Raw genomic sequence first — 143,754 nt, forward strand, 5'->3', positions numbered from 1 at the left:
CATGATTTTCTTAAGACATAGGTGACTGATTGTGCGAGTCGTGACTGATAAAGCAAAGGGGGTGTTAAAACAGTGCTTTAATGGTTTTGTAATTTTTCAAAAAGTCAATGATACAGTAATCAGTTATTCTAATTTTCTCAAAACAAAGAATATGATCACCTTCAGTTGCAGAAATATATATGAGCCGTGCCATGAGAAAACCAACATAGTGGGTTTGCGACCAGCATGGATCCAGACCAGCCTGCGCATCCGCGCAGTCTGGTCAGGATCCATGCTGTTCGCTTTTAAAGCCTACTGCAATTAGAGAAACCGTTAGCGAACAGCATGGATCCTGACCAGACTGTGCGGATGCGCAGGCTGGTCTGGATCCATGCTGGTCGCAAACCCACTATATTGGTTTTCTCATGGCACAGCTCATATATAATTTAAAGAAATTAATACAGCAAATGATATGTATTACTGTTCAATTAGATCAAATGTATATTTTTATAGGGCTTAAAGCAAGAGCAGCACAAATCAAGAAAAAGATTGCAACTTTCTGTCTTTTTGCCTCTAGGTATGATCAAAGAGCTTATAAACATAACAAGAGGGTCATGATGACCCTGGATCGCTCACCTGACTAAATGGGCCTACAGCCTATAGTGTTAACAGGCTTTCCCTTTGATTTGATCTGACCAAGTTTCATGATGATAGGATCATAAATGTGGCCTCTACAGTGTTAACAAGCTTTTCGTTTGATTTGAGAGGGTGACACAATTTTTGACCCCACATGACCCAGTTTTGAACTTGGCCTTGGAATCATCTAGATAAACATTCTGACCAAGTTTCATGATGATAGGATCATAAATGTGGCCTCTACAGTGTTAATAAGCTTTTCGTTTGATTTGAGCGGGTGACATAATTTTTGACCCCACATGACCTAGTTTTGAACTTGGCCTAGAGATCATCAACATAAAAGATAGGGTCATAAATGTGGCCTCTGTAGTGTAAACAAGCTTTTCCTTAAATTTGAGCAGGTGACCTAATTTTTATACCCCCATGACCTAGTTTTGAATATTGCATAGGAACATAAGAAATATGATTCTATCTTGAAATTATTTTAGAATTCTTTCTCTTTATGTACTTAATGTATTACTTTTAAGCATCCTAAGCAACGACTTTGTATCCTTTTAAGATAGTTCTGCATGTTTGGATCAAAATTCTATCTATCATCATTTATATGTGCATTTTTTTCTTCTTTATTCTTCTTTTGAGGTTGTGTTGATATTTCAAAATTCAGACCCATATATCATTAACTTGACTGTATCTTCAATATATCATGTCACCATCTTATCTTACACAGATCTGCATGTCAAACTTATGCCTGTTTTGTTAACCTCAATTTTAAAACAAAATAATCCTCACACAATTCTCTCCCTTTTTTAATACAGCCTTTGGGAAATAAAGTGACAGAAATTTTTCTGTTGTGCTAGGAAATCAAACAGTAAATTTTCATTTTCTTTTAAAATTCTTTTATTAATCAAATTAGAAATAAACAAAGCTTTATGTATGGCACAAATATAAATTTAACAAAGCATTCATGTAAGGCTAGTACATTAAAAAAAAAATCCTAAAGGAAGTCAGTCATATATAAAAGATTTTATACCAGGATCAAATATGTAAATATCAATGCAATGTATGGATCTTGTTTATAGTATAGAACAGTGCTCCAGCTAGCTATTTACAACAGGGCGCATGGCCTGGTTCCGAAATTCGTTCCACGCTGTTGCCCCGCCAGGCACCCTGCCCGTTTTACAACCATTCCTTTCCGCCCCGATTGCCTTTTGAGTCAACCTGCCTTTTTTGTCTCCATGGTTATAATAAACGGCCCTAAACCCCTTTTTTATCAAGAGATACATGCCTGGGGGCATAACTTATCACATATTGACATAATCGGCAAACAATTACCTGCTGTAATCGTGCCCTAGGCAGATGTTAACAATAAACATGTAAACTTGTGATATTTTAAACTACTCCAATAGCATTAAAATCACTGAAGCTTGGTGTTTCACACAATATGCAAACCAGTCTGAAAATTATCTTCATTTTTGCGCCACCTGTCAAGGTGTACTTTCCTTTACAGTCACACAGATGTAAATGTCCATTTATACACAATTGAAACTTAAGTCCAGACAACAGATATTTAGATCTAATTAATGGCCCTATATATCACTCACCAGAGTTGATCTGGCCTACTGACCTAGTTTTTGACCCCACATGACCAAGAGTTGAACTTGACCTAAAGATCATCAAGACAAACATTCTGATTAAATTTCATTAAGATTTGGTTACAACTGTGGCCTCTAGTGATTTCACAAGCTTTTCCTTTGATTTGACTGGATGACTAGTTTTTGACCCCACATGACCAAGATTCGAACTTGACCTACAGATTATCAAAACAAACATTCTGACTAATTCTCATGAGTTTCAAACTTAAATTGTGGTCTCTAGAGTGTTGAAAAGATTTCCCTTTGACCTGGTCTAGTGGCCTAGTTTTTGACCCCACATGACCCAGATTTAAACGACCTAGAAATGATTAAGACAACCATTCTGACCCAGTTTCATAAAGATTGAGTTACAACCATGGCCTCTAAAGTGTACACAAGCTTTTCCTTTGATTTAACCAGGTGACACTGTTTTGACCCCACATAACCCAGATTCAAACTTGACCTTGAAATCATGAAGCCAAACTTTCGGACTAAGTTTCATAAATATTGGGACACAACTGTGGCCTCTAGAGTGTTCACAAGCTTTTCCTTTGATTTGACCAGGTGACCTAGTTTTTGATCCAACATGACCCAGTTTCAAACTTGACCTAGAGATTATCAAGACTAAAATTCTGATTAAGTTTCATAAAGATTGGGTCACAAATGTCGTCTCTAGAGTGTTCACAAGGTTTTCCATTGATCTGACATACTGACCTAGTTTTTGATCCAACATGACCCAGATTCAAACCTGACCTAGAGATCATCAAGTCTAACATTCTGATTAAGTTTCATAAAGACTGGAGCACAAATGTGGTCTCTAGAGTGTTCACAAGCTATTCCTTTGATCTGATTTACTGACCTAGTTTTTGATCCCACATGACCCAGTTTCAAACCTGACCTAGAAATCATCAACACTAACATTTTGACCAAGTTTCATAAAGATTGGGGCAAAAATGTGGTCTCTAGAGTGTTCACAAGCTATTCCTTTGATCTAATTTACTGACCTAGTTTTTGACCCCACATGACCCAGTTTCAGACTTGACCTAGAGATTATCAAGACTAACATTCTGACCAAGTCTCATAAAGATTGGGTCACAAATGTGGCCTCTAGCGTGTTGAAAATGCAAATGTTAACGGACGACGGCTGATGGACGCCGGACAATGATCGGTCACAATAGCTCACCTTGAGCACTTTGTGCTCTGGTGAGCTAAAAATCAATCACAATCAAATTTAGATAGGAAAATATTTCGACTTATCATTGGGAATTTAACAGTAATTGACTTATGTTCTACAGGAGGCATGACCTGAAAGAAACATACGAACACATGTGAAGTAACAATCATTCATAAAGGTGGATATTGTAATTATGAATATAAAAATAAAATACCGCAAAGCAGAACTTTGGAAGTTCATTTTTGAGCTTATAAAGTTGCAAAGTTGATAATCAATAACTGGAACTGAAGTAAAATACAAGCAGCAGCATTTTTAGTTAGTATTTGTATTAGAGATGACAAACACAGCCTATCAAAACACAAAGTATGCCTTATACCATGCCTAAGTGTGCCAAATTCCATGCCTTATTAAAGTATATCAAAATGTGCCAAATGCATGCACCGGTTACAATTTTTTCTGGGGGACGAAAGCCCTCAGACCCCCCTAGAAGTGCCCTTTCCAGTGCCAGTACCCTGCCTTTTTTTTAATCCTAGCTCAGGAGTGCCATAAAAGCATCTCATATTTGTGACAGTGTTTGCTTGACTGTCTGTCTGTTTGTATATTGGGGGTTGTTTGTTCATAAAGACTGTTTGTATATGAGAACTGTTTGAATACAAGGGTTTGTATATGAGGACTTGTGTATACAAGGGTTGATTGTACATGAGGGTTCTTTGTTTATGAGGTATATTATGAGGACTTGTGATTCTATTGTTTACCAATTAGTGGTGACCGATTATTTTGACACGTATTAGAATCACACCCTGTCGATCAAAGGATCAGACACTGCCGAAGATCGTGATAATTACATAATGATCTTTCATTAAAGAAATGATTAGCGGTTTAAATTTTGATGGTTATACGTCAAACATCTTCATGGATTTTTAATTCTAATAGCAGTATCATTAAAAGCGAGCATTTAATTAAGAAATCAATTAGCCAGCATTGAGATTTAACTTCGGACAATGGTTTGATTTTGTAATTGGTCGAACAGTTTCTCAAACCATCGCAACTTCAAAGCTGGCTGTAGGTATTTAAAAACTCATTTTCGTAATCAAAATGACTTAGACAACGTAAAACTGAACGTCCTTACAGGACAAAATTAAAATAATTTACAAGTCTCAACTTGTTCTAAATCAAAGAGAATGACTTATGGTATGCAGTTGTATTTGTCCAGATCGCTCCGTACTTCCAAATACCGGAAACTTTCAAATACCGGACCTCCTTTTGATCCTGATGGTGTGAGGTTTTCGGAAATTTATAACAGGTATATTTGTATATGAGGACTTGTGTATACAAGGGTTGATTGTTCTTCTTTATGAGGTATATTTGTATATGAGAACTACTTGTATACAGGCTTGTTGCAGTACCAGTAGTACTGCTACTGCAGTACTGCTGAAGCCATTTTAGCAACTACTGGTACTGCTACTGAATTACTTGGTCAAAATTTGGCAACTACTGTTACTGGTACTGCATTACTGTCTCAAAAAAGTGGTACTGGTACTGCAGTACTCAACCAGTACTTTGTTTGTTTGTTGTTTTTTTTTTCCTTTGTTGTTTTTATTTTCAAAAAATTGTACTATTTTTATGAAATGGTGCCTTTATAACTTAGCATCTAATACATGCTGCCTTTAATATAATTTAGATGTTATGCCTTTAAGCAATCATATTTACTGACATGACTGAAGCATATATCACAGAACAGCAATTATGGGATAAACCTGTTTTGCTGTTGAATGTATATGATGGGCTTTTGTATATCAGGTTCATTTGTATATGAGTGTTGTATGTACATGAGAGTTTTTGTATAGGAGGTATGTTTGTCTGATATATGAGAGTTGTTTGTCTACAAGGGTTGTTCATATTTTACGGCACTGCAAATTTTCCTTCACTCCCATCACCTAACACTAGCACTGTAAATTAAAGATCTAAAGAATATTATCGGTATTATACATGTATTATACTATGCTATCACCTTTATAACTTCTGTAATAATGTATATACCGAAGAATATAGTTTGATAATCATCGCATAAAAACTATTATAAAATAAACTACAGTCCGACTACAGTGAGCAAAATCACTGTTAAAAAACTATGATGACTTGACCGCTGAAAGTATTTAACTCCCACTATTATGCTCTCAATATCTGTCTGGTGTTAGTCAAAGTCTGGATACACCATGCCGATCTGTCGCCGAACTTCATCCATGATTTTATATATCATTTCACTGTCTCCATGTTTTATGTATGGATGTTCAATTAAACCTGAAATATTCAATACAATATTGTTTATTATCATGCTTTTCTAATGATGCCATTGATGAAGTTCTGTGAAATCATTTGTATTTGTGGGGGACTAATTTTTGTGGATTTTGCGCTTGTGTCAACCAATGAAATTTAGTTCCAACAGAAAACACAAAATTTGCAATTACTGTATATTTAAAATAATAAATCTATAATTTCATATCACCATGGAATAATACTGAAACCATGAAATTTGGTGTCTACAAAAGCGAATTATTTCACAGCATGCACATAGAATGTACTATATACTGAAGTATATTCACTTTTGTCATGTGATGTTATTGATTTGCTCATAGCTGAGGGTTTTTGAAAATATCTGAGGATTCTCTATGACACATTCTTGATATCCCAGTCTAATGACATCAATAATGGACTCAAGACTATAAACGTTTCTACCTGTTATACTGTGAAATCGGATGTACAGGCTGATCTTGGTTTGCACTGGTCGCAAAGGCAGAACCACTTGCCCACAGCAGGCTAAAGGTTAAAATGCAGTCAGGAAGAATATAAGAGTGCACCTACACTTCCTTGCTATTGCTTGTTTGTTTGTTTGTTTGTTCTGGGTTTTTGTTTGTTTGTTTTGGGTTAATAACATTTCTTTTTTTTTTAAATATAATTTCAGTTATGTAACGGCAGACAGTTAACCTAACCTGTGTTCCTGGATTCTGTACCAGTACAAAGCTATTCTCCGCAAGTAACTGCCGATTAACCCACATGAATCAGAGGTGGAGGACGATTGATTTCAGACACAATGTCTTTTATCAAATCGTCATGGAGAACATACGCCTCGTCCAGGGCTCGAACTCACAACCCCGCGATCCGTAGATCTGCACTCTCCCTATTGAGGTAAGCAGGCGGGCTTTGTTCTGGATTTAGTACAGCTTTTTAAAAGTATTTCAGTTATGTAACAGCAGGCAGTTTGCCTAACCAGTTCTTGAATTCTGTACCAGTATGTAACTGTTCTCCGCAAGTAACTGCCAATTTCTCCCTATGAATTAGAGGTGGAGGACAAATTATTACTTATCAATTATCAAAGAGAGCATACGTCTCTACCATGGTTAACTCATGACCCCCTGATCTGTAGATGTGTGCTTTCCTATTGAGCTAAGAATGCAGGCTCCTTGCTATTGATATAAATGAATCTATTAAAGGGGCATGGTAGCATCTACAGGTGGTGTAAGAGGTTCAGGGTTTGATTCCTAGTTGGGGCTGAAATATTTTCAGTCAGCATCAAAAATAAAGCATGGAACTATTTCGTTTCTCTATTATCTCCTTTGAACATCAACACAATATTTTGTCTCCCTTGAATGACAATGAAAACCTTTGTCTCTCTGGTACTTCAACATATACAGACAAATACAGTGGAACTTCCGAAAACCGGACCTTCTGAAAACCTGAAACCTTTGAAAACCGCACGAAACTCAAGGTCCTGTTTTTTCTGTTCTTATTGCTATATATTTTTAACCTCTGAAAACCGAAACTTCCAAATTCTGAAAACTGGACGATTTTTGAAACACCGTTTATATTTTAACACTAAAATTGACTTCCGAAAACCGAACAGCAAAATATCTGACAAATTAAAAGTGTCACCTATTAATCCAAAAACGCCCGTGGCAAGTTGTCAACATGTTCTTTTGTTTATCTGTTAGCAGCAGTCATTTATTTTGACATGCTTTATAATCACAATGATCATTTGATGCAAAAGTAAGAAAGTAATCGACAATTACTTTCAATTGTATTCAATTTATGAAAAACGTGATGAATTAAATATCTTACGTGTGAAAAACTTTCTTTATGTTTGAATGAAAGAAAGACTGGTATTTTACTTGATTTAGTTACATTAATTAAACTATTTTATGCATTATCAACATTAATTAAATACTGACGAACTCGGGACTCCAAACATGGTTAAATTAAGTGGAACATGTTTGCGTAAATGCTATTATTATAGATATGGTTTTTTTTATATTTGTTATTTATGTATTTATTATCCTTAATGTTTGTAATTTATTAATTAATCAATCAATTTATTACTTTACATAAACTTGTAAAATTATAAAGGATAATAATCTCCTTCATCCTAAATATAAGAAAACATAACTCTTAGGCACCACGTCTACTTCGCCTACAAATTTTCAAACTTCTGAATTCCGGAAACTTCCAAATACTGAACTTTTAGGCTGGTCCGGAGGTCGTTCGGTTTTCGAAAGTTACACTGTACAAACCTTTTGACAGACAATCACGAACAGCATTAGCCTCATAATGAAGTCCAGCACTGTTTCCAAAATTATACCCTCCATCATCTTTCAATGGGAATTCTTTCACACCAGATGGAGTACTTATTTTTGTCGGTGCCCAGAATGGATGTTCTACCTGCAAAATATAGCATCACAACTCATAAAACTCTCTTTATGTGAAAATGATCCAAATTATTAAAATTCAAATGTTCTTTCTGAACAAAATATTTCTAATAACACATATATTTTTTAACTTGATATCTATTACCCATTTATAAATATTATTCAGTGACCACTTTAAAACCCTCTAAAAAAAATTTTCTATATAAATATGTTTTGTTAAACAAATTTTTGTTAAACGACCAGCAACTGCATAAAATCAGCCTTTGCAGGTAAAACGGCATGCAAAAGTATCTATCAAAATACCATGAACAAAACTTCCCACTACCATCTAACTGCAAATGTATACTTGTCAAGCAAAAAAAAAAAACCCCCAAGCGTGCCCAAGAATGCTACAGTTGTCTGTACAAAATATGCCAGAATAGTTCAGGTATGAATCATTTTGTGACCTTGACCTTGACCTGAGAGACCCAGGTCATAGGCGTGACACACCTTCTCAATATGGTTAACATTTGTGTCAAATTATTTTCAAATCCCTTTGATAAATGGCAGAGTTATGGATCAGACAAGAAACAGACCATGTTAACATTTGACTCCTAAGTGACCTTGACCTTAGAGCTAGGCATTTGGGTCTTGCGCAATGACAAGTCATCTCCTTATAGGGAACATTTATGCCAAATAATTTTAACATCCCTTTATTGATGGCCGAGTTATGGACCGGATAAGAAACAGACTATGTTAACCTTTAACCAAGTGTGACCTTGACCTTACAGCTAGGCATCTGAATCTTGCGCTTGACATGTTGTCTCATTATGGGGAACATTTATGCCAAGTAATTTCAAAATCCCTTGATGAAGGGCAGAGTTATGAACCGGACATGAAACAGATCCTGTTAACCTTTGACTTCTAAGTGTGACCTTGACCTTGGAGCTAGGGGTCTGGGTCTTGTGCAAGACATATCGTCTCATTATGGAAAACATTTTTGCCAAGTTATTTCAAAATCCCTTAATGGATGGCAGAGTTATGGACTGGATACGAAACAGACCTTGTTAACCTTTGACCTCTAAGAGTGACCTTCACCTTAGAGCTAGGGGTCTCTGTCTTGCGCATAACACATCATCTCATTATCATGAACATTTACGTCAAGTTATTTCAAAATCCCTTTACAGATGGCAGAGTTACAGCTCGGACAAGAATTTACATGGACGCACACACACAAGGACGGACAGTGCGATTTTGATATGCTCATCTTCTGGGGCATAAAACAAATACCACAGTCAGTGTTTGCCATCTTGTAACAAATCTTAATTATTATTTTATCAGAGTTTCAAACTTTTATATTCATGGTATAGCAACATATATTTCTATTTAGCTTAATTTACCAGACCTATTAAAAGACCACTCTGTTAAAGTCCACTCTTTTTTGGTGGTCCACTGTGTAGTCTTTTAACACACTTTCCAATGTATATGTAGTACAGTATTTGACATGCACAACTTAAGGCCAACATTAGCATGGTGTCCTGGTTGCAATGAATACTTTTTCAAATTCTGCATATTTCATTAGTAAATTTATAGCCTCTAAAATAGCATGTTTCATGGTTTTTTATGGCTAAACCATAATATGCTCCAAGCCAGGGGCAATAAAAATGTCAGTACAGAAAGAACTCACTGGAGTTACTTCCACTGTAAATGAAGGAAAATTACATAAATAATAATAATAATAATAAATGAGCCGTGCCATGGGAAAACAAACATAGTGGCTTTGCGACCAGCATGGATCCAGACCAGCCTGCGCATCCGCGCAGTCTGGTCAGGCTCCATGCTGTTCGCTTTTAAAGCCTATTGGAATTGGAGAAACTGTTAGCGAACAGCATGGATCCTGACCAGACTGCGCGGATGCGCAGGCTGGTCTGGATCCATGCTGGTCGCAAAGCCACTATGTTGGTTTTCCCATGGCACGGCTCAAATTATGAGAAATATTACAGAACAACATAGGGATCTTTGGGAAGCAATCTAGTCTAGGATGAAAATTGCCTCCAACTTTTTCATCCAGAAGAACCTAAGCCATTTATAGTTACAAAGTAATGACTTTACCTCTATTCTCCCCTTAGTACCGCAAATTACTGCAGTATTGTTGTTAGTCAATGAAGCATGGTATGTCAGGTTAGCAACTGCTCCATTTTTGTACTTCAGAATTATACATGCATTCTCATCAGCACCTAAAATATTGAAATACAGATGAACCTGTCTTAGCGGCCATTGTATAAAACAGCCACCTGCCTAAAGCAGCCGGTCAGGTTACTTCCCAAACTGACCTTGTTCTAATTTCAATTTGTCTTCAGCAGCCAGTCATCCCAAACTGACCTTGTTCTGATTTCAACTGTCTTAAACAGCCAGAGTGTGTTTCTCCATTGCCTGGCTGTTTAATACAGGTTGGACTGTATGTCAATTTACTACATATTTTCAGTGAATGACTAGAATAGTAGAGTGAAATGTATCTGGTATTTTCACAGTGAAAAATATCAAATACATGTACATTTTTCACTATTCAGAAACAGTATATGGCTGAAATTTATTTTAAGGATTATGATCCTGTAATGATAATTGGCACTTTTCATTCAATTACATAATATTCATTATGCAAATTTGGCTTTTTCCAGTTGTTAGGAACATGTAATTTTCTGTAATGACCAAAGGATGCCGAAGTCACTTTTCAAAATATGCGACTGTACTGTCAATACCATTAATATGACATAAAAAGAAAATCTGCTTCTTTTACATTAAGATCAAACTACCGAAATGGTCCATCATTAAATCTGGAAAGTATCACTTATTATTCAAAGCCATCAAAGGGGTGTTCACTGAAAATTTACTGACTGACGTGCAGGCTGATCTTAGTCTGCACTGATTGCAAAGGCAAAATCACTTGCTGCCAGCAGCTAATGGTTAATATAATATGTATATCTTGTTACCTCCGTAATGTTTTAATGAGCTATTATCTTATGTCCTTCAAATTCTTTTTCTAATGATTTTGTGAGATAACTGACCTCCATTGTATTTTCAATAACTAAATGAGAAAATTTACCTCAGTTTTATATAAATTTTTTAATGATCAGTGAGATAATAAATCTTCTTTGTACTTTCAATGATTTAGTGAGAAAAATTTCCCTCCTTTTATATATTTACTAATGATATAGTGAGATTATTCATTTTCCTAGTTTCTTTCAATGATAAATTGAGAATATTTACCTCCTTTTATATCTTTACTTATGATGTAGTGAGATAATTTACATTCCTTTTTTTTTCAATGATTAAGTGAGAACATTTATCTCCTTTTATATAAATTTACTAATGATTTAGTGAGATAATTTACCTCATTTCTAAAACTTTTTCTGACGATTTACCTGATTTCATGAGATTTCCAACAGCTGTTATACTCTCTGGCATTTCGCCAAAAATGAGACAAGCAAACTGGATTGTGTAGATTCCAATATCTAGGCATGCTCCACCACCAAGTTTTACGTCCCGCAGTCTCTCAACTTGAGATATAGGCACACAGAAGGTAGCTTGTACCAGTCTGATGTCACCAAGGGAACCAGCTGCCATCTCATTTCTTATTTCATCGTACACTGGGAACAAGCGACTCCATATTGCCTATGGTAAAGAATTTAATTCTGCATTAATTTTTGATTTTGGATTCTTTGAATTTATCTCAAACAAAAGTGTGCGCATATACATATGAAAACACTGCTTATGACTGATAATACTAATCTTTTTTGAAAATCTGTTGTTACATTCATACACTCAAGAACTATGTATATACAGTAAAATTCCTACTTACGACCACGCCGAAATTACGACCGCACCGCTAATACGACCCATTTTACAAAGAACGGAATATTTCCCTCTTAAAACCAATGGTCGTTTGTCCGAAAATGCGACCAGACCGCTAATCCACTAATGCGACCACCAGTTTCAGAACTGTTTGTTTTTTCACACTTAATTAATCACCGCAATTACGACCACTCAAATTTTTCTGTATGTTACCGCGAATCGCCGCGGGAATTAACACGTGCGACATCGTGTTAACACGTTAAGCGTGTACATTGTGTATTTATCCGTTAATTGCTATCAAGTCTTTTAAACCTTATCAAAAGAACGTATCAAACTCTTTGATTGTCTGAAATTGTTATTTAAAGATGTTTGGTGTTTTACATCGCTATTTTAACATAAGAAATTGTTGAAATAATTAATTTGTTTGTAATTAGACGAATGCCCGCTGATCAAATTGACTGGATTAAATGGATTTAATTAGATCTAAACGGTGTTTGTTTGCTATAATGTAAAAACGTTTGGGATTTCAGCAGAGAATGAAGTTTGAAAAGGTTTGATATTGTTGTAATTGTTTTTAATTTAACAAAATTCAAATCATTGTCAGTTAAGTGCGTCCGTAGTTAATATACAGTTTGATCCGTATTTCTTTGATTAACACAGTGATCAGGTTTTTAAGGCTAATGAAATGCTTACTTTATCAGTCTTCTTTAGTATCTGATACTAACATAGCCATGGAAAAACGAAAACCGAAAGAATTAAGTTTGAAAGAAAAAGTTGAACTACATCTAAATTGAACACTGCGTTTACCATTATTGCGTCTTGATTGTATTCCAATGTGTTATTATCTGCCAGACCTTCCCCGTATAGCCTTGTCCACTAATCAGACCAGACCGCAAATAAGACCAGTTTTACAAAGAACCATGGGTGGTCTTAATAGTGGAATTCTACTGTACATACAAGAACTCTGTCTATACATACAAGAACACTGTACATACATACAATAACACTGTAAACACATACAAGAACTCTGTATAAACATACAAGAACTCTGTATATACAAATTATACATACAAGATCACTGTATATACATACAAGAAATCTGTATATACATACAAGAACTCTGTATATACAAATTATACATACAAGAACACTGTATCTACATGCAAGAACTATGTATATACATACAAGAACTCTATATATACATACAAGAACACTGCATATACATACTATAACCATGTATATACATACAATAACACTGTATATACATACAAGAACTCTGTGTATACATGCAAAAACTCTGTATATACAAATTATACATACAAGAACACTGTATATACATACAAGAACTATGTATATACATGCAAGAACACTGCATATACATACAAGAACTCTGTGTATATACATACAAAAACTCTATATATACATGCAAGAACACTGCATATACATACAAGAACTCTGTATATACATACAAGAACTCTGTATATACATTTATTTACTTATTTGGGTTTCGCAGCGCACCAACACAGTATAGGTTATATGGCGCCAAATCTGTATACACATACAAGAAGACTGTATATACATACAAGAACTCTGTATATACAAATCATACATACAAGAACACTGTATATACATACAAGAACTATGTATATACATACAAAAACTCTATATATACAAATTATACATAAAAGAACACTGCATATATACATACAAGAACACTATATACAAATTACACATACAAGAACACTGTATATACATACAAGAACTCTTAATACAAATTATACATACAGGAACTCTGTATATACATACAGGAACTCTGTATATACATACATGAACTCTGTATATACATACAAGAACTCTGTATATACATACAGGAACTCTGTATATACAGACACGAACTCTGTATATACATACACAAACTCTGTATATACATACATGAACTCTGTATATACATATATGAACTCTATATATACATACAAGGACTCTGTATATATATACAAGAACTCTGTATGTAATTCTGACCAAATACTGTATGAAACTTGTCCAATATTCATACAAAAGAGTATACAACTTGGATACAAAATTTCATCTAAATTTTATTAAGTCAAAACAGGCCATAATTTGAATGAAATTCAACCAAGAGTTGATTAACTTGATTATGTCAGTAGGTCTGATGACTGGGAATGGAATTCAATATACGGTATGAGCCGCACCATGAGAAAACCAACATAGTGCACCAATCTTTAAAAACACCTCAAGTCGTTTATGTGCAAGAATAACAGATTATACAAGAATAAAGATACATTTTTGTTGAAATTCAGGAAAAGTTAAAATGGAGTAGTGCAGAAAGGAATACCAAAAAGCCAGGTAACAAGAGCTGTCGGATGACAGCGCGCTCAACTATTCGAAGAACTGATTGAAGAATGGGGTCAAAATATTTCCATAGATTTTCAGACAAAAGAAAACAAGAGGGCCATGAAGACCCTGTATGGCTCACCTGACCTATTAACCTAAAGATCATCAAGATTAACATTCTGACCAAGTTTCATGGTCATAAATGTGGCCTCTAGGGTGTTAACTAGCCTTTCCCTTGATTTGATCCTGTGACCTAGTTTTTGACCCCACATGACCCAGATTCGAACTTGAACTAAAGATTATCAAGGTTAACATTCTGACTAAGTTTCATGAAGATATAGTCATAAATATGGCCTCTAGAGTGTTAACAAGCTTTTCTTTTGATTTGACCTGGTGACCTAGTTTTTGACCCAACCTGACCCAGATTTAAACTTGACCTAAAGATCATCAACATTAACATTCTGAGCAAGTTTTATTAAGATATGGTCATAAATGTGGCTTAAACAGTGTTATTTTTCTTTTCCTTTGATTAGACCTGGTGACCTAGTTTTTAACCCCATCTGACCCAGATTTAAAGCTGGCCTAAAGATCATCAAGATTAACATTCTGACCAAGTTTCATTAAGATACAGTCATAAATATGGCCTCTAAAGTGCTAACTATCTTTTCCTTCGATTTGATCCGGTGACCTTGTTTTTGACCCCACAAGACCCAGATTCGAACTTGAACTAAAGGTCATCAAGATTAACATTCTGACTAAGTTTCATGAAAATAAAATCATAAATGTGGCCTTTAGAGTGTTAACAAGCTTTTCCTTTGATTTGACCTAGTGACCTAGTTTTTGACCCACCTGACCCAGATTTGATCTTGACCTAAAGATCATCAAGATTAACATTCTGACCAAGTTTTATTAAGATATGGTCATAAATGTGACCTCTAGAGTGTTAACTAGCTTTTCCTTTGATTTGACCTGGTGACCTAGTTTTTGACCCTACATGACCCAGATTCAAACCGGACCTAAAGATCATCAAGGTTAACATTCTGACCAAGTTTCATGAAGATATTTCATAAATGTGGCCTCTAAGGTGTTAACAAGCTTTTCCTTTGATTTGACCTGGTGACCTAGTTTTTGACCCCAGATAACCCAATATCAAACTCGTCCAAGATTTTATTGAGGGTAACATTCTGACCAAGTTTCATTAAGATTGGGCCAAAATTTTGTGACCTCTAGAGTGTTAACAAGCTTTTCCTTTGGCTTGACCTGGTGACCTAGTTTTTGACCCCAGATGACCCAATATCAAAGTCACCCAAGATTTTATTGAGGGTAACATTCTGACCAAGTTTCATTAAGATTGGGCGAAAATTGTGACGTCCAGAGTGTTAACAAGCTTTTCCTTTGATTTGACCTGGTGACCTAGTTTTTGACCCCAGATGACCCAATATCTAATTCGTCCAAGATTTTATTGAGGGTAACATTCTGACAAAGTTTCATTAAGACTGGGCCAAAATTGTGACCTCTAGAGTGTTAACAGTCAAATTGTTGACCCCGAAGGACGACGGACGCCAACGGACGACAGACACAGGGCGATCACAAAAGCTCACCTTGAGCACTTCGTGCTCAGGTGAGCTAAAAATGGATTAAACAAAAAATGTTCCTGTATTTGTGGATCTCGATTAGTCTTGCACTAAATGGCAATGTGTGACCATGATAGCAAATATGTTAAGTTATATGTTAGGCAAATTATGATTTTCAGACAAAAGAAAACAAGAGGGCCATGAAGACCCTGTATCGTTCACCTGACCTATTAACCTAAAGATCATCAAGATTAACATTCTGACCAAGTTTCATGGTCATAAATGTGGCCTCTAGGGTGTTAACTAGCCTTTCCTTTGATTTGACCCTGTGACCTAGTTTTTGACCCCACATGACCCAGATTCGAACTTGAACTAAAGATTTGTATAAAAAATTTAACTAATTTCCAAGTCCAAAAAGGGTCATAATTCAGTCAAAATAGTTGAAAGAGTTATGTACACTTGCCTACAGATGGAAATCATGTTGATATACTAGTGTTAAAAGTTTCAAAGCCACAGTTCAAATAGTTTTGACAAAAGTTTCAAAGTCCAAAAAGGGCCATAATTCAGCCAAAATAGTTGTCAGAGTTATGTACTCTTGCCTACAGATGGAAATCATAATGCTAAACAAGTGTTTAAAGTTTAAAAGCCATATTATGTCAAATAGTCTTGACAAAACATGGACATATACAAAAACAGAACCAATTTCCAAGTTCAAAAAGGGCCAAAATTCAGCCAAAAACGATGACAGAGTTATGTACTCTTGCCTATTGATAGAGACTATAATACTGAACAAGATATAGAAGTTTCAAAGCCATATGTCAAACACTTTACACAAAATATAAACTGGTACGAAAAACTTAAACAAGATTTCTAAGTCAGAAGGGGCCATAATTCATCCAAAATGCTTGAGGGTTTGACGCCGACGCCGACGCCGTGGTGAGTAGGATAGCTCTACTTAGTCGAGCTAAAAAAGTATGTGATAAATCTTTCACCCCACCCCCTCTTCAACCTCTAATGGGGGCAGGCATGAAAAGCTGCCATCAGTTTTAACTACAATAAGTACATTTATGAAAGCAATGCAATTTAAGTGGAAGTGACACACATTATAGACCAAAAGTACTTACTTCTACAAAAAGGAGATTTTTAGATTTAGCGAAGTCAAGGACTTGTTTTGCCTCTTTATAGTTTATAGCCATGGGTTTCTCACATAGAACATGTTTCCCTGCTTCTAACATCTTCATTGACAGTTCTACATGATTTGTGATTATTGTACCAATGTACACTACATCTGGAAAAAACCAAAGCAAATGCGATGAACTGGTATTCCCCACCAATCAGATGTCCTTTTTAGGAGAGCACAATCAAGTAAGAAACACTTGGAATGTGTGCGGTGACGGGTGGGGGTTTACAACTTCACAATAATTTATTGTATCAAATATTCATGGAAGGTTTGAATTATTTTTAAAAAGGAATGAAGAAAACTGGATGTGGGATGGGGTGACTGGGTGAGGGTACAAAACTTCAAATGTTTCAATAAACATTTATGGAAAATAAAAAATGAAAAAAAAAAACAAGAGGGCCAAGATGGACCTAGGTCGCTCTCCTGAGTAACACACCATAACAGTGTAAACATGTTTGACCTAGTGATTTCATAGAGATAAATATTCTGACCAATTTTCATTAAGATTGGACCAAAAAAGTGGCCTCTAGAGTGTAAACAAGCATTTTCTTTCATTTGACCTAGTAATCTAGTTTTTGACCCCACATGACTCAGATTAGAACTCATCCAAGATTTCATGAAAACAAACATTCTGACAAAGTTTCGGGAAGATTGGAGCAAATAAGCCGCCTCTAGAGTGTAAATAAGTATTTCTTTTGATTTGACCTAGTGACCTAGTTTTTGACCTTACATGACCCAGATTCAAAATCATCCAAGAATTCATGATAACAAACATTCTGACCAAGTTTTATGAAGATAAAATCAACAAGAAAACGCGGCAATGCCACGAAACCAGGTTTTCAACACTTTTCATAAGAATAAAAAAGTATACTGAATCACAGTGCACCACTTTAAAGCACAACCCTAACCCTAACCCTAACCTAACACTAACCCTATTTTTAGTAACAATGACCTTGACCTTTCAACACTTTTCATAAGAATAAAAAAGTATACTGAATCACAGTGCCCCATTTTAAAGCACAATCCTAACCCTAACCCTATTTCTAGTAACAATGACCTTGACCTTGATCCCAGAAACCCCAAAATCAATCCCAAGCTACAACTTTATATAAGTTTTCTATACACCAAGTTTCATCATGATAGCTCATTCCTAGGTTAAGTTATTGACCGGAAACCCTTTTTCTATTTTAAGTAACATTGACCTTGACCTTGACCCCAGAAACCCCAAAATCAATCCCAGCCTTTGTTTTGATATAAGCTACATACATACCAAGTTTTATTCAAATATCTTTACCGAAACAAAAGTTATTGACCGGAAACACCAGTTTGACGCCGCCGCCCGCCCGCCCGACCAACGACATACCCCAATCTTATAACTCAGGTTTTAGTTGAAAACCTGGTTAAAAATGAGGCCCCCAGAGTTTAAACAACCTTTTTCTTTGAATTGACCTGCTGACCTAGTTTTTGACCCCATGTGACCCAGATAAAAAATCCTCTGAGATTTCATAGAGGCAAACATTCTGACCAAGTTTCATGCACATCAACTGAAAAATGCAGTCCCTTGAATACACAAGGTTTTTCTTTGATTTGACAAGGTGACCTAGTTTTTGACCCCAGATGATTCAGATTCGAACTTGATCTAGATTTCATCAAGAAAATCATTCTGATCATATTTCATGAATATCCTGTCAAAAATGCAGCCCCTATTGCACACGCACACAACTTTTCTTTGATTTGTTCGGGTGACCTAGCTTTTGACCCCTGATGATCCATATTCAAACTTGATCTAGATTTCATCAGTACAAACATTCTGACCAATTCTCATGAGTTTCAAACTTAAAATGTGGTCTGTAGAGTGTTAACAAGATTTTTGTTTGATCTGGCCTAGTGACCTAGTTTTTTACCCAAAATAACCCAGAATCGAATTTGGCCTAAAGATCATCAAGATAAACATTCTGACTAAGTTTCATGAAGATAGGGTCATAAATGTGGCCTCTACAGTGTTAACAAGCTTTTCCTTTGATTTGACCGGGTGACCTAGTTTCTGAGCCCAGATGACCCAGATTCGAACTTGACCTATAAGCCATTATGACAATTATTCTGACCATTTTTCATGAGTTTCAAACTTAAACTGTGGACTCTAGAGTGTTTACAAGATTTTCTTTTGATCTGGCCTAGTGACCTAGTTTTTCACCCCACATGACCCCGATTCATGCTTGGGCAAGAGATCATTAAGATAAACATTCTGACTAAGTTTTATGAAGATATAAATAACTAAATGTGGCCTCTAGCATGTTTACAAACTTTTCCTTTGATTTGACTGGGTGACTTAGTTTTTGATCCCAAATGACCCAGATTCAAACTTGATTTAGAGGTCATCAAGACAAACATTCTGCCCAACTCTCACGAGTTTCAAACTTAAACTGTGGGCTTTAGAGTGTTAACAAGTTTTTTCTTCGATCTGGCCTACTGACCTAGTTTTTACCACACATGACCTAGTGTCAAACTTGACCTAGAGATCATCAAGACAAGCATTCTGACCGACCAAGTTTCGTAAAGACTGGGTCACAACTGTGGCCTCTGGAGTGTTCTCAAGGCAAATTGCGACGCCGGTATTTATTGAAAATTTCAATGCAAGAGCTATAGTTAAAACAAATCTTACTAAGGGATACCTGTGTACTAGGCATTGAGAACCATGTGCCTGATACAAATTCCTATAGGTTATCATATGAAATTTTTGAACCTGTTCATGCACATCAATCTGAAAAATGGCAAGTCGCTGATACACAAGTTTTTATTTATTTCAATGGTCAACAGTTTTGAAGATGATTGCAGATTCGAAACTGATCTGGAATTCATCAAGAACTTCTGATCAGAGTTCTGATCTCTGTCCAAAGCAGCCTATTGCACACGCACACATTTCTTTGTTTGTGGTGACTAGCTAGAGGTAAGATATTTAACCAAACTTATTAGTTCATGCGACAACATTCACAATCTATATCTTGCCTTATATAAAATTAATAACGAAGTGTTAACATGATTTTTGTTAATCGATGACCTAGTTTCTACCACCATAATAACCAAAACTCGAATATTCAAAATCATAAAATAACATGACTCAGCTTAAAAAAACAATATGATATAAATGCTCTACAGTGTTAAAACTCTTTACTATTGATTTTGTTTTTTGAATGTCCTTATTTAACAGCCCAGATCCCAATTTTTCGAACTTCACCATAATCCTATTATAAATTAATTCTGACCTATTTTGTCATATTACCGTTCAACACTAACTTGCCTCTAGAATCAGACTTGAAACTTACCACTATTGATCATCATATAATAACAGCTGCTAATATATCGACTTTTTGCGACTCGCTGTCAAGCAGTCAACTAAAAGTAGCCTAAGTGGGGAATTCTTTTTAAGAGGGCAAGTCAATTCCAACAAACCCCAGATATATCTGCATTAGTATGACGCCATTAAATAAACATGATTCATTAGTAGTATTAGATAAAAATTATAAATTTTAAATAGCATGTCCCTATTATTTTTGCTCTAGCTGTTTACAATTTCTTGTTGCTGGTGATGTTGATCCAAATGACAGATTCAAGTAAGTCACAAAAAATTTGCAAATTAGTTTCAACTCAACGTGGCTAAGTTACAAGTTGTTTCTCGATCTGGCTTATGCTAGTTTACCACACATGACTATGAAACTTGACCTGAGATCTAAGACAAGCATTCTAACCAATTTTAAAATTGTTCACACTGTGGCTGAGTTCTCAAGCAAATGTGAGAGCGTATAACTTTGATTTGACATATTATGCAAGACATTGTAAACACTAAATACTAGGCAACTGTTACTGCATCTGACAAACTTGATGCTACATTTCCTATATGGGTTAACATTTATTGAATTCATTAATAATTAAAACCAGATACCAATATGTATGCTCTGTTGAATACCTTTTAATATCTTTTACCTTGCCTTTATGATTATTAATATTTTAATACAGTACAGGTATGACAACATGTGAGAACTAATAAATCATATAGCCTTTACAGCTCTATACATCTAGATGACTTCAGTGAAAATCTAAAAACTAATTCTTCTAGTTACAGGCAAATTTGACAATAGATATCAAAAATGCTTATAATTTCATGTTTTCAATATAAAGTTGTATTTGAATGTTCCTTATTAAAACACCTTCCATTTTTTTAATACATTGCAAGTCTTAAATTAATTGTAAATTTGACAAATAGTTGGCTAATGGACCGATTAATCCTAAATTTTAGACTTAGGTTCTAAAATAAGATTTTTGGATTATGTAATCATGTAACATAATTTCACCATAGTCACTAAAAATCATATATTTACGCTTGTAATCAATAGTTCAAACTTTTTTCTTGAGCACAGGTGTCAAGCAGTCAACCGTAGAAAAGTGTGTAAAGTTAGGGCAAATTCTTTTTTTATATAATAGGCAAAGAAAAATATGGCGTACAAAACATAGGAATAGTAGGGTTTTTTTCTTACCTTTTGCGACACTATTTAAGTTATTGTCCAACCTTTTCCACATTGTTTGAATTTTTCATTCTGCATTCTTGATTTTCAAGGACTGCATCAGCACAGAGGAAAGCACTGGCAGAATACATTAAAACTGGCTATTGTTTTCTATATCATAACCTCATTCTTAAGGTACCTAGCTCTTTGAATCAGCTGATCATGCACACAAGATCTACAAAACACTGGAAACAACTTTAATATAATTAGATCTATAATGTTAATTCCTTTGAACTAAAATACTCCATTACCTTCTTCACTATTTCCATGACATCTTTTTGCCAAAAAGTAGGGAGGATAGTAGCCTCCTAAGGGCTTTTTCAGAAAAAAAGTAGGGGCCTCTAAAAAAAGTAGGGAAAAGTAAGGCCCGCTTGACAGCCTGCACCTATCAAATGTCAAATTTGGAAACCGAAATGAAAACCAAAAGATTATACAGTGAAATCATTAATATTCGTGGTTGACTAATTTTCATGGATTTCATGGTTTAGTCAATCCACGGAATTTAATCCCAACGAACAAGTAAAATTCCCATTCATTTTATGTCCAAAAGTTGAAATCCTGGAATTCATATCCCCATGAAATTTTCGTTTTGACCAAAACCACGAAATTTCCTGCCAAGGAAATTAAATAATTTTACAGTATTAAAAAAAAAACTAAATTATATTTCAAACGTTAAATTTAGAAAAAAATGGTGGAACATACCTACATCCTTATCTTTAGCAACATCCTCGTATGAACCATAGGCCCTTTTAAATTTGAACTTATCAGCAAATTGCTGGGCCCTTGACTGGTCTCTGGAGGCAATTGCTACAAACTGTAGAATATACCATATATCAGAAAATCATTAGATTAATTAAATACCCACATGTCCCAAATGTCAAATCAGTTCAAAACTGGCATATCTAAGAGCACTGTAAGACTTACATTCTGTCCTGCTAAACTTCCAACAAGAGGGTCATGATGACCCTGGATGGCTCAGCTGAGTAATATGAGCCACATTTTTCAAATGGCAAACTGATGCTAAAGTATTAAAAAAGTAGGTCAGCAGGTCACATTCATGGTAACTGAAAGTCAATTTTCAGATCGGTGTGCAAAACTGTACATGTCATCCAAATTTCAAGGCTGTATCTTAAACAAAAGGGTCATGATGACCCTGGATCATTCACCTGAGTAATATGAGCTACAGGTTTCAAATGTCAAACTGATGCTAAAATTTTAAGAAAGTAGGTCACATTCATGGTCACTGAAACTTTCAGACAAAAAGATTTTTGAAGTTTAAAGACTATGTAAAGCTTTGGACCCCCAGGGCAGGCCCTCTTTTCACCCCAGGAGCATAATTTGAACAATTATGGTAAAGGACCACTGCAGGCAATGCAACATACCAAATATCAAAAGCCTAGGCCTTGCAGTTTCAGACAAGACAATTTTTAAACTTTTTTCCTATATAAGTCCATGTAAAATTTGGGACCCCCAGGGCAGGGCCTCTTTTCACCCAAGGGTAATAATTTGAACAATCTTCATAGAGGACCATTAGATGATGTCACATGCCAAATATCGAGGCTCTATGCCTTGCGGTTTTGGACAAGAAGATTTTTTAAGTTTTTTCTTTTGGTTGCCATGGCAACCAGAGTTCTATGTGGAATTCGATTCTTTGAATAATTTTGGAAGGGGACCACCAAAGGAACATCCAGGCCAAGTTTCATCAACTTCCACCAAATGGTTTCAGAGGAGATGTTGTTTAAAGGAAAGTGTGGACGGACGGACGACAGACGGATGCCGGACGGAGAGCGATCACAATAGCTCACCCCGAGCACTTTGTGCTCAGGTGAGCTAAAAAACAAGGTGAGAAGGTCATGGTAAAGATTCTTCAAGATAAGTACTGAAATCTGTTAAAAAGTTATACAGGTGGTCCAAATCTCTTTGCTGTAGCTTCAGAAACAATAAAGTAGGTCAGTAGGTCAGGATTAATAATATTTAAGACGAGTATTGAAATCTGTATCAGAAGTTCTACAAGTGGTCCAAATCTATTTGCTGTAGCTTCAGAAACAATAAAGTAGGCCAGAAGGTCATGATTAAGACTATCCAAGATGAGTATTGAAATCAGTATAAAAAATTGTACAGGTGGTCCAAATTTCTATACTGTAATTTCAAAAATGAAAAAGTAGGTCAGTAGGTCACGATTAAGACTATTCAAGATAAGTATTGAAATCTGTATCAAACATTATACATGTGGTCCAAATCTTCTTGCTGTAGCTTCAAAAGCAAGAAAGTAGGTAAGTAGGTCAGGGCTAAGAACATTAAAAATGAGTATTGAAATCTTTATCGAAAGTTATTGACATGGTCCAAAATTCTATGCTGTTAAAGATGTAGGTCAGAAGGTCAAGGTCACAGTCAAGTGACCCCTAATTACTTGGGGTCATCAGGTAATTATAATTAAACAGTCTAGGAAATAATGATCAGATAATATTTGAAGTATACTTATAGTATTACTATACAACTCATATACAAAGGACCCCCGGGGCGGGGCCTCTTTTCACCCCAGGGGAATAATTTGAACAATCTTGTTAAAGAACCACTAAGCAATGCTATATACCAAATATCAAAGGCTTAAGCCTTGAACTTTCAGACAAGAAGATTTTTTAAATTTTTACCTGTATAAGTCAATGTAAAACTTGGGCACCCCGGGGCGGGGCCTCTTTTCACCCAAGGGGCATAATTTGAAAAATTATGGTAGAAAACCACTAGGCAATGCAACATACCAAATATCAAAAGCCTTGGCCTTTCAGTTTCAGGCAAGAAGATTTTTAAAGTTTTTTTCCTATACAAGTCTATGTAAAACTTGGGACCCCCTGGGTGGGGCCTCTTTTCACCTAAGGGGCATAATTTGAATAATCTTGGTAAAAGACCACTAGGAAATGCTACATATCAAATATCAAAAGCCTAGGCCTTGCAGTTTCATTTAAAGTTTTTCCTATATAAGTCTTTGTAAAACTTGGTACCCCTGGGGCAGAGCCTCTTTTCACCCTAGGGGCATAATTTGAATAATCTTAGTAGACGACCATAAGGCAATGCTACATACCAAATATCAAAGGTCTAGGTCTTGTGGTTTCAGACAAGAAGATTTTTAAAGTTTTTTCTGTATAAGTCTATATAAACCATGTGACCCCTGGGGCGGGGCCATATTTGACCAAATTTGAACAATCTTGGAAGAGAACTACTATATGATGCTACATACAAAATATCAAAGCCCTAGGCCCTGTGGTTTTGGACAAGAAGATTTTTAAAGTTTTTCCTTTCGGTTGCCATGGCAACCAGAGTTCTGCTTGGAATTAAATTCTTTGAATAATTTTGAAAGGGGGCCACCCAAGGATCATTCCTTTGAAGTTTGGTGTAATTCTGCCCAGTGGTTTTCAAAAAGATTTTTTTAGGAATTGTTGATGGACACACGACGCATGACGGACATTGAGTGGTCACAAAAGCTCACCATGAGCCTTTGGCTCAGGTGAGCCAAAAACAAGAAAGTAGGTCAGTAGGTCACAATCACGTGATTCCTAATCGCTTGGGGTCATCAGGTAATTATAATTAAACAGTTTAGGAAAAATGATCTGATAATTTTTGAAGTATTTTTCCTACACAACTCATAATTGTAACAAGTGACACCCAGGGTGGGGCCTCTTTTCACCCCAGGGGCATAATTTGAACAAACTTGTTAGCGATCCACCAGGCAATGCTACATAGCAAATATCAAAGGCCTAGGCCTTGAACTTTCAGACAAGAAGATCTTTAAAAAAAATTTCCTATATAAGTCTATGTTAAACTTGGTACCCCCAGGGCAGGGCCTCTTTTCACACCAGAGACATAATTTGAACAATTTTGGTAGAGAAACACTTTTATAGGCAATGCAACATACCAAATATCAAAAGCCTTGGCCTTGCAGTTTTAGGCAAGAAGATTTTTAAAGTTTTTTTCCTATATATTAGTCTATGTAAAATTTGAGAGGGCCTCTTTTCACCCCAGGGGCATAATTTGAACAATTTTGGTAGAGGACCATTTTCAAAGTTTTTTTTAAAGTTTTTTCCTATATAAGTCTATGTAAAACTTGTGACCCCCAGGACGGGGCCTTTTTTCATCCCAGGGGCACAATTTGAACAAACTTCATAGAGGACCATAAGATGATGTCACAAGCCAAATATCAAGGCTCTAAGCCTTGTGGTTTTGGACAAGAAGACTTTTAAAGGTTTTCCTTTTCGTTCTGCATGGAATTAAATTCTTTGAACATCTTTAATGTTCACCCAAGGATCATTCCTGTGAAGTTTGGTGTAATTCTGCCCAGCGGTTTTCAAAATGAAGATTTTTTTAGAAAATATTGACAGACGGACAACCGACCAACACTGAGCGGTCACAAAAGCTCATCTAAACAAGGAGCTGCGTTCAATAAACGCTTGATGCCCCTCGTGGCATCCTTGTCGATACAAAGCAACCTAAGTCCAAAACGAGGTCAAGATCAAGGTCAAGGTCAAACTGAGGTCAGGTGATGTCTGAAGATGAGGAATGGTCACAGGTTACATCTGCATTAGTATCAAGTCATTCTAGTTAGGGATGTTGATGCTAGACAAAATGGTCCCATTTGGTTAACCTCGTATGGACAGACGGACAGACAGGACAATCACTATATGCCTCACGCATCAGTAGATGCCGGGGGCATAAAAACTACTAAGAAGAACTTTGAATACCAGTTACTAGTCTGTGTGACATTATTTGACAAGACACAATGATTTTTCACTTTTCTCTTTTTCATATAGAAAGTTGTCATTTTGTTTGGGTTTTTTTTGGGGTTTTTTTGCAAATAAAACAGGGCTTGACATTTTTTTGTCCAGTCCATCTTAACCATCTTTTGTGAACAGGGCCTGACATCTTTACTGCTCAGTCAACCTTTACCACCTTGTGTGAACAGGACCGGGCATCTTTACTGCTCAGTCAACCTTTGCCACCTTGTGTGAACAGGACCGGGCATCTTTACTGCTCAGTCAACCTTTGCCACCTTGTGTGAACAGGGCCTGACACCTTTACTGCTCAGTCAACCTTTGTCACCTTGTGTGAACAGGGCCTGACATCTTTACTGCCCAGTCAACCTTTATCACCTTGTGTGAACAGGGCCTGACATCTTTACTGCTCAGTCAACATTTACCACCTTGTGTGAACAGTATGGCCAGACATATTTACTGTTCAATCAACTTTTACCACCTTGTATGAACAGGACCTGACATCTTTATTGCTCAGTCAACCTTTACCCCTTTGTGTGAAAAGGACTTGACATCTTTACTGCTCAGTCAACTTTTACCACCTTGTGTGAACAGGACCTGAAATTTTTACTGCTCAGTCAACTTTTACCACCTTGTGTGAACAGAACCTGACATCTTTACTGCTCAGTCAACCTTTACCACCTTGTGTAAACAGGGCCTGACATCTTTATTGCTCAGTCAACCTTTACCCCCTTGTGTGAAAAGGACTTGACATCTTTACTGCTCAGTCAACTTTTACCACTTTGTGTGAACAGGACCTGAAATTTTTACTGCTCAGTCAACTTTTACCACCTTGTGTGAACAGCACTTGACATCTTTACTGCTCATTCAACTTTTACCACCTTGTGTGAACAGGACCTGACATCTTTACTGCTCTATCAACCTTTACCACCTTGTGTGAACAGGACCTGATATTTTTACTGCTGTCAACTTTTACCACCTTGTGTGAACAGGACTTGGCATCTTTACTGCTCAGTGAACCTTTACCACCTTGTGTGAACAGGACCTGACATTTTTATTGATCAGTCAACCTTTACCACCTTGTCTGAACAGGGCCTGACATCTTTATTGCTCAGTCAACCTTTACCGCCTTGTGTGAACAGGACCCGACATCTTTACTGACCCTAAGCCAATGGCATATTTACTTCCCCTGCATCCAGTCTAGGCCAACACTGCTAGAAACAGTACCAATTTAAATAAATCACCCAACACTGAACACTGTCGAGATATCAGCCACAACCAGGAATCGTACCAGGATCACTAGGGTTTAGTTCAACATGCTAACCAATGCTCTACTGATCCTGTGAAGATTTTGTAGTAGGGTAGAGTATAAGGGTTCATTTATACTTCCTTGCTATTGAGATAGCTTTTATAGCGACATGGTAGAGTGTCTGCCTTAGGTGTGAGAGGTGCCAGGTTCGATTCCCGGTCAGAGCTGAAGTATTTTCAGCCTGTTACATTTGGCGCCCAAGGTAAATAACTCACGACAAGATATTAATGGACACCTTGGATCGTCCCACAGACTGGTTCAAACTCCTGGAATTCTAAAATGGAGGGGGGTCTATGTAGTAGGGTAGAGTATAAGGGTGCACTTATTCTTCCTTGCTATTGAGCTAGCTTTTATAGTGACGCAGTAGAGTGTCCGCCTTAGGTGTGAGAGGTCCCCGGTTTGATTCCCAGTCAGAGCTGAAGTATTTTCAGCCTGTTACAATTTCAAGAGCTGCTGACCACTAACCAAATCTCTAACCAAAATATCTGGTTTCAGTCTTAAAGGTAGTGGACATGTAATGATAACTGGCAATTTCGATTATCTAATCTCCGTATGTGATTTATGCATTCCCAACAGGTATAGAAATCAATTTCCTTGAGTGTCATTGCAGGTCCACTACCTTAAACTGTCATAATTTCCCCGACAAGTATAGAAATCAATTTCCTAGTGACTGCCAGAGACTGCGAAATTTATAAGAATGTAAAGAGTGTAAAATTTCAGAGTGTCATTGCAGGTCCACTACCTTAAAACAGTCATAACATTTTTCTACCACATAGAATAAATTTCATGACATAAATGTCCAGTTAAAGAAATAAAAAATAAAAAAAAACCTACAATACCTCATGTTCTGTAGCTGGAAGATTATCCTGTATCGCCTTAAAGAAATCTGAGGAAATTTTCCCTGGTCCAAGACATGCCCATCGTGTCGCCATCTTTAAATATTTTATCACTCTGTAAATACATTTTCAATACACTATGAGTATTATGCCCCAACGATAACCATACTTAGACGATAACCATACTTAGACCTAGAGGTGTACTTATTTAAGGTTCATGTAAAGTGTTTGAGACCACCCCTTGGGTAAATTTTCATTTTGGAAATTATACCCAACAGACCCATAATATTCATAACATATATATATTATACGGAGTTGTTCAGAAGAAGTAGAAAATACTTTATATAGAGGTCACCTTGTTTGGTAATATGTATTTTGTCTTACAAAACATGTACTTCAACTGTCCACATCATATTTTGTACAAAATATCAAACTTCTTTTTCAAACATATTTTTTCGTTAAATTTATTTTTGTTGTGTGTCTTACATATATATATATTTATCTAGGTACTCCGGGAAATGAAAAATAGTTTACTTTTATATTTGTTGAAATACTGCAGTTTTTTGTCAATTTGACACCTCTATTTTCACTTTCACTTTCATTTTGCAATGTTTGCATTTTTTTGAAATGTACATGGTTTGTTACACTTTCAACCCCCCGAGTACCTGGACAAACATGTTAGACGCACAATGATAATAAAAGTAATGACAAAATACTTTTGAAAAAGAAGTTTGATATTTTCTACAACAGTCAAAGCACATGTGATATAAGACAAAATGTGTTGTCCAAAAGGGAATAACCTGTCTAATACTTTCTTCTATTTATTATGAACAATTTGGTGTATTCTTTATGATAGACCAAGGCCTATGCGGCGTAAAAAAACTAAAACAAAAATTCACCCGAGGGGTGGTTTTAAAAGACTTTATTTGAACCTTAATAAGGTAGAATAAATCATCTTGTTAAGTCATCTGCTAATCAAATTTAATCAAAAAATGTTATATTATATTGTAATGGAAATTGAGACCATCTTGCCAAGTCATCAGTTTATCTGATTTAATATTATATTATATCAGAATGGAAACAGTCATCAGTTTATCTGATTAGAATGGAAATTACATCATCTGCTGACCCATCAGTTTATCAGATCTAATGGTACATTATATAATATGGGAAATTCAAACAATTTGCTGCACATAAGGTTATCAGATCTAAATGTCATATAATAACAGAAATTAGAACATCCAGCCGACTTGTCACCTTATCTGAGACTTATTATTATTCAACTTGTTTTTTGATACCTAGTACTCTTTTTAGAAAGTCACCTGCACATTATGTATACTGTAGTTGATATAACTTCAGAGATTATAGTTATATAATGAAATTTTACCTATTGAAGCACTGTCACCATAGAGCAGTTGCCATTTTGAAAAAAAAAAGAAATCAATACTGTACACATAATAGACAAGAGCTATTTTGTAAAATATGTTTTAAGCTACTCAACATCTGTTAGGGTAAAATTTTCAATTCCACCATGTATATATGACATTATAAAATGGTAAAGTGAGTGAGTGAAAACAGGTGTTAGATATAGGCAAAAATGCAGGAAGAATGTTGATTTTCCACCATTACTTCAAAAGGGTTGCAACAGTTTACACCCAACTGCTCAATATTTTTGGTTAATTCCTATGAAATCTTGCAAAAATCATATGTCAATATGCTTGTACCACTAGGCTTTTTTATGGTACAGACCCTATGCAGCGTCCTAAATACAACCCAAAGCTCTCCCTAGTGAAAAAATCAATGGAATTCCAGTGGAATGCTACATAAATTCCACAAGTCTGCTATGTTAATGGAATACCAGTGGAATTACCAAATATACCACTGGAACTAGAATTTGAAATATCAGTAGAGGTGGAACTCCACTGGAATTTGAATTTGAAATACCAGTACAGGTGGAATTCCACTGGAATTTGAATTTGGAATACCAGTACAAGTGGAATTCCACTCAACTGAATTTCATGATTTGTGAATAAAATAGCACCAGTTTTGGTGGAAAAATGATGGTTTTTATATAGTTTGAAATTCTGGACCAGATTTATGTGAATAGCATGGTATCAGCTACAGTAAGTGCCTTTTATATGTTGAAAACAAAAGAAGTTTAAATCAATTATAAAATGTGATATTTTTTCTGTTTCTTTTATTCATATAATTCTAGTCAGATGTAGTCATATTTTTGTCATTGGTTTTCATGACTTTAATTCTTATACATGTAAATATTTTGATCAGTTCTTGATTTCCATGCTTCTTACTTTGTCAAAATATGTGTTTTTGTGCCCCCACTATGAGTGGTGGGGGCATATAATTTTAGTCTAGTGTCATCCATGCATCTGTATGTCCATCCGTTTGTGTGTATGTGTGTAGGGAAAAAAAATGTGATGCGCCTAGCTCAAAAAGTATTTAATAAAAATTGATGAAATATTGCATATGTCTTTAACATGATATGAACGTGTGCACCTCCTATTTTTCATCTGTCTCTGCTCCCTATTTCTAGAGTTATGGCCCCTGAAATAGTAAAAAAAGCACATTTTCACCTTGTGGTGCACCAAGCTCAAAAAGTATTTGATATAAATTGATGAGTCTAAATTATTACGATATGACCTTGTGCACCTCCTATTTCTATTTTCCAGCTGGCAATGCACCCCTCTCCCAAATTCCAGAGTTATGGCCCCTGAAATAGTGAAAAATGCACATTTTCATCTTGTGATGATGCACCTACCTCAAAAAGAATTTCATATAGATTAATGAAACCTTGCAAGAGTCTATAACATGATATGAACTTCCGGGCACCTCCTACGTTTCGTGGCCATCGCCTATTTCTAGAGCTATGGCCCCTAAAATAGTGACAAAATGCACATTTTCACCTAGTGAATCTCCTGGCTCATAATGTATTTGATATAAATTGATAAAAACTAGCATGAGTCTTTATCTTGTCCAAAATAATTTGATCAACAGTCAAGATATTTCATTTTTATCTTAAATTTCCTTCAAACTGTTTACGCAGGTATGCAGAATATCTTTGTTCACAGGTCTTTATCAATTTTGTTTGATTAATTCATGTATATAATGCATCGCAGGCTGTGCATAATGTGCACCCAAAACAGTGATTATAAACATGCATAATATGCATGCATTATGTATGACCAGTCCACAAAAACAAAACTGTATAACATTAACCTTGGGCTGACTACAAATAATGTGTAATTTATTGAGCCTTTCATTTCTTAGGACATGACTGGTTCTGCCTTTGCAACCCGAGTGTAGATCATAATCAGCATGCACATCCGGCCAGTCTGATCAGAATCCACACTGTTCGCTACTCAGTCAGTCTTTTAGCAGTTAAAGATACTGTCCATTTAAAAGATGGACAAGTTCATTACAGAAATTTAGCAGGGTAAGGGTAAATATGATATAGGTTAAACATCATTTTCAATAGCATAACTTACACCACTATGAGTGGTGGGGGCATATAATTTTAGTCTAGTGTCGTCCATGCATCTGTATGTCCATCCGTTTGTGTGTATGTGTGTAGGGAAAAAAAATGTGATGCGCCTAGCTCAAAAAGTATTTAATAACAAGAGGGCCATGAAGGCCCTGTATCGCTCACCTGACCTACTGACCTAAAGATCATCAAGATCAACATTCTGACCAAGTTTCATTAAGATATGGTCATAAATGTAGCCTCTAAAGTGTTAACTAGCTTTTCCTTTGATTTGACACGGTGACCTAGTTTTTGCCCCCACATGACCCAGATTCGAACTTGACCTAAAGATCATCAAGATTAACATTCTGATTAAGTTTCATGAAGATACAGTCATAAATCTGGCCTCTAGAGTCTTAACAAGCTTTTCCTTTGATTTGACCTAGTGACCTAGTTTTTTAACACACCTGACCCAGATTTAAACTTGACCTATAGATCATCAAGATTAACATTCTGACCAAGTTTCATTAAGATATGGTCATAAATGTGGCCTCTAAAGTGTTAACTAATTATTCCTTTTATTTGACCCCCGTGACCTAGTTTTTGACCCGACATGACCCAGATTCAAACTTGACCTAAAGACCATCAAGTTTAACATTCTGACTAAGTTTCATGAAGATATAGTCAAAAATGTGGCCTCTAGAGTGTTAACAAGCTTTTCCTTTGATATGACCTAGTGACCTAGTTTTTGACTCCATCTGACCCAGATTTAAACTTGACCTAAAGATTATCAAGATTAACATTCTGACCAAGTTTCATTAAGATATGGTCGTAAACGTGGCCTCTACAGTGTTAATTAGCTTTTCCTTTGATTTGACCCGGTGACCTAGTTTTTGACCCGACATGACCCAGATTCAAAATTGCCCTAAAGATCATCAAGTTTAACATTCTGACTAAGTTTCATGAAGATATAGTCATAAATGTGGCCTCTAGAGTGTTAACAAGCTTTTCCTTTGATATGACCTAGTGACCTAGTTTTTGACCCCACCTAACCCAGATTTGAACTTGAGCTATAGATCATCAAGATTTGACCAAGTTTCATTAAGGTATGGTCATAAATGTGGCCTCTAGTGTAAACTAGCTTTTCATTTGATTTGGCTTGGTGACCTAGTTTTTTATCCTACATGACCCAGATTCAAACTGGACCTTAAGATCATCAATATTAACAATCTGACCAAGTTTCATGAAGATACAGTCATAAATGCGGCTTCAACAGTGTTAACAAGCTTTTCCTTTGATTTGACCTGGTGACCTAGTTTATGATCCCAGATAACCAAATATCGAACTCGTCCAAGATTTTATTAAGGGTAACATTCTGACCAAGTTTCATTAAGATTGGGCCAAAAATGTGACCTCTATAGTGTTAACAAGCTTTTTCTTTGATTTGACCTGGTGACCTAGTTTTTGACCCCAGATGACCCAATATCGAACTCGTCCAAGATTTTATTGAGGGTAGCATCCTGACCAAGTTTCATTAAGATTGGGCCAAAATTGTGACCTCTAGTGTGTTAACAAGCTTTTCCTTTGATTTGACCTGATGACCTAGTTTTTGACCCCAGATGACTTAATATCGAACTCATCCAAGATTTTATTGAGGGTAACATTCTGACCAAGTTTCATTAAGATTGGGCCAAAAATGTGACCTCTAGAGTGTTAACAAGCTTTTCCTTTGATTTGACCTGATGACCTAGTTTTTGATCCCAGATGACCCAATATCGAACTCGTCCAAGATTTTATTGAGGGTAACATTCTGACCAAGTTTCATTAAGATCGGGTCAAAAATGTGACCTCTAGAGTGTTAACAGTCAAATTGTTGACGACGGACGGACGGACGGACGGACGGACGGACGACGCCGGACACAGGGTGATCACTAAAGCTCACCTTTGAGCACTTCGTGCTCAGGTGAGCTAAAAATTGATGAAATATTGCATATGTCTTTAACATGATATGAACGTGTGCACCTCCTATTTTTCATCTATCTCTGCTCCCTATTTCTAGAGTTATGGCCCCTGAAATAGTCAAAAAAGCACATTTTCACCTTGTGGCGCACAAAGCTCAAAAAGTATTTGATATAAACTGATGAGTCTAAGTTATTATGATATGACCTTGTGCACCTCCTATTTCTATTTTCCAGCTGGCAATGCACCCCTCTCCCAAATTCCAGAGTTATGGCCCCTGAAATAGTGAACAAGAGCTGTCGGAGGACAGCAACGCTCGACTATTCAACAGCCTTGTCAATTGAATGAATACAAAAGTTTAAAAAGGGGCATAATTTTGTAAAATGCAAAGTAGAGGTATTGAACCTCTGTACTGCATGTCATATCATGACAGTGAACAAGTGTGTGAAGTTTCAATCCTTTCCAATTTGTGGATACTGAGATACCAGCTTACATACAAAAACTTAACAAAAAACTGCTAAGTCAAAGGGGCATAATTTTGTAAAAATGCCAAGTAGAGTTATGGGACCTTCACAGTGCATGTTAGATCATGACAGTGAACAAGTGTGTGAAGTTTCAATCCATTCCAATTAGTGGATACTGAGATATCAGATTACATACAAAAATTTAACCAAAAACTGCTAAGTCGAAAAAGGGGCATAATTTTGAAAAAAAAAAGAGTAGAGTTATGGGACTTGCTTAGTGCATGTCAGATCATGATAGTGCACAAGTATGTGAAGTTTCAATCCATTCCCATTAGTAAGTACTGAGATACCAGCTTACATACAAAACCTTAACAAAAAAAATTTCTAAGTCGAAAAAGGGGCATAATTTTGTAAAAAAGCAAAATAGAGTTATGGAGCCTGTGCAATGTAAGTCAGTTTGTCACAGTGAATAAGTGTGTGAAGTTTCAATCCATTCCCACAAGTGGTTACTGAGATACCAGCTTACATACAAAACCTTAACCAAAATCGGGACGCGGACGCAGATGCCGACGCCGACGCCGACGCCGACGCATGGGCGAGTGCAATAGCTCACTATTCTATGAATAGTCGAGCTAAAAATGCACATTTTCATCTTGTGATGATGCACCTACCTCAAAAAGAATTTCATATAGATTAATGAAACCTTGCATGAGTCTATAACATGAAATGAACTTCCGGGCACCTCCTACGTTTCGTGGCCATCACCTATTTCTAGAGCTATGGCCCCTAAAATAGTGACAAAATGCACATTTTCACCTAGTGACTCACCTGGCTCATAATGTATTTGATATAAACTGATAAAAACTAGCATGAGTCTTTATCATGATGTAAACTTGCACATCTCCTATTTCACACATGATGCTGACACAACATCCAATTAAAAGCAACAATGCAAGATATATATTTACCTAACGCAAGGATTTAAGTCACATGATAAATGAATATCCACTGACAGACAGGGCCATCTGTCAGAATCGTCATCTGTCCAGTGTCCCTTGAATGCCCGCCAGTTGCAGTGGGAAAAATACTGTCCATGCAGTGCATTTTTTACCATTGAATTTCATTAGATATCATTAGTATCATTTATATATTCATTGATTTACCATTGATTTTCATTAGATATCATTAAAGTACCATTTTTATGCCCCCGAAGGGAGGCATATAGTTTTTGAACCGTTTGTCAGTCTGTCTGCAATTTTCGTGTCCGGTCCATACCTTTGTCATCTATGGATGGATTTTCAAATAACTTGGCATGAATGTGTACCACAGTAAGACGACCTGTAGCGCGCAAGACCCAGGTCCGAAGCTCAAAGGTCAAGGTCACACTTAGACGTTAAAGGTCATTTTTCATGATAGTGCATTCGTGTCTGGTCCATATATTTGTCATCCATGGTAGATTTTCAAATAACTTGGCATGAATGTGAACCACAGTAAGACGATGTGTCGCGCGCAAGACCGAGGTGCGTAGCTCAAAGGTCAAGGTCACACTTAGACGTTAAAGGTCATATTTCATGATTCCATATCTTTGTCATTCATGCATGGATTTTAAAATTATTGGGCATGAATGTGTACCACAGTCACGCGCAAAACCCAGGTCCATAGATCAAAGGTCCTGAACTCTAACATCGGCCATAACTATTCATTCAAAGTGCCAACGGGGGCATGTGTCATCCTATGGAGACAGCTCTTGTTTTTCATTGACTTACCATTGAAATACCATTTATTTTACATTAGAATTCTTCCAGGTGAGAGTTGTGGATGTAATTTAACTAGAACAAAAAGGATTTCCACTGCCTTTAGGGGTGGGGGTCATCAGCATTTCACTGGTATTGAGATGATATTCTGCTTGTATTCAGATGGAATTCCACTGGAAACTTGATGGAATTCTACTGTGTTCTTGATGGTATACCACTGGTATTTTAAGTGGAATTCCACTGGAAACCTGATGGAATTCTACTGGAATCTTGATGGTATATCACTAGTATTTCAAATGGAATTCCACTGGAAACTTGATGGAATTCAGCTGGAATCTTGATGGTATACCCCTGGTATTTTAAGTGGAATTTCACTGGAAACTTGATGGAATTCAACTGGAATCTTGATGGTATACCACTGGTATTCTAAGTGGAATTCCACTGGTATTCTGGTGGAATTCCACTGGTATCTGGTGGAATTCCACAGGTATTCTGGTGGAATTCCACTGGTATTCTGGTGGAATACCACTGGTATTTTTCAACGGTATTTTGGTGGGATTCCACTGGTATTCCAAATGAATTCCACTGGAAAATAATAGATATTCCAGTGGAATACCAACACTATTCCGTTGAAAAATACCAGTGGAACTGAGATGGAATTCCAGTTGATGTTCCAGTGGTATTCCAGATGTTCATTTTCACTAATTGCATGCAGCTACCAAACCAGTATGAAAGCTAGTATGGTGACAGTGGCACCCAACATGTTTGGAGCGTTCAAAAGGTGGGTTTAACACCATACTGGTTGCCATCGACCACTTCAGCAGATATGCACAAGCCTACCCTACCAAAAGTCAAACTACGACTAATACAGCTAGAGTCCTTTTTGAACAGTTTTTTGTTCATTACAGCTTCCTGAACAGGTTACACAGTGATCAAGGTGCCAACTTTGAGAGCAATCTAATTAAGGAGCTATGTACCTTCACAGGCACTGGCAAGTCTCACACCACACCTTACCACCACCATGGGAAACGGTCTCTGTGAAAGATTTAACCAGAGCCTTTTGAAGAGCCTGAGAAAAAGAAAACCGACTGGAAGTGGTATGTAGTACCTATGGTACATGCATATAATGTGACAATACACAACAGCACTGGCTTCTCCCCTTATTACATTATGTTCAACAGACAACCAAATCTTGATGAACAGATGCTTTACTAATAGACTCAGGTTTGAAGACAATACATCTATAAATCCAGAAATGAGTATGTTCCAAAACTACGAGATCGAATATCTCTAGCTTACAGTCAAGTGAAAAAAACTGCCGGCAAAACTGCAGAAATAAACAGTGATACCATCAGAAGGCAAGAGCAGCTGTATTACATCCAGGGGATATAGTACTTGCAAGAAAAGTATCAGTCAGAGGCAAGAACAAAGTTGCAGATAAATGGGAGTCAGACCCATACTAGCAACAACCACCACTTCTTTGTTGGTTTTGATTACAAGATGAAAATGATTTTTTTTTACTCTTATATGTGTATGAATGACAAATCAATTGTGTTTTTGAACATAAAATTTACTGATGAAGTTTTATTTGGTGTTGAAAGTCATGTCCTAGATTTTGACACATAACAAATTTTTCAGTTTTTGTAGCAAAAGTGACCTCAGATAACTGCATATCTTTGTCATATATGTAATTGATTTATTTTAATATGACTTATTAACCTATTACAAAGGAAGATTTCCCTAGTTTCTTTAGAGTGTTTATGAAGCCATTCAGTAAAAAAATGAAAATGAAATTTTAGCCCCATTCAAATACATGGTACTTTCACTTTTGAAAACAGTATATAATTTCCATTTGTCTATACATTCCCCGTCTTAAAAATCATACAGTATTTAGAATACCTTATATGCAACACAAGAAGCCAGGTTTAAAAAGTGTTTTCAAAAGTTTAAATTTTTTTGGGGTCACATTTTTTGGAAATTGTGAATCGGGTGTTTGCAAGAGTTATCTTTCCTGTGGTTGTTGCTTAGTAACCAATACATTGTATTATCACAACCAGAAGAGACATCCTGGTGTACCAAGTAAAGAAACAGAATCCGAAGCCTAGGAAAATTTGCACACTTCACAGAAACCTCCTTTTGCCGCTCAAATCTTCATTACCAACAAAGGATGCTAGTGCGTATGACAATCACTCACCCAAATACATAATCCCTCAATAGAAAAATCACAATGCAGATGAATCCAGCAATGTACCATCCACACCTAAATGATCTCGGCAGGTTCTACAATGGCAGTGCACAGACGAATGGGAAATGAAGTAACTTCATGATAAGTGTGTGTATAGTAAACCGTAAAATAGTTACAGGTGTACTACAGGTGTATTATGAAATCATAAACTTGTACCTGCATTAGGAATGTTTATAAATACTTACCTTCTTAACTGAAAAAGGCACAATTACCTGTGTTGATGAATGAGCTGAAAATGAAACAAAAACTAGATGTGTGTCCCTAGGACACAGGTGCCCCCATTCCTGTCACTATGACTCAAGGATAAACATTTATAAGAACTAAATTATGTGTATTTTTCACTTAGTGAAGTACCATAACTCTGGCCAGCTGAGTACAATCCCAAAGAGAATACCCAGTGCAACATTTCATAGGCTATAAAACAATCCTCTAACGTTTATGACTCTAAGTCAAGTACATTTTGACATACATGCAGCACAAACTTTTATTTTTTGACTAAGTCAAGGGCCATAACTCTGGCCTTGCAAAGTAAAAACAAGAGGGTCATGATGACCCTATATCGCTCACTTGTTGAACTTGGTCTTGGAATCATCAAGATAAACATTCTGATGAAGTTTCATGAAGATAGGGTCATAAATGTGGCCTCTACAGTGTTAACAAGCTTTTCCTTTGAGTGGTGACCTAGATTTTGACCCCACATGACCCAGTTTCGAACTTGGCCTAGGAATCATCAAGGTAAATATTCTTACCAAGTTTCATGAAGATAGGGTCATAAATATGACTGCTAGAGTGTTAGCAAGATTTTCCTTTGATTTGAGCAGGTGACCTAGTTTTGACCCCACATGACCCAGTTTCGAATCTGGCCTAGGAATCATCAAGATAAACATTCTGACCAAGTTTCATGAAGATAGGGTCATAAATGTGGCCTCAAGAGTCTTAACAAGCTTTTCCTTTAATTTGACAGGGTGACCAACTTTCTGACCCGATATGACCCAGTTTTGAACTTGGCATAGGAATCATTAAGATAAACATTCTGACCAAGTTTCATGTAGATAGGGTCATAAATGTGCCCTCTAAAGTGTTAACAAGCTTTTCCTTTGATTTGACCTGGTGACCTAGTTTTTGACCCCACATGACCCAGTTTCTAACTTGGCCTAGAGGTTATCAAGCTAAACATTCTGTGCAAGTTTGTATCAAATCAAAGCATAAATGAAACCAGTCTACATGGCTGAAAGGGCCAAAATAGAAAATTTTGCCACTTTCAGGGGCAGTAACTCTAGAACCCATGATCGAATCTAGCCACTTTTCGAAAGGAACCCGAGATCTTATTGTGACTTAAGTTGTGTGTAAATGTGGTTTAGAGCGAATGTAAAAATGTCACTTCTCTAGTGTTCACAAGGTAAAAATTAACAAATTTTGGCTATTTCAGAGGTCAATCAGGGACCGTAACTCGGGAACCTATGATTGGATCTGAAGGATTCATCATGGAATTCAAGATATGTTGTTGCTTAAGATATTTTGCAAGTTTGTATCAAATCAAAACATAAATGAAGTCTCTATATGGCTGCAAAAGCCAAAATAGCAAATTCTGACCATTTAAGGGACCATTATTAAAATCATGAACCCATAATGGGATCTGGACAGTTTTCGAAAGGAACCAAGATATTATGCCAATACAAGTTGTGTGCGAGTTTGATTAAAATCCATTTAAAAATGTGGCCTCTATTGTGTTCACAAACCAAAATAGCAAATTCTGACCATTTAAGGGGCCATAACTCTGGAACCCACAATGGGATCTGGCCAATGTTCGAAAGGAACTGAGATATTATGCCATTACAAGTTGTGTGCAAGTTTGATTAAAACTGATTTCAAAATGTGGCCTCTATCGTGTTCACAAGAAATTGCGAACAGATGGATGGACGGATGGACAGACGGATGGACGAAAGACGGACTATGGATGAAATGCGATCACAAAACCTCACCTTGTCACTATGTGACAGGCGAGCTAATAAAAACTAGATGCCCAAGGGCAACATGCCGAGCCCGCCAGCTGTCAAAAGGACTGGGAGTTGCACATAACACTCTGTCTCATTGAGGCAAACATTTATGCCAAATAATACAAGAGCTGTCACAGGAGACAGCGCGCTCAACTATTTCGCTGCTGGATAGTGAAATTGGGCACATCTGAGGAAGCTGGAGCTGTCACTGGAGTGTTTAATGACTCCAATGGTGGATGAAGATATTGCACAATAGCTTGGGTCTGTGTCAAAAATATTAAGTAATAGGAGAGATAAAAGATAAAGTGTATCAAAACACTAAATAAGTAAAATTCTAAGCCAAAGGGGGCATAATTCATAAAATATTGGTGCAAGAGTTATGCACCTTGTGTCAAATGATTTGGGTGATGATATGGAACAACTACTTGAAGTTTGAATCAAATCCATTTAGTAATAAAAGAGATATAGTGAAAATGCATCAAAATTAACCTTATATTCTAAGTAAAAGGGGGCATAATTCATGAAATATTGGTACCAGGGTTATGCACCTTGTGTCATATGATGTGGGTGCTAAGGTGGAACAATTATTTTAAGTTTGAATCAAATCCATTTAGTAACAAGGAATCGGTAAACCGAATGATGCTCCCTGATGCATGTGCTTGAGGGAGATAATTCAAAAACTAGGTAAGGTAGCATTATGGTTCTTTGACACTGCACTTCCCGTCTATGGCCTATATCATTTTTTGAAGTTTCAATGAAATACTATTAACACTTTTTAAGTAATGCTCCGGACAAGCCTTATTTGTATAACAAGCAAAGTCGATGAAGAGGTATCCCCCGCCGAAAGGGTTTGTGGTGAGGAATGGCTAAAAAATATATCTGGAAAAAAGTTAAGGATGTTAATAAGAAGCAAATAATTTCATTAGTCAAAATCAATTTAACAGAAAAGAAATGTTTAATTAAAGAGTACATAATAAATGTATGATACTTTGATCCTGACTAAAGAATTTATTTTGAATGGGATAATGCTTACTGTAATAAGCTTAGCTTTTAAAATTAAATGCAGTTAATTGATATGTGAGCTTGAAGTTTAACTGGAACGAAATATTGTCTTTGAGTGGTTTGGCACCAGGTGTTGCTGTTTAACATCATTCTCTTCCATCAGAGGTTCGTCAAAATCCCGAGACGAACCTCTGATTTATTTCCATCGTTTACTTGGTGAGCATGCGCACTCGTAATTACTATCGGGAGTGGTTTCAGCCAATCATTGTTCGCCATTATTTGGAACTCCGAATTGAAACTTCAAAAAATATGTAAACAAGATACTTGCTTACGATGAATAATGGCTGTATTCCATGATTGTGATAAATAAAGATTTATTCCTGTAATTCGACGTTAAGAGATTTACATCAAGAAATAATAATATTCGTCGTAAATGGACATCGTATTCCCTCGATGATATGGAAAGGACGCGGTCACGCTTTTCACGGACGATTTTGATTGGTTCGCTACGATTTGTCGCGAAACGACGCTGATTGGCTGAAACGTTTTACCTGTAATGTAACCAAACCATAAATATCGGCGAAATGTGCCAGAGGTTCATCCGGGGAACCACGGTAGACCTCTGGTATGCGAGAATGTTTAACATGTACATTTGTACATAAAAGAACAGATGTCCTTAAGAGAACACAAGTAAGATATCTTGAACATGGCTGAGGGCAAGGTTTGTGCAGTCACAACTTAAAATGTTGAAGGTTTGAACATTTAAAAAAAACAAAAAGGAATGGAAATATATAATACATAGATCTATATGTATATATTTATTTTTTTAGGGGGTGGGGGTGCAGGGAAACGGGAGAGGAAACAAAATTTCACATGTTGATTATAAATACTGATTGAAAATTAAAAATGACAAGAGTGCCAGAATGTCACAATATACGCCCGTCACAGCAAATTTCTTTACATTAGCACCTGTGTTTGCAAATGGAATTTTAATTTTCTAGTTGTTTACAATGTTGTTTTTTTTTAGAAATTATTATAATTCTTTTATTTTTCTAAGTCCACAAAAAAAAAATCATTACCAGGTCAAGATACCTTAAAATACACCCAAAATTTGAAAGTAACATCAATGTTCTACCACAGAAAAGTGGTCTTGGTTTTTCCCTACGGTCAATTATAAAAAAATTACAATGTAAGTTATTTATAGTAACAACTAAGGGAAGTTAATCTTTAAAGAGAAAAAAAAAAAAAAAAAAAAAAAAAAAAAACCCCCCCCCCCCCCAAAAAATTTAAGTCCACACAAAAATCCTTACCAGGCAGAGATAGCTCAAAATACACCTCAGAATTGGATGTAACATGCATGTTGTACTACAGAAAAGTGGTCTCAATTTTTCCCTACGACTTGTAATGAAAAAGTTAGAATATAAGCTATTTATAGTAACAGCAAAGGGAAGTAATTCAAAAGAAGGGACCAGTGCATGACACGCCGTCTCAAGATGGTGTACAATTGTGCCAAGTTACATCAAAATCCCTCCATGCATGAAGTAGAAATGCACCGGACAAGTCATTCTTGTATCTGACCTTTGGCCTGTAAGTGTGAGCTTGACCTTAGACCTAGGGACCTGGTTCCTGCGCACGACACTCCGTCTCATGATGTTGAACAACTGTGCCAAGTTGTATCAAAATCCCTCAATGCATGAAGAAGAAATGCTCCGGACAAAGTTTTCATTCTTGTATCTTTGACCTCTAAGTGTGACCTTGACCTTACCCCTAGGGACCTGGTTCTTGCGCATGACACTCCGTCTCATGATGGTGAACAATTGTGCCAAGCTACATCAAAGTCCATTCATGCATGAAGAAGATATGCTCTGGACAAAGTTTTCATTATTGTATCCTTTGACCTCTAAGTGTGACCTTGACCTTAGACCTAGGGACCTGGTTCTTGCGCATGACACTCCCTCTCATTATGGTGAACAACTGTGCCAAGCTACATCAAAATCATGCCATGCATGAAGAAGATATGCTCCGGACAAAGTCATTCTTGAATTTTTCATTCTTGTATCCTTTGACCTCTAAGTGTGACCTTGACTTTAGACCTAGGGACTTAGTTTTTGTGCATGACACTCCGTCTCATGATGATGAACAATTGTGTCAACTTTCATCAAAATCCCTCCATGCATTAAGAAGATATGCTCCGGACAAAGTCATTCTTGAATTTGACCTTTGACCTCTAAGTGTGACCTTGACCTTAGACCTAGGGACCTGGTTCTTGCGCATGACGCTCCGTCTCATGATGGTGAACAACTGTGCCAAGTTTCTTCAAAATCCCTCCATGCATGTAGAAGATATGCTCCGGACAAGGTCTGTGGATGCCGCCCGACCGCCCGCCCGCCCAACCGCCCATCCGCCCGCCAGGGGCATTCCCATAATACGTCCCGTTTTTTAAACGGGCGTATAAAAAAAAAAAAAGGGTAAAAGGGTGAAGTTGGGGGAAGGGGGACAGAGGATGCATGATCAGTGGTGGGCATGACTGGGTGGAGAAGTGAGGTGGGAGAATGGTAAACTTGGAAGGTTTGAAAAAAATTGCGGGGGAGGGGGGAGGGGGTGTGACCAAGGCAAGTGGGTGACCAGGTGTGGGTGCGCAATTTCACATGTTTATAATAAATGTTCACAAAAAAGAATGAAAGAAATTTAATGAAATTCTGCCAAATGGTAAGTTTGTTATGTACAAATATGTGGATTTTTAGACAATTAAAGGGCAATAACTCTGAAGTTACAAAAGAAATCCATACAAAATTGTCTGTGCACAACCACATTATAGTGCTCTAAATTCTGTTGAAGTTTCATAGTTCAAGGTCAAATATATCAAAAGTTATGATGCAGAAATTGCCATATCTATAGATCTATAGATCTATAGTACCCTATATAGTTAACACTAGAAACTTCTAAGGGCCATAACTGTGGTGTTACTTGGGCAATCCGTCTGAAACTTGATGGGCCCCATAACCTCATAGTGGTGAACATGTATATGAAGTTTGTTTGAAAAAAATCTAAAATAAGGAATGATTTTTTTTTTTTTTTCCGGGTGGGGGGAAATCGGGAGGGGGAGGGATGTAATCAAGGTAAGGGGGTGACCAGGTGTGGGTACACAACTTCACGTTTACAATAAATGTTCATGGAAAAGAATGAAAGAAATTTATTGAAATTCTACCAAATGGTAAGTTTGTTATGTACAAATATGTGGATTTTTATACAATTAAAGGGCAATAACTCTTAATTTACAAATAAATCTGAATGAAATTGTGTGTACACAATCACATTATGGTGATCTAAAGGACAGACGGACGGAAAGACGGACAGAAGGACGGACAACGCCAAAACTATATCCCTCCGACTTTCGTCGGGGGATAATAAAGGGAGATAATTCAACAAGAGCTGTCCATAAAACAGCGCGCTCCACTATTTGGCGATTTGACAGTAAAATGAATATATGTCTCAATAAGAGACCCCTACTTTAAAAGGAAGATACACCAAGGAGCATAATTCTGTCAAGAACACAAATTAGAGTTCTTGGGATTGTTACCACACATGCAGATGATGATGGTAAAAAAATATTTTGAGTTTCAAGTCATTATCTTATATAGTACCAAAGTTATGTCCAGAAAACAAAGTTTGTCAAAAAATTTAAGTATGAAAGGGGCATAATTTGGTCAAAAATACAAATCAGAGTTTACAGGGATTGTTATCACACATGCAGATCATGATGATAAAGATACATTTTAAGTTTCATATTTTCATATTGTACTAAAGTTATATCTAGAAAGCAAAGATTGCCAAAAAAACTTTAAGTATGAAAGGGGCATAATTCTGTCAACAAGAGCTGTCTCCGTAGGATGACACATGCCCCCGATGGCACTTTGAATGAATAGTTATGGCCGATGTTAGAGTTTAGGACCTTTGACCTACAGAGCTGGGTCTTGCGCACGACACAGCGTCTTACTGTGTCACACATTCATGCATAGTTATTTTAAAATCCATGCATGAATGACAAAGATATGGACCGGACATGCCCATCAATGCACTATCATGTAAAATGATCTTTAACGTCTAAGTGTGACCTTGACCTTTGAGCTACGGACCTGGGTCTTGCGCACTGCATGTCGTCTTACTGTGGTACACATTCATGCCAAGTTATTTGAAAATCTATCCATCGATGACAAAGATATGGACCGGACATGCCCATCAATGCACTATCCTTTAACGTCTAAGTGTGACCTTGACCTTTGAGCTACGGACCTGGGTCTTGCGCACTGCACGTCACCTTACTGTGGTACACATTCATGCCAAGTTATTTGAAAATCCATCCATCGATGACAAAGATATGGACCGGACACGCCCATCAATGCACTATCCTTTAACGTCTAAGTGTGACCTTGACCTTTGAGCTACGGACCTGGGTCTTGCGCACTGCACGTCGTTTTACTGTGGTAAACATTCATGCCAAGTTATTTGAAAATCCATCCATCGATGACAAAGATATGGACCAGACACGAAAATTGCGGACAGACTGACAGACCGACAGACCGACAGACTGACAGACCGACAGACAGACAGACGGTTCAAAAACTATATGCCTCCCTTCGGGAGCATAAAAATACAATTAGAGTTATGGGGATTATAACCAGCCATGCAGATGATGATTATAAAGAATTATTTTTAATTTCAAGTCATTATCTTTTGAAGTACAAAAGATATATCTATAAACGAAGCTTTCGAAAAAATTAAACATAAAAATAATTCCAAGTATAACAACTTTGTGACCTTGACCTTGGGTATAATGGGCCCAGCCCCTGCACATACTTTGTTTGCATGCTGGACAATGTTTATGTGAACTTACAGTAAGATATAAGCAATAGTAACAAAGATATGACAGAACAAGAGGGCCATGATGGCCCTATATCGCTCACCTGTTAAACATGGCCTCAGAATCATCAAGATAAACATTCTGACCAAGTTTCATGGAGATAGGGTCATAAATGTGGCCTCTACAAAGGACAGGAACAACAAAGGGAAGAAATTTAACCAAAAAGAAAAAAAAAAATTCTTACAAGGTACAGATATGTCAAAATACACCTAAAAATTGGAGGTACCATCCATGTTGTACCACAGAAAAGTGGTCTCGGTTTTTCCTTACGGCCAATAATAAAAAAGTTACTAAAAACAAGAAAGTAGGTCAGTAGGTCAAGGTCACAGTCAAGTGACATCATATTACTTGGGGTCATCAGGTAATTATAATTAAACAGTCTTGGAAATAGGATCAGATGATTTTTTAAGTATTTTCCTATATAACTCACATAATAACTAAGTGACCCCAGGGCGGGGCCTCTTTTAACCCCAGGGGCATAATTTGAACAATTTTGGTAGAGGACTACTAGACAATGCATCACACCAAACATCAAAAGCCTAGGTTGTATGGTTTCAGACAAGAAGATTTTTAAAGCTTTTTCCTATATTAGTCTATATAAAACTTGGGACCCCCAGGGCAGGGTCTCTTTTCACCCAAGGGGTACAATTTGAATAATTTTGGTTGAGGACCATAGGACAATGCTACAAACCAAATATCAAAGGTCTAAGTGTTGTGGTTTCAGACAAGAAGATTTTTAAACTTTTTTTCCTATATAAGTCTATGTAAAACTTCAAACCCCTGGGGCAGGGCCATATTTGACTCTAGGGGAATAATTTGAAAATTCTTGGTAGAGGACCACTAGATGATGCTACATACCAAATATCAAAGCCCTAGGCCATGTGGTTTTGTTCAAGAAGATTTTCAAAATTTTCCTATATAAGTCTATATAAACCATGTGACCCCCAGGGCGGGGCCATATCTGACCCTAGGAGGATAATTTGAGCAATCTTGGTAGAGGACCACTAGATGATGCTATATACCAAATACCAAAGCCCTAGGCCATGTGGTTTTGTACAAGAAGATTTTAAAAGTTTTTCCTATATAAGTCTATATAAACCATGTGACCCATGGGGCAGGGTCATATTTGACCCTAGGGGGATAATTTGAACAATCTTGGTAGAGGACCACTAGATGATGCTACAAACCAATTATCAAAGCCCTAGGCCATGTGGTTTTGTACAAGAAGATTTTCAAAGTTTTCCCTATATAAGTCTATATAAACCATGTGACCCCCGGGGCGGGGCAACATTTGACCCTAGGGGGATAATTTGAATAATCTTGGTAGAGGACCACTAGATGATGCTACACACCAGATATCAAAGCCCTAGGCCCTGTGGTTTTGGACAAGAAGATTTTTAAAGTTTTTCCTTTAGGTTGCCATGGCAACCAGAGTTCTGCATGGAATTCAGTTCTTTGAAAAATTTTGAAAGGGGCCACCAAAGGATCATTCCTGTGAAGTTTGGTGTAATTCTGCCCAGTGGTTTTCAAGAAGATTATTTTAGAAATTGTTGACGGACGATGGAGGACTGACGACGGACGACTGACAACGGACATAAAGCGGTCACAATAGCTCACCTTGTCACTTCGTGACAGGTCAGCTAAAAACAAAGGTTGCCGAAAAATTAACCTTAAAAATAACCTAAGTATACACCTTGGTGACCTTGACCTTGGGTATAATGGGCCCAGCCCCTGCACTTACTTTGTTTGTATGCTGGACAATGTTTATGTGAAGTTACAGTAAGATATAAGCAACAGTAACAAAGATATGACAGAAAAACAAAGGTTGCCGAAAAACTTTTACCTTAAAAATAACCTAAGTATAACACCTTGGTGACCTTGACCTTGGGTATAATGGGCCCAGCCCCTGCACATACTTTGTTGGTATGCTGGACAATGTTTTTGTGAAGTTACAGTAAGATATAAGTAATAGTAACAAAGATATGACAGAAAAACAAAGGTTGCCAAAAAACTTTAACCTTAAAAATAACCTAAGTATAACACCTTGGTGACCTTGACCTTGGGTATAATGGACCCAGCCCCTGCACATACTTAGTTTGTATGCTGGACAATGTTTATGTGAACTTACAGTAAGATATAAGCAATAGTAACAAAGATATGACAGAAAAACAAAGGTTGCTGAAAAACTTTAACCAAGAAAGGTCACGCCGACGCCGACGCCAGGGCGAGTAGAATAGCCCCCCTATTCTCCGAATAGTGGAGCTAAAAACTAGGTAAAGTAGAGTTATGGTTCTTTGACATTGCACTTCCCGTCAATGGCCTCTATCATTTTGTGAAGTTTCAATGAAATGCCATTAATACTTTTCAAGTAATGCTCCGGACAAGCCTTATTTTGTATAATAAAGGGAGATAATTCAAAAACTAGATAAGGTAGAGTTATGATTCTTTGACACTGCACTTTGTCTCAATGGCCTCTATGATTATGTGAAGTTTCAATCAAATGCCATTTATACTTTTCAAGTTATACTCCGGACAAGCCTTATTTTGTATAATAAAGGGAAATAATTCAAAAACTAGGTAAAGTAGAGTTATGGTTCTTTGACACTGCACTTCCCGTCAATGGCCTCTATCATTTTGTGAAGTTTCAGTGAAATGCCATTAACGCTTTTCAAGTAATGCTCCGGACAAGCCTTATTTTGTATAATAAAGGGAGATAATTCAAAAACTAGGTAAGGTAGAGTTATGATTCTTTGACACTGCACTTTGTCTCAATGGCCTCTATGATTATGTGAAGTTTCAATCAAGTGCTGTTAATACTTTTCAAGTTATAATCCGGACAAAAGTGTGACAGACGGACAAAGCAACAACTATAATTATGCTTGCCCTTCGGGGAGCATAATAACTGAGATAGAGTGAAAGTGCATCAAAACTTTAACCTGAAATTCTAAGTAAAAGTGGGGGATAATTCATGAAAAATTGGTGCCAGAGTTATGGACCTTGTGTCATATGATGTGGGTGATGATGCGGAACATCTGTTTTAAATTTGAATCAAATCCATATAGTTATAACTGAGATAGAGTGAAACTGCACCAAAACATTAACCTGAAATTCTAAGTAAAAAGGGGGGATAATTCAGAAATATTGGTGTGACAGTAATGGCCCTTATGCCAGATGATGTGGGTGATGATGAGGAATAACTATTTTAAGTTTAAAGCAAATCCATCAAGCAATTAAAGAGAGATAAGGAGAAAAAAGAGAAAGTGTAAAAAAACTTTAACCAAGGTGGGGACGCAGAAAGACGCTGACGCCGGGTTGAGTAGGATAGCTCTCCATATACTTCATATAGTCGAGCTACAAATGACTGCAAAAAAATTACAATATAAGTTATTTATAGTAAAACAAAGGGAAGTAAATCTTAAAAAAAAAAAATTAAGTCCGCATAAAAATCCTTACCAGTAGAGATAGGTCAAAATACACCTCAAAATTGGATGTAACATGCATGTTGTACTACAGAAAGGTGGTCTTGATTTTTCCCTACGACCAGTAATAAAAAAGTTTCAATATAAGATATTTATAGTAACAACAAAGGGAAGTAATTCTAGGTTCTTGCGCAGGACACTCCGTCTCATGATGGTGAACAATTGTGCCAAGTTACATCAAAATCCCTCCATGAATGAAAAAGAAATGCTCCGGACAAAGTCATTCTTGTATCTGACCTTTGACCTCTGTGACCTTGACCTTAGACCTTAAGGGACCTGGTTCTTGCCCATGACACCCTGTCTCACTGAGGCAAACATTTATGCCAAATAAAGAAATGATTGCAAAAAAGTTACAATATAAGTTATTTATAGTAACAACAAAGGGAAGTAAATCTTAAACAAGAGTGCCAGAATGTCACAATATACGCCCGTCACAGAAAATTTCTTTACTCTAGCACCTGTATTTGCAAATGGAATTTTAATTTTGTGGTTGTTTAGTAATCATTGTAAGTCATTTGTTTTTCTAAGTCCAAAAAAAACTCCTTACCAGGTAGAGATACCTTAAAATACACCTAAAATTTGAAAGTAACATCTATGTTGTACCACAGAAAAGTGGTCTTGGTTTTTCCCTACGGTCAATTATAAAAAAGTTACAATATAAGTTATTTATAGTAACAACTAAGGGAAGTTAATCTTTAAAAAAAAAAAAAAAAAAAAAAATTGTAAGTCCACACAAAAATCCTTACCAGGTAGAGATTGGTCAAAATACACCTCAAAATTGGATGTAACATGCATGTTTTACTACAGAAAAGTGGTCTCGATTTTTCTCTACTTCTAGTAATGAAAAAATTACAATATAAGCTATTTATAGTAACAACAAAGGGAAGTAATTCTAAAGCAGGGACCAGCGCATGACACTTCATCTCATGATGGTGTATAATTGTGCCAAGTTACATCAAAATCCCTCTATGCATGAAGAAGAAATGCTTCGGACAGTCATTCTTGTATCTGACCTTTGGCCTCTAAGTGTGACCTTGACCTTACACCTAGGGACCTGGTTCTTGCGCACGACACTCCGTCTTGTGGTGGTGAACATTTGTGCCAAGTTATATCAAAATCCCTCCATGCATGAAGAAGAAATGCTCCGGACAAAGTTTTCATTCTTGTATCCTTTGACCTCTAAGTGTGACCTTGACCTTAGACCTAGGGACCTGGTTCTTGCGCATGACACTCCGTCTCATGATGATGAACAATTGTGCCAACTTTCATCAAAATCCCTCTATGCATGAAGAAGATATGCTCCGGACAAAGTTTTCATTCTTGTACCCTTTGACCTCTAAGTGTGACCTTGACCTTAGACCTAGGGACCTGGTTCTTGCGCATGACACTCCGTCTCATGATGATAAACAATTGTGCCAACTTTCATCAAAATCCCTCTATGCATGAAGAAGATATGCTCCGGACAAAGTCATACTTGAATTTGACCTTTGGCCTCTAAGTGTGACCTTGACCTTAGACCTGGTTCTACTCTGCCTCATGGTCGTGAACATTTGTAACAAGTAATATTAAAATCCCTTTAAGGATTGTTGAGTTATAGACTGGACAGGAAAAAAACCCTTTTGGCCTTTGACTTCCAAGTGTGACCTTGACCTTTCAGGTATGGGCCCAGGTTCTGTGCATGACACGTTGTCTCATCCAGGGGAATATTTGTGTCAACTGATATTTAAATCCTGTTTTGCATGACAAAGTTATAGACCGGACAAGAAAAAATTACTATTGACCCTTGATCTCCAAGTGTGACCTTGACCTTTAATCTAGGGTTCTGGGTGTTGCGCATGACACGTCATCTCATCATGGGGAACATTTATGCCAAGTAATATTGTAATCCCTTGATGGATGACAGAGTTATTGACTGGACAGGAAAAAAAAACCCTGTTGACCTTTGACCTCAAATTGTGACCTTGACCTTTTAGCCAGGGGTCCGGATTTTGTGCATGATACGTTGTCTCATCATTGGGAATATTTGTGCCAAGTAATATTAAAATCCCTTGATGAATGACAGAGTTATGGACCGGACACAAAACAGACCCTGTTCATGCCATATAAACATTTGACTGCCAAGTGTGACCTTGACCTTTGAGCTAGGGGTCTGAAAGTTGTGCATGACACATCGTCTTATTATGAGGTATATTTGTGCCAAGTAACAATAAAATCCCTTCATGGATGGCAGAGTTATGGACTGGAAAGAAAAAAGCCCTATGACCTTTGACCTCAATTGTGACCTTGACCTCTGAGCCAGGGGTCCGGACTTGCGCATGACACGTCATCTCATCATGGGGAACATTTGCACCAAGTAATATTAAAATCCCTTCATGAATGACAGACTTATTGACCAGACATGAAATTGCGGACAGACGGAATGACAGAATGACAGACGGAAAAGTGCATTCCTAGTCCCCGAAACTGGTTTTCAACCAGTAGGGGACTCATAAAAGCTAGATATTGGTAAAAAGGCAAGAAGAATGTAAATTTTCTGCATTTTTTATAAGTGTTGCAATGGTTTACTACCTTTTGCTTATTTATTAGAATATCTTGCAAAAATCTTATGTCAATATGTCTGTACCACTAGTCACTTCCTGAGTATTCATTTTTAACTAACTTCACTGTGTGTGGTTAGTCCCTTTTACAGAGTCTGTTCATGAAAAATAATGTAATGTGAAACACCACCCACATATTTGGGAACAAGGCAACTGAAGTTTTTTATTGTGCAATAAATTTTCATTTTCCTTTAAAATTCCTTTGTTCATTCATATAGAAATAAACAAAGAATCATCTATGGCACAGATATAAATTCAGCAAAACACCATAGTAAAGTTAATACATGTATATTGCTCAATATCTCCTTAAAGCAGGTCATACATTGGTAATACTTGAAATACCAGTATCAAATATCTAAACATCAATGCGAAATAGGGGTCTAGTAGCATCGCAAATATTTGTATATGAGGGAGTGTTTATATATGAATGATGCTTGATATGAGAACTGTTTGTATATGAGGACTTTTGTATATGAGAACAGTTTGTATATGAGGACTTTTGTATAGAAGGACTGTTAGTATATCAGGATTATTTGTATATGGGGACTTTTGTATACAAGAACTGTTTGTATATATGAGGGTTGTGTGTATATGAGGACAGTGTGTGTATGAGGACTGTTAAACTTATCATCAAAAACCCAAACATTACACAGCCTTATAAAATAGTGGTTTGTTGTAGACATGAAGAACAAACATCTAAATGATCTAGATGAAACAATTACATGAATAACAACGAAATAAAGCGGATATTACACGTGTCCGGAAACTGGTCCTGTCCGGGAAGTGGTTCCCAACCAGTATAGCATTTCTGAAAAAGGATGCAGTCTTCACAAATTTACTACAGACTCTTACTATGGCTTAATTTGTTTGCCAAAAGAAACCTGAGGGTAAAATACACGCGTTTTCCCTAGCAGATATCCGAACTTGTTACCTGTCCGAAACCTTTCATCTTCAGGTTGCACACATTCCTTCTGTTTTGATGTCGTCTCTATTGACACAGGGATAAAGCAATAAAAAAGTATCATTTAAGTGTTGTTTTAAAAATGCAAAAATAAACATGAAACACGCTTACCAATGATGTCAATAATGTACACACTGTCTAATTCTAACAGCAGTAGAGACCCTTAGAAATATAAACGCCATTTGCAACATAATACGGTTAAAAAAAGGTTGTTCCCCTTGATCTTTAACCCATTTCTAGAATGGACTGGTCCAGTATTCAATTTGGGCATTACCATTTATTATTCGAAGGGATGTTCACTGAAAATTTACTGACTGAATAGCGAACAGTGCAGATTATGATCTTCGTCTAGGTTTAATAATTAAAGCCGCCAGCAACCCGTCTGTAAATTTAGAAGATTCTTTTTCCACAGCGCAGGCCCGGCTCCATCCAGAAATATTTGGCTAGGAGGGCACCAGTCCAGATGAAGACGTCACCGCCAAGGCGCATATTAGAGGGTCAGGGGGCTCTTCCTCTGGAAAATTTTGAAAATACATGTATGGAACACAGGCACCAGTATCGGACCTGGGACCAAAAAAATATGACTAGACTGATATAAAACCCTGTTTTCATCTTAGAAATGTCCAGAATGAAAAATACATAGCGAAATATGAGCCCCCTTCAAATAATACATATGTCTGTATTATTTGAAGGGGGCTCATATTTCGCTATGTATTTTTCATTTTGGACATTTCTAAGATGAAAACAGGGTTTTATATCAGTCTAGTCATATTTTTTTGGTCCCAGGTCCGATACTGGTGCCTGTGATAAATAAAATACTACACCTCATACCACTAGTCTTAGTGCAACCATGTCACGCATGCACGAATCCAGGGTCGGATGGAGAGGGACCCACACCACACCAAGGGGGGAGTAGGCTAACCACTCCATTACCTCAAAATTTATACCTAATTATGCACCAGAGGCCACCATTATATTTCATGCTTGTATTTCAAAAACTTCCGGAAGGAGAGCCTTCTGACCCCACCCCTAATATGAGGGGAGTACACCCACCAATAAATGCACCAGATGACACCATTTCATACCTGTATTTAGGGGAAGACCACCCTGACACCCCCTAACATGGGCAGAGGCATCACCTCCAATACCTCGCTATGCGCCTCGGCGGCGACGTCTTCGTTTTAGACTGGTGCCTTTAGAAGCATAGAACGCAACCAAGCAAAACAATAGAATTTTTGGTTATTTAGTAGACAGGGGCAGCGAAATCTGATTTTGACTTGCTTGTCCGATTTTGTCATTTGATATTTTTTACTTGTCCGAATGATAGTTTGTTGTAAATTCTTGTCAAATTTCACTTGTCCGTACAAGCTTTGGGACAACCTGGGCAATACGGACAACTGAATTTGCCGCCCCTGCTAGAATATCTTGCAAAACTCATATGTCAATAAGTTTGTAGCACTAGTCACTTTCAGAGTACTTACTTTTTATGGATTTTTGAGAGAAATCAGTTTTCGCCTTAAATGTGTGGGCTAGTCCCTTTAACTGAATCTGTTAATAAAAAATAATGAAATACTTAATATGGAACACCATTCACATTTTAGGGAACAAGGCAACTTAGGTTTTTTATTGGGGTAGGGATCATTTTCTTTTAAAATTCTCTTACTCATTCACATAGAAATAAACAAAGTATCATCTACGTCACAGATATAAATTCAGCAAAGCAAAAGTTAACGTCATAGTATACATAGGTAATACTAGTATCAAATATCTAAATTTCAGTGTGAAATAGGGGTCTTAATTATAGCTTAAAAGCATCGCAAATATCGTTGTATATGAGGGAGTGTTTATATATGAATGATGCTTATATATGAGAACTGTTTGTATATGAGGACTTTTTGTATATCAGGATTATTTGTATATGAGGACTTTTGTACATATTAACTGTTTTGATTATATGAGGGTTGTGTGTTATAAGGACTGTGTATGAGGAATGTTTGTATATGAGGGCTGTTTGTATATGAGAAATGTTTTTATATGAGGGCTTTTTGTTTATAAGGGTTGTCTGTATATAAGGGTTGATTGTATAAATTATGAGGTTTGTTTGTATATATATGTGGGCTGCTTTTATACCGAGGATTCTTTTTATATAAGGACTGTTTGTAGATGTGGGCACTGTAAATTTTCAATCACACTCCTCATGTAAATGCAAACAGTGCAAAACAAAGATGTAAAGAATATCATACACAGTTTACAATATGCTATCAACATCACAGCTTCTGTAATAAAGACAAGAATGATCTCAAAAGTGTATGACACATGTCCCCGTATAACATGTGACACAAATTCCCAACAATATGGTTACCAAATTCCATTGCAATGGGGTGGAAAATGTAGGAGTTGAGTACACAAGGTACAACTGTAGTTGAGATATTGTCTAAGAAAAAAGTTTGACTCAAAGTACCCGAATATATGTCCACTTCATGTTGATGAAGTATACCAAGTTTAATTTGAATTGGATCGAAACTATGGAAGATTATTTATGCAAAAATTCTATTATTGTATTTGATCAAACGCTTTATGATTAATGACAACTATTATTGCATTTGGTAAAGTGCTTTATTGTTGATGACAAACGCATGCTACATGTTGCAATTTAGATCACTTATATATGGATATAAGTAAACCAATTAATGCTTTAAATGCCAAAATCCTTAGTATCTTATGTATAGCTTCATGATAATTTTTCAAAGTATTTTTTCTAACGCCAAGTGCCAAAAGAGAACTGGTAGTCATTTACTTGATTTGGGCTATTGAAGACTAGTTAAATGTTAGCAAATACGTTCTCTCATTGTTAATCAACTGTTTTTATTACAGTTATTACATGCATACACTGTAATGTCATTAAGTACTTGTGTAATGTCAAGAGAGCAACGATTTCTGTATTGCGCTTTATGCTTATTCATATACGTAATTTCATGTCTTCATATTTTGTTAGCTGGGTCCATTTTCGTTTAAATGAAGAACGATAACTCCAGCTTACTTATTTGAGAATACAGTTAATAGCTGATCCCTTCAAGAAACTCTCGTAGAAAGAGGTAGCCGGGGTTATTAATAAAACCCGGCCCGGCCCAAACCACGGAAATAGCCGATTCCGATTGTACGGAAACCACCGGAAACTTACGGACGGAAGGCTAATATAATTACGAATGGTGATACCGTCATCTTTATCAAGGCCATTATGTGTATTTTATTTCATTATTACAAAAGTAGAAGCAAAGTATTTGATATTGATGATACGTATGTTTGATGAAGTATTGCACTTGACATAAGCGAAGACCTAAAATAACAAGATATTGAATCACATTCAATCAAAGAAGTAATACGTTCGGCAGTCGATGTGTCATTTTGTGTACCGGACAGACACGAGATAGCAGTTTGCGGGATACTTTCAACAGAACTGGACAGGCTAGTTAAATGTACGTCGTTATTTCACACCTAACGATGTGACATAAGGCGAAGGGGTCTATACCGTGCACTGGAAGTATTTATAAAATTGGTTGCCCGACCAAGATAGCGTTTTAGCATATTAAGTTTTAATTTAATGAAAATATCTTGTCTTAGGGAACATATGAATATAAACACTCTTATATTAAGGTTGTCAAAGATTTTCATTGGTAAGTACACATTTTGCGAAAATTAACTAGAAATGTAAGTTTATGAAATTATTATTATACTCCTTTTGCCTATCTCGGTTGCGCAACCAAGATCGAAAATAGATGAACTACGAAGCTATGCGCTGTTTTCATACTTGCCATTTGTTTCAGGTTGTTGAAGTATTCAAATTTGAATATAAAACTAAATAAACTAATAAATTATATCAAAATCTAAAAACATAGTCCACTTTTTACATTTTTTTTTCATATTAAAGGGAGGCAATTACAAAATTTCATAAAAAATATCAAAGTAAACATTTCCAGAAGAGGTATAACTCTATGTAATAGGTCTTTGTTCCTGAAATACAAGAAAACTGAAAACAAAATATCACAAATTGTTGCTCAAATGATAAATCATATGATTTAGCTTTAAACAAAACCGGGTGACTTTGTATGGAGATGATACCCGGAGTTACAGTAAGTTGTAGAAATGAATGAACTGGAGTATAAAATATGAAAGATCGGTCGCAAAGTTTCGAACCCGGACCCCCTCCACCCACACACCCCGAAACATGTCCGCTCAGTCTGTTTAAAACAAAACAATAAAAAACGGTAAATATCTAATACGGATAAATGGGAGGGTAGTGATAGCAATGAACTTTCATGTTTTAACAATTTACTGCTAACGTTATTTTTGTTTTTAGATTATTTAATTTTTGATTTCTCTTTCTTTTATATTTGAAATAATACTAGCATATCTTTTTAACACAGAATTAAAAAAAAACCGGTGTGCAATTCAGATGTTAAATTATTATACCCCACACAATGTCCAATGCACTTTTCCCATTAGTTTAACTTGAATAATATATCATAAGCGTTTTTATATCTCGTGCGCAAAATCGTTATTTTCAATTTCTGCGCATGTGATATTATACAATAATTGCCTTTTGGTGAGGTCGATATGAGCCGCGCCATGAGAAAACCAACATCCGCCCAGTCTGGTCAGGATCCATGCTGTTTGCTAACGGTTTCTCTAATCGCAATAGGGAGCGGTGGTCTAGTGGATAAGGTGTTGGCCGCTCAATCCAGAGGTCGTGGGTTCGAGCCCCACTGGGGTCACGACCATGACTTCTCATATGACACCAGTACTGGTTTTTCCAGGAAGCGGACTCGAGAGTGGTTACAATAAGCTTGAAGCTTTCATCACAATCGAGCTAAAACAAATTTGTATAAACTAAAAACTAATCGCAATAGACAATGTTGGTTTTCTCATGGCTTGGCTCATATGTGGATTTATCGGCCTGATAAAAGCAATATCAACCTCGAGCGAATTTATCGAATTGATATCGCTTTAACAGGTCGATAAATCCACATACCGACCACACATAAAAACGACAATTGTTTTATTATCAAATCCAGCCTACTCATAAGTATAAACATTAGATACAAATGTCTGCAGCCTTAGGTCATCTTTCGTGGTTAATTGTATACGACGTCGCATTGTTTTAACGTAATAACGTGTGGACGTCACAGCTGGAGGTCAATATGTGTGTTTGGCTCCGCCTTCGAGAAAATACGATTTTTTATCGTTGAACATGTGACTACATCTAGAACAATGGAAAGGACTATAAATATAGATTTAATGATAAAACAATAATTTCATATCACATGCGCAACAACGCTATTTTGTTTTTCTGCGCATGTGATATTACATTTTCGTGTCTCCCTATGAGAGATCGATACTTTCGTACTGATTAAAAGACGATGCGCTTATTTATACATAGGATTAAATTACTTTATCTTCTGTTCATACATGTGTGAACCCGGCCTATTTTTTGTGAAAAAAGAACACACTACTTAGTCATTCCATTTGAAAACATATAGGTTTTAATAATGGGCCTGCTGTACCAAATGAAACATAATTACTTTTTGGATATAATGGAAACCCAAAAAATAAATTAATCTCCGTAAAACAGAAACGTCACAACTATATATATTTAGGGTTGAGCTAAAATGTGATTTCTCGACGCGATTTGCGTAAGGAGTTTCAATATGTACAATGCAATATCGGGTGAAGATCAACTTTTACTATTATTTAAACAAGTTATGAAGGATGCAACTTGTTTCTGGAAAATCCCGCTCATTACACTTTCTTTACCGTAAAGTTGAAAAAAAAAATTGTAAGGTTAAAACTTTTCTGAGATGCTTTATGGATTTGGCCACACATGGGCAGTTTAACAAACCAATTATAGCTGAAAAATTACACTCAGATCTTTCGTAAAAAACTGCAAACTATCGTACAATTACTCGGTATATACAAAAGAAGAGCAACAGTTTTATTTGCATAATTACAATAGGTTTGGTTCTACCAATGAAAAACTCACAAAACGTAAACTGCTCAATATAGATCCAAGTACAGTTCACTTCCGGTGTGGTCACGTAACCATAGTAAAGTAAGCAGTGTTAGAGTAAATCGTCTGCAGTACATTGTGATATTGATAAATTTACAAAAAAAAATCTTAAGAAGAAATTTGTGAGATTTGAAGAAACAACATCCGTTCAAAGTTTTATTTTGCTTTTTCGAGACTTATTTGTAAATTATGATTAGGGGGCTCAAACGATCCTTCAGTTGTTATGTATCAAAAATGCCGAGCACTAGCAAACTGACTGAAAAGGCATTCTGTATACAATAATATATCAAATCAACCTAAATAAATTGCAAAGTTTTGCAAGATATGTCTAACCACTGAAGTTTAATTTTGAAGTATCTAAATTCATAATCTGAAAGTGTAGAGCATTGGTAAATATCCAAACGAACCTTAACAAGTTCAAGTTTACTTGGTCTTTTTTCACGAAACAGTGTGAATCGTTCTGTATATTGAGTGCAGTTAAATGGTAATTTTGTTCCCATTTAAAAGATTTCTTTTTCGCGTCGAGTTTTGGTTCACCAACTTATGTGAAATACACTCGATGACTGCTTCCTGGAAAGTAACCAGTACTCGCACCGAAAGAAGGGACTGTTGGAGTCACGGTCAAAATCCGCTGACAGGATTCGACCCCGCGACCTCCGGTTTACGAGACATCTGTACAAAAATGAAAAAAGGTAAAATTTGTATCTCGATTCTACTCTATATAGTTTTGAACTAATTTGAATATAACTTAAGTAAGTCAGTTTATTCAGAGATCACTTGCAAACTTTAAAAAAAAAAAAATATATATATATATATATATAAATTATATTAAAACATTATAGGAACCTGCCGAATATGAAATCGATTATGCCACAAACTGCAATGTACCACAATATATTCAATTTGTGACTTTCATCGTACGTCAATTCAGTCGACTAAGTTCAAGAGATACTCAGAATCCTGCGTGAACAAACCTATCTCACTATTTGTTTCTATATATTTGTTTTATGGTCTTTGAGATTTTTTAAAAACTTTTTAATAAAAAGTTTTAAAAAACTGCTCATTCTATTCTCTAAAAATTGTCAGTGATATTAGAAATTATTCGTATTCATTTTTTTTTGACATAAAAATAATTTCCGTAAAGTCTCATTGAACAAATAAGTATAAAAAATCCTGCCTTTTTACTACCTATTTTTTTAGGCATGTTACCGGACACAAAGAATTATTTAGGCTTTGGGAATGCACAGGTGAAACAAAAACTCTTTGAGACCCGAGAGGAATTCCTTCCTTCGAAATATAACAACTTTTTGGACAAAATGATTATAAGATAGTATATAATGATAACGATACAAAATATCGGGAACTAATTAGAAGGCTCGTCAAAACAACGCTATGTATAACGATTTCCTGTGTACAAGTTTACAAATTATATTAAGACGTTTTTGCAACCAGAAAGAACACGCAGTTTTAACCCATTCATCAAAGAAGTTCCTCGCGGGCATCATAAAGTTCAGTGTTTTTTTTTTTTTTACTAAATTCTAAATATGTAAGTTGATATCGACACGATATCATTCGTAATTATATTAGCCTTCCGTCCGTAAGTTTCCGGTGGTTTCCGTACAATCAGAACCGGCTATTTCCGTGGTTTGTTATTAATAACCACGTTTGAACGCGCTAAATTTAGAACCGGAGATCTATCCTACTTTCATTTTCACATTTTTTTCCTTTACGATTATGACATTTTCTGTAAGTTTTTTTTTCACATGGAAGGTACTCTATATGTTGTTTGGACAGATTGTAAGCAAGTTAGTGAAGAAACAATTTTTATTTTTAAAACATACTGGCAATTTAAAAGAACTTGTTCGTTGTTGTTCCTTTATAGCAATTGAACAAGCCTGGGGATCAGTCCTTATAATTTTAGGACATGTGGCGCCCCTAGCGTTAAAATTTATCAAAATTTGCCGGTTCTCGGCTTCGTTGAAGTCAAGGAACTTAGTGTATGGTGGATAGTGCATTGTCGCTGTGCCAAGTGTCGAAATTTCTTTTTTTCCTATTTAAAACTGTAATTAATGCAAACGCATTATGGAAGAGCTACTTTACAAAATCAAAGTATGGTCATACATGCAAACAGTTGATTTATTCTGTGCATCAGACTAATAGAAGTATATGCATGCGAACATTTGATATAGAGCTATGCAGGAAGTATGTTATCAAACACCAAGCATATAGTGTTTATATTCATCAAAATTGCGTTACAACACATACATTTGTCTACAATCATAAAGCATTTGACAAAATGCAATTGAATGTTTGCCATGAATCATAAAGCATTTGACCAAATGCAATAATGTTTGTCATCAACAATAAAGCACTTTACCAAATGCAATAATAGTTGTCATTAATCATAAAGCGTTTGATCAAATACAATAATAGAATTTTTGCATAAATAATCTTCCATACGAAACTGTAGGGGGTAGGCGGAGTTGAGTACACAAACTACATATATGTAGTTGGGAATCCAAAAAGGGGTACATCTAAAAAATAATTGAATGTGAAAGTCCAGATAATATGCATAATTATTTTTAGAACAAATACGTTCGATCGATGTACGACATACATTACAATTTTTTTATTAAATATATTACTGTTGGAATAATGTCAGCGAAACCTCTGTTACTAAACCTATGACGACCTATGCTTAAAGGTAAAATTTCAATATTTTGTTCTCAATGTCTGGTCCATTCTAGTCAAAGTCCGGATACACCATGCCGATCTGTCGCCGTACTTCATCCATGATTTTATGTATCATTTCACTGTCTCCATGGGTTACGTATGGATGTTCAATTAAACCTGAAATATTCAACACAATATTGTTTCTGTCATTGCTTTCTTTAAGGTTTTCTGACTGGTTCTCGGTCCAAATCTAAAACGCTAAGAACTTAATAATTCGGTAACAAAAAAGAGTTTTCGGAAGGACAGCGCACTCAACTTTACGATAAAAAACGCCAAAAGAGAAATGGAAACGTCAGAAAATAGTGAAAGCTATAGAAAAAAAATAGATAAATTTTTTTTTATCTCCATATCTGTTGGGGAAGGGTTGTAATGTGGCGGTGGTAAGGAGTTTGAAGTTGACAGAGGAAAGGGTATTTAAAAGGCTGGAGAGGTGGGGAAGTAAGAAAATAAATGAGATAAAAGATAGATCTATAAAATATGGAATAGTTTGCGAAATGTAATACCCGCGCGTAACTTTCTACTATATTCGTGACTGAATTGCTGTATTCAAGCTTTATATGTTATGCTCACTTGAACTTACATGTAGACTGTATTTCTGAAAGTACTGAGCTAGCTTTATAGAGACGTAGTAGACTGTGCGTCTTAGCTGTCAGAGGTCCCGGGTTGGATTCCCGATAAGGGTTGAATTTTTTTGTTCATTTTTACAAAAATAAAGCGTGGAACATTTTTTGTTCAGTTTACAGTTACGCCGGTACGATTTAAGTCATACGACGATTTCTCAAGCTCTTACTAGTGGGTGAAGACTCCAGCTACCCCTTCCGAGTATTATTTTAGGCATGGGCGGTTGCCCTGGTAAGAACCACCGGCCTTCCGTAAGCAAGCTGGATAGTTTCCTCACATAAAGAATTCTACGTCCCAAGCCAGGTTAAAAACCATGATTGGTAAGGGGCAACCGTGATTTTAATACAGCGACCTTAACCATTCGGCCGCGGAGGACCCACTTGGGAACTATTTCATTTCCCGATTATCTCCCTTGAACATCAACATACACAAACAAACACGAACCTTTTGACAGACAATCACGGATAGCATTAGCCTCATCCAGCACAATTTTTAAAATTATACCCTCCATCATCATTCAAGGGGAATTCTTTCACACCAGATGGAGTACTTATTTTTGTTGGTGCCCAGAATGGCTGTTCTACCTGCAACAAATATAGAAACAAAATTTACAAAACTATCTTTGCGCGACAATATTCCAAACTATTAACCTTCAAATGGCATTTGAAACTGTTCACAACTCATAAAATTTCTAAACCATAGAACATAACTATTAAACTAACATAGAAAACACAGTTAAACCTGCCTCAGTGGCCACCTGTATTAATCGGCCAGTTGCCTTACACAGCCAGTCAACCAACTTTCCAAATTGGCTATTTGCTCTAATTTCAACTTAACCGCCTCGGTAGCCTAGTGGTAGAGTGTCCGCTTCGAGAACGGGAGGTCGTGGGTTCGATCCCCGGTCGCTTCATATCAAAGACGTAAAAATGGTACTAGTAGCTTCCTCGCTTGGCGCTCAGCATTAAGAGGGTAGTGCTAGGACTGGTCAGCCCGGTGTCAGTATAATGTGACTGGGTGGGGTATCATGCCACGTGTCTACGGGTGATATTCCAGTGGGGCAGTACTTTAAAGTTGGGCATTGTGCTCACTGCTACAAGTAGACACCGTCGTTTATATGACTGAAAAATTGTTGGAAAAGACGTTAAACCCCAACACACACACGCACACACACACACACACATTGTCTTAAGCAGCCATCTGTCTTAAGCAGTCAGACTGTGTTGCTTCCTTTGCTGGCTGCTTAATACAGGTCTGACAATAAAATGACATCACAAATATATACCATGCACGCTATGAAACTACCGCTATATTAATATTAAAACATATAGATTGTAATTAAAGTAAATCAAATATGAGTGTATGCACGTGATAATGAAGTGCATGTGGCACAGTATCAAGTTAAACTATTTTGCATGCACAATGCTTTCTCCATGTCTCAGTGTTTGAAAACACAGGTGAGTTATCATCTTAAAACTCGACGTAAATACATCGTCTAGAAGTATTCAAGGCATATATAGTTAATATGTAATGACTTGATCTGTATTGTCCCCCTCTGTACCACAAGTTATATTACCTCTATACTCCCCCCTGTACCACAAGTTATCATCTCTATTCTCCCCACTGTACCACAAGTTATCATCTCAAATTATCATCTCTATTCTCCCCTCTGTACCACAAGTTATCATCTCTATTCTCCCACTCTGTACCACAGTTATCTTATCTCTATTCTCCCCTCTGTACCACAAGGTATCTTACCTCTATTCTCCCCACTGTACCACAGGTTATCTTACAAGTTATCTTATCTCTATTCTCCCCTCTGTACCACAAGTTATCTTATCTCTATTCTCCCCTCTGTACCACAAGTTATCTTACCTCTATTCTCCCCTCTGTACCGCAAGTTATCTTACAAGTTATCCTATCTCTATTCTCCCCTCTGTACCACAAGTTATCTTACCTCTATTCTCCCCTAAGTACCACAAATTTTCTTATCTCTATTCTCCCCTAAGTACCACAAATTATCTTACCTCTATTCTCCCCTCTGTACCACAAGTTACTAGTATCTAACCTCTATTCTCCCCTCTGTACCACAAGTTATCTTACAAGTTATCTTATCTCTATTCTCCCCTCTGTACCACAAGTTATCTTATCTCTATTCTCCCCTCTGTACCACAAGTTATATTACCTCTATTCTCCCCTCAGTACCACAAATTATCTTACCTCTATTCTCCCCTCTGTACCACAAGTTACTAGTATCTAACCTCTATTCTCTCCTCTGTACCACAAGTTATCTTACTTCTATTACCCCTTTGTACGACAAGTTATCTTACCTCTATTCTCCCCTTTGTACCGCAGATTACTGCAGTATTGTTGTTTAGCACAGAAGAATGGTACGTCAGATTAGCAACTGCTCCATTTTTGTATTTCAGAATTATACATGCATTCTCATCAGCACCTAAAATACTGAAATGTGTCATTTTATTACACGTTTTCCCGCGAATTTATTGGAACATAAGAGTGAAATATATCTGGTACGTATTTTTACTAGTAAGAATAGTTACAGGGAGGTCAAAGAAGACATGCTAGATAATGTAATGGGGCATATCTGCGGAAACTAGAGTAATAACTACCGTTGTTAGTACTCCAGCAGAGGAAACTAGAGTAATAACTAAGGCTGTTAGTACTCCAGCAGAGGAAACTAGAGTAATAACTAATAGTACTCCAGCAGAGGAAACTAGAGTAATAACTAAGGCTGTTAGTACTCCAGCAGAGGAAACTAGAGTAATAACAAAGGCTGTTAGTACTCCAGCAGAGGAAACTAGAGTAATAACTAAGGTTGTTAGTACTCCAGCAGAGGAAACTACAGTAATAACTAAGGCTGTAATTACTCCACCAGAGGAAACTAGAGTAACTAGAAATTGCTTTTGTAAAAAAGCGCATGTCTCCCCCAATGCAAAGTCCTATAGGCAAGAAGTCAATAGGGGTCAGGAGCGAAAGTCAAAGAGACACTGATAGTTGGCTGCAATAGGGATCATCTACTTCGCATGTCCAGTCATCCCGCTAAGTTTCAACACTCTTGGCCTAGTGGTTCTCAAGTCACTGTTCAGGCTCTTGTGACCTTGACCTTTGATCAAATGACCCCAAAATAAATAGGGTCATCTACTCTGCATGTCCAATCATCCTATTAAGTTTCAACATTCTAGGTCCAGTGGTTCTCAAGTTATTTTCGGAAATGATTTTACATGACCAGGCCCCTGTGACCTTGACCTTTAATAGACTGACCCAAAAATCAATAGAGGTCATCTACTCTGCATGTTCAAACATCCTATGAAGTTTCAACTTTCTGGGTCAAGTGGTTCTCATGTTACTGATCGGAAATTGTTTTCCATGTTCAGGCTCCTGTGACCTTGACCTTTAACAGAGTGACCCCAAAATCGATAGGGGTCATCTACTCTGCATGTTCAATCATCCTATGAAGTTTCAACATTCTGGGTCAAGAGGTTCTCAAGTTATTGATCGGAAACGGTTATCAATGTTCAGACCCCTGTGACCTTGACATTTAATGGAGTGACCCCATTTACTCTGCAGGAACAATCATCCTATGAAGTTTCAACATTCTGGGTCGAGAGGTTCTCAAGTTATTGATCAGAAACGGTTTTCGATGTTCAGGCCCCTGTGACCTTGACCTTTAACAGAGTGACCCCAAAATCGATAGGGGTCATCTACTCTGCATGACAATCATTCTATTAAGTTTAAACATTCTAGGTCAAGTGGTTCTCAAGTTACTTACCGGAAATGGTTTTCAATGTTCAGGCCCCTGTGACCTTGACCTTCAATGGAGTGACCCCAAAATCAATAGGAGTCTTCTACTCTGCATGACCAATCATCCTATGAAGTTTCGACATTCTGGGTCAAGTCGTTCTCAAGTTATTGATCGGAAAGGATTTTCCATGTTCATGCCCCTGTGACCTTGACCTTCAACGGTGTGACCCAAAAATCAATAGGGTTCATCTACTTTGCATGACCAATCATCTTATGAAGTTTCAATATTCTGGATCAAGTCGTTCTCGAGTTATTGATCGAAAATGGTTTTCCATGTTCAGACCTCTGTGACCTTGACCTTTGACGGAGTGACCCCGAAAACGACAGGGGTCGTCTCCTCCATAAGCCCTACCAACCCATGAAGTTTGAAGGTTCTAGGTCGAATGGTTCTCCAGTTATTGCTCGGAAATGAAGTGTGACGTACGGACGGACGGAAGGACAGACGGACGGACGGACAGGGCAAAAACAATATGTCTCCCCAAGAGGAGAGGGAGAGACATAATAACTAAAGCTGTTAGTACTCCAACAGAGAAAACAGAGGAAACTAGAGTAATAACTAAGGTTGTTAGTACTCCAACAGAGGAAACTAGAGTAATAACTAAGGTTGTTAGTACTCCAGCAGAGGAAACTAAAGTAATAACTAATAGTACTCCAGCAGAGAAAACTAGAGCAATAACTAAGGCTGTTAGTACTCCACCAGAGGAAACTAGAGTAATAACTAAGGCTGTTAGTACTCCAGCAGAGGAAACTAGAGTACTAACTAAGGTTGTTAGTACTCCACCAGAGGAAACTAAAGTAATAACTAATAGTACTCCAGCAGAAAAAACTAGAGTAATAACTAAGGTTGTTAGTACTCCAGCAGAGGAAACTAGAGTAATAACTAAGGCTGTTAGTATTCCACCAGAGGAAACTAGAGTAATAACTAAGGCTGTTGGTACTCCAGCAGAGGAAACTAGAGTAATAACTAAGGCTGTTAGTACTCCAACAGAGGAAACTAGAGTAATAACCAATAGTACTCCAGCAGAGGAAACTAGAGTAATAACAAAGGCTGTTAGTACTCCAGCAGAGGAAACTAGAGTAATAACTAAGGCTGTTAGTACTGCACCACAGGAAACTAGAGTAATAACTAAGGCTGTTAGTACTCCAGCAGAGGAAACTAGAGTAATAACAAAGGCTGTTAGTACGCCAGCAGAGGAAACTAGAGTAATAACAAAGGCTGTTAGTACTGCAGCAGAGGAAACTAGAGTAATAACAAAGGCTGTTAGTACTCCAGCAGAGGAAACTAGAGTAATAACTAAGGCTGTTAGTACTGCAGCAGAGGAAACTACAGCAATAACTAAGGCTGTAATTACTCCACCAGAGGAAACTAGAGTAATCACTAAGGCTGTTAGTACTGCAGCAGAGGAAACTAGAAAAAAACTAAGGCTGTTAGTACTGCAGCAGAGGAAACTAGAGTAATAACTAAGGTTGTTAGTACTCCAGCAGAGGAAACTAGAGTAATAACTAAGGCTGTTAGTACTCCAGCAGAGGAAACTAGAGTAATAACTAAGGCTGTTAGTACTGCAGCAGAGGAAACTAGAGTAATAACAAAGGCTGTTAGTACTCCACCAGAGGAAACTAGAGTAATAACTAAGGCTGTTAGTACTGCAGCAGAGGAAACTAGAGTAAAAACTAAGGCTGTAATTACTCCACCAGAGGAAACTAGAGTAATAACTAAGGCTGTTAGTACTGCAGCAGAGGAACCTAGAGTAAAAACTAAGGCTGTTAGTACTGCAGCAGAGGAAACTAGAGTAATAACAAAGGCTGTTAGTACTCCAGCAGAGGAAACTAGAGTAATAACAAAGGCTGTTAGTACTCCAGCAGAGGAAACTAGAGTAATAACTAAGGCTGTTAGCACTGCAGCAGAGAAAACTAGAGTAATAACTAAGGCTGTAATTACCCAACCAGAGGAAACTAGAGTAATAACTAAGGCTGTTAGTACTGCAGCAGAGGAAACTAGAGTAAAAACTAAGGCTGTTAGTACTGCAGCAGAGGAAACTAGAGTAATAACAAAGGCTGTTAGTACTCCAGCAGAGGAAACTAGAGTAATAACTAAGTCTGTTAGTACTCCAGCAGAGAAAACTAGAGTAATAACTAAGGCTGTTAGTACTCCATCAGAGGAAACTAGAGTAATAACTAAGGTTGTTAGTACTCCATCAGAGGAAACTAGAGTAATAACTTGGGCTGTTAGTACTCCAGCAGAGGAAACTAGAGTAATAACTTATAGAACTCCAGCAGAGGAAACTACAGTAATAACTAAAGCTGTTAATACTACAGCAGAGGAAACTACAGTAATAACTAAGGCTGTTAGTAATCCAGCAGAGGAAACTAGAGTAATAACTGAGGCTGTTAGTACTCCAGCAGAGGAAACTAAAGTAATAACAAAGGCTGTTAGTACTCCAGCAGAGGAAACTAGAGTAATAACTAAGGCTGTTAGTACTCCAGCAGAGGAAACTAGAGTAATAACTAAGGCTGTTAGTACTCCAGCAGAGGAAACTAGAGTAATAACTAATAGTACTCCAGCAGAGGAACTAGAGTAATAACTAAGGCTGTAGTACTGCAGCAGAGGAAACTAGAGTAATACTAAGGTTGTTAGTACTCCAGCAGAGGAACTAGAGTAATAACTAAGGCTGTTAGTACTCCACAGAGGAAACTAAATAATAACTAATATACTCAGCAGAGAAACTAGAGTAATAACTAAGGTTGTTATACTCCAGCAGAGGAAACTACAGTAATAACTAAGGCTGTTAGTACTCCAGCAGAGGAAACTAGAGTAATAACAAAGGCTGTAAGTACTCCCGCAGAGGAAACTAGAGTAATAACTAATAGTACTCCAGCACAGGAACTACAGTAATAACTAAGGCTGTTAGTACTCCAGCAGAAGAAACTAGAGTAATACCAAAGGCTGTAATTACTCCACCAGAGGAAACTAGAGTAATACCTAAGGCTGTTAGTACTGCAGCAGAGGAAACTGGAGTAAAAACTAAGGCTGTTAGTACTCCAGCAGAGGAAACTAGAGTAAAAACTAAGGCTGTTAGTACTCCAGCAGAGAAAACTAGAGTAATAACTAAGGCTGTTAGTACTGCAGAAGAGGAAACTAGAGTAATACCTAAGGTTGTTAGTACTCCAGCAGAGGAAACTACAGTAATACCTAAGGCTGTTAGTACTCCAGCAGAGGAAACTACAGTAATAACTAAGGCTGTTAGTACTCTAGCAGAGGAAACTAATAGCACTCCAGCAGAGGAAACTAGAGTAATAACTAAGGCTGTTAGTACTCCAGCAGAGGAAACTAGAGTAATAACTAAGGCTGTTAGTACTCCTCCAGAGGAAACTAGAGTAATAACTAAGGCTGTTAGTACTCCAGCAGAGGAAACTAAAGTAATAACTAAGGCTGTTAGTACTCCAGCAGAGGAAACTAGAGTAATAACTAATAGTACTCCAGCAGAGGAAACTAGAGTAATAACTAAGGCTGTTAGTACTGCAGCAGAGTAAACTAAAGTAATAACTAAGGTTGTTAGTACTCCAGCAGAGGAAACTAGAGTAATAACTAAGGCTGTTAGTACTCCAGCAGAGGAAACTAGAGTAATAACTAAGGCTGTTAGTACTCCAACAGAGGAAACTAGAGTAATAACTAATAGTACTCCAGCAGAGGAAACTAGAGTAATAACTAAGGCTGTTAGTACGCCAGCAGAGGAAACTAGAGTAATAACTAAGGTTGTTAGTACTCCAGCAGAGGAAACTACAGTAATACCTAAGGCTGTTAGCACTCCAGCAGAGGAAACTACAGTAATAACTAAGGCTGTTAGTACTCTAGCAGAGGAAACTAATAGTACTCCTCCAGAGGAAACTAGAGTAATAACTAAGGCTGTTAGTACTCCAGCAGAGGAAACTAGAGTAATAACTAAGGCTGTTAGTACTCCAGCAGAGGAAACTAGAGTAATAATTAATAGTACTCCAGCATAGGAAACTAGAGTAATAACTAAGGCTGTTAGTACTCCAGCAGAGGAAACTAGAGTAATAACTAAGGCTGTTAGTACTCCAACAGAGGAAACTAGAGTAATCACTAATAGTACTCCAGCAGAGGAAACTAGAGTAATAACTAAGGCTGTTAGTACTGCAGCAGAGGAAACTAAAGTAATAACTAAGTTTGTTAGTACTCCAGCAGAGGAAACTAGAGTAATAACTAAGGCTGTTAGTACTCCAGCAGAGGAAACTAAAGTAATAACTAATAGTACTCCAGCAGAGGAAACTACAGTAATAACTAAGGTTGTTAGTACTCCAGCAGAGGAAACTACAGTAATAACTAAGGCTGTTAGTACTCCAGCAGAGGAAACTAGAGTAATAACAAAGGCTGTTAGTACTCCAGCAGAGGAAACTAGAGTAATAACTAATAGTACTCCAGCAGAGGAAAGTAGAGTAATAACTAAGGCTGTTAGTACTCCAGCAGAGGAAACTAGAGTAATAACAAAGGCTGTAATTACTCCACCAGAGGAAACTAGAGTAATAACTAAGGCTGTTAGTACTGCAGCAGAGGAAACTAGAGTAAAAACTAAGGCTGTTAGTACTCCAGCAGAGGAAACTAGAGTAAAATCTAAGGCTATTAGTACTCCAGCAGAGGAAACTAGAGTAAAAACTAAGGCTGTTAGTACTCCAGCAGAGGAAACTAGAGTAATAACTAAGGCTGTTAGTACTGCAGCAGAGGAAACTAGAGTAATAGCTAAGGCTGTTAGTACTCCAGCAGAGGAAACTACAGTAATACCAAGGCTGTTGGTACTCCAGCAGAGGAAACTACAGTAATAACTAAGGCTGTTAGTACTAGCAGGAAATATGATCCAGCAGAGGAAACTACAGTAATAACTAAGGCTGTTAGTACTCCAGCAGAGGAAACTAGAGTAATAACTAAGGCTGTTCGTACTCCTGCAGAGGAAACTAGAGTAATAACTAAGGCTGTTAGTACTCCAGCAGAGGAAACTAGAGTAATAACTAGGCTGTTAGTACTCCAGCAGAGGAAACTAGAGTAATAACTAAGGCTGTTAGTACTCCAGCAGAGGAAACTAAGTAATAACTAAGGCTGTTAGTACTGTAGCCGGGAAACTAGAGATAATAAGTACTCCAGCAGAGAAACTATATAAACTAAGGCTGTTAGTACTGCAGCCGAGGAAACTAAAGTAATAACTAAGTTTGTTAGTACTCCAGCAGAGGATACTAGAGTAATATCTAATAGTACTCCAGCAGAGGAAACTAGAGTAATAACTAAGGCTGTTAGTACTCCAGCAGAGGAAGCTAGAGTAATAACAAAGGCTGTAATTACTCCACCAGAGGAAACTAGAGTAATAACTGAGGCTGTTAGTACTGCAGCAGAGGAAACTAGAGTAAAAACTAAGGCTGTTAGTACTCCAGCAGAGGAAACTAGAGTAAAAACTAAGGCTGTTAGTACTCCAGCAGAGGAAACTAGAGTAATAACTAAGGCTGTTAGTACTGCGGCAGAGGAAACTAGAGTAATAACTAAGGTTGTTAGTACTCCAGCAGAGGAAACTACAGTAATACCTAAGGCTGTTAGTACTCCAGCAGAGGAAACTACAGTAATAACTAAGGCTGTTAGTACTCCAGCAGAGGAAACTAATAGTACTCCAGCAGAGGAAACTACAGTAATAACTAAGGCTGTTAGTACTCCAGCAGAGGAAACTAGAGTAATAACTAAGGCTGTTAGTACTCCTGCAGAGGAAACTAGAGTAATAACTAAGGCTGTTAGTACTCCAGCAGAGGAAACTAGAGTAATAACTAAGGCTGTTAGTACTCCAGCAGAGGAAACTAGAGTAATAACTAATAGTACTCCAGCAGAGGAAACTTGAGTAATAACTAAGGCTGTATGTACTGCAGCCGAGGAAACTAGAGTAATAACTAAGGCTGTTAGTACTCCAGCAGAGGAAACTAGAGTAATAACTAAGGCTGTTAGTACTCCAGCAGAGGAAACTAGAGTAATAACTAATAGTACTCCAGCAGAGGAAACTACAGTAATAACTAAGGCTGTTAGTACTCCAGCAGAGGAAACTACAGTAATAACTAAGGCTGTTGTACTCCAGCAGAGGAAACTAGAGTAATAACTAAGGCTGTTAGTACTCCAGAGAGGAAACTAGAGTATATAACTTAATTACTCCACAGAGGAAACTAAGTAATAACTAAGGCTGTTAGTACTCCCGCAGAGGAAACTACAGTAATAACTAAGGCTGTTAGTACTGCAGCAGTGGAAACTAGAGTAATAACTAAGGCTGTTAGTACTCCAGCAGAGGAAACTAAGAGTAAAACAAGGCTGTTAGTACTGCAACAGAGGAAACAACATAAGTAATTACTGAAGCGTTTATACCACAGAGGAAACTTGAGTAATGTCACAAAGTCTTTCAGTACTCCAAAAGAATGAAACGATCATGTAAACTTTATAGTACTCTCAGAGAGGATACTGATGTGAAAAAAAACAAATGTAACTAAGGATGAATAGTACTCACAGAAGGAAACTAACATAATAAGCATAAAGATTTTCTAGACTATGCCAAGCAGAGGAACAATAATCTAAGTCTGTTATACTCAATGTATAGGGAAACAAATAATAAACCTAATAGTATAACAGATGTATAACTACATATAACTATTGGTGTTTAGACTCCTGCAGAGGAAATTTAAGTAATAAAAAACAAGGCATTTGAGTATAACAGTGAAGCAAACTATAGTAATAACAAAAGTGTAAGTGTATCCAACTTAACTGAAACTAAGTAATACACTAAATGACTCCAGACAGTGAGGTAATACAGAATAACTAAGGTTAAGAAATCCACAAATAACAGAGTAATAAAATGGAGTGTTACTATTACTCCACATGAGAAACAGGTGATACCTAAGCTGAGTATGCAGCAGAGGAAACTGAGTAAAACAAAGGCTGTTAGTACTCCAGCAGAGGAAACTAGAGTAAAAACAAAGGCTGTTAGTACTCCAGCAGAGAAACTAGAGTAATAACTAAGGCTGTTAGTACTCCAGAAGAGGAAACTAGAGTAATAACCCAAGGCTGTTAGTACTCCAGCAGAGGAAACTACGTAATACCTAAGGCTGTTAGTACTCCACCAGAGGAAACTACAGTAATAACTAAGGCTGTTAGTACTCAGCAGAGGAAACTTAACTAAGCAAACTCCACCAGAGGAAACAGAGTAATAACTAAGGCTGTTAGTACTCCAGCAGAGGAAACTAGAGTAATAAACTAAGGCTGTTAGTACTGCCAGAGGAAACTAGAGTAATAACTAAGGCTGTTAGTACTCCAGCAGAGGAAACTAAAGTAATAACTAAGGCTGTTAGTACTCCAGCAGAGGAAACTAGAGTAATAACTAACTGTTTCACGCAGCAGAGAAACTAGAGTAATAACTAAGGCTGTAAGTTACGCAGCAGAGAAACTAAAGTAATAACTAAGGCTTGTTAGTACTGCCAGCAGAGGAAACTAGAGTAATAAACTAAGGCTGTTAGTACTCCAGCAGAGGAAACTAGAGTAATAACTAAAGGCTGTTAGTACTCCAACAGAGGAAACTAGAGTAATAACTAATCTGTAGTACTCCAGCAGAGGAAACTAGAGTAATAACTAAGGCTGTTAGTACTCCAGCAGAGGAAACTAGAGTAATAACTAAGGTTGTTAGTAACTCCAGCAGAGGAAACTACAGTAAATAACTAAGGCTGTTAGCACTCCAGCAGAGGAAACTACAGTAATAACTTAATAGTACTCTCAGCAGAGGAAAACCAATAATAAAACTAATCTACAGCAGAGGAAACTACAGTAATAACTAAGGCTGTTAGTATCCAGCAGAGGAAACTAGAGTAATAACTGAGGCTGTTAGTACTCCAGCAGAGGAAACTAAAGTAATAACAAAGGCTGTTAGTACTCCAGCAGAGGAAACTAGAGTAATAACTAAGGCTGTTAGTACTCCAGCAGAGGAAACTAGAGTAATAACTAAGGCTGTTAGTACTCCAACAGAGGAAACTAGAGTAATAACTAATAGTACTCCAGCAGAGGAAACTAGAGTAATAACTAAGGCTGTTAGTACTGCAGCAGAGGAAACTAGAGTAATAACTAAGGTTGTTAGTACTCCAGCAGAGGAAACTAGAGTAATAACTAAGGCTGTTAGTACTCCACCAGAGGAAACTAAAGTAATAACTAATAGTACTCCAGCAGAGGAAACTAGAGTAATAACTAAGGTTGTTAGTACTCCAGCAGAGGAAACTACAGTAATAACTAAGGCTGTTAGTACTCCAGCAGAGGAAACTAGAGTAATAACAAAGGCTGTAAGTACTCCAGCAGAGGAAACTAGAGTAATAACTAATAGTACTCCAGCACAGGAAACTACAGTAATAACTAAGGCTGTTAGTACTCCAGCAGAAGAAACTAGAGTAATACCAAAGGCTGTAATTACTCCACCAGAGGAAACTAGAGTAATACCTAAGGCTGTTAGTACTGCAGCAGAGGAAACTGGAGTAAAAACTAAGGCTGTTAGATACAAAAATTCAAGGGAAAAGGAAAACTAGAGTAAAAACTAAGGCTGTTAGTACTCCAGCAGAGGAAACTAGAGTAATAACTAAGGCTGTTAGTACTGCAGCAGAGGAAACTAGAGTAATAGCTAAGGCTGTTAGTACTCCAGCAGAGGAAACTACAGTAATACCTAAGGCTGTTGGTACTCCAGCAGAGGAAACTACAGTAATAACTAAGGCTGTTAGTACTCCAGCAGAGGAAACTAATAGTACTCCAGCAGAGGAAACTACAGTAATAACTAAGGCTGTTAGTACTCCAGCAGAGGAAACTAGAGTAATAACTAAGGCTGTTAGTACTCCTGCAGAGGAAACTAGAGTAATAACTAAGGCTGTTAGTACTCCAGCAGAGGAAACTAAAGTAATAACTAAGGCTGTTAGTACTCCAGCAGAGGAAACTAGAGTAATAACTAATTTGTACTCCAGCAGAGGAAACTAGAGTAATAACTAAGGCTGTTAGTACTGCAGCCGAGTAAACTAAAGTAATAACTAATAGTACTTTCCCGCAAGGAAACTAAGTAATAACTAAGGCTGTTAGTACTCCAGCAGAGGAAACTAAGTAATAACTAAGTTGTTAGTACTCCAACAGAGGAAACTAGAGTAATATCTAATAGTACTCCAGCAGAGGAAACTAGAGTAATAACTAAGGCTGTTAGTACTCCAGCAGAGGAAGCTAGAGTAATAACAAGGTTGTAATACTCCAGCAGAGGAAACTACAGTAATAACTGAGGCTGTTAGCACTCCAGCAGAGGAAACTACAGTAAAAACTAAGGGTGTTAGTACTCCAGCAGAGGAAACTAGAGTAAAAATCACTCCAGAGAGAAACTAGAGTAATAACTAAGGCTGTTAGTACTCCAGGGAGAGGAAACTAGAGTAATAACTAAGGTGTTAGTACTCCAGCAGAGGAAACTACAGTAATAAATTTAATTAGTACTCCAGCAGAGGAAACTACAGTAATAACTAAGGCTGTTAGTACTCCAGCAGAGGAAACAATAATATAGTTTAACTCCAACAGAGGAAACTACAGTAATCACTATTAGTACTCCAGCAGAGGAAACTAGAGTAATACTAAGGCTGTTAGTACTGCTGCAGAGGAAACTAAAGTAATAACTAAGCTGTTAGTACTCCAGCAGAGGAAACTAGAGTAATAACTAAGGCTGTTAGTACTCCAGCAGAGGAAACTAAAGTAATAACTAATAGTACTCCAGCAGAGGAAACTAAGTAATAACTAAGGTTTTTGTACTGCAGCCGAGGAAACTAGAGTAATAACTAAGGTTGTTAGTACTCCAGCAGAGGAAACTAGAGTAATAACTAAGGCTGTTAGTACTCCAGCAGAGGAAACTAGAGTAATAACTAATAGTACTCCAGCAGAGGAAACTACAGTAATAACTAAGGCTGTTAGTACTCCAGCAAAAGGAAACTAAGTAATAACAAAGGCTTGATTACTCCACCAGAGGAAACTAGAGTAATAACTAAGGCTGTTAGTACTCCATAGAGGAAACTAGAGTAATAACTAAGGCTGTAATTACTCCACCTGAGGAAACTAGAGTAATAACTAAGGCTGTTAGTACTCCAGCAGAGGAAACTAGAGTAATAACTAAGGCTGTTAGTACTGCAACAGTGGAAACTAGAGTAATAACTAAGGTTGTTAGTACTCCAGCAGAGGAAACTAGAGTAAAACCTAAGGCTGTTAGTACTGCAACAGAGGAAACATAACAATTCATTCAAGAAATTTCTGAAGCGATAAAATTAAACCATATCAGAAGTGAAAATTGGGAAGTATTGGTGCACACAATCTTCGTCGATCTCGGAAAAGAATGAAACGATCATGTACACTTCATAGACCTTGTCATATATGATGCGGCTGATGATGATGTGAAAAAAAAACGAATCATTTCCATTTGGTAATAGAAGAGATAGAATGAAAGTACGTCAAACAGGAAGCTGAAAGTCTAAACATAAAAGGGGCATACTTCATAGAATATTTCTCCAAGACTTATGCCATGTGATGTGGGCGATGATGTAGAACAATAATTTAAAGTCTGAATCAAATTCATTCTATAATAGTAATAATAGGGTCATCAAATCTTTTACCAGAAATAGTATAAAAGATGTATAATTCATATACACATATTTGTGGAAACATATTTGTGCCAATTTATGACTCCTGTGTCTTATGATGTGGATGATGATTTAGAATAAATATTAGAAGGAAGCAAATCCATTTAGAAGTATATAAGTTTGAAGCAAATTCATTTAGTAATAACAGACATAGTGTGAAAGTGTATCAAAACTTTAACCTGAAATTCTAAGTAAAGTGGGGACACATTTGGTGCAAATGTCGCGTGAAGTGGGTAATGACATGGATTAATCATTTTAAGGTTGAAGCAAATCCATCAACTATTAACAGAGACAAAATGGAAAGTGTTACTTATTACTCAAAATTTTAAACAAGGTGTGGATGCCAACATGGATGCGGATGCCGATAGGAACGCCGTCCCCGAGGTAAGTAGAATAGATAAAACGTGAAATTAAAAGAAAAGTTGCCACTTTTACATGCAAGGTCAAATTATCTGTCTTTACCTTGTTTAGTTACATGTTCTGATTGAAAACTATTAACTTTATTATAATTGTTCAATGCATTTTCAAATAACTGAGGTAATTTTTCCATCGCTTCATAAATATTTTTGACTGACTGGGATGAATAACCTCTTTCACATGATATTAATTAACTGAGATTACATCCTTCAACTTTTTTCATATGATATTGTAAAATGATTTAGCTTTTCACGTATCCTCTTTAATATACATGTATATGCACATATAAGTGAGATACATCGTCTTTTTTGAATTCTAATAATTAAGTGAGAAATTTACCTCTTTTTATGTACATTTACTTATGATATATAGCGAGAAAATTATTCTTTCTAGTCTTTCACTGTGTGCGAAACTATGCCTCATTATTTATACTTGCTAAATGAAAATAAAAATGAGATAATTTATCTTCCTTGTTTCTTTCAACAATAAAGTGAGCAAATTTACCTCATTCAGAATAAATTGCTAATGATTTACAGTGATGATTCAACATCTTTGTATTTTCAATGATTAAGTGAGAAGATTTATCTCCTTTTATATGAATTTACTAAAAATTTAGTGAGATAATTTACCTCATTTCTAAAAAATTTTCTGACGATTTACCTGATTTCATGAGATTTCCAACAGCTGTTATACTCTCTGGCATTTCATTAAAAACGAGACAAGCAAACTGGATCGTGTAGATTCCAATATCTAGGCTTGCTCCTCCACCAAGTTTCACATCGTTCACTCTCTCTACTTGAGACAAAGACTCACAGAAGTTTACTTGTACCAGTCTAACATCACCAAGGGAACCAGCCGCCATTTCCTGTCTTATTTCATCGTACACGGGGAACAAGCGACTCCATATTCCCTATATAACCAATCTAAGATTCATAAACATATAAACCATCGAGTCTTAACTCGTGTGCATAATTCTAACCAAACATACAAAAACACACATTCAATACTATGAAATCATAATATTCTTGGGGATTAATTTTCGTGATTCGTGTCGAGTCATCATGAATTTAATCCAACGAACAATAAATTCCATTCATTTCTTAGAAGGTTGAAATCCACGAATTCGTATTCCCATGAAATTGCCGTTTTGACCAAAACCACGAAATTTCATGTCCACGAAATTAAATGATTTTACAGTATTTAATAAAAAAAAAAAGGTCGCCATGTTGTTAACAAATTTATAATCCAATTTCTTTTCGGCTAGTTTTATCCTCGATTTCAAGTTTTCCAACTTTCAACTGAATAAATAACAATGACTACTGTAAAATGAGTAATATTCACGGGGGACTTATTTTCTTAGTTGAGTCAATGTACGAAATTAAATACCAACAAACAAGTATACTTCCCATTAATTTTATGTTCAAACTAGAATCCTCTATACAGCAAAAACTAATATGACATATAAGGCACTGCCTCAATCGGGAATCGATCCGACTTCAACTCATCCCATAAGATTTGAAAAGAGCACCGATTCCGTATCATTTTAAATAAAAACAACACTGCCCATATTTGTACTGATGTGCAAGACGTTGCGGTCTGGACAAGCTATGTGGCACAAGGAAAAGGCGTATTCTTCCAAAAAATCCAAAGTCAGACGCTCTGTGCGCGTGGCGGAAGGCCACATTTTTTAATTCGATAGTATATATCTCATTCGGTATATCGTATGGTACCGTATAGGGATCGATCCCCATTTCGAAAATCGGTAGGATCGATTCCCTATCAAAGGGCCATAACTGCAGTAAAAAGGTCACAGAAAAAAATCCTTCCTTTATGACCATCTGCACATCAATCTTGTTCATCTATGAATGTTGGCTAAAAGTGTGGGAGAAATTAGACACAAGATTTTTCTGTAAATCTATATTCCATTGGCAAAAAAGAGCTATAACTGCGGTAAAAAAGTCACAGAAAACACTTCCTTTCTTTATGGTCATCTGTTCGTCAACCTTGTTTATCTGTGAACGTTTGAAGCAAATCAGGCTGATGGTGTGGGAGGTGTTGGACGCACAAAATTTCAGGACGTACGGATGGACGCACAGACGTACGTCCGGACAGCAGCAACGCTATATGCCCCCACATAAATGTGTTGGGCCTAAAATTTGAATCTGCGAATTTGTATCCACACAAAATAACTGTTCTGACCATATAACCACGAAAGTAAATGATTTCACAGAATATCAAATATATACTTAATGGTTACTTATAAATACATTGTATTTTTATTGTTTGACCGCTACTTATTTTTAGAATCAAGTTTATATTTATTACAAAAGAGAGTAATATACTAGATGTGAAATATGACCGATCTGCTGACCTTGAAGCATGACCTTGACCTTTACACTGGAACAAGGGAAAGGGAAAACTTTACACATGACTTGAGAATGCATGTGTCATATTTAAAAAAAACTCCCTATCATTTACATGTATGCCTAGATATTATAGAATAAAGATACGTTTTTGCAAACAATATCAGGAGAAATTCTGAAAAGTTAAAATGGAGAAATGCAGACAGGCTACGCTAGAGCAAAGACAAGAAGTATAAAGCGACGCTCCTCTCCCACAGATATAAAATACTACCATCAATTTTAACTACAATAGCAAATTGATGAAATCAACGAAATATCAGTAGATGTTACACACTTAACAGTATAGAAATACTACCTCTACAAAAAGAAGATTTTTAGACTTAGCAAAGTCAAGGACTTGTTTTGCCTGTTTATAGTTCATGGCCATGGGTTTCTCACTAAGAACATGCTTTCCCGCTTCTAACATTTTCAGTGACAGCTCAGCATGTGTTGTGTTTATTGTTCCAATGTAAACTACCTCTGAAATGCAACGGTAAGAAGGCTGAAAAAGCAAGTTCTGTGTAAATGAATGTCGAAACAAAACAAAAGATGCCTAAAAAACTAGAATATTTTGTATACATATCATGAAACGTATCTTTTCATTTCTTTGAAAACTTTAGACCTTGGTTGACAGTGAGTGATAAAACGACTGAGTGGTATCTTGGCTTAGAGGTTGTGAGTGGTGATTAAAATAAGATGTTATCCATCCTTTATATCAAAATATACCAAAAATGACATTTAAAACGAAGAACACATTTGTCTTACATATTATGACATTTTGTTTTCTTAAAATCCTTGAAAAGATACGAACAGGCATACATTTTCTTTTTATCCGTACTGTGAGTGGTGTCTTGGTTGAAGGACTATACTTGGGACCTCTGTGGAGAGACTTTAATTGGGGTCTTAATTAAAGGGCAGTAAGAAAGATCTTGTTTGAGGGCACTTTGACTAGCGCCTTGTTTTAGTGACTGTAAGTGGTGAAAAAATTGTGGGACAATGGTTTGTACAGTTTTTGTTTTGGTGGTGTCTTGGTAGTAGGGCTGCGTACAATGACTAAGTGGTGGGACCAACATTGGTGACTGCGAGTGGTGGTGTTTGTGGAACTGAAATAAAACACTTGGCTGAGTAAAACATTGATTGCAGAACAATGGTTGACGAACTTTGTGCAGTGACTTGATAGACAGCAGGAGAAGGACAGTTAGTGGTGACGTGTCGGATGAACTGCATTTTTGGACTAGCACAACAACAGCGAAATGGTTGACTTATATAACTTTGAGTCGTGACTTGATTGATTGTGATTGCTAACTTCGTAATGGGTTGAGTGGTATCTTAGTTGCGGGCCAGTAAGTGGTGACTTTGTTGACAATGGGTGGTGATCTAGTAGAGGGACAGTAAAAGCCGTCTTGGTTTGAGGATAACTTGGTTAAAACACTACAAGAGGTGATCGAGCTGAGAAGCTGTGAAAGCTTTTCTAGCAGAGGGACTAAGAGCATTGACCTGGTAGAGGGTAGAATGATGACTTAGCGAGAGACTGTAAGATGTAACTTGGTTAAGGCTGTGAAGAGTTGTGGCTAGCTTTATGGACTTTTACTGGCGACCTAGTTCCGGTTTTGGAAATGGAAACGGAGACCGACTGGTAAATGGTAGCCAATGGGCGGGACTCAAGATCTGTTTCTAAGAATGTGAGTAATGCTTAGCATGCATTAGCAGGATTATTTTACAATGTATTAAAAGTTTAAAATAATGATTCAGATCACAGATATGGGCAATTCTTAGTCTACCATTCCATTTCATGACCCTAGCAACTTACTACCTCAAATCTTTTAAAATAAAATGCTTGTTTTAGCATAGTAACTATCAAATGTCAATTTGAAAACAGAAATGAAAACTGAAATAACCAGAAAAGTTCAAACAAAATCTGCTTTTAAAATTGGAAGTAAGGAAGATGTCAGAACATATCTACGTCCTTATCTTTGGCAACATCTTCGTATGAACCATAGGCCCGTTTAAAATTGTACTTATCAGCAAACTGCTGGGCTCTTGTCTGGTCTCTGGAGGCAACTGCAACAAACTGTAAAACAAACATAAGAAAATTGTTAAATCATTATATCATTAAATGTCAAATTTCAGTTAAGGTATCCGATCCACAAATAGGTAACATTACGATGCCTGGTTTTGGTATTTGAAAGAGTTGTGTCTGCTGAACAGGAATTAGTAAATAAGATGACCATAAGTAATATACAAGAACCAGTACAGTCTATTGTATTACAGTCAGACTTTTTGACTGCGAAATGATAAATCTTATAATGTAATAACTGGATTTCTGTTGAAATATCAATGAAGACTGTAAAGTGAAAAAATAATAATTCTTCAACATATTTTTGTCATGTAACTTGTATTTTCTTTTTCAGTAGACATAACACTTTCAAATGGTACCAAAATTATATGAGCTTACCAGGCATCAATATCTGATATGTTTTAATAGCACTGTTATAAAGAACTTGCTTTTTTGCGGATTGGATACCTTAAAAAACATTAAAATGGTATATTCAAGACCATCGTATGACTACATACAGTTCCGCTCCGCTTCTGAAAAACTCGCAAAGAAAGGTTTGTTATACCAAACTTAGAACATTGGTTAACAACTTCAGTTAAGCAACAGTGACTAGTCTCTTGTGGTTGTATCCCCTTTGCTAAATGATTGTAATCTTTTTTCTGTGCTAAAGGATTGTGGTTATTTTCTCTTTGCTACATGACTGTTGTAGTCTGCTGTTTGCTACATGATTGTGGTATCCCTTTTTCTACATGACTGTTGTCGTTTTCTCTTTACTACATGATTCGGGTATCCTCTTTGCTACGTAATTATGGTCGTCTCCTCTTAACTACATTATTGCGGTACATGTATTCTCTTTTCTACATGACTGTGTTATCCTCTTTTCTACATGATTGTGGCTGTCTCCTCTTTACTACATGATTGTCGTATCCTCTTTTCTACATAAATGTGGTCGTCTTCTCTTTACTACATGATTGTGGTCGTCTCCTCTTTACTACATGATTGTGGTCGTCTCCTCTTTACTACATGATTGTCGTATCCTCTTTTCTACATAAATGTGGTCGTCTTCTCTTTACTAAATGCTTATAGTCGTCTCCTCTTTACTACATGATTGTGGTCGTCTCCTCTTTACTACATGACTGTTGTAGTCTGCTGTTTGCTACATGATTGTGGTATCCCTTTTTCTACATGACTGTTGTCGTTTTCTCTTTACTACATGATTTGGGTATCCTCTTTGCTACGTAATTGTGGTCGTCTTCTCTTAACTACATTATTGCGGTACATGTATTCTCTTTTCTACATGACTGTGTTATCCTCTTTTCTACATGATTGTGGCTGTCTCCTCTTTACTACATGATTGTCGTATCCTCTTTTCTACATAAATGTGGTCGTCTTCTCTTTACTACATGATTGTGGTCGTCTCCTCTTTACTACATGATTGTGGTCGTCTCCTCTTTACTACATGATTGTCGTATCCTCTTTTCTACATAAATGTGGTCGTCTTCTCTTTACTAAATGCTTATAGTCGTCTCCTCTTTACTACATGATTGTGGTCGTCTCCTCTTTACTACATGACTGTCGTTGTCTTCCCTTTGCTACATGATTGTGGTATCCTTTTTTCTACATGACTGTTGTCGTTTTCTCTTTACTACATGATTCGGGTATCCTCTTTGCTACGTAATTGTGGTCGTCTTCTCTTAACTACATTATTGCAGTACATGTATTCTCTTTTCTGCATGACTGTGTTATCCTCTTTTCTACATGATTGTGGTTGTCTCCTCTTTACTACATGACTGTGGTATCCTCTTTCCTGTCTCCTCTTTTCTACATGACCCCATCCGCTTAGCTCAATAGGGAGAGCGCAGATCTACGTATCGCAGGGTCGTGAGTTCGATTCCCGAGCGGAGCGTATGTTCTTCGTGATGATTTGATAAAAGGCATTGTGTCTGAAATCATTCGACCTCCACATCTGATTCATGTAGGGAAATTGGCAGTTAGTTTGTACTGGTACAGAATCCATGAACGCTGGTTAGGTTAACTGCCCGCCGTTATAAAACTAGTATACTGTTGAAAAATGGCGTTAAACCCAAAACAAACAAATCTTTTCTACATGATTTTGGTCGTCTCCTCTTTGCTACATTATTGCGGTACATGTATTATCTTGTCTACATGACTGTGGTATCCGCTTTTCTACATGCCTGTGGTCGTTTCCTCTTTACTACATTACGACGGTACATTTATTCGCTTTCCACATTACTGTGGTATCCCCTTTTCTACATGATTGTAGTCCTCTCCTCTTTTCTACATGACTGTTGTCGTCTGCTCTTTGCTACATGATTGTGGTATCCTTTTTTCTACATGACTGTTGTCGTTTTCTCTTTACTACATGATTCGGGTCTCCTCTTTGCTACGTAACTGTGGTCGTCTCCTTTTTATGACATTATTGCGGTATCCTCTTTTTTAAAACTATTGTGGTCGTCTCCTCTTTACTACACTACATGATTGTGGTCGTCTTCTTTTTACTTTATTAAGTTGTGGTCGTCTCCTCTTTATTATAAGATTGGGGTCTCCTCTTTGCTACATTATTGTGGTATCCTCTTTTCTGCATGATTAAGGTGTCTTCCTTTTTCTTTGCTACAAGATTGTGATCGTCTCCTCTTTGCTACGTGGTTGTGATCGTCTCCTCTTTGCTATATGATTGTGGTCGTCTCCTCTTTGCTACAAAATTGTGATCGTCTCCTCTTTGCTAAATGATTGTGGTATTCTCTTCTTTGCTACATGATTGTTGTTTCCTGTTTGCTGCAGAATTGTGGTCGTCTCCTCTTTGCTACATGATTGTGATCGCATTCTCTTTTCTAAATGAATATGCTCGGCTTCTCTTTGCTTCAGGATTAAGGTCGTCTTCTCTTTTTATATGACTGCGGTCGTCTCCTCTTTTCTACATGACCGTGGTCCTTCTCTTTGCAACATGATTGTGGTCCAGTCTCTCTTTGTTATATGATTGTGGCCGTCTCTTCTTTGTGACATGGAAGTGCTCGTCATTTCTTTGCTACATGATTGTTGTCACCTCTTTGCTTCAGGATTGTGGTCGTCTTCAAATTGTTACATATTTATGGTCTTCTTCTCTTTGCTACATGCTTCTACTCGTCTTGTCTTTGCTACATGATCGCGATCGTCTCCTTATGGCTATATTGTTGTAATGAAGTTGTCAGTTTATACTTTCAGAGGCTTAATATTTAAGTCAGTTTAAGAAATTCAGGAAAGTAAGTTGCAACATTAAAAGAACCAAACCATTACTAGGTATAAATATATATCCAGTACACTAAGAAACTAGTGAGATTAGAATTTCTTTCGTTATATATTACTACATGAAATGTCAATTTTATAAAACCTGCTATATCAGATATTTTATTGAAGTTTGCGAAATTAAAACACTACTCGAATAACATTAAGTTTGCACAAGCCATTTATTTGTTTCCTATAAAAGTAACTAAAGTCCATTTTTATAACAAATAAACAACGACGTAAAAACAAATACCCAGGAAATGTTTCTGATTTTAGAAGACGAGACTTTTCATACCTGATTTTAGTCTCCCCCCCCCCCCCCCCCCCCCCCCCCCCCCCACACACCCCTTCAGTTCAAATTATCAAAACAAATCCTTCCTCATAATACTAATACAATGACTTTTAAATTTCTAATAACGAAAAACAATTTACCTCATGATCTGCTGTAGGAAGATTATCTTGTACAGCTTTAAAGAAATCCGATGAAATTTTCCCTGGTCCAAGGCATGCCCATCGTGTCGCCATCTTTAAATATTATTCAACTAAGTAAATACAATTTAGAAGAGTTAAGTAGAAACGGAGTGGTGTGTTTACAGTGGTGGCCTGACAACATATCAGATGTTTATGTTTTATCAAATGCATGTAGTGTACAACTTATCAGATATTTTATCAAATACATGTTGTGTAATTCGAATTTCTTCGAACATTTTATATCTCGTTTAAATGTTATCTGAAAAGATTTTTTTCCCAGTCCGTGCCACGCTGTTGTTGTTATCTGTTGGATATAGGTCACCCTTTATCATGTCGTTCGTTACAGTTATATCTATCTATCTTTGTAAACGGCTGGACTCCCCTCACGGGTATGATAGCCGGGTTGCGCGTCACAACCAGATAAAAGTTGGTTTAAAAGCAGTGAAAGGAAGGCTTCAAAAATGAAGATAGTGAGAGGGAAGATAAAAGTGTGAAAGTGTTAAGTAAGACGAAACATTCACAAGTTAAAAGGGGTTAAAAGCACCCGCTTTGTGAGTTCAGGGGCGGTAAGAGAGGTCCGAGGGGTCAAGACATCGTTTGAACCCCTCAAGATCAGGCTGGAGTACAGTTTGAGAATGCAGGTGGTTCCACAACACGACAGCATAAGGGAAGAAGAGTATTTGAAATAATTTGCTTCAGTATGAACTTGACGGAAGGAGAGTTCATGCATATGCCGCGACATTCTCACAGGCCTTTCTAAGTAAGATGGAACTGGTACCGCAACTAAACCATACATGATTTTATAAAACATGGTCAGTCCGGCTAGGTCGTGTCTGTCCTGTAAAGTCTGCCAACCCAACTCGTTCCGCATATTATTCAAACATTGCCTGTTTTTGTGAGATTTGTGCAAATTTTAAAACTTTAATTTTTACTGGTAGTCAGAACTTGGTGGGTTAAAGACTGGCATGAATATCAAAGGTTGTTGAAACAGTTGGACTACTTGTATAATGCTAGACAATTAACTGTGCAGTATTTTGTTTTTCATTAGAGATTTGTTCATTATAGTAAAACCCGAGGCAGTAAGAGATATACCGGTTATACTATGAAGGCCAAACACGACTTTGATGGTTTATTGTCATTTTATATTCGGTAGTGTTTACTTCTCAGTCCGCAGTAGTATTTTTTGTTTGTTTTGGGTTTAACGCCGTTTTTCAACAGTATTTCAGTAGTAAATTGTCATTCGGCAGTGCTAACTTGTCTTCTGCAGTGGGTAACTTTTCATTCTGATATTTTCACATCATTCGAGTGTAGTAGGTTTTCATTCGACAGTAATTACTTGTCATTCGGCAGTGTTAACTTTTCATTCTGATGTTTTCACTTTACATCATTTGACTGTAGTAAGTTTTAATTCGAGAAGTAGTTACTTGTCATTCGGCAGTGCTAACTTGTCACTCGATCGGCAGTGGTAACTTGTCCTTCGACTGAACTAACTTGTCATTCTACAGTGCTGTCTTCACCTTGTTATTATACAGTGTTAACTTGTCATTATGCAGTGGTAACAAGTTATTCATCTGTGCTAACTTGTCATTCGACTGTGTTAATTTGTCATTCGGCCATACTAACTTTTCATTCTGCAGTTGGTTCTAGGTAATTTTTCATTCAAATGTTGTCACTTTACAATACGAAGTGATTCTATGTCATTCGGTAGTGCTAATTTGTCATTCGGCGTTCGGCAGTGGTTACTTGTCATTGGCCATGGCTAACTTGTCACTCGAAATATCTAGCTTTTCATTCTGCGGTGCTAACTTCGGCAATCGAGAAGTAACCACAGCCGAATCACAAATAAGCACTAACGTATGATAAAAATAAGCACAGACGAATGACATCTAATCACATCAAAATGAAAATGTACTATATGATAATGTAAAGTGACTGCCGAATGACAAGTTACCACAGCCGAATGAATACTTACAACAGCCGAATTATGTCAACAGGAAGAGTTAGCGCTGCTGATGACAACTTACCTCAGCCGGACGACAATTAACCATGTATATCGTGTTTGGTGTTCCGTTAAATACCAGCTCATATCAGGGTCTTTTCTGGTGAAGTTCTAAAGTAACAACTGTTATATTCAGAAAAAAATTATTTTGGTTGTTTTAAAATCATCCTTTTCAATTGTTTTAGAATTCGAATTTTTGCATAGAATTTTACATATGGCAACACAGTGACAGAAGACGGTGTACCTGATGTCATTTTTCGTCTTCCTCTGGTAATATGAGGAGTCGTGAGTTACTTGCAGAGAACACTCCAGGGCTGGTTCAGAATCCAAGAACACTGGTTAGGTTAATTAACTGAATGCCTTTACATTAGTAAATTTTTGTAATATGGCATTTCAAATCAATCGAATCGACACAAGATAATGTCTTACTTGGTGTGTGCGTGTGTGCGTGCGGGTACATGCGTGCGTACGTGCGGGTGCATGCGCGCATGTGTGTTAAGCTTATTCGTAAGCGCTACCGGTAAACCATATGGGCGACTCCTCCAGAAGACTGTTAGTAATCTAACTACGGGCTAAATACATGTCAAAAATTGTATAAGTACCAATACCAAAGCAGTCTGTAGCTGTCAATTTCCACCATAGTGTTTTTGCAGGAGACTGTCCTAAAAACAAATATCACTAACAATTGTGTTAAAATCATAGAATAAAAGGGTAAAAAATAGATTGCGTATTTATTAACCATCTGTGAGAATCCCCAGCATATCCAAATTTATTGTCGGACAGACATCGTTAGAGTGAACATTTTCCTATCCGCCAATTTCATTGCAAATGAATGATTGTGTTTTGATACATTAGAAAGAAGTGTTTTGTGAGTGCTATTTATTAAATGAATTATAAAACAAAGACAAAGAGACGATTGGATATTTTTGGGCAGCCCTCAGTTAATGCATTGAAACATTAGCGCATTTACGACCAAAGAGTGGACCCCTATCAACGTCATTCTAAAATACACATTTTAGCTGTTAGAGTAAGTCAATATTTTGCAATATGCTCATGATAGGTGTAAAGGGCATGTTTTAGTTGATACATTCAAATCAGACTTCACACTATATTAGAAGCATGATAAGTTTTATTAAAAATAACACCAAGATTGTCAATTTGATTTTATCATGACAGTTGAGAACAAAGATTTTCAATTTAATAGATACTGAAATGCAGATATTATGAATGTCGTTAGCATTCATTTTTGCCAATTTGCCACTATTGATTATAACTGTAGAAATAGAATTATTTTTCAAATTTGATTGTTTCTCATACAAATACAATGTAGTTTTTTTTTTTAAAATGCAATCCCGTGAGTCATAGAGAATACAATTATCTACCTCAGTGCATTTGTACACCAACTGGCGCTAATTTGACGTCGTCCCCAAAATATTAATGCTGTTTTTACGATTAGCCAATTTCATTAGCCATCGACATAATTCACAGATTTATTAGGCCACTGACGTGCAAACCTATTTCAATACTTCAGGTTGTTGATTTTTAAAATTTAAAATAAGTTTTCAAGTGTATGTATTGAAACACAATGTTTATAAAAACGTTTTTAAATTAAAATACCGATTCTAAATATAGTATTTGCTGCCAGTTTGAAAAATTCGTGAATCAAATCGTGAACTATCAGATTTGTTTACCAAAATTATCATCGATTACAATGCCAATCTTTAACTGATTTTTTGTTGGTGTTAATTTTAAAAGCATTACAATATATCCCCTGTTTAGTGCCTTACGTGTTTAATCATACGAATTTTCGGGGCAAAATCGATGTACGCTCATTTGTAGTTTTACACGAATCTTTTCGAGACAGCAACTCTTGCAAAGCCACCCAGTAGCTTGACATTGTGTATGTCTACAGAGTAAGCGTCTGAAATTTTACTTTATCTAAAGCTTAAATTTCAAATTGTTATTTTACAATATGTACAGTTTTTTGAAATGTGATATAATTGCGTCTGAAAATGTAAAGAATTGATCGTGATATACAGTAGGAAGACTTATATTAGGCGTAAATGAAGTATAAAATCACAAGCAACAGAGAAGCACGATGGCAATTATTGGTCAGCAGCAGTAGTGTCCCTTGGAAACATAAGCGCCATTTGTATCTTCCTACCTTTTAAAAGAAGTTGTGCCCCCTGATCTAGATGCGTCAGTTCATAAAAAAATCACACGTTTTAGGTAGCAGTGTACACTGGGGTTCGAATATTTTGGGCACGACCAGGCCTGCATGTAGCGAGTCGTAATATTGCGTGCATGTTTTGTGCTTTTAATTAATCACAAAATCAGGACTCTCACACATGAATAAAGAAAGCAATCAGAATGAAAGTTGTACCCCATCCATTAAAAATAACACGCCAAAATCATCAATTTTGCACTTTTTGGACAGCCTGCAATGATCTCGTTGCAGGAACAATGTCCATTGCATTTCTCAATTTAATAGGCCCTACTGAACTGCAGGATATTAATGGAATGTCGGTCTAGCCATCTCGTTGTTTTCACAAAATATACTGAACAGTAAAAGCAACTATCCAGATGTATAACTGGTATATTTTGAAATAAGAAATTATTTTTTCAAATTTGAATTGTTTCCTCATACCAAAATTATCACATGATTATTTTTTTTTTAAATCAATCAGCCGTGACGTCAGTAGTCCCACAATAGCCGTTTGAAAGGCTATATCTTCTGCGCGTCAGTTGCATTGTAACATCCCAACTGGGCGCGCTAAATTTGATTCAGTCGTGCGGTGCGACCAACAATATTTTTTTAACTTTATGCTGTTTTTCGAGTTAGCCAATTATCAATAGTTCCAATGACAATGAAATTTCACAAAGAAAATTGTTAATTACAGGCGCACGTGAATTTCGTGCAAAACAGCTATTGTGGGACTAATGACTTCAAGGTTGATTGATTTTTTAAAATTTAAAAGTGAAGTTTTTCAAGTGTAATGTGATATGAAAAACACAAGTGATTTATAAATTAAAGTTTTTAAATAAAAACTACTCTAGTTCTAAAACTGGATAGTTTATTTTGCTGCTCAGTATAGCAAAAATGTACACGCGTGTCAATCAACAAACGTGGAACTCTTCAATGATTTGAATTTCCCGTGCCGAAGATGACTCATCGATGCGTACAAAGCTAGCAGCAGTTAGTTTTACAACTGACATCAGACTTTTACATGTATCAGCTGTTTAAATGTTCTAAAGAATTAACAATCATTATCTCTCACTGTAATTTACAGACATCCAAAATCACGAAGTTCTAATCATTACAAATATTGTCGGGGGCCAAAATTCGAAGTGTACCCTGCTACATTATGTGAGTTTTTTTATCACTGAATATCTTTTATTTTGATGATTTTCAGGCAAACTCTGTGGCAAATACCCACCCAGTAGCTTGAGCACTAGTGTTTGTCTAAGAGTAAGCAGTCTGAAATTTTGACTTTAGTTTAAATGTTAAATTTTCAACTTGCTTTAATTTTTATCAAATTATTACAGTTTTTTGGAAGATGCTAGAGACTAAATTGCGTACTGAAAATGTTGAACAGTGAATCTTGGCTCTTAGAAAAATACGAGTAGGAAGAGTTATATTAGGGCCGTATAAGTGACAAAAAATCAAAATTGAGACAACATAATATTCATATAGAACATTCTTTTACTTTTCAAATCTGAAAATTTGAAGAAATTATCTTCACTATTTCAAAACGTATTTATGCTTGGAAATAAGTCACCCGACTCATTTAGAGACGTTACGTCAAGAACGCCGTGAAATCAGTATCATGTCATTTAAGGAGGAACCATAGATCTACTATAACTTTTTTCAGAGCCCACGTTATTGACTGGTACCAACAAAAACTGGAAGATATTTCTGATTTAGATCTGTGTATATTTTTACGTTTAATGCATCAGTGACGTAGCCATGACGTCGCAAACATGACCACTTCGCGCACTTTTATAGTATGGTTCCTCCTTAACGACGATATTACTTACTAAACATTATACATTTGGATAAAAAGAGCTTGATATAAATAATTTTACCGAAAACAAACTTAATCGTATATTTCTGGTTTCATCAAAGGCCTTTTATCTATAAACCTCTGTATTCTCATACTGCATGCGTGTTTTGAAATTTCGATTGCAATGACAACACAAATCAAACTATTTCATAAAACATGGAAGTATCTGATTAGTCCTATATAACTGAATTACAATATACTACTTTCTAGTTTATGCATTCATAAAAGAAAAACATCGATTTTCCGGTATTTGAAATAATAAAGGTTTTCTCATGGACTCGTGGAAGGGCCCTTTTTACATATTCCAAAAGGTTTACTTCCAGGCAAAGCGACTTCAAATGACATGGCATTGCAGCTGCCCAGAGCAAGTGAGAACAATTGAAATATATTACTGTCAAACATAAACTAACCATTTGTTCACTTAAGATAGCAAGAGATTGTCCAACTCTACCAGGGCAAGTCTCTTTTAATCTGTCTTTCTGAATGCATCTATTTTTGAATCTATAAAACAACAACGTTTAGAATTCATTTATTCGTTTTTAGTAGAAAATATTTCTTAAACAAAAAGAATATCACATTGTGCGATATATAAACAGTATTAATGTATTTATATAAATTAAAGTAATATTAATTATTAATGTATATCGTTCTTTCACACGCATGCAGATGTCATGTAGTTAAGATTGTTGTAGCAATGGTCAATAACGGCCCAGTAGTACAATTTTGCTGTCTTTATATGAGCCGGCCTCATTGCCCAACTGAGTCTAGTCAAAGTCCGGATACACCATGCCTATCTGTCGTCGAACTTCATCCATTATTTTATGAACCATTTCACTATCTCTATGAGTTACATAATGATGTTCAATTAAGCCTGTAATATTGAAAGTACATCCTTGTAAGTTATTTTGTTTCTATTGTTGCTATTATGTACTTTGAGCAAAAAAAATTGTGTTAGGATTAGAGTTCACAAAAACCTGCTTTATCAAGAAGGTACAGAGTTTTGATATGCCTTTTCAGCAATTATCTGCTTCCTGTCAGATGCTAAGCAATTGCCAGGATTGAAGTAGTTAAGCCGGGATTGAAGTAGTGGAGCCGTAAACCATGTATAAATGAGCCGTGCCATGAGAAAACCAACATAGTGGGTTTGCGAACAGCATGGATCCAGACCAGCCTGCGCATCCCCGCAGTCAGGTCAGGATCCATGCTGTTCGCTAACAGTTTCTCCAATTCCAATAGGCATTAAAAGCGAACAGCATGGATCCTGACCAGACTGCGCGGATGCGCAGGCTGGTCTGGATCCATGCTGATCGCAACCCCACTATGTTGGTTTTCTCATGGCACGGCTCAAATAATGTCTTCGAGATAGCCGGAATTTTATGATAAGCGAGTCCGATATATCGAGTTTAAATACAGCATATTTATCAATACTATTGATTGAACACAAAAATAATATGGAACTAAAAATCTTGGACAATATCTGACAAGTTCCTTTAAACACCTTTTACTAGATCATTTGTTATGAGTGAATAATATTTATTGGTCTGATACTCAAAGCCAACAAAAAAAATGCATACCTTTAGAAAGACAATCACGTATAGCATTTGCCTCATACTGGAATCCAGCACTGTTTTCATAAACATACCCCTCATAGTTCAATGCGAATTCTTTTACTCCAGATGGAGTCCTTATTTTTGTTGGTGCCCAGAAAGGCTGTTCGACCTGCAACACATGTATAATGCTAATAATTTTCTTCAGAGATCACAAACAAACCGACAGTAAATAATTGACTATAATTAGAGCTACATTACTTTTTTGCGTAATATAAACAAAAATAGTATGTCAGTTGAAAACAATACGCATACAACTTTAAAAAAGACAATATAACTATACAATATGTAATATGGAACACATATAAAACAATAGCATCAAGATAGGCAATACTAGGCCTGCACGAAAATATAAAAACCAGTTTTACAGCTGTGAAATGTCTGTATTATTAGTAACACTGCTTATTGGTGACAGGATACGGGATATACGCTGTCGAGAAAATCCATATCAGGCGACTCTCGCCTGATATGGATTTTCTCGACAGCGTATATCCCGTATCCTGTCACCAGCAAGCTGTGTAACGATTTTATCTTGCCGACTACCCTTTACTTGCATGCTATAATCTAATATTTTGTAAAGTAACAAAGCGGCAGCCATTTTTTAAAATCAAAATTCATATCTAAAATGTACTAGCAGGATATGGAATATATCCTGTCTCCACGTGACGTCTACTGACCAATAGAAATGCAAGAAACTTGTAGGAGGCAAGATAATTAAAATTACTGTTGTACTTTTTACATGGAAATTACCAGAAACGTAGATGTAAGCTACAGGTGTAATACATTCGTTCACAAAATTACAGCTGTAAACGTTTACAGTTGAAAGTTACAACGGGGCCTTCGTGGCCGGGTGGTTAAGGTCGCTGACTTCAAATCACTTGCCCCTCATGATCGATGTGGGTTCCAGCCTCACTCGGGGCGTTGAAATCTTCATGTGAGGAAGCCATCCAGCTGGCTTACGGAAGGTCGGTGGTTCTACCCAGGTGACCGCTCGTAATGAAATAATGCACGGATGGGCACCTGGGGTCTTCCTCCACTATTAAAGCTGGAAAGTCGCCACATGACCTATAATTGTGTCAGTACGACATTAAACCCAACAAAACAACTGTCACTGTAAAAGTGTCATAACTGAAAACTAATTTGTTTGGAAGGAATGAGTACTTTCTGCCATCTTTAATACATTTTGGTGGGATACAACAGAAATTCGGAGAGATACCATTTTCTCTGAAATATTGGAATTTTAACTATAAAGCCTGATTATGAAAATAAACAAACAGGATCATTTTCAAGAATCATAGAAACAATGCTGTTCATAGGCGGCTTTCAGGAAGAAACACCCGTCGGTCAAGTCAAATTTAGAGCTGAAACACAAGAACTGTGCAAGACAAGGGAATGCCATTACCTCTATTCTATCTTGGGTACCGCAGATTACAGCAGTGTTAGTGTTATCCAAGCCAGCGTGGTATGTTAGGTTAGCTATAGCTCCATTTTTGTACTTCAGAATAATACAAGCATTCTCGTCAACACCTAGAAATAGTTTAATATTCATTTATTGTTATTTTACGCTTTTACGTTTTCCGATCGAATTCATTTTGATGCAAGCCTTAAAGCTACAAGCTTCCAAGATTTATGTCAAAATTTTCGAAATATCGTTACTTAGTGATTATATATGAAAATACTCTGTTAGTCAATTAGATATGTAAAAATCTCTCAAAGGTTTAGTCTCGCTGTTGAAATTTGATATAAAATAACTGGAATTAGCTGTAATTTATATCTACACATTCATATTTCTACCTATACAATTCTACCTATACAATAGTGGGGGAGGGGGTGGGGGGTGGGGGGGGGGGGAGGGCGGCTACTGGTTAAAACAAATTGCTTTTGAAAATCTGAGATGTTTTGTGTTTACCTTGAGTCCCTGTCTCTATCTGCATGTCCCTTTAAACTTTAACACAAGTAATGTCCTACTGGTATACAGCATAGATATATACAGGGCACAATAACATACGAGTTACTAAATTTAAGAAATATAGTCACAGAATCAATGACAATGCAAGTAAGGTTTTCCAATATACATTTATTTAATGTCTTGCCTGTCAATAATCAAAACTATTGCCTGGGTCCGTTTTGTTCTATAACATGACATCAAAGTATTTTCTCTCTCAATTTTTTACCGTATACCAGCAACAAAGTATTGACCAGCGATTCATATAAAAGGTCATGCAATACACTTATTGAACGGTTTACCAGTCAATAGTCAAAACTATTTCCTGACGTTCGAAGATACGAGGGCCAATATTTTTGACAATTGTCCTGCACGCCATTCAATAAGTGTTTTGTTACATGACGCCAGAAATATTTTTTCCTGTTTTTATTCTTCAAGTTTCAACTTAAGTCCAGCAAAATATAGTGTTGAACTATACACCGGTCAATAGCACAAACTATGGACTGGCAAATCATATAAGAAGTCGTTTAATAATACACATTATACTCCCTAACTCACAGGATTGATTTATATACATATGTTCATATATGTTGTAATCTAATATTTATTCACCTGATTCCATCAGATGTCCTACCGCTGTTATACTCTCTGGCATTTCATTGAAAACAAGACAAGCAAACTGAACGGCGTAGATTCCAATATCGAGGGTCGCACCTCCGCCTAGTTCCACACTGTGCAACCTTTCTCTGTGCATTATAGGGACACAAAATGTGACTTGGACTAGTCTAATATCACCTAGGGTACCAGATGATATCTCCTTTCTTATTTCATCGTACGCTGGGAACCAGCGACTCCACATTCCCTGAGAAAAGACAACAACCATATTAAATGGAATGCATCGAGCTTTACCTGAAAAAATATTATTTTAATACTAAAAAACCCAAAAGAAACCGAAAGGCCCTTTTAAGACTGCAAAAAGCCAGTCACTCACAGAAACCTGATGCTGTGCACTTTTCTGCTTAGAACTGATCATACAGTATCTAAGAAGATCCTTTGGAATCACAGAATGCAGTCAAGCAAAATAGTATTTGTTCATGAGAAGTAATGAAATGTACAACACCCTAACGCCTCAAATGCCTTCGCCTCCCACGGCGAAGGCTTAACCTTTAGTCTGCTGGCGGCAAGTGATTCTGCCTTTGCGACCAGTGCAGACCAAGATCAGCCTGCACATCCGTGCAGTCTGATCATGGTCTGCACTGTTCGCTATTCAGTCAGCAATTTTCAATACACACCCCTTCAAATGATAAATGGTTCTGTCCAAACTGAATGATGGACCAGTCCATTATAGAAATTTAGCAGGCTAAAGGTTAAACAGAACCATATTAATCGGATATTAGAATTGACTCTATATCCCAAATGTCCTAATTATATAACAACACTGCGTCCATTCCTAATAAGTTTTGTTGACATTTAACGGGACTTATCCAAACAAATTATGTAAAAGATGGGCGACAAAATTAGAGCAGACTGTAGACTTAGGCTGAAGAAAACAGCTAAAGTGCAATGGCAAAATAAGCAAGTGAAAATAGAACAAGGATATTTACCTCAACGAAAAGGAGATTTTTAGATTTAGCAAAGTCTAGGACTTGTTTCGCCTGTTTATAATTCATAGCCATGGGTTTCTCACATAGAACATGTTTCCCGGCTTCTAACATCTTCAATGAAAGATCAGCATGTGTTGTATTTAATGTACCAATTTACACTACCTCTAGAAAAGAGAGAAAACAATGATATATTTTAAGACAGCCGTATAAAAAGCAAAGGCAGATATATTCAGTAGAGATAGCATGTTCCAAGCATGCTGCCACCTCAAAACAAAACCCTGGATATGTAAATGATTTATATCTATATAAAAATACATACAGTAAAACAGTTAAGGAGCAATGATGACACACAGGAATAAAAGAAGGAGTTGGGCGTCGCTGTAACTTGTTCTTTAAAAGCAACATAAAGATAAATGTTACATAACAATGAACCATTTCAATCTCCTAAGCTTTGTTTGCAACTTCAAAATACTGTAAACTTTTCATCTTATAAGGAAAGGTTAGTTCTTATCTGAGGTCTTTCCTAGAGTCATCTTGCAAATTTTGTAAACAGCATCCCCATAAAAGTCAGGTTGTAATAAACACTGCCTGAAAACCATGACTATATTCACGACGAAACAGACAATACATACCTACATCTTTATCTTTGGCAACATTTTCATATGACCCGTAGGCCCTTTTAAACCTGTACTTATCAGCAAACTGCTGGGCTCTTGATTGGTCCTTGGAGCCAACTGCAACAAACTGTGAATAAAGTCTGTAAGAATATAGAATGCATCAACCAAATAATAAAACAAGAGGGCCAAGATGGCCCTAGGTCGCTCACCTGAGAAACACACCATAACAGTGTAAACATGTTTGACCTAGGGATTTCATGAAAACAAATATTCTGGCCAATTTTCATTAGAATTGGACCAAAAATGTGGTCTCTTGAGTTTAAACAAGTATTTTATTTGATATGACCTAGTGACCTAGTTTTTGACGTCAGATGACCCATATTCAAATTTGACTAAGATTGCATCAAGGCAATCATTCTGACCACATTTTATGAAGATCAATTGAAAAATACAGCTTCTATCGCATACACAGGGTTTTTCTTTGAGTTGACCTAGTGACCTACTTTTTGACCACAGATGACCCATATTCAACTTAACCTAGATTTCATCAAGGCAATCATACTGACCAAATTTCATGAAGATCAATTGAAAAATACAGCCTCTATAGCATACACAAGGTTTTTCTTTGATTTGACCTAGTAACCTAGTTTTTGATCCCAGATGACCAATCATCTAACTTGAACTAGATTTTATCAAATCATTCTGACCAAATTTCATGAAGATCAGTTGAAAAATACAGCCTCTATCGCATACAAAAGGTTTTTCTTTGATTTGACCTAGTGACCTAGTTTTTGACCCCAGGTAACCCATTTTCGAAATCGCCTAGATTTCATCAAGATTATCATTCTGACCAAAATTCATGAAGATCAATTGAAAAATACTGCCTCTATCGCATACACAAGGTTTTTCCTTGATTTGACCTAGTGACCTAGTTTTTGACCCCCAGATGACCCATTTTCAAACTCGGCCTAGATTTCATCAAGGTTATCATTCTGACCAAATTGCATGAAGATCAGTTAAACAATACAGCTTCTATCGCATACACAAACTAAATGTTGACAGACGACAGACAGACGACAGACGCCGGACATCGAGCGATCAGAAAAACTCACCTGAGCATTGCTCAGGTGAGCTAAAAAGCAGGAGATTGTGCTACATCCCTCCCTCACGCCCCCGAACTCCATGCAGTAACATTGAATCTAAACAACCAGAAATAAAGCAACAAACTCATAAATGTATAAGAGAGAAACAATTTGCTGCAACTGACACTTGGCTATGTCTGACAGAGGAATGACCCATTGACTGGGCCAGTTAATATTTTGATCCTCTATAGGAACTTCGATTGCCACTTGTTGGAACTTGAGTAATGATAATAAATTCAGGAAGCTGTTAGAATGTAGCCAACAGTCCCTATGGAGCAATAGCGCCACTTTGTTACCATAGCAGGCCTATGCAATAAAACTAAACTGTAAACAGTTATACAGATGTCATTTTAATTAAATAATATGTATTCAAAAATCTACAAGTCTGGATTTCATTTGTCATTTGCATGAAACACATGCACGCTAAATCCACGTCACGAACTTTTCCACTTTAATATACCGGCAGTTATTATACATTTTATTTTTTAGTAAAGTTTGAGGCTAAAGTCTACCTGCCTTTTGTCTTCTTGGTTTATTTCTTTGTGTCAAATGGAATAAAATCAGCTCTAAATCAGCTCTAAGTAAATAAACTTTAAGTTTTTACTCCCATCGTATTCTTTAAAATCCATGTCCATCATCTGGAAAAAAACACACACATAAATTTACCTCATGTTCTGTATCAGGAAGGTTTTCACGTATCGCCTTAAAGAAATCAGATGAGATTTTCCCTGCTCCTAGACATGCCCACCTTGTCGCCATCTTTAAATATGTTGATATTCTGAAAATGCGCCTTCTATTAAATACGAATGTGGATTTGAAATACTAACATCATACCTAAATGAGGGAAGGTAAGGGAGATTGAGGGAAGCTAAGGGAGATGTGCCCTTCTCAGTAACATCTCAGTAACATGTCAGCAATAGATAGACCATATCATAGTTTGTAATCATAAATATTGGATTTTTTTAACTTAACACTGATTAGTATTTTTTTTCACAGTTCGCTCAAAGTTTCATCAAAACTTTCCATCGCCTGTTGGTTCCCCATAACACTTAATGTCGAGCTCGCATAAGTTATATAATAACACTGTTTCTGACAGATACCATTAAATACTTTGACAGTTTTTTTTTTTACCTTTTTCTGTTACAACAAAAATACTTTATGTGTTACATACTTACAATTTTACATTTTATATTTGTCTTAAAACACTTTTATCGTACATATTTTACAGGCACATTCTTCCGCGCCGAAAAAAGACACATTTTACGTGGAAAGAAATTAAGATGGATATTACAAGCCGGCGGATTGTTAGAGAACTTTGTATATTAAACTTAACACTACAGAAACAAGTAAAGTTAAGGATAACCCATAGTTTAAGATGTTGGAAAAATTACCTGACAATATCGCGAAATGAAGTGTTCTTCTCATCCTTAGCAGTAACGACAATCGGCAAATTACGGTATTCTCCGTAAGCGAATTCGGCATTTGGGTGTTTCAAGTAAATCAAAGTACTGAAAGTACAGAAAGGCTGGCTACCACAAACTGTGCGTGAAAGATGTTTGCAAAATCTTAGATATTATGGGGTTTCCATATCAAACTAAGGCGAGCATAGGGTATTGTTGTGATGAACCATCTTGATTAACTTGTGCATCCAAGTTAAAGTTCAATCGAGAAACCTAGATTATCGGACGTAAACATGGGTTCAAGAGAGTAAACTATAGTTTACGCCCGTTACCCTGTGTGTTCGCTCGAAAATTTATGTTAGTATTCGATAATCATAGTTTTTCGACCAAGAATGTAATTATTTCATAATTTTATTGCCGAGAACCCTTGTTTACGGACGTGAACCTATGTTTATGACCATAAACTTGGGTATACGATCGTGAACCATAGTTTACAAACGTGAATCTAGGTTTACGTTCGAAAAACTTGGTTTCTCGAACAAAACTATGATTTTAGGTCATTGTCCTATGTTCACGAGCGTGAGCCTATGTTTACGGTTGTAAACCCATGTTCACGGTCGTAAACGTAAGTTCTCGATCGTTAACATATGTTCACGTTCGTAAACAATGGTTTACACTCGTAAACCCTGGTTTACTCCCGTAAACATAGGTTCACGCTCGTGAAGTAAGAATAACGGCCGAAATTCAAGGTTCAATTAAAAAACCTAGTTGAAACCTGGATTCACGAGCGTGTTTTCGCTCAAAAATATGGGTAAGCATTAGAAAAACCTGGTTTTACGTTTGAAAACCCTAGTAAATCTATTGTTTATCCTAGTTTTTCGACCGTGAACCTGGGGTCACGTTATTATTGGACAATTGGCGTGCCATAACCGTTTATAGATGTTTGTAAAGAAGCGATAATAAACATTGAGGGACATAATATCAGATGAAATATTAAGGTAACAAACACAACATCTATATTTCGATATGCAATCCAAACCACACACATACACATCATGTATGAATGTATGAACACAGATCAGATGGGGCGGTTTTCTTGTTGGTATGAGGGAAATTTTGGGCTCGAACCCCGCTATAAACCGGACTGTTAATGATTATTGTCTAGTCATGTTCCTTCCCTAATACGATGGTTAGGAAAATTGACGTATCCGTAATAATGTACCCCCTTTTTTGAAGAGTATTCAATTCCTACCATGAGATAACTTAAGCTAAATTTTCAGGAGGACGTAGGTTCAAGCCCCATTAGGATCAAACTCTGTTCATTATATTTCTTTTTTCAAGTAAGATAAACTTTATAAACCTTTTTCCCCAAGACATATTATCATTGATCTGTCGTACGTAAGCGGAAGTGTTTTATTTGCTTGGCCATTTCTTGCTGTTTAAAATGAATTTAACCTGAATGATGAATGTTTAGACATTTTGAAAATACTTAGTTACATTTGTAAAATTTCTTGATTTTGCATTTATTCTTTAGTTTACAAAGTTTGGAAGAAATGTAGGTAGGTAGGTTTTTCTTCTGCCCTATGGTTCTTTATGAATGCAGAGAGCAAGGCCATAGTTTTTAAGAGTTGGAGCTTAATTTCTGTCCGATTAAATCCTTTTACTCGAGGCTCCCCAGCAAAATTAGAATTGTTATCGACAATGTTTTTATTTTGTGTTTTATAGTTTTAACGCAATACTTTAAGGTTTCATTTAGAAAAAAATATTTGGTAAAATGAATTCTCTGCAATCGTTTTGCGCAATGGCTATCACTTTGAAAGTTGTCTCTGTTTCAGCTGGAGGAAACAAAAGACATAATTTATATATATATATATATAAAAAAATAATTAAAAAAAAAAACAACGATACGGTAAAATTCGTTTAAAGATGAATCACAGTGCGAAAATATGTTAACTTCAGGACTGTATCAAGTTAATGCAATTGTTAAACATTACAAATACGGGTCCACGATCTTAATATAACCTGAAAACAGTTGAAACAAAACTCGCTTACATCTGCGCCCCCACCCTTTAAGCAAATTGGTGACAAAGCACTTTTTACATTATATCTTTCAGTATTCGTCAGAATATTTAAAACGAATATAGTATAAAAATAGGTATAATGTGGTCATTTGTTTCTTCTCACCGTAACTGTGGCAATTCCACGCAGCGATTACGTCCAGTAGTACTTATAGCAAATGAACTGAAGGAATAGATTCTTAAAACGTAAGCCCTAAATATAAGACCTGACATAACTCATATCACTTTAAGTTCATTCTAATTGATATTTCATATTTCTTATTTTCCATGTTATATCAGGTCGTCGAATAATGCGCAGTATAACTCATATCGACGGTTGTTTCTCGGAACCAGCGTTGGTTTAATTAGCTACTCACTTATAGACCCGGGTAATAATCTATAACGAAGCGGTCAACAGTGTTGAGTTACGAAAAAGTCCCATTCATATGGACATTTCATTCATAGAGGCGAATTAATTTACCATTATTATGTAATACTTTCAAGTATTTACCGTTAGAAAAATAAAACATTATTATAACATGTTTGAGCAAATAGATCTATTGAAACAGGTAAGTTTAACAATCTTTATACATCTCTACGGCAAAACTGATAAACGTGGGGGACTACTTGAATTGCGCATGAAATTATATTTTGTGTTGTCAGTCTCAGCACCTGTTGAACTTTGTGGAAACTCGATATGTGATTATAATAGACATTTACGGATTAAGTCTACGTGGACTGTGGACACCTAAGGCGATAGATTTTTCAAGGGGACTGTCTCAACATAGTTTAATTATATTATGCGCGATATGAAAAAGAGTTTATAACGGCAACAGGGTTTGAGTTATTATATCATCACTATGCGGTAGGTGATATAAATTTGGATATGCCTGTTTTTAGCTCGACTTTTCGAAGAAAAAGTAGAGCTATTGCACTCGCTCCGGCGTCGGCGTCTCCGTTGGGTTAAAATTTTTGATAAAGTCAAATATCTGTTACTGTCAAAGCTATTGACTTGAAACTTAAAATACTTATTTACTATCAAAGTCTACACAAGGAAGAACAATCCCCATATCTCTGACTGAATTTTTACAAAATTATGCCCCTTTTTAATTTAGCATTTTTGGTTAAAGTTTTTGATAAAGGCAAATATCTCTGTTACTATCGAAGCTATTGACTTGACACTTGAAATAGTTATTTACCATCAAAGGCTTCACCAGGAGAAACTATCCGCATAACTCTGATTTAATTTTGATAGAATTATGCCCCTTTTTAACTTAGAATTATTTTGTTAAAGTTTGTGATAAAGTCAAATATCTCTGTTACTATCAAAGCTATTGACTTGAAACTTAAAATAGTTATTAACTATCGAAGTCTACACAAGGAAGAACAAACCCTATAACTCTGATTTGAATTTTTACAAAATTATGCCCCTTTTTAATTAAGAATGTTCTGTTAAATTTTATTATAAAGTCAAATATCTCTGTTACTATCAAAGCTACTGGCTTGAAACTTAAAATAATTATTTACTATCGGAGTCTACACCAGGAAAAACATTCTGCGTTACCCTGATTTTAATTTTGATAGAATTATGTCCCTTTTTAACTTAGAATTTTTGGTTAAAATTTATGATAAAGTCAAATATCTCTGTTACTATCAAAGCTGTTGACTTGAAACTGAAAATACTTACTTACTATCGAAGTCTACACATGGGAAATCAATCCCCATAACTCTGATTTGAATTTTTACAGAATTATGCCCCTTTTTAATTAAGAATTTTCTGTTAATTTTTTTGATCAAGTCAAATATCTTTGTTACTATCAAAGTTATTGACTTGAATCTTAAAATACTAATTTGCTATTGAAGTCTACACACGTAGAAACAATCCCCATAACTCTGATTTGAATTTTGTTAGAATTATGTCCCTTTTTAACTTAGAATTTTTGGTTAAAGTTTTTGATAAAGGCAAATATCTCTGTTACTATCGAAGCTATTGACTTGAAACTTAAAATAGTTATTTACCATCAAAGGCTTCACCAGGAGAAACTATCCGCATAACTCTGATTGAATTTTGATAGAATTATGCCCCTTTTTAACTTAGAATTTTTGGTTAAAGTTTTTGATAAAGTCAAATATCTCTGTTACTATCAAAGTGTTACAAGAGCGTAAGCTCTGTATGGAGGCACTCACGACAACGACTTTCAAGAACCGTACATGTCTGAGCATTCCTTGTGTGTAGAAGAAAACATGTCGGGTTGATTGTATAAACTAATAACTGTCAACAAGAAATGAATTTCATTTCATTCATGTTTATGCCATAATACAGTATAAATGCGAAGATATTTTTATTTTGATTATTTTCCTATCTTCCGTTCATTTATCTAGTAAAAAAGCTGTCCATCTCTTCGTCCATCCACTACTGACAAATTAAAACAATAAAGTTATACAAATACAAAGTCTTTAACGCTAATACAGAAATAACAAGTGCTCCGCCAAGCCGGGCAATATACGCCCGAAGGATCATATCAGGGGATGGGAGCAAAATTTAAAGAACTTTACTGTTGAAGCCCAAACGAAAAGGACAACAAAGGGAAGAAATTCCCCGAAAAATTCTAAGTGTATTAAAATCAATACCAGGTACAGATATGTCAAAATACACCTTAACTTTGCAGGTACCATCCATGTTGTACCACAGAAAAGTGGTATCGTTTTTTTTCCCTACGGCCAGTAATAAAAATGTTACAAAATAACCTATTTATAGTAACATAAAAGGGAAGTAAGTTCAATAAAAAATATTGTAAGTGAACAAAAACTGGATATGCCAAATAAAACCAAGAGCACCGCAATGCAAAGCAACAAAAACACAAAACAAAGTCATGTGACCTTTGACCCCTAAGTGTGACCTTGACCTTGAAGCGAGCCATGCGCTCTGCACGTCGTCTCAATGTGGTAAACATTTGTGCCAAGTTTCTTTAAAATCCTTCAAGCAGTTCAACAGTTACACATCACACTCGAAACAAAGTTATATGACCTTTGACCTCTTAGTGTGACCTTGTCCTTGTATCTAGCCATCTAAAACATGCACTCTGCACGTCGACTCGATGTGGTGGACATTTGTGCAATGTTTCTTTAAAATCCCTCATACAGATCAAGAGTTACAGAGCGGACACGAAACAAAGTCACACGATCTTCACCCTAAGTGTGACCTTGACCTTAAAGCAAGCCACCTGATACAGGCGCTCTGCACGTCCTCTTGATATGGATAACATTTGTTTCAAGTTTGTTTAAAATCCTTCAAGGAGCGGAGTCGACACGAAATTGTTAACGGACAGACGGACAGACAGACAAACAGACAGACAGACAGCCAGATGAACAGCTGTGGTATCCCAAAATAGGTCTCTTCGGGCGTATAATAACAACAAAGGAATAGAGACGCAAGATATTACGTTTTCTACAGTTTTCACAATGTTTTACCTGCTGACCTACATTTTGATCCCAACTGACCCAGTTCAGATTTTTTCATGTTGGACGACGACGACGACGGAATACGGATATATTACGATCAGACTAGCTCATCTTTTCAACTTTGTCGCAGATGCGCAACTTATAATATTGAAGAACATTTCAGGAAAGTGTTATGACGCTAGATCAAATACTTTTTGCGATATGTATAACAAAACATTTCTCTGGCGAACAGACGAACGGACAGACAAATCCAAATATTATCCTGTGCACTGACATATTAAGCCAGACCTTACCATCATTATAGGAATGTTTTCCTACTAAACATAAATTAAAATTATCATGTTGAGACGGTCCCCTTGAGAAATCGATCGTCTTAGGTGTTCACAGTCCACGTAGACTTAATCCGTAAATGTCTAATAGTCTGGCGAATACCGCCAGCCTAAAAACTGAAAACATTATGTGTTTACAATAACGGTAAGCTTTTTTTTGTAAAAGCTGTTCAGTGACCCTTTTATTATGCTAATGTTCAATATAGTCGAGACTAAAAGATCTGTGGTTATGGCTTACTTTTGAACAGTATTATAATTCACTTTAAATACAAGGAAAATGGCACGTTTGTACGGCCATAAAGTAAATAAACTCCTGAACAAAATTATTATAAAACAAGATTTAGCTTACCAAAAGGTTCCTTCTAGCGCAAATAAAATATTCTTTTTAAGGGATATTGTTTTAGCATAATGTTACAAATGTTTACTAATGCAATGTGAAAAATATGTTCTGTCGTTTTTGGTGCCAACTTAACTATTTAAGAACTAATCTAAGTATTAACAGTTTTATCATAATCCAAAGTTTTTTTTAGACATAAGCAAGCGCAGTACGTATTATGCTATTTGGAAGCAATTGTCTTGCAGTCTGTATTTCAATTCCGGATGTTTTCATCACGCGACTACACCAGCGAGTACCTGCACACTTAACACAAAGAAATTTCATACATGCATTTACGAGTTGAAAAACAAATCAGGAAGAGTAAAAAAGTATGCAAAAGAAAGCACTTGCAAATCCGAAACGTTAAAAGCTAAAAAATCATGTGACCATGGACAATTTCATTACGTGATTTTTTTTTTTGGCGGGAGTCTATTTTTAGATGATGCGTATTCATTTCATTAATCTCGATTCTTTACTATGATATATTCAATTGAGGAGTTACATGATTTAAACTTTATTATTGTGTCTTGTTGTTCTGTTATTTTACTAGTTGTATTGCACTAAAGACTGAAATAAAGACTGATTATGCGTAAACACATACTGGGCTAGAGGCTATTTGTAATGAATATGCACGAGTCCAAGATGGCGGCACACTACGGGAAATCGGATTCCTTTGACAATACCTTTGTATCCATTACATGCTCAGTCAAGTGTGACATGTTCACCATAAGTGTTCCTTCCCTTGAGAAGGAACAATCATACCGCAGCATCCAATCGATAGCAGACAACTTTCGTTTAGAAAGAATCTCTTTGGACTACTGGGATAGCTTGTTCTCAGCTTGGCGATTACCCGAGGCAAAAATGAACATCATGGCAAAAATGAACGTCATGGCAAAAATGAGCAAAAATGAACATCATGGCAAAAATGAACATAAAAAATGAACATCATGGCAAAAATGAACATCATGGTATTCGAAAGTTTCGGTCTTTTTCGTGTGTACGTGGGTTTTTGTTTCAAATAAAAATCCAACATAATAGCGATCCGCCGATATAGTTTTTGGTGACATACAATCATTCTTGCATAAAAACTACTTTTTTTCACTGGATCCGCCCATGTATAAACGAGAGAAAAATCGTGTGCAAACAAGGCAATTCACATGCTGTTAATACATGATTTTTATTTTTGAAATGCTTTGCTAGGGACGTATGTATGTATTTCTGCGCAGACTGATATTTGGCATCTGCATCTTGTTTCTTCCATAATAACATCTTCTTGTACCATTATAGATACAATGTAATCCATAGTATGTTTAGCTGTATCAGTTTCCAACCCCAAACGTACTGCCCCCATCAATGTACGCACTAGCTTCTCTTAGAGTTTACTCCCTTTACAAAGCGTCTGTTAAGTTATTGTAAATAACTGCGAATAAATAAGTATCGCGTGTAACTTGTGCTATTGCCCGTTTTTAAGTATTATATTAATGATTTTTGTTAGTATCAGTCAGTTTGTTTTACCTGATTTTTCGCAGAATTCATATAATAAACCTCGAAAGCTAGTCACTAGCTTCGTACCCATCCGTACTCTGTTTGTTCGTACTCAAAATAATTTGAATGTAAAGTTGTTATTCTTATAATAATTGTGTTCCTGTTTATCAAATTTTTCAGTTATATGCAAAATTATGTGTAATGTAACGTTTGTAATAACTAAAAATAAAAAAAGATGCTCAACAAGAAATATCTTTAAAAATGATGGTCGGCGAATTGTTATAAGGAAAGAAGTTTATAAATTTTTCATCTAACATTCATCTTTCATCTAACATTTTTCAAATTGCAAAACTGAACACCGCACTTTAACAATTTAAATGGTTCTCTTTTAATATTTCGCAAAGGTTTCGTAGGGTTGCAATTTTGTTTCGTATATCCTTAGACGAATAATTACAGCAGTATTTCGATGAAGATTCATAAAGCGGTTCATGAGAAGAGGTCATTAAACGATTATATTTTTAGATAAATTGGTCCCTATTCCCATTTGTAACAAAATAGCAGGAGACCTTACGATATTGTTACACATCGAGTTTGATAAAAATCCATTACATTTTAGTGGTTAATGCGAAGAAAGGCATATCTTCTTTTAGCTATAGTGGTCCCTAATAGGGCCCAAGTTCCTATATAAATAAATTTGGAAGAGGACCTTATAATGATGCTCCAGACCAAGTATGACAAAGATCCACCAAGCTGTTCATGAGACGCTGTATAAAGGCATTTCTAGTTTTAGCTCTAGCAGCCCCTAAAAGGGGTCAAATGTCCCAGCTCAACAAAGTTGGCTGCGGGCCTAATAAAGATGCTACAAATCAAGTTTGATTATACATGAGAAAAAATCAATTAAAGGATTTTTTTATTTATTATTTTTATTTATTTCTAAAATAGGCCAACTGATCCCGCTTTAACAAATGCATATTCGCTATTCGTGAATCTTTGGACAATGACGTTACACCTATAAAAAGTGAAGGTCAAGCAAAACATACAATTGTTATTATTTCAATATTTCTGTTTCATAAGCGCCGCATAAGCAAAGTTTGACCGTAGTTATATCACATAGATAAACTGTATGCAATGTACCTTCATTTCAGTGTAAAATGAGATTCAGTCATTATATAGCATATATATAATGAAACAGATTTCAACTGAGTTCAATACTTGCATACAATACTAAAAAAAAAATATTCATATATAACAAATCAGTTAAATAATTTGTAACAAATATATCAAAGCAAACAAGTACTCATTTTAATATGCAAACTGAATAAGTCACAAAAGCAAGAAACCTTTTCATATACAGACGACAATTCAATTATAACAAGGAAAATCTTTTAAAAAGCACTTCTCTACGTAAAAGACTCTTATCACACTCTTATTCATGTGATACGCAGACCGTATTCAGCTCTTTCTTTAATTTGATTTATGTTGGTATTTGAACAGGTTTTTATCATATTTATTAAACTTACTTATTATTTTGAGATATATCAATATTCTTGCTAAATATACTGAGCCAAAGTTGGCTTTAAAACTGTGAGCAGCGTCGTTTAGGATAAACGCTTTGTCTACATTTCACTCAGCGTAGCACAGTCAACAGCGTGAAAGAAATTGACACTCTCGTCCAATCAGACAGAGTGTTGCATAAATCTTCCGTCTTGATAAATTATCTATAATGCGTTATCAAGTAGTTTGATTGGCAAACTGAAGTCACGTGGCATAGGAAAACGAAAACGAATTTAGACGGCGTCGCCGAAAAACCATCAAATCACGCTTTTAGTAGTGTTGTTGTTATGTGTGCCCCGGTTATGGATATTTAAAACATGTTTACCGTTTCCAAGAACAACAAGAATGGTAAATAAAAAATGTACCGGAATCGTCAAGTCATCACATATGAAAACAATGCATTTAGTCGTCGTGTAATGTTTTTTTAATGCAAGAATAGCGACAATACACGTTTGTTTTGTGTATTAACGCCTGCAGAAGCCCTTGGGATATGTTTGTGACCTCGACCTTCGGTCTCGGTCACAAACAATCCTGCGGGCTTCTGCAGACGTTAATACACAAAAAAACGTGTATTATCCCTACATAGGCGTAGGAGCCGCCCCCCCACCCCAAGCTGGGGGGGGGGGGGGGGGGGAGGGCAAACTAATAGTTTGCCCCCCCCCCCCAAAAAATAAATATTATATATTATGGAAAAGAGATATAACTTGCAGTCTTATATAACATTTATTTAGTATCATATAATTCTTTTCAACCTGATTTCTGATTTGCATTTGGCCTTTCCTTGCATTCTGACTTGTCTCTTTCCGTAAGGTGAGTACTGAAACCTCGTACGCGCCGAAGACTGTTTGATTATATTTTAGAATATAATATCAAAGAGCTATAAAAATAAATGTATTTTATACTTCTTTGATAATATCGAGCGCATCTCTACAGTTCCGGTTTAAGCGTCTGCAAAAACGATGTAAATATTTAGCATGTTCACGCATGTAAACGTTATGTATTTCCGTTTTTCATAGTCTATTCAAGAGAGATACTATTTCCAGGACTTTATATCACAATTAGACAAGAATGTTTCCCATTGCAGAGTTGGTGTAGCCGTTCTGCGCATAATGTGTATAATGTGCATAATATACTGACTAAAGGTTAGGGTTAGAATCACCATGGTTACAAAATATATACATTTAAGGTATTTTTGTTCAAATTTACGGCCCATTTGGCCCCTGGACAAGGCTTTGTCATGAATGCACCGGGGATCCCTTGCCAGCCCCCCCCCCCTCCCCAAGTTTATCTCGCTCCTACGCCTATGACAATAGTGGTGCTTGCTGACCAATGTTACGAAACAAAGGAAGCAAACACATTACCACTAACAATTGTGAAGGATAAAGTGTCAGTTGAGCGGATAGAAATAAACACGGCTTTTATTTGATATGGGTAAACAAACTAGTTATGAACAAAATATATGCATTTTATTTAGTGACAGAACGAACAAAACTGTTCAATTGCCCTGCTTACAGGTTACCCTATTCCATTATCTCAGTTAAAATATGTATAAATTTGCATGCTAAGTGTGTAATGTTTAAATCATGTTTCCTGTATGTATGATGAGCCTAAATGTTACACTCCGCACTTTAAAGTAAATAATAATCATTTATATAAAAATAACAATTCACTTTGTCTGACATGACACTAATTTAAAAAAAGCGTGATGATTTAAGCACGTTATCTATGCGTTGAAAAATGCAGTCATAAAATAGAACGATGGAGAATATCAATGTCCATACAGGTACGGATGATCATTTAAAAAAGATATTTATTAATAATTATCTTTTTTCTTCTGTTTTTCTTTTTTTTCTAATAAATATCTAATATCGCGGTAACTGCCGACTTACATTTTTCTGCCCTTGAAAAGACTGATAAAGAACTGCTGCATTTATTTGTGATTTTACCTTAGAACAGAATGATGTAAAATAGCGCAATAAATCAACATTCATTTACAATATCTGCTTTATAAGAGAACGATGCAAAATGGCGCGGTGCATCGACACTCTTGTTCATGATATCTGCTTATAGAAAAGAACGATGCAAAACGGCTCGGTACATCAACACTTATTCACGATATCTGCTATAGAAGAGAACGATGCAAAACGGCGCGGTACATCAGCACATATTCACGATATCTTTTATAGAAGAGAAAGTTGTAGTATGACGTAGACATCAACATTCATTCACGATATCTACTCTAAAAGAGACATCATTCACGATATTTGCTTTAGAAGAGAACGATGTAAAATGGCGCGATACATCAACATTCATTTACGATATGTACTATAGAAGAGAATGACGAAGAATGGCGTAGAACATCAACATTCATGCACGATATCTACTGCATCTGCATCAATGTACGATATCTACTGCATCAATGTTCATGCACAATTTTTTCTATATCAATATTCATGTACGATATCTACTACCAACATTCATGCACGATACCTTCTATATCAACATTCATGCACGATATCTACTATCCACATTCATGCACGATATCTACTAAATCAACATTCATGCATGATATCTTCTACATCAACATTCGTGCACGATATCTACTACATCAACATTCATGCACGATATCTACTACATCAATATTCATGCACGATATCTTCTACATCAACATTCATGCATGATATCTACTGTCAACAGTCATGCTCGATATCTACTAAATCGACATTCATCACAAGCTGGCCAATCAAACTCGCGCTAGGGGGATTACATATTACTTAACCCGAGGATGGAAAAGTGGCTTTGTTGAAACATGCCAAACATCTTATTTATACGTCGTTACCTTCGAATGTATGGTCAATATGTGAAAACAAACCCCATTGCGACCCTCTAATTGTGCACAACAAAGCCACGCATCGAATGTTACTCTACATTGACTGACTGGGTCAATGTGTATAGCCATGCTGAAAGTGGTAACGGAATTACTTTGTTGTTGGATGTAACAACTTATATTAGCGTAAATACTTTGGAAATGGCGGACTTGACATTTTTCAGGCAGTAGAAAACAACATAATTCTTTTTCAAAACTTTAATTTTTTGGATTTTGGTACAGAAATAAAGGCACCTTAGGTGCAAAATGTAGGTGTGTGTGCGCGCGTGTGTGTGTGTGTGGGGGGGGGGCTTAAACGGGGGTTACGGAATGTCAGTAAGGTAGAATGTTCCTGTCCTTGTGTCCGATCCTGGGGTTCCACATACTGATGACCAATATTTAAAACAGACATTGCAACAAAAATTTTACAAGATGATCATTATATATTTTTACATAGATGTGCCCAAGAAGGAACATTTCAACAGTTAGTGTTTTAACTTGTGCACGATATCTACTCCATCAGTATTCATGCACGATATCAACTGCATCAACAATGATAATATCTACTATACAAAAGAGAATTAAGAATAGTACGTGGGGTAAATCAGCATTCATTCATGATTGTGCAGAAAGGTGCATTTTCATCAGCCTTTGTGTGTGATTGAACGATAAATTTGAGTTGTACATCAGCATTCATTCATGACTTCTGCTCTTACTAAGGTTTCTTTCATACGATATCTAGAATGTGTTAAATCATTAGTTAATTCCTTCTTAAATGGTATGGATTGATTCTCTGAAAATGATAGTATGGTGGTTCAACATTTATCCAGATAAATGAGGCCCCATAAGAGGCTTCTTTTAACGTAACAGGTCTGAAAGGCCATTTTGAGATCGGGACCAGAATATGCTTTGCCTTAACTTATGGGAAAAGTTGCAAAACCACAGGTAAAACATTACTGTTAAGTGTGTCCCTCTTACTCGAATGTATTGCCATTTAGGGTAGTGGACCCGTAATAGCAATGTTTAAAACAATTGCATTGTCTTGATACAGTCTTAGGGTTAACATTGTTTCTCATTGTGTTTTTGATTTTTAAACAACTTTTACCGAGTCGGTTTTTTTTTTTTAATTTGTATAATTTATGATATTTCCTCAAGCTCAAATAGAGACAAATTTCAAAGTGATGACCACTGTACAAAACGTTCGCTGAGAATTCAATTTACCGTAAATCAAAGTATTCATAAACAATTATATATAAAACACAATATTAAACTATCGAGAACATTTTTCTAGGGAGTCTAAAGTAAAAGGATTTAATCGGACAGAAATTTAGCCCCAGTACTGAAAACGTATGGCCGAGTCATGTGAGACTTTTTAAATTTTGCTCTCTACATTCAAAAATAACCATGGGGCAGAAGTAAAACCTACCTACATTTCTTCCACAATATGTAAACTAAAGGGTAAAGGCGAAATAAAGAACCGTTTTTACCGCATGTAACTCAGTATTTTACAGATGTCTGACCCTGCACCCTTCTGTATAAGAGGGCATGAAACAGCAAGACATGGCTTATCAAATGATACATTTCTGCTTTTGTACAATAAATCAATAATAAGTCTTGAAAAACAGTTTAACTTACTAGAAAAAAGAAATAAAAAGAAAAAATATTTGGTTCTAGTGCAGCTTGAACCTACGCCCTCCTGAAAAATTAGTCAAAATAGGTTTATGGAATTGAATACTCTACGATAACGGGTCCATTACCTATTCGGGTGAGCTAGATACTGCAAGGATGTGGTGGGACACGGTCCCGTGGATAGTGCGTAAAATGCTGTACATAACTGAACTTGAACACTATAAATTGTCAACCTTTGAATTGATTTCCATCTTAAAAGAGCGGAAAAATGAAAGGTCTGATAACAATGAAACTCTGATATTTTACAAGTAGGTCTTAACCACTATTTCATGGGCAACGTCATAATCTATCTTGGCTTAGCACGGGTACAATTGCTGAATATCTTCTACCTGATACTAAGTCAACATTATACAAGTCACTGTTCAGTCTCGTGGCTGTATTTAGAGAGAGACGGTCCCAGGGCCTCGATTAACACGTCCCCAGCGAGCTTACATTTTTCGATAGTCTAATATTGATATTTCATTCTTTCTGAGAACAAACCGGCGACAAATCTTATAATAGTGATATTTATGATGGCTGAAGTGAAGGGACCAACGGGCAGTTAAATACAAAAGCTTATTATGTATTTTATTAATAGTTGAAAAGATGACGTTGTGTCAAATATTCAGGGACTCATGAACTTCCATCCTATCACTCAACTAGTGATACATTTTTTTCTTGCATACCGTATTCTTCAATTGATAGAAGAAATACAATAATCCGAACGCTCTTCTTTTAAGCACTATTTCATTATAGTAGCGCATGAATTTACGCATTCATTCATACATTACAGCACGAGAGCCGTCTTACACCCAAGATTGTACGATGAATGCAAGAAAAGTTACGCTTGTTTTAAAACTGTAAGTTTCAACCGTAAACTCACATGTACCGGTGCATAGTGTTAATACTTATTATTGTTGTCATTTCATATGAGGTAGATCTAGATCATAAACATTTATTCCAACAAATCGTGATACTTTTTGGGTTAAAAAAAAACGGACCTCCTTGTTTTACAGTTCAGAAAATGTTATTAATACTGAGCTATATTTTCAGTTTCGACTTCTCATTTAATCTGCGGGCATGAATGGTTTCATTTGTCTGAAATGCGATTGCGATATAAGCACTTTTATATATTACATCGGGGTAACTTGGGAGACTTGCGCGTAATGACATACTGAAGTTTATATTTTGTCTTTCTACAATAGATCTATTATATAGAATGTGTTTTTTTTTATTCATATTTTAATTCTTTAGAATTGTTAAAACCACGAACATAACTCTATTTATGTAGATCTAAAGAAAAATCTCAGTTATAATCATTATTTCTCTGACCCCGACTTACGGGCCTCTCTTTTTCGTAAATTGACGGAGAAAACCGTGGAGATCCGAACAACTATATTAACCAATGAAACCCGTTTCACACGCACGTTACGAAACGAAGAAGGAATATCGACCAATTAGCTGTAAATATGATCCCCTCACGGCAGTATTCGTACATGCTCAAAATTATTTCTTAACCAGTATTGTAGGGAAAAGCACGTTCATTTATTTGCATAAACTTTTGGGTCCGCTTCTTGGTGAATTATTTCGTTATCCTTTGCACTAATTTTGAACTTTTCCGAAGCACCTGTTCAATTAGGCACAAAATGGCCGACTTTCCAAATATGGAAGTTGATATGATTAGGTTGCCATGGTTTAGCCAATCAGCAGAGCCCCTTTGATACTTCCGACCAATCAGAAGTTACTATTTTGAACGTGTTACGTTTCTTTGTTATAACCGACTTACTACGAATACTACTACTTCCTGTGAAATATTTTGATAAATTTTCAAAAAATATTTTTTCAAAACCTTATTTCTGATACAGGATTAATGACAGTTGTAGCAGCAAGTAACAAATTGTATATTGATGTAAGGATGATGCTTATTTCGCTGGAAAATTAACACAGGTTAGTGTTTATTTCACACTTCCAAAAATTGTACATGTCGAAATGAACAACACCTGTGTCGTATGTCCAAGTTTTGCCTTGTTTGTAGTATTCACTGTATGAAATTTTAAATCTTGATTTAGGTTTTATTCAAGACAAGGGAGCATGCTTCATGCGTGTACTTTGAAGTGTGGGGGTTGGGGAGGGGATTGTATTCGATATGTTCAGTGTAATTCTGAAAAAGAGTTTGCAGGCACTGTCTGTCTCTGGTCTGGGTAGTCATAATTTGAATACAATTCTGATAAATCTGCTTTCATATGCAGTTTGTGTGTCCAACTTGGCAGTTGGGGAACCCTTTCGAGCATAGGCTTGAAAAATTATGTTACAAGCAACATGTTCATACGCTTAAGGATCACTTTTGTGTCTCGAATAAATGACAAACTTATAAATTGTTCTTAAGGTTAAATTTGCTAGAAAATAACAATCTCTGAATAGTTTGAAAGTTGGAACTTGGAAACTAAGGTAGAACCGATATACAAAAAGTGTTGCACATTTACCCAAATTATGTAGGCTCTGTAAACAGATTATAATCATGTGCCCTTAACACTTGTTGGCTTAACATGATGGCTTTTTTAAGGAAAGCAACCACCCAAAAAATGTAAAATAATGTAAACATCATATTTGTTGGATTACCATGCTTTCCTAAATATACTAGGATTATAGGAGTCCTTACTACTATCGTGCTGAATGTTCACTATAGTTAATTTCCTTTGTATGTATCTTTGTAATTTTTATGCAATGAATCATATGTTTTAATTAATATTCTGTTTATTTTTTTAGACATTCACCTAGAAATATGATGACAGCTATGGATTTCCTTCCAAGTGACCTGGAACACATGAACACAAACTTTCTCGATATGATCGAGAATGAAGTCAATTCACAACAGATTTTAGACATAGAGAATTTAAATTCGGACAAACTAAATGATATCCTGAATGGAGATCTCATGCAGGATTCCGCGTCAATGGACTTTGAGGAGGATGTTAATAATTCTAATTGGTTTCAAAGTTTACAGTGGAATGATTCGATGAAAGTTCCGCAAAGTTTGATTGACGCTTCAAATGAGGTTGAAAATAATAATCCGAACTTGTTAGTCAATCCACAAAGTGTTCTTCCTGTTCACTCCGCGCCTCAGGTTCAGAAGACTAACACACAGCAGATGAATCAGTTAAATGCTTGTAATGGAATTGCTGTGAAGATAAATGGACAGGATGCAGTCCTTACGCCAACTCAGCATCCACAAATTCAATATGTGACAGTGCAAAATGTTGTTTCATTAAATAATCAGCAGTTAGGATATACTGTCCAGCCAATTACCATTTGTCCACAACAGAACATTCAAAATGTCGGGACAATTACGTCGCCGTCCCTAACATCACCAGTGCTAGTTGAACACTTACAAAATGGACTGCATACACAGCAACATGTAAATAATAATAATAACAATAAAGTTGCATCACACCAGAGACAGCCAGAAAAAGTGTATCCGAAACCAGTGTATTCATACAGCTGTTTAATAGCTATGGCCTTAAAGAACAGTAGAACAGGAAATTTACCTGTTAGTGAAATCTACAATTTTATGATGTAAGTATCTATAGCATGATCAGACCTTATGTCATGAATCAAATTAATTCTTTGACAGTATATGTTTTGTTGTTGGTTTCTTTTTTCGCCAGTGAAGAAGCTACCTGTACACTGTATATAGTAAAAGGAGGAAGTTCAAAGCAAGGAAGTATATTTTTTCCCCAGTTTGGACGGGAAATCCCCCAAATTTATTGACTGTCGACATACAGGGATTTTTCTGTTTTATGTTGAATATATACTTATTTAAGTAAGGCACAACAGTTATATTTTTGAACAATAAGTAAAATGTCATACAACATTTGCAAAAAGAATTGTGTTAAGATTCAGATTTTTAAATTTAGACTGTTTCAGTGAAGTTTGTGGCATTCCCATACCGATTGATGAAAAAAACCCACACTTTTCTAGAAGTTCCAAACAATCACAGGTCACTATGTTGCTTCTGACACATTGAGAAAATTTTCAACTTTGAACTTGAACCCATCATATTCATGAGGTTGTATTTTTCCCTTTGTCTATAATATTATGACATATTGGAAATCACATCATTGTGAGCATGATTAGGTAAAGTTGATAGTTAATTAACCTGTTAATGTGCCTGTCAGAATGGTCCATCTGTCCCTATCTGGTGAATCATGGCAGGGGTTCTGATAACAAGTCAATTAACACATTTACATGTGATGTCATAAACCAATTATCACATAATTTGCAGGGCTATAAACTTGAGCCTGATTGACAGGTTGTAAATAAAATAAAATAGAACTTTATCACTTCAGTTCAGTTCTTTAATTTGGCATTGACTTGTGTGAAAAGTAAATAGCCTGCCTTTAAATGTTTGAAAAAGATTGACTTTCAAGTTAGTAAACCAGAAAACTTGCAAAATTAGATTCAGTGAGATACATATTGCTTAAAATATTAGATATTTATATTGCTTTTTATAGAATTTTTATATATTTATTTATTTAACAAATGTTTAAGAAAGTAAAAATTTGTTTTTAGCAGTGGTAATGTACAAGGTTGTTTTTTACTGTGATAGACAGTAAGACTAGTCATATATAATGCAGAGAGAGTGGTCTTGCAATTTTGAATTAAAAAAAAAAAGTGGTTGTTTATAATGTCAAGCAAGAAGAAATATTTAAAGAATTAAAACACAGTAATATAAAAGTATTAGTAAGTTAGTAACACAGATTACAAATACGTGTGAAAAGGAATTCCTAACATATACCTAGTTAATTGCAAAAAATGTCAAGTAGTCAAATATTTACATTAGTAGCTGAGAGCTGGAATAAACATGCAGATTAGAGATCAAAGGGCTATTGATTTCTGACAGATAAGTTATTGTAAGAATTACTGTTATTGACAAACACCTTCAGGCAAACTATTTTCTTTGTTCTTTAGTCATAATTTTTTATCAATGTAGTGTAACTGGAATTTCCCAAGGCTATATACTAAAATTCAAAAGTTATATTATGTAATATTTGCATATTGACAACTGAACATGTTTTTGATGAAGATGTCTTGTCCAAATGAAGTTCAGTATATTTTTTCAGTTTTAGTCATGTGTTAGTGGTACAATGACTGGGTCCGTTACTGCTTAGAAAATAATAACTTAATTTGTAACATCTAAAAAGTAAAATAGAGGAAAATCTAGTCTGGCTACCGACTAGATAATCTTCTTTTTAAAAAAAAATAATTCTGTAAAAAATTCTGACTTGGCTCTGATTATCCTCAGGAGTTAGCTCCTCTGAACAAAACACAGGCTGAACACAGACTAGGGAAAAGCGTGCTAAATAAATCATTATTTTTCATCAATATGCTGCACTAAAAAAAAAGAAAATGACTTAGCACAGTTGTTTTGGTATGTATTACATCTATGTAGGTGAAACTAGAAAAATACATGATGTGAATTATTGGTAAATTTAGACATTAAAACTCAATTAAAACACAACAGTTAACTAATTAAATTTTTAAATTGGTTGACAAAATCTGACGGTTATTGTGAATATATTTTAGGGTTGTCATTGGGAGTAGTTGGTATTTTGAATAATGTACCATGAATATTGTTGTAGTTAGATTTGAAATACATGTACAATTGTAGTGAGTGGCAGAAACGAGCATCTGTGATGAACATTTATTACCATTGCAAAAAATTAAAAGTACATGTTTGTAAATAGAGGTATATAAGTCAACTATCGAAGTGTATATAAGTAAGGAAAACAAAAAACAATGTTGAACTTCACATTATTAGTAATTTATAGATTTCTTTTATTTTTTTAAACCTGTATAATTATGTACATGTACAGAGTAATAATGGGGCTATATTTTTAATTAGTACCTTTAAAACCTTTTTGTGCTATTTTTTCCAGTGATAACTTCCCATATTTCAAGACTGCCCCAGATGGATGGAAGGTGAGTTGAAGTTAAGTTTAACATGTTAAGACTGTAAAAAGAATTGAAATTAAAGGCACTGACATTCAGATCTTATGACAATATCAGAAAATTATTGCTTAATTTCTTAAGAAGGCTTTGAAATTTTATGTTATGGAAACACATGAGAATTAGTTTTTGTTCTGATTTTCTATTCAAAACTCAAAAGCATTTGCAACAGGGTTTTACAGTTACTAGCCATAATTCCTAATATCTAACGGTGATTAGGTATGTATTCCTCATTTATTTAACTGAGGTGTCCAGGGCTTGACTCTGGCATGTTTTTTTTTTCTTGATTTGGCATTTTTGAAGATAGTTCAGATGTTCTAATGTTTATAACATGACCAAATTTCAATTTTAAAGAAAGAGCATTTTTAGTCAAAATCTGGAGGTCAGTACCTTTAATGGATAGTGCGTAAAAATGTTTCAATGACTGGTTAAAGCAATAAAATATAATTAAGATGTTTATATTTAGTAAAGGTGCTGCATTAAACTGGACAAGTTTAGAATTATCACTTCTGTAATAAACTTGAAAGGTTTAAAAACTAAATTTTAAAAATCATCACTTCTGTCCAATCAAAATGCCTATAAAGTAGTCTTTAAGTACACCTGTTGCTTTTTGTTGCATGGTTATGTGATTTTGAAGGGCCAGACAAAGACTCTTGATAAGTTTGCATATTTACACAGGCGCCATATGGTAGCTGATCAATAAATGGGAGTTTTATTTCATAAATAGGGATCATTTCACAATAGTAGGGTAGTGGTCCTTTGTAATCGTGAAATAAAGTATACAATACAATCCTGCCTTGTGTTTATCTAGTTACCATAGCATTAATTGAATTTCAAAATCGTAATTGTGAAAATATACAATAAAAATTTAAAATTAGATGAAAAGAACTTTTATATTTTCCAATATCTGGTTAGGAAATTTATATATTAGCTCTATGGTTGAACTGTTTTTGTAAAGGTGAAATAAATGTCAGTATTATTCAGTACTGGTTTATCTCCCTTTGGTATAAACTGGAAGCTTTCCTGGTATAGGCTTTTTTTTTTCTTGAGTTAGAAGATTCAAGGCTTTCATAAATTATGATAATGAAAGATGGTTTGGACGAAATTAATGCACATTACCAAAAAGTTTGGCTACAGGGGCAGAAGATACTTAAATCTTTAATGTATTCGGTCTCGAATACAAATGTAGATGCAAAAAATCATTTCCTACAGCGTGTAAATAGGATATACTTTAAAATGAAACAATTAAATGCTGAATTGCATCAAACAGGCAGTTTGATTAGATTATTCTTGACAAGATTACCGTCGCCATTGTAACATGATATATGCAAACTTGCATTTTACAGAGCTGCAGCTTTTTCATGCCTAATTTGTTTGTTTATTTTTTGTCTAGAACTCGGTGCGACACAATCTGTCGTTGAATAAGTGTTTCGCCAAGGCCCATGATGGAAAGGCTAATGGGACGCATACGCGGAAGGGCTGTTTATGGGCTCTGAACCCAGCCAAGATAGAAAAAATGGAGGAAGAGATTGTAAAATGGAGGAAAAAGGACCCTGAATCTGTAAAACTCAGCATGTCAAAACCTGGTATGTATTCATTGATGAGTGAAAGACGCTGCTAGAAAGGCAATACTTATGTCTTTTTTGAAGGTCCGAAACACTGTCAATCGCTGAGCATGTATCAGTTGGAGCGTAATTGCATTTTAGATATGCATTTGAGTAATTGATTTTTAATATTGTTTAATTCCGCTGTATTAATTTCAAGCGTTTTGCAGCGAGATAACAAAAATTCTGCCTAAAAGTTGGGCCTCCGTGACTGAGTGGTTACGGTCACTGACTTCAAATCCCCACTCATCGTTGTGGGTTTGAGCCTCTCTCTGGGCGTTGGAACTCTTCATGTGAGGAAGCCGTCCAGTTGGCTTATGGAAGGTTGGTGGTTCTACCAAGGTACCCGCTCGTGATGAAACAATGCACGGAGGGGAACCTGGGTCTACCTCCACCATAAAAAGCTGGAAAGTCGCCATGTGACCTACATGTATAATAAATTGTATCAGTGCGATGTTAAACCCAACAAAATGAATAAATAAATCTACTTAAAAGCATATTTTGTGCACATGTTTTTGGGGAAGGGAGCTGAAAATGTCTGATACAGCCAGAATTTTGTAATATTAAGTTTCAGGTGTATGTTATCTAGTCAGTAGTAGAAATTATAAGCCCTTGGTCCATAAGACAAAGGGCAAAAGTTTTGATTATTGACTGGCAAGTCATTCATTAAGCATATACTGTAAATCATTTAATAAAACAATCACTTGTGTGTGCCCATCAGATGAATTGTACTGAAACTGTAGACAGTTTCGCTGATCTTACACAGAAATTACACATACTTATGAATGTAAGGTGCAAAGGGTATGGTACTTGGCATTGTGTGTTAAAGCTTGCACCTTTGAAGATAAAGTACATGACCACAATGCAAGTCTGGAAAAATTAATCGCAGGTGGATCAGTCAGGCTATATCTGGGAATCCACAGCCCCAGTTTCCTGTATTAGCTTTATTCTCTATGCCAGTTTCACCAAATGAATATATAAAAAAAAATTATGTAATAATATAATCAAAATTGTTTCAGAACTAACAAGTCCATATGGCGCATAACTTACAAGGACATTTGTGGGAGCAAATTCAAGTATTTATCATGACAGTGTCTCTTGTTTGTTTTGCAGAGAATTTGGAGTTGATAGAGCAAGGTAAGGCAGGGCCTCCCAGGGAGTCTAATGAAGTGTCCACTCCAGTCAAGAATGAGCCACTAACTCCAGTGAAGCAGCAGAGACAGGTTCAAACCCAGGTGGTTCATCAGCAACTTCAGCCTCACCTGATGTGTAAACAGGAGGCTGCCGTCATGGTTAAAACTGAACCTGAAATCAATGTTACCGATGTGAATCCATTTGACCCATCACTTCCTGATTTAGCCATGCAGGTTTGTAAATACATACATTTCCAAATGGAATACTATGAAGGGGTTACTAGTACATTAACCTTTAGTCTGCTGGCAGCAAGTGATTCTGCCTTTGCAACTAGTGCAGACCAAGATAGGCATCCGTGCAGGCTGATCTTGGTCTGCACTGTTTGCTATTCAGTCAGTAAATTTTATGTGAACACCCCTTTGAATAATAAATGGTATTGTCCAAATTGAATGATGGACCAGTCCATTTTAGAAATTTAGCAGGCTAAGGGTTAAAATAGAGAAGAACTTGCTTTCAACTAGTGTCTGTAACAATGTTTTAGGATGATTTCTAGCTCGACTATTCAAAGAATAGTAGAACTACTGGACTCGCCCATGCGTCAGCGTCCCGATTTGGTTAAGTTTTTGTATGTAAGCTGGTATCTCAGTAACCACTTGTGGGAATGGATTAAAACTTCACATACTTGTTCACTGTCAAGATCTGACATGCACTGTGCAGGTCCCATAACTACTTTGCATTTAGTCAAAATTATGCCCCTTTTTCGACTTACCAGTTTTTGGTTAAGTTTTTGTATGTAAGCTGTTATCTCAGTATCCACTAATGGGATAGGATTGAAACTTCACACACTTGTTCACTGTCATGATATGACATGCAGTGCAAAGGTTCAGTAACTCTACTTTGCATTTTTACAAAATTATGCCCCTTTTTCAACTTCGCAGTTTTTAGTTAGATTCTTATATGTAAGCTGGTTTCTCAGTACCCACTAATGGGAATGGATTAAAACTTCACACACTTGTCCACTGTCATGAGCTGATAGGCACTGTGCAGTTTTGCATTTTTACAAAATTATGCCCCTTTTTAGCTCACCTGTCACAAAGTGACAAGGTGAGCTTTTGTGATCACGTGGCGTCCGTCGTCCGTCCGTGCGTTCGTGCGTAAACTTTTGCTTGTGACCACTCTAGAGGTCACATTTTTCATGGCATCTTTATGAAAGTTGGTCAGAATGTTCATCTTGATGATATCTAGGTCAAGTTCGAAACTGGGTCACGTGCCGTCAAAAACTAGGTCAGTAGGTCTAAAAATAGAAAAACCTTGTGACCTCTCTAGAGGCCATATTTTTCATGAGATCTTCATGAAAATTGGTCAGAATGTTCACCTTGATGATATCTAGGTCAAGTTCGAAACTGGGTCACGTGGGGTCAAAAACTAGGTCAGTAGGTCTAAAAATAGAAAAACCTTGTGACCTCTCTAGAGGCCATATTTCTCAATGGATCTTCATGAAAATTAGTCAGAATGTTCACCTTGATGATATCTAGGTCAAGTTCGAAACTGGGTCAACTGTGGTCAAAAACTAGGTCAGTAGGTCTAAAAATAGAAAAACCTTGTGACCTCTCTAGAGGCCATATTTCTCAATGGATCTTCATGAAAATTGGTCAGAATGTTCACCTTGATGATATCTAGGTCAAGTTCGAAATTGGGTCATGTGGGGTCAAAAACTAGGTCAGTAGGTCTAAAAATAGAAAAACCTTGTGATCTCTTTAGAGGCCATATTTCTCAATGGATCTTCATGAAAATTGGTCAGAATGTTCACCTTGATGATATCTAGGTCAAGTTCGAAACTCGGTCACATGGAGTCAAAAACTAGGTCAGTAGGTCTAAAAATAGAAAAACCTTGTGACCTCTCTAGAGGCCATATTTCTCAATGGATCTTCATGAAAATTGGTGAGAGTGTTCACCTTGATGATATCTAGGTTAGGTTTGAAACTGGGTTACGTGCGGTCAAAAACTAGGTCAGTAGGTCGAAAAATAGAAAAACCTTGTGACCTCTCTAGAGGCCATGTTTCTCAATGGATCTTCATGAAAATTGATCAGAATGTTCCTCTTGATGATATCTAGGCCAAGTTCGAAACTGGGTCACGTGCGGTCAAAAACTAGGTCAGTAGGTCGAAAAATAGAAAAACCTTGTGACCTCTCTAGTGGCTAATTTTTCATGAGATCTTCATGAAAATTGGTGAGAATGTTCACCTTGATGATATCTAGGTCGGATTCAGAAGTGAGTCACGTGCCTTCAAAAACTAGGTCATTAGGTCAAATAATAGAAAAACCTTGTGACCTCTCTAGAGGTCATATTTTTCAATGGATCTTCATGAAAATTGGTCAGAATTTTTTATCTTGATGATATCTAGGTCACATGTGCTCAAAAACTAGGACACTATGTCAAATAATAGAAATAACGACGTCGTACTCAGTTCAACATCAACACTGGGTCATGTGGGGATAGGTGAGCGATTCAGGACCATCATGGTCCTCTTGTTTGACTTTCGTATTCATTCAATTGACAAGGCTGTTGAATAGTCGAGCATTGCTGTCATCCGACAGCTCTTGTTAATGAAAAGTCTGATAAAGTAAATGTTTAAGCTTGTAGATGTGCCAGTGAGCAGTGCTTTTACTGTGCTAAAATCCCTGCATCAGTACAAAATGCAACAGTTAGCATGAGTGAAAATGACTAATTAGAATTATTAATTGAACAAAATAGCATGTCATATATAACTTTTGAACATGGACAACAAATAACCAGTATAATGCTCATTTGACTTCAACTAGAGATTGCTTGGCTGCAATACAAAGCAGAGGCTGCCATTCAGTGAGAGGAGATATGTATGGTAATTGCAAGGACTGTTGCTTGTTCTAGGTTTACATGTATTCTCTCGGGCAGGCTCAGTCATGGGTTGATACCCAACCCCCATATGACATCAGCTTTGACTTTTGTAATATGTGTAAGCTTTCCAAATTAGTCACAGCTGTTTGGAACCCCACTTGGAGTGTAGAATTCTTCATGTGAGGAAGCCAACCAGCAGGGTTACAGGTTTATGGTTCTACTTGGGTGCCAATCCTTGTCTGAAAATGATTCCCGGAGTATTAATTTGGATCTTCCACCTCCATTTAAATCTGGAGGTTACCATACTTGTGACTTAAATTGTGTTGTTGTGACTAAATCAACCCCTGCAAAATTTTGTGTAATCTAATCATCACTGTCTCATCTTTTCAGCATGGTGGTGGTATGTGGGAGGAGGACCTTACCATAGGTGTAGGCAATCCAAACCACCCAGCAAATGTATGTTCGTCACCTTTAGTCTCGCCAACTATCAGTGGTAAGTTTGCACCTTTTGTGTTGTGAGTTGATAGGTTTGATATTGTAATAATAAAGGAATAATGTAAAAACAGTTTTGTAGTCATCTTCCATAAATTTTAAATGAAGACCTAAGCATATGTGGTTAATGGTACAGAGTCTGTATCTTGTGTTGTTTGGAGCCTTGGTCAGGTAGTTATGAGAGAGTCATCTAGCTGACTTGCTGAAGATGGTGCTAGATCTGATGGTGTCCTGTGCCTGTACAATGAATGCTTGGAGGGGCATGTTAGATCTTCTTGCATCTTTAAAAGCTGGAGAATCTGTATATGATTCTGCCTGTGTGCCTTAAAACCCATACACAAATTTGTTTGTTTGTTTTGGGTTTAACACCATTTTTCGACAGTATTTCAGTCATGTAACGGCAGGAAGTTAGCCTAACCAGTGTTCCTGGATTCTGTACCAGTACAAACCTGTTCTCCGCAAGTAACTGCCAACTTCCCCTTATGAATGATCAGAGGTAGAGGACGAATGATTTTATACACAGTGTCTTTTATCAAATTGTCACGGAGAAATTTGGTAATCAGTAATAGTTGTTTGAGCTTGATTTTGTGAATAATAAAAACTGGTTTCATACATAAATGGGGTGGAGTGTTGAGAAGGGCCATGTGGACAAAATCGTCAAAAACCAGTTTAAATTGTGTCTTGGTAATTTCCTTATATTCAAATACGAATTTATACTTTCTGTTTCAGGCTCAACACAGTACCATGGCAATATAACTTACACATGTACAAGTCCACAGATCTCCCACAGTCCTATCCACCACAATGTTACGCCATCAAAACTTTACCCACAAACCCCCACAAAGATATATCCACAGACGCCGTCCAAACTGGTGCTAGCGTAGTATACTGTTGTACAATACCACAATACCATATTCAATTTGATAATAGCATGAAGCTACATTTAAATTGCCGAGAAATCCTGTTTTGGAGAAAGAAGTAAATATGTGATCTGATTATATCCAGCTAGGCTATACCATATTGATGCTGCGTTTAGCAACCTCCAGCTTGTAGGTTTTTGGCTGTCTCATCGAAAATAAAAAATCTGAAAATGTTCAAAGCAATGGCTACTTAAATATACTTCACATTTACCACATTGCTTTTAAGCTATTTCAGCTTAATAAATACTTACATTTTTCAGTTTCTTAAAATACTTCAATATAGTGCTAAAACTCTTATAATTGCGCCATGAGAAAACCAACATAGTGGCTTTGCGACCAGCATTGATCCAGACCAGCCTGCGCATCCGCGCAGTCTGGTCAGGCTCCATGCTGTTTGCTTTCAAAGCCTATTGGAATTGGAGAAAGCCACTATGTTGGTTTTCCCATGGTGCGGCTCATTTATATTTTATGAGTGTTATGGCTGTTGGAATGTAATGATTGTTTTTTTATCAACACATTGTGTTTTTTTTTCTGCCTGTTAGGTAGGTTTTGAAAAATGATTGGGACACTAAACATAGCTCTAATTTGGTATGGCCTTATTTTGAAAGGTTCTGTATAGTTTTATCAATTGAAAAGAATTAAAAGTGTAATTGGTTTGAAAGGTACCTTTTGAGTAAAAAGTCAGCATTTTACTCTCTTCTTAAAAATGTTGCGTATTTTGGAAAGACATTTCTATTTCCATTGTAGTTCATTAAGACATGTTTGAATTTAAACATGTGAGAGGGACATTCTCTGTAGACTGTGTTATTGTTAGAAAAATGAATATGGTATTGTTTGTTTTTAAGGTCACTGTTAACTATGTACAATGAAATTTTCGTGTGATATCTATATATAATTGTTTTCAACGAAATTAAGTAGTCAGATTAATATGTATGTTTTTTTTAATCAGTGATACTGCAGTATGGATTTTATGCTCTAGATGTATATGAGCTGTGCCATGAAAAAACCAACATAGTGCGTTTGCGACGTTTGCATCCGCGCAGTCTGGTCAGGATCCATGCTGTTCGCTTTCAATTCCTATTGCAATCAGAGAAACCTTTAGCAAACAGCATGGATTCTGACCAGACTGCGCGGATGCGCAGGTTGGTCTGGATCCATGCTAGTGGCAAATTCACTATGTTGGTTTTCTCATGGAGCAGCTCATTTGTTCTCTGGATGTCTTGTAGACTAAAATTTTGTAGGAATATTAGATTCATTTTATTGTCAGTTGTAACGTAACTGTTGTTTTCTTAGCCTGTGTTTGATTTTTCCTGAAATTGCTAGTTCTAATCAAATGATAAACGCCATTTTTTGAACAGTTTGCTCAATTTTATGTCAAAATTCCAGTTGCCATGGTTATTCAGGGATCAGGGTCATTTTTGATTTTCATCTTGATTTACTTTCATCCACATTCGTTCTCACTGACATATTTCATAATGCCAGTAGAAATGCAAGTTCTTTTACTTGTTGGCCATACAAGGCTGGTTAAAATGAGGAAAAATTTCAATAGGAGTAGCCACCTTTCAAATACACAGAACCCGAAAAAAATGTGTACAGTCTTCCTTGTTTCCTGCTGAAAAGCCCTGTTTGATCTGGTCACTTCAAAAGTTAAAAATTACTGGTAACTGTTGAATTTGAAACAACCACCAAACAGTCAGAGCAATGATTCTATTAAATAAAACCTGCATTTTTACTGGCATTAAATATATTTCACACTTGAGCATACAAAGCCTGTTGTTTTACAGGCTCTAATACATAAAATCCCATTTAAAGTTTGAAATTTTGTACATTCCGGTATTATGTAGAGTTTTTGGGAAAGTTTTGGATAAAAGTAATTTTTCTCAACATAAGAATGAAGTTCATTTGTTTCTTAGGTCAAAGTACAAGTTTTTAGTTTACCTGTTTGCTTATTTGGGTCTTGGTATAAGAAAAGTTATAGCTAAATATTTTATTTCCTGAAATAGTCTTACTATGGAGGTAGATGAATTTTTACATTGTTGAGAAACAAATTGTTCTTAATGCATATTGAAGATTGCATTGGTTTTTTGCTTACAAAGATAATCATTGTTTTGTTTACAGCTTAAATATTTTATTTGTGTGTGTTATTTTTGCATTAATATTATACACAGAGCTTTTTTTTTCCTTCTATAGAAAGGGACCCTTTCTCATAGATGATTTCTTTCAGATCATGTATTTATCCTAAAAAATTGACTTGATATCAAGATCTTTCTTCCAAATTTACCAATATACCGAGGTATTTTTTATTTAAAGTAATAAGAGCAGGCCCCTCTTTTTTCCTTTGTGAAAAGCACTGTGATTTATACATACCGGTACATTGTTTCTATGGAATCTTCAATATTAAAAAGTGAGCAAAATATGTGCGGTCAAGAGATCAAGATTTTTACTGAACAAATGAAATTTTTGTTTGCTTTAAATTTGGCCATTATGTCAAGATTATATTTCAAATTATTGAAATGGTGCTTGTACTGATGTAAACACTCAGCAGAATTGATAGTTTAAAGAGAAAAATTATATCATAATTATGTCATTAGCTTTTAGTCGAAAATGATGAAAAAATCAAGTTTTCTGATCTTACAGAATTGAAAGAATATTAATGATTGTTAAATTTTTATTTGAGGTGATTGCAAACTGGAATGCAACTTACTGTAGGAGTGTGTTGTAAAATATGAAATCAGTCTATTGCAGATTCTGAAATATAAGGGAAGTAAAAAGTTCATGTGTAGGAACCCTATTTCCATAATGATCAGTAACTGCTAAAATTGTTTTAAAATATATACCATAACAGGAATTCTCAACCGATGTTAGTAGTTACAGCAAAAATTTTATGAACGTGTACACCTGCATTTGGAAGGTTCTGAATCTTGACAAAATAGATCTGAGATGCTTATTTGGTATATACAAAAATCCTAATGGGGGCAGGATTATAAAATATCAACCTCTGTGAAGTATTGTTACCTTACAGGATTATAATATCAACCTCTATGATGTAAAGTTATCTTTTAGGATCTTAATTACATGATGCAGTAAGAAATTTTGAATCTGGAAAACGCCTGTACATCATTTAACAGAATTTATGATTGCCTTAAGTAAAGATGAGCCGCGCCATGAGAAAAGCAACATAGTGCAGCAGTCTGGTCAGGATCCATGCTGTTCGCTTTCAAAGCCTATTGCAATTAGAGAAACCATTAGCAAACAGCATGGATCCTGACCAGACTGCGCGGATGCGCAGGCTGATCTGGATCCATGCTGGTCGCAAAGCCACTATATTGGTATTCTCATGGCGTGGTTCAAATGATGGTCCAATTTTCATTCATATCTTAACATGCTGTCACATTCATCAAAAGAAAGAAAAGAACACATTATGTTTGCATGTTTTTATAATAGCTTTGCTTGTGTACATTCATTCTTTATAGCGATCATATCAGTACAAAGTACATTTACAGATATAATGATGATAACCTTTGTATTATATTATAAAGATATATTGAAATGTGTATTTTTCTAGTCCACAATGTGTTCAAGAAGTACCGTTTTCCATTTTTTGTGTGTGATACAGATATACATATATAAAGCGTATTCTTTGCATTTTTGTATTGGCAGCATTTTAAGAAGAAATTTGCAGACTTGGTGCATTTTTTTAAGGAATAATTTTTTTTCCTCGTATATATGTATATTTTTGGTTAAAGAATAGAGTTATGTACTGTTTGTAGAAATTTAATGTTGTTAAATTTTGTCACAATGGATTTTACTGTTAGATGTAGATGTTTGAAAAAAAAAAAAGAAAGCTTGAAATTGGAAATGATTTCAATCTCATATTTATATAGCTCTTATATGGCAGCATACTTTGTACATATAATAACTTACAAACAGTTGTGTGTAATCTGTACCTTTTTTTTTTACATTATATGTACATATTGGCGATCTTTTTTGTTTTAATATATATTTATGATTATATCTGCAGTGGGATAGATCTTCAATCATAGATTTTTATAGCAGGTGTGAACTACTAGTAAGAGAGTATTGTTTGGTTGTTAGAAAGGAATGAAAGTTTAGATTGTTGGTACATCATTTATAAGATATGGGCCACACCATTAGAAAACCAACATAGTGGCTTTGCGACCAGCATGGATCCTGACCAGACTGCGCAGATGCGCAGGCTGGTCTGGATTGATGCTGGTCACAAAGCCACTATGTTGGTTTTCTCATGGCACGGCTCCATTATGGCTTACTTGAGGAAGGACAGAACTCCTCTTGGACAAAACTTTTTTTTATATGTGGGCTAATTCCCTTCATTTAGAATTTGAAGGTAGACAAAACAGCTCCTAGGAAAAAGTCAATGTGGACAACATTGAACCGTTATGACAAAGTCCCTCTCATTGTACTGTAGAATAGTAACATTTGACTTGAGAGGGGGTGAACATGGATTATCTTGCCTGAAGAAATCAAGGGAGGGGTTAAGTCCCTCATGCACGATGTTTTAGCAGGAAGGATTTTTTGTCCACTTTGATGTTAATGAGATGGTTTATGTCTGGCCTTCTTTTGAATTTAATTGTATAGTGTTCTTACATGAATGTGTCTTAGTGGTCAGTCATACTCAGAACATTTTTCCTTAAAGCAATATCTTCTATCTTGTATGAAAATTGATGCAAACTGCAAAAAGTTCGCATATTTTTGTACATGAATTGTTGGTATATTGTTCGAAAACTGAGGAAAAACTGATGCACTGTGTATTTAAGGATTGATCCATTAGAAGTTATGTTCAGCTGATCTGGCAACATGGCTTAAGTACATAAGTGTGTGAAGTGGCTCTGAATCTGACTGTTGACTTCTGTAATGGTAACTTGAAATGATAAAAGCAGCATGCCGCTAGATTTATGTTTTAGTGTTTTGAAATTTAGAATTGTAAATAAGAAGTGTAAACATAGAATATGATTCTGTTCGTTTTTGGCAAAATTAATTTTGATTTAGGGAAGTTCCATACCCCATTCTTCAACTGCAATATAAACAGAAGGGTAATACAAAACATATACCATTGTTTAATCTGATTTTTTGTCTTTGAAGTGATTGTTATTTGATACCTTTAAAGTGTGTCAGGAGGCATTCTGCAAACATTTTACAAAATTATGGTGTTCAGTTAGGTCCATTGTTGTTTGGCTATCCGTGTGGATTAGTAAGGCAGAGATTGTAATGCTAAGACGCGAGAACATGATGCAAAAACATAAGAATACAGTACAACAATGGTGATACTAACATGGAATATTCACATAGTGTTTTTATGTCTTTACATTGTTTATTTTTCGTGTCTTTGCAAGGTGTTTTCATATTTGTTACCCAATCTATCCACAGGTCATTGTGGTGTAATATGGCCTGGGGTTTTTTCAGGACTGGTCTTGGTTTCAGGCTTTGGCTGAAAGAATTTTCAGGCTTTAGAACGCATATTTTCAGGTTTTTTGTTTTTGACTGAATCCCAGGTCTGAATTACCCTAATAATGAAGGCCTTAACAGAACACCATACTCAGCTTACTCAGCATATGTTCTGTATTTAGATTACTAATAGGTTATGAATATTGATCAGATGATTATAACTTAAATGCTTTCTTACCATAAGGCTTTCAATGAAAAATATCAAGTATGAGGCGTGAGACATTTGTAAAATGGCAAAATTTTGTGATCTCAGTGAGTGTTGCGTGAGTTATTTATTTTGTTTGCTTTGTAGACCGTTATTATTTTTTTTTGTATGAATGATGGACGTGCCTGTATAAGATACAGTTTCTTCTATTTATAGACTGAAATGACAAGATAAAGGATCTTTCAGTATAGTTGTGGCAAAATCAGTGATTGTATTAAGTGATTGTTTAACATGGCTAATACTACTTCTAAATTTGTATGAATGTATTGTAGAAGTAAGTAGACATGAGGTTGAAAACTTGTTCCTTTTTGTGTGTAAGAATTTCCTTTATACTGCTGTACTGTACTAAGTGTTAATCTGAATTGTGTTTGTGGGGTGTCTACAGTTGAATGAAATTGGAACTGAAAGATTTTGACTTACATTTTAAAGACATTCTGTCATTCTTACATTCTTACGCACATTGCTTTTAAAATACATATATAAATGGGTGCCTTATTTAATGTGTTCTGTAAGCAGTGAAGACATATTGCTGGTTTATGACCTATTCATTGTAAGTTTGAAAGAAACTGCAAATCTTTCATTAGTAATTATTATATGTGCCACGTCATGAGAAAACCAACATAGTGGCTTTGCAAACAGCATGGATCCTGACCAGACTGCGCATCGGCTGTTCACTTTCATAGTCTATTGCAATTAGAGAAACTGTTAGCGAACAGCATGGATCCTTTCGAGACTGCACATATGAGCAGGCTGGTCTGGATCGATGCAGGTCGCAAACGCACTATGTTGGTTTTCTCATAGTGCTGCTCATTATGACTTTTTTGTATAAATTACAGGAAAATGTTTGTGCTATTGACAGTCTAATGTGGGACACAGGTTTTCTTGTCTAAAGTCAAATAATATTGAGAAAAAAGTGTCCAAATATATTTCTGTTGTCATGTTGTAAAAAGAATTGACTAAATGGCTTGCAGGGAAATAGTCCAACTATTATGCCTTGGAACCTTGGGTAAATAGTTTGGACTATTGACTGGCAACTCATTCAGTAAGTGTATACTTAAATGAAGTAGTGATGTTTTCACATTTATTTGCAAATACTAGTATTCGGCAAATGGTAAACTGAAGAATGATATAGTCATTGAATTATTTAAAAAAATGCAACCCTTCTTTCACAAATAATTTCTGAAATGAGATAGATTTTTTACCATGCATTTTTGATTATTCAGCAAATGATTTCTGTAGGAAAGTGATGTTGCTCTTTGAAGTGATATAGTTATGTAATATACATGTGTAGATGTGAAAATTGTAGCCAGATGGATTAAGACTGGATTTTGTGTTTGTCTGATCTTTTTTTTCTTTCAGAAACTGTGTATTGTTCTTTCCGTGTTGAAGAAAGATATTTGTTGTGAAATGAAAGTGAATGTAAAATTTATAGTGGTTAAAACAAGAAATTGTTGGATATATTTGCCATTTAAACGACATGAAAACTTGTATTGAGAATACAGTTTTGTGTTTTAATACAATTCTATTTTGTTTCTAGAGATTGTAAAGCTATAACACTGCCAGAAATATTTTGATTAAATCGGTGTGTATATACACTTAACATTGCCTAGTTATGTTATATCTTAATTAAATATCTTAAAGACTTCATTTTATGGGAAACATATTGTTGTGCCCCCACCACTCAGTGGAGGGGTCATATAGATTTGGTCTTGTCCGTCCATCCAAAAAATAGTTTGTGATGCGCCTAGCTTAAAAAGTATTTGATATAAATTGATGAAACCTTGCATGAGTCTCTCATTTTCTGTCTGGCTCCAACCCCTATTTCCAGAGTTATGGCCATTGAAATAGTAAAAATGCACATTTTCACTTGGTGACCCGCCTAGCTAAAAAAAAGTATTACATATAAATTGACGAAACCTTGCATGAGTATTTATCATGATAACTTTCGCACCTCCTATTGTTAGTCTGGCTCCGCCCCACTATTTCCATAGTCAAGCATTGGCTGTCTTATGGACAGCTAAATGGATCTGATTGAAAATTAAAATAGTTGTTCCATATCATCACCCACATCATATGACACAAGGGCCATAACTCTATCCAGCACCAGAATAATGACAGCTCTTGTTCAGCAGGATCTCTTCAATAAATGCAGAGTTATCGTCCTTCTATTATTTTAAAGTTGATAAACTCTGAGTTCCACATAACAAGGTAACATATTGATGGAATACAAATATAGTTACTATTGAGTGGTGGTGCACATGCAACTTCTGCAGGATCTCTTCAGTAACTTCACTGTTATTTATAAATCCATAAATTCCCACATAACAAAGTAATGATAAATCCATCAATGGATTTTCATTAAACTTAAACAAATAGATCTCTATAGGGCAGTTGTGCATATGCAGCTTTTGTCAGGATATTTTCACTTGCTTCATACTTACCCTTCAATGGGAGCCTTTGTCGTTATCTTCCTTTCATACTCCTTTAAAGCAAGTAGGTCCTTTCATTTGGATTACTCTGTTGTTATCGCTATGTTATTTGTAACAATATGATGTAAATGAAGCTAATTATTGATCATCGTGACTGTTGATTTAGAAATGCCTTCAACTACATCTTCTATAAACACTAGTGTCTGATTTTGACATTCCAGACATTTAATTTAACAAAAATGCAAGATACATGTATATCATACCTTAGAACTGAGATATCTCTTAGGCATAACAGCGATAAAGTCAGAGGATTCCAAATGATGGGACCTACTTACATTATTAGATGGTGGGCTATTCAAATCACTCTGCGTCTGTGGTCTGTCCGTCCGTTAACAATTTCTCACTATCGGGTCTCCTCAGAAACTACTGGGGGATTTTGACCACACTTTGTCAGAATGATGTATTGGTACCCTAGTTGTGTCCCTCTGAAAATCAGACTAGTTCAACAATTTTAAGTGAGTTATGGCCCTTTATTTATTTTTATAATTTACTTAGAGTTATATAGGGAAAAACTTTGAAAATCTTCTTGTCCAAAGCCACAGAGCCTAGGGCTTTGATATTTGGTATGAAGCATCATCCAGTGGTCCTCTACCAAGATGATTCAAATTATTTCCCTGGGGTCAAATATGGCCCCGCCCTGGGGGTCACATGGTTTATATAGACTTATATAGGGAAACACTTTGAAAAACCTATTGTCCAGAACCACAAGGCCTAGGGCTTTGATATTTTGTATGTGACATCATCTAGTGGTCTTCTACTATGGTTGTTCAAATTATCCCCCTAGGGTCAAATATGGCCTCGTCCTGGGGGTCACATGGTTTACATAGTTTTATATAGGGAAAAACTTTGAAAATCTTCTTGTCCAAACCACAAAGCCTAGGGCTTTGATATTTGTAATGTAGCATCATCTAGTTTCCTTTATACAGGTTACTGACCGTTCCAAGATGGTGCCCCTATTTTCAACTGGTTGTTTTGTCTGTCTTGTATTGTCTGTTACGTATATTTTCTTGTTTGTTGTAAGCGTTTTTATCCTCCTCATTCCCCCTATTTCCCCTCCTTTCCCTTGCATTTACGCTACTTTTGCATCCCCTCCCCCTTTACTTTGAGTAAGTTTTCGTGGCTCCCCTTTGTTTTGACAGCCGGAATGCTACGACGGTACACGATTGTTTTTAGCTCACCTGTCACATAGTGACAAGGTGAGCTTTTGTGATCACCCTTCGTCCGTGTTCGTCCGTCCGTCAACAATTTCGTGTCTGCACGATAGTGGTTTCGTTTATGATTTTATTTTAACCAAACTTGCACACAACTTGTATCACCATAAGATCTCGGTTCCTTTCTTGAACTGGCCAAATCCCATTATGGGTTCCAGAGTTATGGCCCCTGAAAGGGCCAAAATTAGCTATTTTGACCTTGTCTGCACAATAGCAGCTTTATTTATGATTTGATTTTTTCCAAACTGGCACACAACTTGTATCACCATAAGATCTTGGTTCGTTTCTTGAACTGGCCGGATTCCATTATGGGTTCCAGAGTTATGGCCCCTGAAAGGGCCAAAATTAGCTATTTTGACCTTGTCTGCACAATAGCAGCTTCATTTATGATTTGATTTTAACTAAACTGGCATACAACTTGTATCACCATAAGATCTTGGTTTCTTTCTTGAACTGGCGAGATTCCGTTATGGGTTCCAGAGTTACGGCCCCTGAAAGGGCCAAAATTGGCTATTTTGACCTTGTCTGCACATTAGCAGCTTTATTTATGATTTGATTTTTACCAAACTGGCACACAACTTGTATCACCATAAGATCTCGATTCCTTTCTTGAACTGGCCAGATTCCATTATGGGTTCCAGAGATATGGCCCCTGAAAGGGCCAAAATTAGCTATTTTGACCTTGTCTGCACAATAGCAGCTTCATTTATGATTCGATTTTAACCAAACTTGCACACAACTTGTATCACCACAAGATCTTGGTTCCTTTCTTGAACTGGCCAGATTTCTTTATGGGTTCCAGAGTTATGGCCCCTTAAAGGTCCAAAATTAGCTATTTTGGCTTTTGCAGCCATATAGAGACTTCATTTATGGTTTTATTTGATACAAACTTCCAAAATAACTTCAACAACAATAATTCTTTGATTCCATGACAAATCAGATCCAAGCGTAGGTTCAGAGTTATTTTATATCTGATTACCTCCCCTGATTGTAATCAAAATGGATTTATATCAGTAAGTACTTATTGTACTTATTTGAAATTTCATTATTGTCATTTGTTGGACTGAGCCAATCAGGGTAGATAACTATGGACTGATTTTATGTCAAATTACCTCCCTTTATTTCAAATTAAAATGGGTATATCTCCGTAACTACTGAAGATACTGATCTGAAATTTCATTTATGTCAACAGATTTATTTGGCAGATCCTTCTTTTCTTCACTTACAATAATTTCTTTTTTAATTACTTCCCTTTTACGTTACTATGAATAGCTTATTTTTAGTAACTTTTTTATTATTGGCCGTAGGGAAAAACCGTAACCACTTTTCTGTGGTACTACATGGATGGTACCTTCAATTTGTAGGTGTATTTTGACATATCTGTACCTTGTAAGAATTTTTTTTTTCTTTTTGGTTAAATTTCTTCCCTTTGTTGTTACTGTCCTTTGGACTTAGATATTTTTTCTGAGGACCTTCTTGTCCTCAAGTGCAATGATAACAGGTGAGCGATATAGGGCCATCATGGCCCTCTTGTTTTTTCTTCTACTTGTGTGTGTGCGTTTGTATGCTTGTGAGTCTATAACGGTGCACTAATGTTTCCTTATGTGTTGCTTGTCCGTTTTGCTATGTTATTCAGTTAGTCGTAGTTATGTCTCCCACCACACAGTGGTGTGGGAGACATATTGATTTACTCCAGTCTGTGTGTTTGTGTGTGTGTGTGTGTCTGTCTGTCACAAAGCTTGTCCGCACTCTTAAGTCGAACATTTCTCATCCGATTTTCACCAAACTTGAACAAAATGTGTTTGACCATGAGACCTCGGCCAAGCTCGATAACTAGCCAAATCGGTCCAGGCGTCTTGGAGTTATGGCCCTTGAAAAATCGGCCTTTTTACTCTTGTCTGCACTCTAATTCAAACGTTTCTCATCCAATCCTTACCAAACTTGAACAAAATGTTTTTGACCATGAGACCTCGGCCAAGTTCGATAACTAGCCAAATCGGTCCAGGCATTTTGGAGTTACACCCCTTGAATTATTGAAAAATCTGCCTTTTTACTCTTGTCCGCACTCTAAGTCGAACATTTCTCATCCGATCTTCACCAAACTTGAACAAAATGTGTTTGACCATGAGACCTCGGCCAAGTTCGATAACTAGCCAAACCAGTCCAGGCATTTTGGAGTTACGGCCCTTGAATTACTGAAAAATCTGCATTTTTACTCTTGTCCGCTCTCTAAGTCGAACATTTCTCATCCGAACTTCACCAAACTTGAACAAAATGTGTTTGGCCATAAGACCTTAGCCGAGTTCGATAACTAGCCAAATCCGCCCAGGCTTTTTTGATTTATGGCCCATGAATTACTGGTTGGATCCACTCGTCCAGACCATTTAATTGGATCCACTCGTCTAAGCCATCTAGAGACACTAGACATTTTTCATAGGGGCAGTTGTGGGAGACATGCGCTTTTCTCAAAAGCATCTCCAGTTGTTATGTTTATCTTTGGTACACGAGTGTCTGCGCTATCGTGGTGTACGTTGTAGTGTGACTGTTATTAAGGAACGTGGCATTTCCTTTGTATATTCGTCCTTGTTCAACTTTCCCCTTCGGGTTCCTCCCCACCACCACCCCCGCAGCCCAATTTTGCCCCTTATTATTTCCTTTAGTGCTTATGTTGTATTGTTACTTGTCTTTCCGACTCAAAATAAAATTTATCTTATCTTATCTTATCTTATCTTATCTTTATCTATATTTAGCATAAATTAATATGTACTTGTTGGATGTTTGAAGCAACCCGTCTGAAATATTTTTCCATTCTTGTTGTGGGCCAACTATGCAAATGCGTGGCTCTGTGGCTGTGTTTTTGGTGTTCTGTGCTTCCGAGAAATCGACCCTTACCTCTTATCTTTTGTATACCGAAATGAACTTTGACCTTGAAATTGATCTAGTGACCTTCTTTCACATTTCTCAAGCTACAGCTTTCAAATTTGGACCACATGCATGGACCACATGCACAGTGTTGTGTACCGAAATGAAATTTGACCTTGATTTTGACCTTGAGCTAGTCTTGAAATATGGAACATTCAAAAATGGCTCAATGGTGGGCGCCAAGATCACTCTGTGATCTCTTGTATTATCTTGGACATAATCCAATAAGGGAGACAATTTGAAACTCACCAAAGTCTCTCATTGTACTAAATGCATAGATGCCTACATACCACAAATAAGCCAATAGATAGAAATTCATTATATTGAAGTGAAACATATAACAGCATATTGTGGTGGTGCTTGTGCAATTTTTATCAGGATCTCTCAAGTAACCTGAGAGTCGTTGTCCTCGGATTGTTTTATAATCCTATCATGGCAGCCATTTAATAGAATTTCATTACACAGTACAACTTCTCTATGACAACATCATCAAAATTTCCCTAAACTGAAAATTTTAATATACTATAAAATTTACCTCTCCATAACAAAGAACCGCATCAGTAGCCTATTGGTAGAACATCCGCTTCGAGTGCGGGAGGTCGTGGGTTCGATCCCCGACCGTGTCATACCAAAGACGTAAAAATGGTACTAGTAACTTCCTCACCTGGCATTAAGAGGGTAGTGCTAGGACTGGTCAGCCCGGTGTCAGTATAATGTGACTGGGTGGGGTATCATGCCACGTGTCTACGGCGTGATATTCCAGTGAGGCATTGTGCTCCCTGCTACAAGTAGACACCGTCGTTTATATGACTGAAAAATTGTTGAAAAAGTCGTTAAACCCGAACACACACTCTCCAGAACAACAACCTCTACACAACAATCAATAGTTGTATCTCCCAAAGGGTGTTGCTCTACAGAGGTTGCACTGTACTTAAATATGCAACAGAACAGTGCAGTGGCGCAAGATCAACTTCAGGATCTTTCCAGTAACTGCTGCATCTTCATGAAACTTAATACATTACAAATATAGATCACTGTAAGGCAGTTGTACATGTGCAACTTTTGTCAAGATTTCTTCACAAACTTCAAAATGGGCCTCCATGGCCGAGTGGTTAATGTCGCTGACTTCGAATCACTTGCCCCTCACCGGTGCGAGTTCGAGCCTTGCCTGAGGCGTTCAATTTCATGTGAGAAAAAAACAACAACATCCAGTTGGCTTACGGAAGGTCGATGGTTCTTCTCAGGTACCCGCCCATGATGAAATAATGCACAGGTGGGCACCTGCGGTAAGCTGGAAAGTTGCTATATGACCTATGATTGTGTTGGTGCGATATTAACAGCCCCCACCCTTCCCCCTCACCAACTTCAAAGTTATTTCCCTTTAATTATACTAAATTTGTTATTCTTCAGCTGCTACTTTGACAGTGATTCTTCAATAGGGGATATCAATTCAACGAATTTGCCTTTTTTTACATACTGAACGTCACTTTTAGCTCACCTGTCGCATAGTGACAGGGTGAGCTTTTGTGATCACCCTGTCCGTCTTCCGTCCGTCCACCCACAATTTCTTGTGAACATGATAGAGACAACATATTGCAACCGATTCTAATCAAAGTTGCACACAACTTGTATTGGCATAAAATCTCGGTTCCGGTCAAACTGGCCAGATCCCATCATGGGTTCCAGAGTTACGGCCCCGTAAAGGGCCAAATTTTGCTAAGTTGGCTTGTGAACACAATAGAGAGACCATATTTTGCAATAGAATTTTATCAAACTTGCACACAACTTGTATTGGCATAATATCTCGATTCCTTTCGAAAACTGGCCAGATCATATCATGGGTTACAGAGTTATGGCCTCCGTGGCCGAGTGGTTAAAGTCGCTGACTTCAAATCACTTGCCCCTCATCGATGTGGGTTCGAGCCTCACTCGGGGCGTTGAATTCTTTATGTGAGAAAGCCATCCAGCTGGCTTACAGAAGGTCGGTGGTTCTACTCAGGTGCCCGCTCGTGATGAAATAATGCACGGAGGGGCACCTGGGGTCTTCCTCCACCATTAAAAGCTGGAAAGTCGCCATATGACCTATCATGTGTCGGTGCGACGTTAAATCCAAAAAAAAAAAAAAAAAAAAACAACAAAAACAAAACAGAGTTATTTGCTATTTTGGCTTTTGCAGCCATATAGAGAATTCATCTATGGTTTGATTTGATACAAAATATCTTTAACAACAATAGAATTTCGATTCCATGATGAATCCGTCAGATCCAATCATAGGTTCTGGAGTTACGGCCCCTGATTGACCCATGAAAGTGCCAAAATTTGTTAATTTTTACCTTGTGGACACGATAGAAGTGACATTTTACATTCGATTAACCACACACACAAGTCACAATAAGATCTCCGTTTCTTTCGAAAACCGGCTAGATTCCATCATGAAATCTAGAATTACTGCTCCTGAAAGGGGCAAAATCCTATCTTCATGAAACTTGGTCAGAATGTTTATCTTAATGATTCCTAGGCTAAGTTCGAAACTGGATCACATGAGGTCAAAAACTAGGTCACCCGGTCAAATCAAAGGATAAGCTTGTTAACACTTGTTCATTTGATGTGCATGAAACTTGGCCAGAATGTTTGTGTGCATGAAATATCGAATGAATTTTTATCTGGGTCATATATGGTCAAAAACTAGATCACCAGGTCAAATCAAAGAATAAGCTTGTTTACACTCAAGAGGCCACGTTTTAGGCTATTAGGATAAAACTAAACCACATTTTAACATTTGCAGTTAACTTTGACAAGTCATCACGGAGATATATTTGAGTTAAACCAACTATGAACAACATGCAAGTCTGTATGTTAACGATTTGCAATATCTCAATAGAAACTCAACATGTCTATAAAAATGTCACACATTTAGTATTGTCTATAAATGCCTCAAATGGCAGAAGACTAATCTGTATTTGGCAATATGTGACATTGTGAAATGCAGTTGACATGCATCATAATTCCCATAACCTCTCTCATTCACGTTATTGATAACCGGCGACATTTGACACCAAGTAACTTCATCATTGTTTTAAAATCTCGTGGGCCTTGAAATAAAATTAATTGCTTAAAACAATGTGACCTTACTTTTTTTCTTACCGTTCTATCTTTAACGGAAAAAAATAACAGAAAATAAATCAGATTTTTAAAGTTTTGATAGATCTGATCTTAATTATTCATTCATTCTCGGCTCAAGATGCGCGAGAATTCACGCCCAATTTAAGGTACACTATTTAAATAGGGAGATAATGCGGAAAAAATGGTATCTCATAATGGGGAATTCAGATAGTTCTTAATGTATTTGCTCTGCAGAACATTTTTCTTTGATTTTAGTGCACTTTTTGCTGAACTCAAAATACAGATGAATGTATGCTTCACATTTTGGTAGCATTTTCATCAAGGAAAAGTACTGAACTCGTCATGGAAACTTAGGCCATACACCACCAAAACATTTTTAGCTGTTGGTTTAACTGAAATATTTTTCTTGCATCATACATGACACTCTAATTTTCCTTTGATTCTTATATTTTTCAAGAAAATGTAAGTTAAAAATGGGTCCCGGTGTGTGCTGCAGCCATTTGAAGTTTTTCAATAAAATCTTTATAAAGAATAAAGAAGACAAATATTTAGTGTGTTCATGCCTTAACAATGACGAATTTAGGTATGACAGACCACAGAAAGAAAAGGCTCATGGCCAGTACTCATAAAATTTTAGACTTAAGCATATTCAGATTGCTTAAATTTTGCCGAGTCATCGTCTGCTCCAGAATGATGATTCTCGAAATCTTCCTTGCAATTTATGCATATTTGAAATGAAAATTTAGCGTTTATGATTTTAAACTAGTTATGTTTTACTCCTCTTAAACAAGATTAAATTAACCTTTATATACACGCCCTTATATTGCATCGAGAAATGCACGTTTAAAGTTCTGTTGTGTTGAGATAATATTTATTTTTAAACCCACCGGTAGGAATGGTCGCTGCCTTCTTACTGTGGTGACAAATTAAAGGATGTGAACTGTACGAGTATGTCTACCTCACCTAACAACATGGCAATGCGCACCTGCCGGAAGAGAGATAATGAAATCACCGACAAGAATGTATTTGCCATGTTTACGTATCTCTACATCAACTCCTACATTAAAATCCGTGGATGTTACAAAAGTTAAAATACTTCGGTTGCGTCGTTTTTAATGGTTTACTTATTTATGCTTTTCTGTACCAAAG

General features: G+C 36.4%; 4 protein-coding genes across 8 annotated transcripts; 1 reads left to right on the forward strand and 3 right to left on the reverse strand.

Moving 5' to 3' along the window:
* Positions 1-275: 275 nt before the first annotated feature.
* Positions 276-53,597, reverse strand: LOC123536383 (trans-1,2-dihydrobenzene-1,2-diol dehydrogenase-like). 3 transcript variants are annotated; one of them, XM_045319524.2, is made up of 8 exons: positions 53,493-53,597; positions 28,528-28,639; positions 22,319-22,430; positions 17,002-17,165; positions 11,522-11,771; positions 10,212-10,336; positions 7,986-8,133; positions 276-5,721 (listed from the first exon to the last, which is right to left on the reverse strand). In XM_045319524.2, exons 2-8 carry the CDS (start codon positions 28,618-28,620, stop codon positions 5,615-5,617), a joined length of 999 nt encoding a protein of 332 aa, XP_045175459.2. In that variant the 5' UTR covers positions 28,621-28,639; positions 53,493-53,597; the 3' UTR covers positions 276-5,614. The 3 variants fall into 3 exon arrangements, with proteins under 3 accessions (XP_045175459.2, XP_045175460.2, XP_045175458.2); XM_045319525.2 differs by lacking the exon at positions 53,493-53,597 and adding an exon at positions 38,374-38,512; XM_045319523.2 differs by lacking the exon at positions 53,493-53,597 and adding an exon at positions 38,374-38,510 and having other exon boundaries at positions 28,528-28,620.
* An 8,461-nt stretch (positions 53,598-62,058) lies between these two features.
* On the reverse strand, positions 62,059-80,832 carry LOC123535820 (trans-1,2-dihydrobenzene-1,2-diol dehydrogenase-like). Its single transcript, XM_053527596.1, has 5 exons — positions 80,470-80,832; positions 78,412-78,661; positions 65,127-65,251; positions 63,244-63,383; positions 62,059-62,295 (listed from the first exon to the last, which is right to left on the reverse strand). Exons 1-4 carry the CDS (start codon positions 80,578-80,580, stop codon positions 63,276-63,278), a joined length of 594 nt encoding a protein of 197 aa, XP_053383571.1. The 5' UTR covers positions 80,581-80,832; the 3' UTR covers positions 62,059-62,295; positions 63,244-63,275.
* An 11,706-nt stretch (positions 80,833-92,538) lies between these two features.
* On the reverse strand, positions 92,539-99,742 carry LOC123536673 (trans-1,2-dihydrobenzene-1,2-diol dehydrogenase-like). 2 transcript variants are annotated; one of them, XM_045320018.2, is made up of 7 exons: positions 99,607-99,742; positions 97,814-97,925; positions 97,182-97,345; positions 96,190-96,439; positions 95,035-95,159; positions 93,600-93,744; positions 92,539-92,896 (listed from the first exon to the last, which is right to left on the reverse strand). In XM_045320018.2, exons 3-7 carry the CDS (start codon positions 97,290-97,292, stop codon positions 92,790-92,792), a joined length of 738 nt encoding a protein of 245 aa, XP_045175953.2. In that variant the 5' UTR covers positions 97,293-97,345; positions 97,814-97,925; positions 99,607-99,742; the 3' UTR covers positions 92,539-92,789. The 2 variants fall into 2 exon arrangements, with proteins under 2 accessions (XP_045175953.2, XP_045175955.2); XM_045320020.2 differs by having other exon boundaries at positions 97,814-97,938; positions 99,607-99,729.
* An 11,502-nt stretch (positions 99,743-111,244) lies between these two features.
* Positions 111,245-134,460, forward strand: LOC123537586 (forkhead box protein N4-like). Of its 2 annotated transcripts, none has more exons than XM_045321405.2 (8): positions 111,245-111,386; positions 116,003-116,084; positions 116,904-117,710; positions 120,074-120,116; positions 121,537-121,729; positions 122,861-123,114; positions 126,150-126,252; positions 126,981-134,460. In XM_045321405.2, the coding sequence occupies exons 3-8, from the start codon at positions 116,920-116,922 to the stop codon at positions 127,133-127,135; spliced, it is 1,539 nt and encodes a 512-aa protein (XP_045177340.1). In that variant the 5' UTR covers positions 111,245-111,386; positions 116,003-116,084; positions 116,904-116,919; the 3' UTR covers positions 127,136-134,460. The 2 variants fall into 2 exon arrangements, with proteins under 2 accessions (XP_045177340.1, XP_045177339.1); XM_045321404.2 differs by lacking the exon at positions 111,245-111,386 and adding an exon at positions 115,549-115,600.
* The last annotated feature ends 9,294 nt before the right edge of the window (positions 134,461-143,754 follow it).

The sequence above is a fragment of the Mercenaria mercenaria genome, chromosome 17, assembly GCF_021730395.1.
Source record: "Mercenaria mercenaria strain notata chromosome 17, MADL_Memer_1, whole genome shotgun sequence".
Taxonomy (NCBI): Eukaryota; Metazoa; Mollusca; class Bivalvia; order Venerida; family Veneridae; genus Mercenaria; species Mercenaria mercenaria.

What these genes read in the sequence shown, in the direction of transcription:
- LOC123536383 (XM_045319523.2), bottom strand. Translation starts at nt 38,433, where the DNA reads ATGGTACATTGCTGGATTCATCTGCATTGTGATTTTTCTATTGAGGGA. An exon ending in TGGAAATCTCATGAAATCAG is followed by an intron (nt 10,337 to 11,521) that starts GTAAATCGTCAG and finishes TCAATATTTTAG; the next exon opens with GTGCTGATGAGAATGCATGT. An exon ending in TCGTGATTGTCTGTCAAAAG is followed by an intron (nt 5,722 to 7,985) that starts GTTTGTACAGTG and finishes TGAATATTTCAG; the next exon opens with GTTTAATTGAACATCCATAC.
- LOC123535820 (XM_053527596.1), bottom strand. Translation starts at nt 80,580, where the DNA reads ATGTTAGAAGCGGGAAAGCATGTTCTTAGTGAGAAACCCATGGCCATG. An exon ending in AAAATCTTCTTTTTGTAGAG is followed by an intron (nt 78,662 to 80,469) that starts GTAGTATTTCTA and finishes TTGGTTATATAG; the next exon opens with GGAATATGGAGTCGCTTGTT. An exon ending in TGGAAATCTCATGAAATCAG is followed by an intron (nt 65,252 to 78,411) that starts GTAAATCGTCAG and finishes TCAGTATTTTAG; the next exon opens with GTGCTGATGAGAATGCATGT.
- LOC123536673 (XM_045320018.2), bottom strand. Translation starts at nt 97,292, where the DNA reads ATGTTAGAAGCCGGGAAACATGTTCTATGTGAGAAACCCATGGCTATG. An exon ending in AAAATCTCCTTTTCGTTGAG is followed by an intron (nt 96,440 to 97,181) that starts GTAAATATCCTT and finishes GTCTTTTCTCAG; the next exon opens with GGAATGTGGAGTCGCTGGTT. An exon ending in ACGTGATTGTCTTTCTAAAG is followed by an intron (nt 92,897 to 93,599) that starts GTATGCATTTTT and finishes TCAATATTACAG; the next exon opens with GCTTAATTGAACATCATTAT.
- LOC123537586 (XM_045321405.2), top strand. Translation starts at nt 116,920, where the DNA reads ATGATGACAGCTATGGATTTCCTTCCAAGTGACCTGGAACACATGAAC. An exon ending in GAAATCTACAATTTTATGAT is followed by an intron (nt 117,711 to 120,073) that starts GTAAGTATCTAT and finishes TATTTTTTCCAG; the next exon opens with TGATAACTTCCCATATTTCA. An exon ending in TTCCTGATTTAGCCATGCAG is followed by an intron (nt 123,115 to 126,149) that starts GTTTGTAAATAC and finishes TCATCTTTTCAG; the next exon opens with CATGGTGGTGGTATGTGGGA.